The sequence below is a fragment of the Calidris pugnax genome, unplaced genomic scaffold (assembly GCF_001431845.1).
Source record: "Calidris pugnax isolate Ruff unplaced genomic scaffold, ASM143184v1 scaffold162, whole genome shotgun sequence".
Lineage (NCBI taxonomy): Eukaryota > Metazoa > Chordata > Aves > Charadriiformes > Scolopacidae > Calidris > Calidris pugnax.
Window position 1 is genome coordinate 36,790 of NW_015090900.1, and position 122,005 is coordinate 158,794.

At 43.7% G+C, this 122,005-nt stretch overlaps 7 protein-coding genes across 13 annotated transcripts in view; 1 reads left to right on the forward strand and 6 right to left on the reverse strand.

Moving 5' to 3' along the window:
- CNR2 (cannabinoid receptor 2) overlaps positions 1 to 2,101 on the reverse strand; it is an 11,374-nt gene extending 9,273 nt beyond the window's left edge. Inside the window, exons 1-3 of the mRNA XM_014948597.1 lie at positions 1,800 to 2,101; positions 1,347 to 1,485; positions 699 to 912 (exon numbers count right to left, since the gene is read on the reverse strand). The gene's annotated coding sequence lies outside the window, so the exon portion shown is untranslated. The remainder of the gene's footprint in view (positions 1 to 698; positions 913 to 1,346; positions 1,486 to 1,799) is intronic.
- A 5,539-nt stretch (positions 2,102 to 7,640) lies between these two features.
- PNRC2 (proline rich nuclear receptor coactivator 2) lies at positions 7,641 to 12,282 on the forward strand. The gene is made up of 3 exons (XM_014948653.1): positions 7,641 to 7,750; positions 8,946 to 9,150; positions 9,944 to 12,282. The coding sequence occupies exon 3, from the start codon at positions 9,962 to 9,964 to the stop codon at positions 10,382 to 10,384; it is 423 nt and encodes a 140-aa protein (XP_014804139.1). The 5' UTR covers positions 7,641 to 7,750; positions 8,946 to 9,150; positions 9,944 to 9,961; the 3' UTR covers positions 10,385 to 12,282.
- A 449-nt stretch (positions 12,283 to 12,731) lies between these two features.
- On the reverse strand, positions 12,732 to 24,019 carry SRSF10 (serine/arginine-rich splicing factor 10). 7 transcript variants are annotated; one of them, XM_014948647.1, is made up of 7 exons: positions 23,785 to 24,012; positions 21,543 to 21,647; positions 19,680 to 19,783; positions 17,834 to 17,996; positions 17,483 to 17,536; positions 17,208 to 17,309; positions 12,732 to 14,040 (listed from the first exon to the last, which is right to left on the reverse strand). In XM_014948647.1, exons 1-7 carry the CDS (start codon positions 23,847 to 23,849, stop codon positions 14,022 to 14,024), a joined length of 612 nt encoding a protein of 203 aa, XP_014804133.1. In that variant the 5' UTR covers positions 23,850 to 24,012; the 3' UTR covers positions 12,732 to 14,021. The 7 variants fall into 7 exon arrangements, with proteins under 7 accessions (XP_014804133.1, XP_014804135.1, XP_014804134.1 ...); XM_014948649.1 differs by lacking the exon at positions 17,208 to 17,309 and having other exon boundaries at positions 17,483 to 17,533; XM_014948648.1 differs by lacking the exon at positions 17,208 to 17,309 and having other exon boundaries at positions 23,785 to 24,006.
- A 3,191-nt stretch (positions 24,020 to 27,210) lies between these two features.
- On the reverse strand, positions 27,211 to 30,397 carry LOC106891850 (fatty acid-binding protein, liver). The gene is made up of 4 exons (XM_014948654.1): positions 30,275 to 30,397; positions 29,036 to 29,208; positions 28,669 to 28,758; positions 27,211 to 27,641 (listed from the first exon to the last, which is right to left on the reverse strand). Exons 1-4 carry the CDS (start codon positions 30,339 to 30,341, stop codon positions 27,591 to 27,593), a joined length of 381 nt encoding a protein of 126 aa, XP_014804140.1. The 5' UTR covers positions 30,342 to 30,397; the 3' UTR covers positions 27,211 to 27,590.
- Positions 30,398 to 32,591: 2,194 nt separating this feature from the next.
- MYOM3 (myomesin 3) lies at positions 32,592 to 58,277 on the reverse strand. Its single transcript, XM_014948623.1, has 36 exons — positions 58,171 to 58,277; positions 57,944 to 58,018; positions 57,065 to 57,224; positions 56,664 to 56,821; positions 55,405 to 55,500; positions 54,665 to 54,753; positions 52,022 to 52,066; positions 51,671 to 51,811; positions 50,535 to 50,696; positions 50,130 to 50,271; positions 49,845 to 50,044; positions 49,452 to 49,505; positions 48,997 to 49,124; positions 48,194 to 48,377; positions 47,168 to 47,342; positions 46,377 to 46,498; positions 45,527 to 45,714; positions 45,233 to 45,359; positions 44,147 to 44,325; positions 43,956 to 44,070; positions 43,516 to 43,672; positions 43,028 to 43,137; positions 42,501 to 42,545; positions 42,245 to 42,381; positions 40,392 to 40,536; positions 39,215 to 39,274; positions 38,175 to 38,242; positions 37,775 to 37,885; positions 37,303 to 37,390; positions 36,181 to 36,219; positions 35,560 to 35,665; positions 34,788 to 34,951; positions 34,103 to 34,139; positions 33,965 to 33,987; positions 33,819 to 33,874; positions 32,592 to 33,114 (listed from the first exon to the last, which is right to left on the reverse strand). The coding sequence occupies exons 1-36, from the start codon at positions 58,275 to 58,277 to the stop codon at positions 32,815 to 32,817; spliced, it is 4,293 nt and encodes a 1,430-aa protein (XP_014804109.1). The 3' UTR covers positions 32,592 to 32,814.
- A 7,243-nt stretch (positions 58,278 to 65,520) lies between these two features.
- IL22RA1 (interleukin 22 receptor, alpha 1) lies at positions 65,521 to 74,502 on the reverse strand. The gene is made up of 7 exons (XM_014948636.1): positions 74,234 to 74,502; positions 71,286 to 71,418; positions 70,382 to 70,563; positions 67,817 to 68,001; positions 67,210 to 67,345; positions 66,843 to 66,964; positions 65,521 to 66,651 (listed from the first exon to the last, which is right to left on the reverse strand). The coding sequence occupies exons 1-7, from the start codon at positions 74,274 to 74,276 to the stop codon at positions 65,644 to 65,646; spliced, it is 1,809 nt and encodes a 602-aa protein (XP_014804122.1). The 5' UTR covers positions 74,277 to 74,502; the 3' UTR covers positions 65,521 to 65,643.
- Positions 74,503 to 78,641: 4,139 nt separating this feature from the next.
- IFNLR1 (interferon, lambda receptor 1) lies at positions 78,642 to 84,842 on the reverse strand. The gene is made up of 7 exons (XM_014948640.1): positions 84,671 to 84,842; positions 83,860 to 83,983; positions 83,421 to 83,602; positions 81,688 to 81,830; positions 81,011 to 81,167; positions 80,379 to 80,500; positions 78,642 to 80,195 (listed from the first exon to the last, which is right to left on the reverse strand). Exons 1-7 carry the CDS (start codon positions 84,726 to 84,728, stop codon positions 79,275 to 79,277), a joined length of 1,707 nt encoding a protein of 568 aa, XP_014804126.1. The 5' UTR covers positions 84,729 to 84,842; the 3' UTR covers positions 78,642 to 79,274.
- Positions 84,843 to 122,005: the final 37,163 nt, after the last annotated feature.

The following is a 122,005-nucleotide window of genomic DNA, read 5'->3' on the forward strand; positions in this document are numbered from 1 at the left end:
ACACCAGCTGCAGCTAACACAGCTGTGAGCAGCCCTGCTTCGGGAAACCCCCAGTACCCAGAGTCAGCTGCTGGGAGCAGTGATCAGTTTTACATTCTCATGAAGGGTCATGTTCTGCTTTTGGGGCACCCACAGCTTCTCTGGGCAACCTGGGCAAGGGCCTCACTACCCTGACAGCAAAGAATTTCTTTCTGAGATCTCATCCCAATGTCCCCTCTTTCCAGTTTGAAGCCATCACCCCTCGTCTTGCTCAGGAGTAGTGTCTCTGCCCCCAGAGCAGTAGGGAACAACCCCTGGGGCTGCTGTTAGGCCATAGCTCACATGATGGGGCACTTAGTCACTGGCACTTGCAGAAAGCCTGGCTATGCTTTGTGGGAGGACAGTGACTTGCTTGTATTTCGCTGACTTTTGGTGTGTGCTGGGGCTGAATTTGAAAATGGAGTGGCCCAGACAGAGCTGAGGGTGGAGGCACTGCTCATGGTGATAAGGTGTGAATCAGAGTGAGACAAAGTGACTTTATATTGCACTCTTTGAGGAAACATGGAGAAAAAACCACCCTTATTGTCTTCTGCACAGGATAGTTCAGGTGAGTGAAACAAAGTGACTTTATATTGCACTCTTTGAGGAAACACTCGGAAAAAAAACCACCCATATTGTCTTCTGCACAGGATAGTTCAGGTGAGTGAAACAGGACTCACCTGAGGAGTTTGCCCTGGGTCCCCGTGAGGCTGTGCTGTGCCCTGGGTGAGCTGTTCTGGAAAACCACCTCTGCTCCCCCGTGTCCTGAGGTGTGTTGAGGGTGGAAATGCTTTTTCCTGCTGATGGGATGTGAACCAGGCAGATTGATTTAAATGGGCTGAAGGCTTTTGTGGGCTTTGGTGAGTCAGAGCTGGCGCAGGTTTGCACAGGGAGCTGTTGAGACAGAAAACATACAGGGTGTGAGCAGGGAGTCACGCCTGGATGTGCTTTTATTTCCAAAGTTCAGAAATCAGCTGTATCGAAGCTGCTGCAGCACAAGCCCTTTAAATGCCCCTGGGCCATAAAGCTTAGGGCTTGGACAACTATCTGTGTGCCTGTGGTGTTTTCACTCTTGGTGCCGAGTTTGTTGTTCTGGGTGTAAGTGTACATACAAGTGTGCACCCTGAAGTCACACATGGGAGATTCCTTCTCAGAGACACTCCTGAGCATCTAACTGGTTTCAGAGTGCAGAGGAGGAAACTTATTCTGGAGACGATGCAACTTGGCTACTGGTGGACACTGGTTTAATTAATCTCTACATAGAAAGTATCCTGCCTCTGCTTTATTCAACCATAAAACTTATAAGGAGCTTTAAGCAATTAAGGTACCTAGTTTTATTGAATTGCTGAGGTGCTTGCCTTGTACCTCTTCTCTCTTCACTCCGGAGAGATTCAAATATCCACCTTGTTCCTGTAGATCACTGCCATGGATTTCCTGGGCTTTATTTGATTGAGAAACAGGGGTCCTCTGCCAAATAGAATAAAGGATATTCTAAGTGTTACTGTGTACTCAATAATTTCACGCGGATTCTTAAGAAAATACAAACTCAACACATTTCCCACACAAGGAAAATTTAGGTAGACTGTTACTCCGGTTAATGTTTGGCTCTGATGGAAACATCTAACTAGTTTCAAGTGTGTCATGGGACTCTTAGTAACCCCAAGGTGTTTACTTTTTATGGCTCTAAGAATCAAGTACCAGAGGAAGCTCGTCACCCATGGAATAAAACTGGGGCAATGGTTCACTGTTGACTTAACAAATGATTCATCTGTGCTACTTACTTCCTGCAGCATCTACCAGTGGGTGTTTCCACCGAAACGCCTGGGCATGAATCCGTACGTGGTTGGATCCATCTCGATCACAGCTGGAAGCGTTTCAATTTGGGGCTAATGAAGCTCTGAGAAGTTTGTCTTCACTGGAAGTTCTGTGCAAATTGCTGGTTGTTGCGGTGCCAGCACAGATGGAGCTGCTGCCCTGGGCTGGTGTTATCGCTTGCGTTGAGAGGGAATGGAGGTGCTGAACAGAAAATAATAGTGGCAAGGGAAAAGCTTGAGCTGCTGTCACTGTGGCAGCACAAGTGTGGTGGAGGGTGAGAGGAGGATTTGAGTAATGTGGATCCTGGCTCGCTGGGAACATGAGGAAACTCGGTAGTTATTGCAGTCAGCCTTGGATTACCTGCAGGAAGCAGAATAATCCAGACCGAGCAGACGTTTGCACAATAGAAAAAAACACGTACAATAGGTTATAAGGATGTGTTGCAAAGGTGTCGTGGAGCTGAGGTCACTGAGTCTGTGCCACCATATGGCAACCCCAGGTTAGGAGGTTCAAGCAGTGCGTTGGAGGGCACTGTCCCTTGGACCTTGTCTTCAGCAGAGGCAGGGCTGCATGGCATGGGTGGTGGGGACAAGCTGCTCCTTGAGCCACCTCATGTCCCTCTGCTGAGACAGTCTGCCCCTCAGTAACTGAAGTGCATGTCGTGCCATAGGCTTTGGAAGAGGAAGTCTTGTGTTGAAAAAAATAATGAGGGTTTAAAAATCATCATTTGAGGAAGTGGAGTAGCTCTTGAGGGGCTCTCAGGTCCTAGTAATAAGGGATTGAAACTGAACCCTGGGACTGAGTCTGTGCTGTCTTCAGGACATGCAGTCCAGGACATGGCAGGCACTTGAGGTGCTTCTTTATGTGTCAGGGTTACCATAGCTCTGGGAATCATAGAATCACAGGATGGTTTGGGTTGCATGGGTGGTGGGGACAAGCTGCTCCTTGAGCCACCTCATGTCCCTCTGCTGAGACAGTCTGCCCCTCAGTAACTGAAGTGCATGTCGTGCCATAGGCTTTGGAAGAGGAAGTCTTGTGTTGAAAAAAATAATGAGGGTTTAAAAATCATCATTTGAGGAAGTGGAGTAGCTCTTGAGGGGCTCTCAGGTCCTAGTAATAAGGGATTGAAACTGAACCCTGGGACTGAGTCTGTGCTGTCTTCAGGACATGTAGTCCAGGACATGGCAGGCACTTGAGGCGCTTCTTTATGTGTCAGGGTTACCATAGCTCTGGGAATCATAGAATCACAGGATGGTTTGGGTTGAAAAGGACCTTAAAGCCCATCCAGTGCCACCCCCTGCCCTGGGCAGGGACACCTCCCACCAGCCCAGGTTGCTCCAAGCCCCCTCCAACCTGGCCTTGAACCCCTCCAGGGATGGGGCAGCCACAGCTTCTCTGGGCAACCTGGGCCAGGCTCTCACCACCCTCACAGTAAATATCTCCCCTTCTTCTGCTGCAGAGAGGAAACCTGCCCAAGGCTTTAGCAGCTGAAGCACGAAGCATGAGAAACTTTCCCTTTGCTTGCAAGTTGGGCATTGTGGTGTTTTGGATATTCTGAACCGCCTGCCCTTTTGATTTAAAAATCCCCTTGTGTTCCTGCTTGAACTCTGGACGATACAATTTACTGTAGTGGTCATCCGGTTTCCTGGTGTTTTTCAGTGAGTTTCTACAAAAAGACTGGTTTATCACTGACATTTCCTGCTCTCCTGTGGCTCTGGCTAAATGTGTCAGCCTGACCCCAAAACCAGTTCTGAAAGACAAGATGTGTTTTTTTGAAGTATCTAAAAGATAGCGAGGAAAAACTGCCAGACCTTGTGTCATCCTTGATCTGAATTGAAAAGTACATGGATGTTCTGTTCCCCAGACAAGAGAGCACATGTGCAGCCAGTAAAATGCCATTTCTAAATATCAGTGGCGTGTCCCGACTTAAAAACATCTGCACACTGAGCTAAGATGATGTTTTAGCAGATATAAACATGCTAAAGATAGAACCAAAGCAAAAATCTGCTGGCGTGCATTATAGGAGAGTTGTTTGAGGTTATTAGTGGAATTTCAAGGCTCAAGTGTTTGGTTACAGCAGATACTGTTGCTTCTATCTAAATGAAAGCTGCTAAAAGGATCTCAGCCATAACATTAAGCGCCAGGAAATAGGGAGCAAAGGGAGGAAAACAAATTAATCTCAGCTTGGTTTGTGCAACATACAATAAAGAACATGCACAAAGGTCTGGGCTTGATTATGTCAACACATTTTGTATATTAAAAGGTAGCATGTCTTTTTTTCTTCAATAACACTGCATAACGAAATACAAACTTTATTTAAAGACACAACTTCCCTTTGAGGACTTGCCTTTTGTCCCAAGGGTGCCCGAAGACCCTGGAACGGGTCGGAGCCCTGTAGAACCAGGTACTGGTCAGTCAGAAACCAGCTCTGGTTTAAATGGTTTACAGATAAAGGAGGAAAGAGTAATTTTTCCATTTTGTAGCTATAAAAGTGGAGCACCTCAATGAGCTCTTCAAGGTATCTATACCTGAAAATCAAAACTTTGACTCTTTGTGTTGTTTGTAACTACTTTTCCCTGCCCCGGAGTTGATTAAATTGTATTAGTTGCTTTGTGTTTTCTTTTTAAATTCCTCTTTTTTCATCCTTCATGAGGTGTGCACCGTTTGACTGACCTCTCAGGGGTGACAGGAGCCAGAGCTCACTGGAAAGCGTGGAGGTTTCCTGCGTTTATGGAACTTTCACTCAGCCTCTACACATAAAATCTCGTGGGTTTTGGTGTAAATGACCCCTTGAGGCAAAATACGAGGACGTGAAGATGAACACCAAGAGCGGCCATCGCCGGGGGCTCGGCAGCTCCGAGTCCCTTCCCACAACAGTGGCTTAAAACTGGAAGATTTTCCTTTCATGCATTTCCTTACAGTTTGACATTGAAAATAACTCTGAATTCTTTTTAATAATTTAAAATTTTAAAAATATCTTACAAAAACACATGTGGGTGTGGGGTTCGGGCTCGACGAGCCCCTCGCTCCCAGATACCCCTTAAGGCGATGGGGAAGCTGCGGGGGATCTCTACGGGGCTGGATTTCGCTCTTTGTTCGCTTTTCGGTGAATCCCCGCTCTCGGGGACCCTCTTACCGCCGAAGGGGCCGGGTTTTTTGTTAATTATTTTATCTCTTTGAAGCCCTAAGCGGCAGCTGGCGCAGCCGCCCACCATCCCTCCCCTTTTGTTGTGCTAATTCCCTGAGCGGGGGTGGGGAGGAAAGCCGGCTGCGCGGCAGGGGGCTTGGGGAGCGCAGTCCGGGGACCCTTGGGCCGTGCCCGGTGGAGGGTCCAGCCCCGGGACAAAGAGCCCCGGTCCCCGGACAAAGGGCCCCGGGGCAGCCAGGAATCATAGAATCACAGGATGGTTTGGGTTGGAAAGGACCTTAAAGACCACCCAGTGCCACCCCCTGCCCTGGGCAGGGACACCTCCCACCAGACCAGGTTGCTCCAAGCCCCCTCCAGCCTGGCCTTGAACCCCTCCAGGGATGGGGCAGCCACAGCTTCTCTGGGCAACCTGGGCCAGGCTCTCACCACCCTCACAGTAAATATCTCCCCTTCTTCTGCTGCAGAGAGGAAACCTGCCCAAGGCTTTAGCAGCTGAAGCACGAAGCATGAGAAACTTTCCCTTTGCTTGCAAGTTGGGCATTGTGGTGTTTTGGATATTCTGAACCGCCTGCCCTTTTGATTTAAAAATCCCCTTGTGTTCCTGCTTGAACTCTGGACGATACAATTTACTGTAGTGGTCATCCGGTTTCCTGGTGTTTTTCAGTGAGTTTCTACAAAAAGACTGGTTTATCACTGACATTTCCTGCTCTCCTGTGGCTCTGGCTAAATGTGTCAGCCTGACCCCAAAACCAGTTCTGAAAGACAAGATGTGTTTTTTTGAAGTATCTAAAAGATAGCGAGGAAAAACTGCCAGACCTTGTGTCATCCTTGATCTGAATTGAAAAGTACATGGATGTTCTGTTCCCCAGACAAGAGAGCACATGTGCAGCCAGTAAAATGCCATTTCTAAATATCAGTGGCGTGTCCCGACTTAAAAACATCTGCACACTGAGCTAAGATGATGTTTTAGCAGATATAAACATGCTAAAGATAGAACCAAAGCAAAAATCTGCTGGCGTGCATTATAGGAGAGTTGTTTGAGGTTATTAGTGGAATTTCAAGGCTCAAGTGTTTGGTTACAGCAGATACTGTTGCTTCTATCTAAATGAAAGCTGCTAAAAGGATCTCAGCCATAACATTAAGCGCCAGGAAATAGGGAGCAAAGGGAGGAAAACAAATTAATCTCAGCTTGGTTTGTGCAACATACAATAAAGAACATGCACAAAGGTCTGGGCTTGATTATGTCAACACATTTTGTATATTAAAAGGTAGCATGTCTTTTTTTCTTCAATAACACTGCATAACGAAATACAAACTTTATTTAAAGACACAACTTCCCTTTGAGGACTTGCCTTTTGTCCCAAGGGTGCCCGAAGACCCTGGAACGGGTCGGAGCCCTGTAGAACCAGGTACTGGTCAGTCAGAAACCAGCTCTGGTTTAAATGGTTTACAGATAAAGGAGGAAAGAGTAATTTTTCCATTTTGTAGCTATAAAAGTGGAGCACCTCAATGAGCTCTTCAAGGTATCTATACCTGAAAATCAAAACTTTGACTCTTTGTGTTGTTTGTAACTACTTTTCCCTGCCCCGGAGTTGATTAAATTGTATTAGTTGCTTTGTGTTTTCTTTTTAAATTCCTCTTTTTTCATCCTTCATGAGGTGTGCACCGCTTGACTGACCTCTCAGGGGTGACAGGAGCCAGAGCTCACTGGAAAGCGTGGAGGTTTCCTGCGTTTATGGAACTTTCACTCAGCCTCTACACATAAAATCTCGTGGGTTTTGGTGTAAATGACCCCTTGAGGCAAAATACGAGGACGTGAAGATGAACACCAAGAGCGGCCATCGCCGGGGGCTCGGCAGCTCCGAGTCCCTTCCCACAACAGTGGCTTAAAACTGGAAGATTTTCCTTTCATGCATTTCCTTACAGTTTGACATTGAAAATAACTCTGAATTCTTTTTAATAATTTAAAATTTTAAAAATATCTTACAAAAACACATGTGGGTGTGGGGTTCGGGCTCGACGAGCCCCTCGCTCCCAGATACCCCTTAAGGCGATGGGGAAGCTGCGGGAGGATCTCTACGGGGCTGGATTTCGCTCTTTGTTCGCTTTTCGGTGAATCCCCGCTCTCGGGGACCCTCTTACCGCCGAAGGGGCCGGGTTTTTTTGTTAATTATTTTATCTCTTTGAAGCCCTAAGCGGCAGCTGGCGCAGCCGCCCACCATCCCTCCTCTTTTGTTGTGCTAATTCCCTGAGCGGGGGTGGGGAGGAAAGCCGGCTGCGCGGCAGGGGGCTTGGGGAGCGCAGTCCGGGGACCCTTGGGCCGTGCCCGGTGGAGGGTCCAGCCCCGGGACAAAGAGCCCCGGTCCCCGGACAAAGGGCCCCGGGGCAGCCGCCCTCCCGAGCTGCCCTGCGCTGAGGAGATTCAAACGGCGGTCGGTCTGCCCCGTCCCCTCCCGGCAACAGGCGGGGCTTGGCCCTGATTAGCGGAGGGAGCAGGCGACGCTCTCCTATTGGCTGGAGCAGGGGTGGTCAGGGGAGGGGGGAGGAGGGTGAAGGTGTTATACGGGGTAGGGAAGCGGCCGCCATTTTGTGTGGGAGACAGAGGGGCAGCGGCCGGAGTTGGTGGAGCGGTTTGGGCTGTGCTTTACGGGGGGGGGGGGGGGGGGGGGGGTGTCGGAGAGTGACGGCGGAGGAGCAGCGGGGTCGGTTTCCGAAGGCCCCCCGTGTGTGTGTCTGTGCTTTTGGGCTGAACGAGACGGATAGAAGTCGGTAAGGGAGGAGCGGTGCGGGGAAGGGCCGGGCGCTGCCGCCGCCATGTTGTGTTCGCTGGGCTGCTCCATTGTTGGGGAAGTGGGGACGGGGGTTCCCGGCTCGACGAGGGCCTGGGGGGGGTAGGCAGCATAAAAAGAGAAAAAGTTTGAAGATAAGGAGACGGAGGAGCTCTGGCAAGCGACGAGCCTGTGAGGGCCGCTCCGGTAGGAGCAAACAGCGAAGTATTTTGTGCTAATGACGTTACCTCGGCCTTTAGATTAATCATAACAAGGCGAAAGCTGGAAATAAAGATGGGCGGCTCTTCCTGGAGCTCTTGGGGAGAGATGGACTCGAGTGTTGATGACTCAAAAGTGAGACGTCGAGTAGGGGGAAGGTGAACAGATCGGAGTGCTTTAAGATTAAAATCTTAAAAAGCCTTCCAGGAGGGGCTGAGTCGAGGGCTAAATAGGAAATTATTTTAAGTTAATAAGGAGTTATTTTGGTGAAAAATAACCACCTGGTAGATTAGAAATGGAGCTGTGTTGTACTGGCTGGTGGAGGGTTTGGGGGGCGATTGATTTTCTGGAAAGGGTGGGGACACTTGGGGACAGTTCTGGGCGCTGAGTTCCTGTCGCGGTCCCACAGAGTCGGGGGGTTCGTTTTCACGGGGACCTTTCAGGGGGATTTCTTTGTGCTCAGGAATGAAACATTGGAGCGCTAGTTGTCTAAAAGTTAATCTCAAAGTATTTCCCCGTTGTATTTTGACTTTTTCCCCCATGAAAAAAAAAAAGTTAAGGTTCTTGCTTGCCTTTCCTTAGTGAAAATATTTATCGGGAGTGGTATATAGCATGATAAAAACACTCCTCTTTGTGAAATACTAAGTAGAATGGTGAAGTTTGTATAAATAACGATAAATACTACCTTTTTTTTCTTCTTTTTTTTTAAAGATATTGTTATCTTTCCCAAATAAGAGACTTTAAGAAATCTCTGAATTATTTCAGCTTATTTTGAGAGAGAAGCAATTGTTATAGAATGGTGAAGTTTATATAAATAAAGATAAGTACTACCTTTTTTTTTTCTTCTTTTGTTCAAAGATACTGTTATTTTTTCCCAAATAAGAGACTTCAGGAAATCTCTGAATTACTTCAGCTTATTTTGAGAGAGAAGCAATTGTTTCTTAACCCGAGTTCAAACTACTTTCTCATTTATGCAGTGGGACTTCTCCCTTGGAGCTTCTGTGCCGAGAATCCGATGTTGGGCTCGGCTCCCTGGCTGAAAACAGCAGATCAGCCCATGAGAACTTCCATTCCTAGCCAAAGGAAGGAGTCCAGCAAAAGGCAGCACCGACTTTTCCAGGCTTGGACGCAAGAAAGGGGGCAAGAATTGGAGAGTGTGGAATCTGAGAAAACAACTGAAAGGTAAAGGGGGGTAGGAGAGGAATCTTGCAGTGTCGGAGACTCAGCAGGAAGGTGGGACAGTATCTGGCTGACTGCTTGGGAAGTTCAGTTATAAATGGCTGCTTTCCATTTGTGATGGTCTTTAGTTCATTTTGGGTTTATCAGAGTAATTCTTGGATTTACCAAAAGACTAGGGAGTGGCTTTATCACTGCAAACAAGGTGTAACAAGCTTGGTTTAAATGTCTTGAGGATTAAATACTAAAGCTTAAATTTGGAAGCAACACATTATTCATATTCTTCCAGTAACACCTTTTGCTGCAGAGAAAAGAAGGGTTTATTTGGTAGGTGGGCTGTGTGGAGGGGCCAGTGTTTTCATAACTAGATAGTCAAAGCTCTGACTATTGAGGTGCGGTTCCTGAGGGATGGATTGTTCTGTGACTTGCTGGTCAGCCAGCAGCAGTGGAATTGTTAATCCATTGTAGAGTCAGTAATCTCCCATGCAGAAGATAAACTGCATTATAATTCAGTTCTCGTGAGCGTGTCAGCTAAGTTAGTGGTTATTTTTGAAGTGGTAACCAGTAAAAGAGAAAAACCCACTACTTTCAATGAGTTCTGGTTAGATTGGTTTCAGTTCCCTTGCTTAGAATCTAAAAATTCTTTGAAGTATTTTTAAGAAAAAAAAAAAGTAGTAATGCAAGCTCCACTGACTTTTTCCCCTGTTTTTACAGGTGACATTTAAGTTGAAGATGGGATATTTTTAAGAAAAAAATCAAGTAGTAATGCAAGCTCCACCTTTTTCCCCTGTTTTTACAGGTGACATTTAAGTTGAAGATGGGGGGTGGAGAAAGATTCAACATTCCAGCTCCCCAGTCTAGAAATACCACCAAGAACCATCAACAACTTAAAAACAGGCAGAAGAAGACAGACCAGAATTCACAGATGAAGACCTATATGAAGAAAGAAAGAGGACACGGATGCAACTCATCACCTGGAGCATGGCAGGCCATGCAAAAAGGGGGAAAGAACAATGTTCATTTCCCCAATAATCAAAATTGGAGTCCTACTTTATCGAATCGCAACCTGTTTTTCGCACCTCAGACCAACCAGAACTACGCTGGAGCAAAATTCAGTGAGCCACCCTCACCAAGTGTTCTTCCTAAGCCACCAAGCCACTGGGTACCCGTTTCTTTTAAACCTTCTGATAAAGAAATAATGACATTTCAGCTTAAAACATTACTCAAAGTCCAGGCTTGAGTCCAGGCATTTTTAAAGTTATTTAAAATTTACAGGGTTTCAAATTTGAGAAGCGTTGTTCCTAACCCCAGAGGCCAGAGAACCAGATGTTCTTGCTGCATGTAGTTAAGTCACTTGGAAGAGAAGGGGCTGAGAGTTTACATTCCCCTTATGTTTTTACCTCAAAAGTCGTGTGCTGTGTTCACTGTGAAATAGGTATTTTTGTAGAATCATCGAATGGTTTGGGTTGGAAGGGACTTTAAAGATCACCTTGTTCCAACCTCTGCCATTTTCTCTGTAATCAATCTAATCAAATCCTGAACAGTTGCCATTTATTACAAAAGTGGGACTGTCAAATTAGAATTGTGACTGCTTTTTGGTGTGGTGGTAGAAAATCAGCTTTTCCCTAACTTAATGCAGCATTAACTGGAAAAAAAATGCACTGAAAGCTTTAGTCTTGTACTTTGCTGCCTTTCAAACTTGTGTAAAATTAGCTAGTTAAAGAAAAACTGCAGAGCAGACCTCCACCTAGGACTAGGTAAACCACAAATTATTCTCTAGAGAGCTTGATTAGACACCCTTGAATCGGCAGATGAGCGTTTACAGCCTGTGATTAAAATTTGGATGTGGAAACATCTTGGTGTGTCCTGGAACTGCCGCTCTCCAGCTCTCAGGATGCTCCTTGGGCATCATCCCAAGTCAGACGGTGCCAACCCATGACACTGCATTGCCAGATGACTGCCAAAAAAGCTAAAAAATCCCCCATTTGCACACCAATTGCACTGATGAAACCTAAAATACATTTTTATACCAGTTTTTAAAAATTGTAAAAGAGGTGGAGTAGTTAGTTAGGCTGGTCTTAAATTGGGTACCCTGTAATAATTGTTGTGAGTTACAGTAGCTTGTGGCAGGTATTAAAATGTTTTCATAGGGAAGACAGAGCCATGTAAATAAATGTAAAACTTTGTAGCATATGTAAATTGATGCTGGGCTTTCCTGCACAGAAGTATTTTTTAGTACAAAACTGCTGAATGTATGATGACCATGTGGAGTACATGGCCTGATTTAAAAAGAAAAAAAATATTTTGTTAAAAAAAACCTAAATAATTGTGGCTGTGCCCTTGCACTTAACGTACAGTGAATATGCACGTTGTTGTGAGCTCATTTTTAAAGTAAACTCAGTGCAAAAGAGGCTTATTTAGAATTTTTTAATAAAATAAAATTAAAAAAAATTAAAAAAAAAAGCAAAGCTGCTCAAGTTGAAGATCCTCATGTTTGGAATGTACAGGAGAGGTGTGTGTTAAACCATGAAAAAAACATTAAGGTGTTTAAAACCAAATTGGGTGTTTCACAAAAAAATGCCAATGGCTGAGTTTGGGTGCTTGATGAATTGATAGTTTTTTTTTTTCCTAAAATGAATCAATGCTACAACATTATTTTGTCCCACTAGTTACTAAAAGAAAATAGAGAATAAAATCTACAAAACGAGGGCAGTTGCCAGGGGCAGCTTTCACTGTTGTCACAATTCAGTTGACCTATAATGGAAACAACTGAACTGTGATAACAAAATCCAGAGTTTTAAAAAAATACAGTAATTACTAAAAAAAAAAAAAAAAAAAGAGGTGCTTTAACTTAAGAGGGACTTTTGTGGACTGTGAGATGTTCTGAGATGTCTTTCTGTACATTCAAAATGCCTTGGCAGCTGGTTTGAATGTTTACAAATCTCTTGCTCCAAATAAGAAGGAATTGGCGATCTTTAAACTTAAGGACTTTGTGACCTGGACCTTCCCCAGTGAATGAGCTGTTATCCCACTTACAATTGTGTATTAAAAATTCAACTTCAAATTGTCAATTACTTACTTTGTATGTACAAATTGGAAACGATAAAAATTTAAATAAACTATTTTCACCCCCTAAAAGCCTCTATTTATTTTAAGACGGTAATGGAAAAGCGGGAATTTTTTTTTTGGCAGCTTAAAGAGTTGAATATAAATCTCTTCTGACAGTTCAAAACACTGATTCATGTCTTTAAATACCCCTTTTCATATCCTTAACTTATCCATAGCCTTTCCTTTTGCAAGAAACTCTTTACTATTATCTTTATCTGGCAAGAAACAGGAACCTGGGAACCCTGGCACAAGTCCAGCGTCAGAAAAGGTGGAAAATGCTTTACAACAAGGAGTTTCTTCAACTCCAGCCCTTTTTCCTCAGCCTGGGTGGGGATTTGGGAACGCGGGGCTGGAAAATTCACACTCACCAGGACAAAAGCGGGGCTGGAAGGGGCTGGCAGGACCCTCCTGGGGCATCTCCAGGACCAGATCTCCACCAGGCTACGGCTGCAGTAATTAACTCAGAAGGTGCTCTCAAGTTATAGTCAAAACTTGTACATTTTATTCCCAATTCACAGGGTTATTTGCACAGATGGAACACAAAACTCAAGAAGAAAGGATGTGTATGAATAAAACATCAGCATCTTTTGATCAAACACACTACAGGGTACAGAGTCTTCCCTTCCTAGAATAGTCTCATCAGTAAGAGCATCTTTAGACAAATATTATAGCAAATGGACTACAGACTTTTTAAGCAAGTTACAAGATAAATGGAGAAAACCAGCAATTATTAATGGGTGATTATGTCCTAAAAATGTGTAAATTTATCCCTTTGTACTTCCAAGTGTTAATCATCTGCAACATCCCTGTCAAAGATCAAGATGTTGATCCAATTGCCCTTCTCTGAACATACTTTCAAGCTGTTACCCCAGACTAAACAGTAAGAAAAAAAAAAGCTCTTTTCAAGAAGAGAGCTCAAAATAACATTTAAATTGAAAATTTCCACTTTGAATAAAGCCATTATACTGTACATTTAAACATCTTTAAAAGACATAGAAAGGATAACATTTAGCTTCCAGAAAACAGTCTATTAGAGGCCCTAATTTAAACACCCAGCTACTCAACCACTAGATTTTAAAGATTTATAATTATCGGTTGGGTGCACGGACTTTTGGTGAAAAAGAAGTTCCAATAGAGCCTTCTGTTACTGCTGAGATAAATGGATAATTAACGCTGCAGATATTTTGGAGCATGGCCATTACTTTTCAGCAGATTATTATTTTTTTTTTTTCCGCTTTTACACACTACTGCAATTCTACAAATTTTGCAGGAATGACAAAAAAAAATATCTATAGTTTACCACAGGAAAAAAAAAAACAAAACAGAATTCCCACCATTCTTGAGACTCCAAAAGAAAGATGCCTAGACATGATCTTTTGTAGCCTGCGTATGTTCTTGCATTCCAGCTGTGCATAACCTGCAGGGAGCTCACACAAAACAGGCTACTGCTTTTTATTTTTTATTTCTTGGTTGGTTTTTGTGGTTGTTTTTTTTTTTTTTTTTAGGGCAGGATTAGGATTTCCTGCCTCGAGGGAGGGAGATGTTTTTATCTAGATGGGCTGTGGCTTGACTTGCGTGAATGCGGTAAACATTCCCTGCCCTTTTGGCCACATCCTGCTAACTCGTCCCCAACTGAAAGGCCCACAGAACAGCTTCTTCACAATTTTTCCATGGGAGCAAGAACTAGGACAACATCTTTATTCATGCACTCTTGAAACATCGTGGGTTTGTGTTCGGCTTTTCTGGCTTGTTCATATACACAAGTCAAGTCAAAGTTTAGTCCTACCTCTGGGAGAGAAAGAAAGAACCATCAGAACTGTCAGATACTACATTATACTTGCAATGAATTGGATTTTCAAAACAAAAAAAAAAAAAAAGATTTTTAAACTGTGCTATACATAAATGTTGAGGCACACAATATAAGGACATGATGACAAAATAGTTAAGGTATCGTTAACTCTTACTCCGCAGACTCAAATTGTAACCTCAGCCTGGACACAAAGACCTTCTCCTCCCTCCTCCCCACTTAGCCAGCTCCAATTCTGGCTGGACTAACGAGATCTTTAATTACAGCGAGGCCTCAGAGGCTGCTGACAAAACCACAGACCTGCACCTTCCCACACCACAGTCGGCTGGACCGCTTTCAGGTGGGATTTGGGTCTTGAAGACTATATTCTTTTAAGAAAGCTGAAAAAGGGTGGGCTTTTCCGCTCTTACACACCACTTTTATGCTACAAGATAATCAGAGCTCAGCTTACGAAATGCAAGAGGGGGTTTCTCAAAGCAATTAAGTGCTTTTCAGAGTTGTTTTTCTTCAGTGGCATTAAGAAGAACCAGTCCTAAATACCAGAAGTGCCAGGAGGCAGCCCCGGTTCTAAACGTCACCAGTAAAGTCTTTGCCACCTCCTAGAGAGCCACTGCTGGTGCAACTCGTGATACAGCAAATATAATTTCTCTCTAGGAATCTTCAATTCCTGATTTTAAGGAGTTTATAACCTGGCTAATGATACCCAAATTATAACCACAGGGTAGTTCATCCAGCCATAATGAACGTTAACGGAAAAGAAATGTCAATATATTAGACTAAAACATACGCTTATCAATCTTATTTTGCCTAGTACCCCTTTAAAAATGTGAAATGATATTTATTCAGACATTAAATGATAAATTCCTGACCTTACTGAAATACCATAGTAAGGATTTCACTCCATAAGGGATGCATAGCTCTACTCCTAACCATGCTCTGGAGTCAAATTCTAAAGCTACAATAATTCCAGTGGATCAGTATTTCCTTCATTTTTTTATTACAGCATGTTTGCTAAATTTACAGCAAGCAGAAAATAAGCTGGGTCTTTAGTTATTTTGATCAAAACATTGATGTTTTAAAGGTAGTACACAATATTTGTTAAAAAGAACATATAAAAATACCTTTTTAGAAGCCTCTATAAGAAAGGAAATACAAAGTTTAATCCCACAACTTTCCTCTGCTAGAGCTGCACGCTACTGCTACAGTTTTAAATAGACTTTTTGCTGTTTTTTAAACTATACATCCAGGAAAGTCTACAAAATTAAAGGAACGTGCATATAAATGATTGCATAGCAGAACATGAACATTAACTGCAAACAGTAAAGAAAAAAAGTTAGAAATACTATCAAATGTACAAAGATTCTAGAATCAACCCCCTAAGCACGTTCCACCGCCAATATTTAAAAGCCGTCTGCGTTTCTTCAAAGGCCCTGCTGGAAACACTAAAACCAAAAACCCTAAAATATTTCTCTAAAAAGGAATTTTGTGAAATCGATGTCTTTAAACGCTACTCCATAAGACAGCAAGGAACACCGGGTGTTTGATGCTGGCTTTTGAAGGTAAATAGAAAAAAAAAAAACGCCAAAAGCCATTTTCATAACAAAGTATCTTGCCTTCTAGAGAAATACTGGTAAGATTACACACTGGTTTTGTTATTTTTCACATTCAATTTACTAAATATACTGTATTAGTGATAAACTAAATAGCTAGAGATGCAGCTCTTGTTCATATCCAACTTCAAACATTTGTTCTTAAGTAAAACGAAATCTTGTAACCAAACCACTATCCATTCTGAGGAAGAAGTGATTCAGACTTGCTTGACCAAATACTTTTTTTAAATGTGTAAAAGCAAGTCTTTGTTACTCAGGAAGAGAGATGGCTACAGTTTTATACCTATGAAGACACCAACTAACCACAGGAGTCATTGGCATAAAAGTTTAGTTCTTATATACTGTACACACACGACTCAAACAATCTACTGGTATCTAACAGCAGGAAAACTAAGTAATTTTATGGTTAACTGCTCACTAAAATTTAGAATAGATACAAAAACTGCATAAAATGTACACACAACCTAATATTTAGTTGCTCTGCCGTTTGCTGAAATTGGAATTTAATTTTCCATTTCAAGGTGTGTTGTTTTATCTTTTTTTTCCTCACACATTTAGTACTAGCAGCCAGGTCAAAAGCTGTGAAGCCTCTATCCTGACACGTCCCGACACTGCACAGGCTCCCAACGAGCTTTCCAAGACCGACTCTCTCCCCGTGTAGTCCATGCAATGTTAGTACCATCCCTCCAGATGGCAGGGTTCAAGAGAAATCTCAAAAAAAAAAAAAATTAAAAAAAAAAAAAATACCCCATCTCTCCATAGAGCTCTATTCACCAACCTACTGGTGTCAGTGGGCTCGGAGAACACGGAAACCTGCCTTGGAACAACGGAAAATCGCCAGCCTGCGTCTCCCGGCAGCCAGTGTTGCACTACAGCTGTCCAGTTTTTTCCGTTTTATCCCAAAAAGTTTAGCATTAAAGAACAAGTTAAACAGTCGGTTTAACTGTTCAGCACAAACTGGTACCAATTTCTCTACGGGTATGACATTTTTTTTCTTTTAATAGGACAATGTTGCAAGTTACGATCAATCAAGTCATCACCAATATCTAAGCATTTAAAAATGCAAATCTTTACAAAAATATACATAGAGACACCACAACCAAATCGGTAGCTGCCCATGACATTTAACCAAGTGGACATTCTCTCCCTCTCTCTCTCTCTTTCTCTCTCTCTCTCAGTGGCTTCTCAACACTGTTTTAATTTTAACCATTGTCGGCTACAGGGAAAACTGACAAAGAAAATATTTTTTAGCACTGTTGCAACATCATATTCCTGATAATTTAAGTAAACTGAACTGTGTGTAAATGAATCTTACATGCCTAAAAACAACATGGATACACTGTTAGTGGCCACTGGACTTGGGACTAGTCCACGACCTTGATCTGGATTTTGACCTAGATCTAGAATGTGATCTTGACTGTGATTTGGATCTAGCTGGTTCTTTTTTTCTCGACTCCTTTTCATATCTTGAGCTGGACTTATAGTGTGTTTTAGAATCTGTTTTAGAGGTGCCTCTAGATTTGGTGTGAGATGCAGACCTAGACCGTGATTTAGCCTTCATTTCTTTCTTGGGCTGTGACTTGGATCGTGATCTTGAATTGGACTTAGATCTTGAAAAAGATCGATTGCGGTGTTTGAACCTATCAGAATAAAGGGGAGAGAGGAGATTTGAATGTAAAAACACTATTCTTAGACATCTAGTACATTAAAAATTGTTTACCGTTTTTTTCAGGAGAAACTTTTTTTTAAACCTATAGTTAAAGGAATACAGTGATCTAAGTTTTCAATTCAAAGGGAGTAAAAAGTACTTTACCTATCATTGTCCGAATGGCTTCTGCTACGACGAGGTCTTCCAGTAGGTCTACTGCTAAAAAGGTACATCAGAAAAAGTAAACGGTGACAAATACCTATGTATGTAATAAATGCTTAATACATTATTTTTCAAGCTGTGCATTTGCTTTTAGTTACTCTTCAACAAAGCACAGAACCATTTCATTCAATATTTCCAATGTGATGTAGCATGCAAGATACGTAACTCCCACAAATAATTACAAAGTGAGTATAGAAAAAGATGATTCAAAACTTTAACGATTAAATAGTCAATGTGGCATTTCTCCTCCAACAGACTGCTGTGCAGTTAAAGCCAAACACACACTACACTTACTTTCTGGGACTATACGATCTTCTATAGCTGTAATCAAAAGAACGACTTCTAGACCGTCTCCTTTCGTAACTCCGACTTCTAGATCGCCTATATCTGTCATAGTCATCGTAACGAGAAGAACTGTATAGGTTTCTCCCTTCCTTGGCTTTCATCTGATTTGGTGCTGTAAAAAAATAGCAATATTTAACCTTTTAAGTTAAAAAAGACACCCCGCTTTCCATTTAGTGACACTACTAATCTATATACTTGGTATTTAGCAGCAAGCATAATTCATGTTTTTAGCAGAGATGTTTATGAAAAGGATGGGTAAGGGATTGCTGCATGGCATTTGCTTTTTGCTTCTTTAACCAATGGACAAAAATTAATGCAGCCTTGTGGGCATCATAAATTCGGGGGGGGGGGGGGGGGGGGGACGGGGGGAGAGAAATAACGGGGGGGGGGGGGCGACTCAGGGGAAGAAAACCAAATCACAAAATAAACTACCCCCAAAACCAGTAAGAAAGGACTAATGCTCCACAGAACCAGAGCAAAGAATTGGTTAAGGTAATTTCAGGCCACCTGGAAACTGTGTGACAGGCCAAACCCATGACTGAAACATTCTTACATTCCTGAATTTGCTAAAAAAGTGAAAGCTAACAGGGAATTAATTAAACACCTATTTTCTTGCCAACACAGCACCACGCGTTACACCTGATCCACAGTCTTCTTTAATGATTAAAAGGCAGTGCATACAGCAGCAGCCGCCACACAAAGAGAAGTCTGATTCTAGAAGTACTCCCCCTGCCAGTAAGATGATGCACATTCACTCTGTAGCTCAGTTATTAAAACAATTAAGAATGAATGAACTTATTAGCCTTCTGGTTTACTTCCTCTAAGCAGCACCGCTATCTTTCCTTGGCATTAAATCCCATTCTCATTCAGACCCAAAGACCACGCTCACAGTATTTTACACATACCATGCTGTGATGAACACTATCTGTACTAAATGGCCACAATTTTTAAGTGCTGCTGTTTACAACACTACGGTAGATTTAGTTAATTTTTCTTCAGAAATTTGGAAGAAATCCTAATGTTTATATACAGGACAGAAGTCTGTCCTTCAGAGCATACAATTTCCATTGACTTCAATAAGTCAGATGTGAGTATTTGAGAGAAACCTGCAGAGTTAGGTTGTTTCTTTGACAGCTTTAACTGAAAGATCCTTAAAGTGTTTTTATTCCCAAGCTGCACATAAGCATCACAGTCCTGGTTTAGATCAACAGGTACGTGTTAGGCTTACCAACACCATGCTGTATTTTTATATAGTATTTATCTATATGTTAAGAATATGTATATGAATTACAGATGGAAAAGATCTAAGTTCTCTTTACAATTATCTGTTCAGAATCTAACACATCTGTGTCACGTTGAATGGAGATACCTCGAAATTTACTTTTATCTTGAAGCCAAGTGAAAATTAAGACATTACCACAATCCTGGAAATTGGACAGCAGGGGGAAATGTCAACACAGAATCACTAACAGGCTTCAACACAATATAAACATTGCAATGCATTAAAACTGAGCTGCTCATTTGGACAGGGAGAATTTTCAACACTGTGTTTCTGCAAAGAAAGCTCTTAAGAATTTTCTGTCAGCAGCACGGATCAGATTGTGTAAGTGACCGTTACACTTAGTTATCTGTTTTTAATTAAAACGAGTCATTAATAGTTACCGCATAAAAAGCAAAACATCCACATACTGTAAGAACATATCACAACAATTAATAGCACATGTGACATTGCCTGGCACTACACATTAAGGCCAAAATCACAGTCTGATGAAATTAATAAACACAAAGCACTTACTCTTCCGGTCCCCCTGTGCAAACTGGATTTCTATTTGCCGACCACAAATCCACTTTCGATCCAAATTATGGAGAGCATCTTCTGCATCACGGACATCTTCAAATGTGGTGAGTGTTAAGGTACTTGGGAATTTGAGCAGTTTACAGATTTGGCATTTAAAATAAAAAAAAAAAGTTATTTTATAATTTCACAGGGGTTTTTTTTGGTTATGGATTATTTTTTTAAGTTCTTTTGGTCATGCTACAGTATACACTAATAAATTCATTTTTTAAAATTTAACCAGAAGCTATCTGAGAACTCCTACAATAAAATTAAAGTCTCATAATATGACCATGAACTTATCCATCAGCAAGCAGTTGCTATGCAATACTCTTAACTTTTTTCTTCTCCCACTTGTACTTATGCAAGAAAAAGAAGCGGTATCCTTCTCAAAACACATTTGTTAATGGTCATTCAGTTCTCTCCACTACACTGACTTTAGTAAAATTAAACCCTTGTTCTTAAATTACTTTAGGCATACCAACAGTAAATTTAACACGTGTCTATTAATTTTAGGATTGGGATAAAGCTCTCTGTTTTTTCACTAACTGACTTTAAGTTTAAATTCTGTAATGCCATGGACATGTATGCAGACCTTCAACAGCCAGAGATAAAAGCATACACTAAAATCCCTACACTCTCAGTCAGGTCAGATGTTCAGTACAAAAACATTACTAATTTTAATCTGCAAGACTGACCACTACTGTAAGTCCCACACCTTTTTCCAGCTACGTGACCCGAAAGAACAAATTGCCTTTCTCCTTGTAGCAACTCAGTTCACCAGCAGCATCATCTAAGCAGAAAAGAAACTACCGCGTTGTAGGTATAAAGCTCGATAAACCAAGAACGAATGCACTTTCACTCAAGACCACAGTTACAGTAGCACTCACAAGAGAAATATTACAGGTTTTGTCAATGGACTAAACCAGAATCATTCATCAAATTACTGCTTACGTGACAAACAGAAGAAAAGCTGTTATTCTGTAGGATACATCAGGTATGACTCCTTTAATCTTGGCCACCATTCAACTTCATCTTGACCTTTAACTCTTTAAGTGCTTGTCAGAAGGACTTGTCATGAGATGCTTGGCCAAAAATGACAGATGGCTTTATCTTTTACTTTGAAAAACAACCTTTTCCCCCTTTTGTAGATAAAGCGAAGCTTTGTCTCCCATTATGGCTTGTCCTTCTTCCAGCTTTTCTTTATTTTTTCTTTTCCCAAACTCTCCCTTCTCTTCAAGCCTGATCCTTAAGAGGTCTTTGGCTTGTCTACTTGCCTTAATTGTTGAACTCTACTCTAAAGGTTCTTTCATGCTTTCTCTTTGGGGTCGCCATTACTGTACAGCTTTACATTCTGAGGCAACAACAGAGGACAGTAAATTAGGGGACAATATTAAAGAAAGAACTTCACCTCATTTTTTATACAATCTGATTTTGATCAAGTGATTCCAGTTTCCATTTGTTAAATTAACAATGAATACCAGCCACAGTTTGCTAAGCACAAATTTACTTACATACCAGTGATAATAAAAACGTGCTAGACAATTTTGAGTCAGTGATAAATTTTCATTTAAATCATATAGTATTAATTTCAGTGACATAAGCAAGCTTTTATATTACTGGACTTAAGTTTTGCAAAAAGGCAAAGAACAATTGAGAGAAGTTAATCTTCAAAAATAATGAAACACCACAATATAAGTAAGACACTTATTAGATACAACACAAAAGTAAACTGCTTTTTCATTTAGATTTGTTACCTCTTACACAAACTTGAATTTCAAACTTCAACACCCCTCACTAATCAGCCATCTGAAGAAAGGATATTGAACATAAGCAAATCCTCTGGGACGACGAGTGTAGAAGTCAAGTGGAACGTATACATCAACTATAGGCCCATAACGACCAAATTCACGGCGCAAGTCTTCAGACCTAGAATATCACAAATATCTTATATGGTTTTTTTTCCACTATTTAAGGTGTTACAAAAACATCCATCAAATAAAAAGATAACAGTGATTTAAAACATGTAAAAATCTACAATCAATATGACCACCCATCCTTCTGGAAGCAGTTGGTAGAGGATGCATGTAGCAAAACATTTTCAGGGAAAAAAAAACCACCTTTGAGCAGTTCATTGTTAAGGAACACACGAGGCTTTTGGAAAACACTCAAACTCGGGATGCTTGAGATACACCCAGGCATTTGGAAACCAGTGTTCAGCATCGCTCTACAACAGAAGTGTAAACTGAAAAGCGATGCATATTAGTCAATTCAATGCAGGACATACTAGCAAAGGTGGGCAGAAAGTGAAAAGAAAGATCTAAGAATTATTGTTATTCAAGTACCTCATGTAACTCTTGACAATGATTTTGCAACATGCAGACATCAACTGTAAGATCCAAATGAACAGTACAAGAATAAACCAGTCACACAAACTCATTTCCATAGCATAATCAATACTTACAACCACATCAAATAGAACAAAACTTGAGTGAGCAACCATTCATGCCCTTAGGGTAGCTTTTCCGAGGAGGTGGCTTTAAGAGAACTGAGCACAAAAACTGTTGAACAGAACTGTAACTATACTAGGAACAACTACTGTCTCCTCAACAGAGAGGTTTCTTAATCACATCAGCTTCTTTACATGTATTTTTTGTGTCATTTGAGGACAATAACCTGTATGAGAAAGACTGATGTAGTACCATATTTATGTGGTATAGAAGGGTTACTACTATTCATTTCTCTCTCTCATCAGTCAGGAAAGAATCTGCAGTGCATATAGTCAATGACGGCAGAAGGCAACTACGATGACCAACATCAACATCTCACAATGAAACCACCCCTAAGAAGAATGTACTGTCTAATCACAAGCTTATAGCAAAAGCCTCAAAAGGACCCACATTATTTAAGAAAGTTCAGAAGCAACTGTCCTCCCTGATTGTCCTAACGGTAAAATAAACTACCAGAAAGAGGAAAGAAAAATTCATTGGAAAAAAAAATTAATTTGAAGCTATTTACACTTTTGACTATAACAAGGTTTCTAATTCATTGTCACACCAATGGTATTGTTATTTGCTGAACAACTCTGGTGCAAGCTGCCCAGGTAGCAAGTTTAAAAACTCATGCTCACATTTTATACAACTAGACCTTACAGGGACTCCCATACAAATTCTGCAATAATTAACAACAAAAGAGGGCTCTAATTCACATATGCATTCTATACGAATACGCTCTGTTTCACAGCTGGTAAAACACAAAAGGGATACGATAAACTGCAAAACAGAAATGGAGAAGTCTAGTAGTTTATTAAAAATGCCCAAGCATTAAATAAGAACCCGTTCAATAACCACTTTTTAATTATTTCAATTCGCTGTGAAAAGTTACCTCGCTAAGTTGCTGCACATATTTAATCCTTAGGGGATTTTGCTACAATACAGTTATTACGGGAAAAAAGCATTGTTCCCCCCTCCCTTTATAGCGAGTGTCATAAGAGGACACCATACATAACCGTTAATGCAGTAACATTCCACCCGAGCTGGCAGCAATTACCATACTAACGGAACCGACTACGCCAAGAATTTTGGGGACACCCACAGCAAAGGCGCTGTTGTCGCCTTTTCTAGTAACAACCGCTGTATTTCAAAGAGCGTTCCCCTCTCCCGCGGCTGCTGAGCATCGCTGAGGGGCACGGGCAGCTATCCCTCCAGCGGGCTTGCAAATCCCGCCTCGATCTCCCGCTGGATAAATTCAACCGCGGGCAGGAGAGTTTCACTTTGTCCCGGCCCAGCTTTGTTCTTTCTGGACGTTTGTTTTGAAACCGATGCTCGTGGAGAGGAGGGAAGGAGAGCAGCATGGCGAGGAGGGAGAGGAAAATGGAGAAGGGCGCGGGGAGAAGGCGGGGAGAAAGGTAAAGCAGCAGAAGGGAGCAGGCCGGCCTCGCCCCCTCCCCTTTCCCCGCTCCGTGAGGGGCCCCCGCGCCTCTCCGGCGGCTGCCGCCCGCGCGGCCTAGCGAGCCCGCCAAAGCCTGCGCAGCCCCCGCGCCCCGCTGGCACCCGCCCCCACTCACCGGGTGTCGTCGGCCACGTTCCGCACGAAGAGCGAAGTGTTGGGGGGTCGCAGGTAACGGGACATGGCGGCGGCGGCGGCGGCTGGAGGGGCGGGGAGAGAAGCAGCGAGCGGCAGGCCGGGCCCGGGCGCTGCGGGGAGGCGAGCGGCTGAGGCGACCCTCCGGGAGCTGCACGCAGCGCCACCGCCGCCCGCCCGCCGCCTCTCGCGAGACTTCCCGCGAGGCTTCCGGCGAGAGCTCGGCGCGAGGAGGGAAACACAGGGAGCAACTGCCGGCGCCAAAAGCGGCCCTGCCCTCACTGCGCACGCGCCCTCTACCCGCCGGGGGGCGCGCGCGTGCGCAGCTCGAGCCCTCCCCGAGCGGGCGCGTCCCCCACCCAGCCCGTCCGCGCGTGCGCCCCCCCACCGCGGCCGCGCGCCTTTCCCGCCCAAAGAGGGGGATGCGCGCGAGCAGCGCTCCTCGCGCGGGCAAGGTGGAGGGTGGGCGCCCGCCCTGAGGGGAGAGGGTGCTTTCGCCCTCCCGCCGTCACCTCACAGCGCCGTGGCTCGCTCCTGTGGAGTCGGCCAGCGCAGAGACCTGTTGGTCTTTGTGGAGTTTGGTGACGGGGAGAAATACGTGCTTCCAGGATTGCCCATTCCGAGTGGCAATGGAACAGATTTGAACAAAATCCAGATGAGATTATAAATACTTTTAGGAAGGGCCGTTTCCTGTGGCTTGAGGGATCACTGTTCTGTGGCCCTGTCACCAATGGCTGTTGTGCCCCAGGACTTTTCATTGGACAGTTGTAGAGCAGCGGTATTTGCAAAGGACCGGCCCTTCTTTACTAAAGCCGTTTGTGTGATGAGAACAGTAAAGTAGGCGAGTAGAGAGATTATTTCTTAACACCTCAATGTGTGAGTCACCAACAGGTTTATAGGCAGATAAATGGCAGGTCTGTGACTGAACAGTTACAGGTGAGTCGAAGGGTTCAATTAAGCAGCGTCTCTGCATCTTTGCTGCTGTGAGGAATTTTCAATGAACTGCAGATGGGAGAGAAAGATATCTGTCACTAGCATATTTTCACTTTTTTTAAATTTTTAATGCCTGAATATGAATGAAAACTCTTGTGGGTGGACCCTGCTGTTCATATCCCGCCAATCTCACACTCGGAATTGCTTGACATTTCTACAGGTTTTGAATGACAAGTTCGATCCCTGACACAGGAGGTTTATGTCAACTATATATGCTGCTCATCCAAAAAAAAAAGAAAATCACTGTGGCTGTATGCTCAGTGGTCCATGTTCAGGACTCTGCAGAAAAGAGATGGGGGTCTCTGGCAATGTTTTCTGCATTTAATATTTACAGTTAGCATTATTCTGTACTAAGTATGCTACCAGCAGGTTGAGTTTGTTACCTTGTGCAATATATATACACAGATCTGCTTACACAAGTCATCAAAAGAACATGAAAATCAAGCCAAGAAAGCACATTAGAGACTGAAATTACGGTGGGAGTGCAGGTACACCAAAGCAGAAAAAATTCCTTCCGCAGATGTTCTGAAAAACAATGGAATCACCAAAGAGTGATGGTGATGGACAGAAAAACTTTGTGCCAGGATTACCCTTTCAGAGCTTTTCAAACTGGAAATGAACAGTTTTGAACAAGATCCAAACAAGATTATAAATACTCCCATGAAGTCCTTTGTGGAAAAGAAAAAAAGACTTGGTTTTGTGGAAGAGTGAATCCAGTGGTATCATCCAAACCCGTACGAGTTTGTCATCCAGAAAGGATTGGTTACTTTGGGCAGTGCGACAAGGTTCGCAATCTGATCAAAATCCTTCAGGTTTTGACTGCTTCATGTAAGGAGCTGCACTGAATATTTCATTAAATCTGAGATGCCCTGTGGCAGAAGAATATTACCCTTGGATTGAAAAGATTGGCACAGTTGGAAATACTAAGTCACTGTGATTGTGAAGTAAGGTGAAATATTCTTTTAAGAATTTTTAGTGCTTTCAAATTAAAATGGCTTAGCATCAGTTTAAGTTCTGTATAGGATTAGTGTGCTTTTAGTATGTAGTAGCTACAGTCTATAAGTTAAACCACCTTTGCGTACCAGTTGTTGTGTATTAAGGTTGGACTTTGTTAAGGGGTTGAGTAGGGAAGAAGCGAGTTTGCAAAGCAGATTATGTCAACTGAGCCGGGAATATTTAAGTAGTCAGTCATTGAACCAAAATAAGACCTTCATGTTTCTTTTAAAAGCAAACAAATCCATATGCATTTTGTTTTAACATCGGTCCCATTTTATGTCACCATGTATCAAAAGCAATTGTTTTGTATCAGCTTTTAAAAGTGTAGTGTTCAGAGTAATGAATGAACTCTGCATAGGTTTAGAAATAAACCTGAAATGTCTCCTATTTTGTATCCTACAATTTACTGATACAGCATTTGGTCATTGAAGACTCGCAGTGAATTTACTGTTGGAAACCCGTGCTCTGTTTTGTCGTGTTTCACTGTGTCGTTAGCAGCAGTTACCCAGCAACTCCCAAACAGAAGTGTTTGAAGTTCTTATATGGCTTTTTTTTTGCAGTACGGATGCTTTAAAGCAGCTTTTCTCCCGGAGTTTTACCACTGTCTTGATTTCTGTTGTGTTGATCTTATTTATGTGTAACTCACGTGGAATTGAATTTAGTCTGCAAAAGTCTACGTAACATTAGAGCTGCCTGGGAAGCAGAATGAACACGATACTTGGCAGGGTTACGCCAGTATAATTCGCTGTGAGGGCCAGCCTTATCCCGGAATAGGAATACACTTCCCAGATTACTTATATCACGTTGCAAGTGTTATTAACTAAAACACAACCTCCTCCCTCACAAACTGCCCTGCTCCTCAGGTAGAAAGATATAGACTCTTAATTGGAATAAAACATCCCCATGAAGATTTTAAATGGCATAATGAGTCCAGCAACTTTTTTTCATGGAGGTCTTACACCCAAGACCAGTTCTAACAAATCTGCAGTGACTTAAATATGAAACAGGACTTGGAATACAACAGTAGGATCTAATCAGCAGTGAATAGAGAAACAGTTGTAGGCATGGGTCCTGTGCATTTTATGCTTCAGTAGAGACACATAAGCTGAACATAAACAGTTTAGTTGCACTTGAGCTTCACAAACTTGAACTGTGACAAGCAGATACTCAGATTATGTTGCAAATTGGAAGAATATTTAATTCCCTCTGCTGTTGTAGTGCCTCGTTTTTGTTTAATTGTACTCGCGTGTACTTCAGTTTAAGAGCAGCCATTCCTATTATTACTTTGTAATTGTTTATGACTGTTAAACACTTCATAGCTTTTAAAATACTACTGTTTCTATTCCTGTTATAGACACGTGGTGTAGATCAGCTGAATAAATGTCTAATTGTTCTTTGCTGGCTAAGTTACAGAGAAAGGTTTTTAGTAGAAGACCGAACTTTATTAAACAAAGGAACTAAAGCTGAATATGTTCTCTGATTATGTAAGAAATCAGGAAAAAATTTATATCAGCTTCTGTCCACTCCCAAGGATTATTATGATAAATCATAGTGTTCCAGTTAGTGTCCAGGTTTGGTTGTTAGGAGGCAGACTTCTGTCACTTTGAGTAAAGAAGGGATCTGTAAGTGTACTCGGGGAAAACAGTCTTAAAATAATGGGAGGTGATATGTGTTTGAAAGGAGAGCAGAAACTCTAATTATCTTTTCTGTACTGTTTTTTCAGATAACAAAGATGACACCTTGTGGAAACTGCACTTTATTCTAGGTATGTAAAGATGTCACAAAGAAGGTGATCTGTCTTTAAATTTTCTTGCTTCTTCTGACAAGTGTTACTCCACCAAAAGTCATAGTCTGTAGAAAACAAATACACATAATGTATTTTTCATTTAGACTTTAGGAAATCTGTTTATAGCTAAATGGCTAGAAGTTACCGTAAACCATTATAAATCCATCTTATTCCACGAGAAAATACATTTACAGTACCTGCCTATAAATATGTGTATAACATGCATTCCAAGGAGAATTTTTTTACAGAACTAGTTCTGAAGATGGAAAATCTGAATACAAATGCCAATATAACTGCATTTTATCCCTCTGTTTTAAGAGCTATCATAGATATTACAAGAAAGTTATGCTTCCTGTAACAGAAATTCACTGTCCCAAATAATAATAGGTTCTTTTGCCTGGTGTTTTGCTTACTTACTGTTACAAAAGTAGTTTGAGATACTTAAAATGATCCTAGGAAATTGCATATGGTCCAAACCATATAACTTTAATGCAGTTAGCTGTCACTCTTGCAGCAGTATTTACCCAAGTGGACGCTTCCTAGAAGCCAAATGAGCTTAACTCTATAGAGAAAAGCTTTTGGTCAGTACCAAACAGTTTAAAACCAACTAAAGAACTTTGAAGAGTTGCAGGTGGAACTACAATTGTAAATTTTCAGGTTTGACTCAGCCTTTACTATCCAGAGCCATTGCTGTGGATAAAGCTAAGGGTGGAAACACTGCTATAGTAATATAGAGGAATTTATAAGGAATCTTTCTGCAACACGCTCAGCAGCGAAAGCCCTTCACACTTCAGTGCCTAGAAATGGCCCCAGGGTAGTAATTAATAAACAGATTTGTTGAGCAGGATGCCTTAAATATATGAGCAATGTTTAAAGGAGAGTTATCTAAAGCAATTTATTTAAATAAGAATAGTATTTTCCATGAATTTTAGCTTGAAATACTAAAAGTCTGTATCTGCAGATTTAATCACCTGTAAGGATTTTGGAGCCAGGATTTGTTTAAAGTATTGAGCCTACACTAAGAGCTGATCAACATAGAACATTTTTTCCTTCAGCATTTTTCTTAACGTGCCATTATTTTCTCACACTTACCTCCACCATGTCACTTCCTTTAATTTCTTGCTCGTGAGAGAACTTGTCTGATTTGCACACAAGCTTCCCATTTACCATGTTCACAGTACACTGGTGAAAAAGATTTAAAAATTATAAAAAAATTCACATTTTGGAATTCAATTAGAATAAGTAGAGGGCTACATAAATAGGAAATAAATGATACCGGTGTTTCATAGTCACATCTGCTAATTTAAACAGGACACCACAGCATTTTAGTAAGAGTTTTAGAAGAAACTTTTCTGTTTGTTGAAATGATAGAAATGTGTGCTCTTGAAGTTTCATTCATACACAGAAACTGAAGTGTAAGGATGAATAAAGAGATGAACCCATGCCTGAAATATATTACCTTTAGCTTTCTGCCATCCATGGTAGTAATGTCAGCTTCTTTTCCAAGCGTAAATGAGTTCGTTACAGATTGCTTGGGTGTTTTTGATGTCACAACAAAGTCATCTCCTTTTTGTTGTATTTCAACGATAGGCTTAATATCTTTGGCGAGTTTGATAAGGTCATCTGGCAATGCTGTAAAAAATGCAAAAACGGACTTTTATGATACGAAATAGCAAATTATTTTCTCTGATAAAGTTGCAAAAGATATAAGCCAATAATAGAAAGTGATGGTTTGGATTCCTCACTTCTCTATGGGCATAATGTTCCATTCCATCGAGTCTGTACACATTTTGATATTATATTCATTAACCTTCTGTCAGATCTTACTGGCCATCTCCAGTGTGATTTGGGGGTATCATCTTCAGCAGTAGAGGGAATGGGTCAGGCATCATACTGTCGGACTAGGCTTTTCTACTGTAACTGAATTTTATTCTATTGACTACCTCTTACATACTCTTAAAAATCCCCCAAAGGGGAACAGGCTTCTCAGGGAAGTGGTGGGATCACCATCCCTGGAGGTATTTAAAAGATGTGTAGACGTGGCATTTAGGGACATGTTTAGTGATGGCTTGAAGGCGTTAGGTTTATGGTTGGACTCAATGATCTAAAAGGTGTTTTCTAACCTAAATGATTCTATGATTTTTATTAATGCAGGCATAACCACTAAACCTATTCCTTACAGATTACTAAGCAGCTCCCACACGTTAATCACTAGTGCTGCAGAAAGAGCCTGCACGACTAATAGCACATTGGACACCAGAATACATCACTGACAACTTGTTTTTAGTTAAATGTATTTATAAAGTTATGTTAATCAAAGCAAGTTGATTTCTGATATAGTTCTTCTTTCATGAGGGACTCGTGTGATGTTAAGGTAGGGATCTGGGGGTTATCTGTAACCTTTCTACATATATTTGTACAATTTTCAGCTTCTTTTAATTTCCAAATTACAGACTTACCCGACAGGGACAGTTTGTCATAAACAAACAAAAGAAAAAAAAAAACAGAGAAATACAGTAGTAAGAAATGTCGTGCAAAGTGTGTGTTGCGATTTGAGCAAATGATTCCAGAAGTAACAAGAAACTTACCAAGAGCCTTCAGAAACGCTTCATACCAGAGAAATACAGTAGTAAGAAAGGTCGTGCAAAGTGTGTGTTGCGATCTGAGCAAATGATTCCAGAAGTAACAAGAGACTTACCAAGAGCCTTCAGAAACGCTTCATAGTTCTCTTGAGCGTAGACCTGCCAGGTTCCGTTGAATGCCATTGTGGATGTTATAAGGCAGTTTAGGGCAGTGATGCCAGCAGGAAAGCGAGGGCTCTCCCTGGTCATTCAGATGCTATTTATGGAAGAGGAAAGGCCAGCCCAAATTGTGACTGGTTAATTATTAACCATGAAGTAACAATTATTAATCATTTATTTGTTCTTAATGATCATAACCTCTAGTTCATTCTGCTTTGTAGAAAGTCTTACCTTGACCAGCTGGTTTGGGATGTTATGTTTATTGTGGGTTACTGAACTCGGGTCATTATTCATAATTGTTCTAAAGTGTTGCATGGATTAATTTATTTTCTTTTTGTTCACAACCTCTATGTTTAATATATTTTCTGTGTTTTAGATAGGATTCTTCAGATAAAATGGCATCATTCACAGTTGATGTGAGGTAATTCCTGTCTTGCAGCAGGAACTTCCTAATTATCACAATATTCTCTATGACGGGGACTTGCACCTTTTGCTCCTTGTCTGTTGTGTGGGTGACTATTTTTGTCAGTTAGGTTGACGGTTGGACAAGATGATCTTTAAGGTCCCTTCCAACCTAGAAGATTCTGTGATTCTGTGATTCTTAAACGATGGGAATAAAATCCACAGCTATTCCTTCCGAAGTTGTGGGCCTCTGATTGCTTGAGGGAGAATCCTTGGAGTGGGACAGTCAGTTATGACTTCATCCAGTAGATGTCAGTAATGTGCACCTAAATCTGTATTAAATTGGGTTTATTTTTTTTTTTTTTAATAATCCCTGCATGCATAGGGGATCAAAGGTACAATATAACATGGAACGTTGCTTGGAGACTGAAATGGAAGAAGTAAATGGGATGTATTGTTTTTCTTCTCACCATTTGCACTAAGAATTCCTCACTCGTTATAGCTATTGAGTGATATTCCTTGCTGTCTGTGCAAGCACGACTGTTGATTTTGGAAGATATTCATTAGATTATGTATCTTGCAATTACATTGCTTAATTCAAATAAAGCCCTGTATCCCAGGGGTGGATGACCTTTCTAAGCTAACTTTTATTACTCCATACCAGTCAGTAATTCTTCTATTTAAATAGAAAACCGATGCTGAATTTTTTCTTACAAATTCACAACTTTTTTTTTTTTTTCAGTAGGTAATTTTAAAGAAAATTCACACAAAGAGCCAATTTTGTAATTACGTTTACATACGATAATACCTGAGTAGCAAGGATGAGGTAGTGATAATGAATAAGGCTGTATTTTTGTGTGGGGTGTAACACACACGACTCTAAAAGGTGCGTGTTTATACTGGAGTTATTCTAGGACACGATCGATCTTTTCTACCAGAGACTAATGTTAATGATGCTATCAAAGGGCCTGCTTTTCTTCGTTCACTGTAAGGTTGATTCTAGACAATTAGCAGAGCTCTCTCTTTTTAGCATTATTGATTTTAATAATATAAATTATATACATTTAATTTAAGTAGTGTCTGCAATGTAACTGCCTTTGGTCAAAAGACTGGCAATCCTCTGCAGGACTGCTGTGCTTTTTTACGTTGATGCTGGAATTGCAGTGTCCCTCAAATAACTGGGAAAAATACTGCTGCTGTGAGGACAGTTTATATTAGTTTGAGTAGCAAGGTAAGATGCTATTTTGCTGAATAAATATGTTTAGCTGGATGGTTGTATTAGGAACACTATCACTTTTTTGTCTCTCACTGTAAACTGACACACTTTTACTGGTAGAAGCTGAGAGTATAGCTGTGGCTTCTGAGCAGTTGAGAGGCCACACTTCTTCCTGCATTCAGAATATTCCAACGTAACTACCAAACCAAAAAATCTCTTTAATTCTAAAGAATGTAAGTGTGTTCAGTAGGGTGGAAAGATCTGGGTCGACCTCTGTAGACATTCATTCAGCACTAAAGAAGCTGAATGTGTTACTCTGTAAAGAACTAAGCCTTGAAAATGCCACTGCTTTGTTTTCTTCCCACATGGGTCAGGTTTGGAAGGATGCAGACTTCAAGGCCCCGATTCAGCATGGTATTTAGGAAAATTCCTAACTTCCCACACGCTGACCCACTGATTTCAAGACGGATGTACTTGACAACAGCGCTGAGGTGCCACCAAGGGTGTAAGTTTAATAATTCACACACACACAAGCATTTGTCAGCTACAAGATAATCAGTAACACGTGGTGATTTAATATAAAAAAAAGCTCCTCTGAAAGCCTGGTTCTCATAGGGGAATCCTCTGGTATTTCCCACACAGATTTACTAGGAGAGAGTTTCTCTTTGAGGTGAACACGCATGCGTACCCACGCATGCACACGTGTGCGCACACACATACACACACGAGGATTGTTTTCTAACAACTGCCAAAATTAAAATACTAAAATATTACTAAAATAAAAATAGAGACATGAGCCTGAGTTTTAGGGCAGAGACACTGAAAGGAATCCAAAGGAGTTAAATTCCTTTTCAATTCAATAAGACATAACTGACTAATTCATTTAGGCTTTTTCATTATAACACCACCTGAGACTCCCTCTTCTTCCATTCCTATTGGTATCTCTCCGTGCTTATAGACACTGATAGTAACCTGCCCTGTTTCAGAACCATACTTATTCTTGACATAGATGCTGTATTTTCCTGTGTCTTCGTTGCAGACTTTCTCTATGGTAATTGTGACAACTGCCCCCTTCACATCCATTTTGTAACGATCTTTAAAGACAATAACCTTCTCATTTTTGAACCAAGTGATTTCTGGGTAAGGATCTCCAGATACACAGCAAGTTAAACACAGGGTCTGTGGGTAAAACAGCAGAAATAGATAATGAAGATATAAATGAGCAAGGAAATTCAGTTGATGAGAAATTAAGAAAAATAAAAATCAATTCTCTTAGATTTTCAATAGGTCAGATTCCAGGAATGACCACTCCTTTTCCTGATACCCTCCAGTACAATCAGGATTAACCTGACTGAATTTACTGGGCCTGACTCATATTTGTGCTACTGTCTTTTTATAGCTTTCTTACACTGTCTAGTGGTACTTAAATAGGCACAAGGTGAATTTGCAAGTACTTGACAGGATTTTTATTCTGCCTGTGTACCAGTAAAGGGGAATGTAAGTGGCAAGTTTATATGATAGGAAAATCATGTCCAGCACTTAAAGGCCTTAGTCTAAGCCTATAAAATGGGAAGACAACAGAAAGGATCTGGCTGTGAAACAGACCCAGGAAGCAGTAACATCCAAAACCTGCAAGAAAGAGGTTCTGTGCCACAAAGAGCACCTATATGTGCAGAAGCACACGTGTGTTTGGAAGAACCATCAACAATGAAGGGGGCGGATACAAGTATTACCGAGGGTACCACTTTACACCTTTGGCACTGCAGTAGCTCAGAAAAGCTGCTGGGAACATACAGGAGGGGAAAACAAGTAGTTTTCTCCCCATCAGTTATTCTTCTATGTCTGTGCAAGAGCCAATTATACCAACAGTTACTCAATATTACCTTGTCCTCCATGATGGTGGCAACATCTGGCAGACCTTGGACAACTCTGGCGCGACCTGGGAATGAACAAATATGACCTTTTAGTTTTATGTGCCAGTGTCCCACTAGGCTTTGCTTCACAGAAGGAAGGAAATTAATTTACTCACACTTTTCTGCTATTGCTGCTTCCCTGCAAGTGAGAGAGATAGAATTATAGTTGTTTTATTTATTAGGCATTGTATTCTCAATACAGAATATGACGCTCAAAATAGACTTAGCTGTGAAAATATTTAGGCAGAACTTACTTTAACCTTCTGTGCTCAGCCAGGGCATCTTCAAAAGCTGCAAGGAATGAAAAGGTTTTAGGAAACGTTGCTGTTTATTTAATTTGACTTAGTAGATTTAACATAATGCATCCATGTTGGAATTACAGGTATTTGTGCCCATAGATATGTATAGTTATCATCTAGACAGTATCTATATCTGCTTTAAGGAAATATGACTTTATTTTATACTACTGAAATAAGTGGGATCTCGTACTCCTTTTACAAAGAGAAGTCCAGAGGAGGGTACCCCTCCCCCCAGCTTTGAACAGTTGGGTAAAGTCTTTGTAAACCTGAAGCCACATTCTCTTTTCAAAGATGCCACCTGTAAACTCTGTTGGTCTGTGGAGGAATCGGACACATCCTAGAGGCAGCTGCCCTCCCACTCATCCTTTCCCCAGGAGTGCCTTACACTATTTCAGATTTCAGGAGCAGCAAGGCTTCCTAAACACTTCAGTCCTTTCTGCCAAGTACTTCTCTCCTGTGTTTCCCCTGACTTCTATGGGCATTTCATTGTCCTGAACCCAATTTCAGAGTGTGCTCTCATGGAACTGCGGCTCCAGCTCAAATAAGGCAGAGAGTAATCACTGCCCATGATTCGAATGAATCTTGGAAAGCAGCTCGGGTGTGTCTCACTCCTATGATGGTATCGTTTGACTCAGCTTACCTTGTCCAGACAAGTCAGTTGACAGTTTGTGAGACTTGTTCCCGTCAAATAACTCCAGGGTGTATTTTCCCTTATCTGTATCTGTTGGGTTCAGTATGTGAAGCCAGATCTGATTCATTGTGCTCCCAGTTTTCAGTCTGTCACGGCTTTCCAGTTGTTTCTCCCTAAGTAAACAAATGATATAATTTCAACAGTATTTAGCAGAGCTGTAAAAATTAGAGTGCTAACTTTTTTTAGACCTATATTGCTTAGAATAAGAGCGTGGGAGTCAGGACCTCACTGTTAATTTCATGGAGAATTATGTGCTCAGTCACTTTGGAAAATCTCATGGGGCATCTAGCAGTGCTTTTAGGCAGTTTGCCAAGGGTCTAAAAACTCTACAAAAAGAACTCTTAGTTCTTATTTAGGAAATTAAATAGGATTTAGATGTTGAATATTTTTACACGTTTAGCCCTTAAACGTTATTAAAAATTGGCCTTCTTATATACATGTGTAGGTGGTACCTAATAAAACAACATTTCTCTATTTTATGAAGACATTCTGAGGCTAAATTAGCTAGTGTTTGGAAAGAATTTTATAATGTTTGGGAATACTTGTTAGTCAGAGTGGGGTAATAAAGTGGTGTAGGGAAGTAAAAAGTAGTAGAAATGAAGAATTTGAAAAAAACAACAATTTCTTTTCCTGTCTGTAACTGAGCAATACCTCCAATGGTACTGAATCCACCTTGGATTCAGGACTCCGTAAACCTTCCAAATATGTTTTGGAGACTTACTTGTGATACCAGGTTGTTTTCATGTAGTCTGTGTAGTACTTCACATCTGTGTAGATTTTGATGCCTTCTTCAGTAGGCTGAATCTTCAGAGGTGTCGCAGAAAGAGCTAATAGTGTAATTGAAAGACTGACATTGAGGAGGATGTTCAAGAATGCACAGTTTTCCACATTACACAAGCAAAAGCCCAAGCGACCTATTAACATTTCTCCTGGAGAATATGGCTAGGTGAAAGCTGGATGGAATTCTACCTCTTGAAGACCCTGGATCTTTTAGCCAACAGAAAACTGTCAGTATCTCTTCTAGAGACCTAGGTCTGGAATACACATCTCAGATTGAAATAGTGCAACTTGCCCAAATTCACAAAGCAAGTGATGTGACAAGGAGTGGGCTGCTGGCACGTAAAGGCCTCAGATTTCATTTGTAAGTGCAGAGGGGTTTATGTCCCTGGGTTTATTTACTGACCATCTTCCTTGATAGTTCAAAGGTGCTTCTACAGGAGTAGTAAATGGGTGGTATCGTACTTGATCCAAACCCAGCTCCTGAGTGGTTTGCTCTCATCATGAGATCCCACCTTTCTCCCCTTCCCTTATTACTATGTCAGCTGCTGAGAAAATGACATACCACTGATCCTACACAGCTCCTTGAGAAGGTCTTCAAAGGCTGCAAAGATATAAAGATTTAAGTGTCTATAAATACAATATTTAGCAAATCACATCTGATCTATCAACTTAATTTCGTTATATTTAGAGTGTGTTACATCTAGTAGTTATTCATTGCCTTTTTCTGTTGCAAAGCTTACTCAGAATGGAGTTTTTGCCACTGACTCAATTATTTTTAGATGCTGGGCATTTCTTACTAAATTTAGATGCTTCTATCTTCCTTAGCACTCAACATATGCAACAGACTGCCTCACAGAAAGCAGATTTATGTAGCAGGTTTAAATGATAGATTCCAGATGTCAGGGTAGGACTTAATCTTTGAGAAGCAGAAACTTCTGATTGATGCTGAATTGAAGTGACTGAAACATTACTGAGCTTTTAACTGTGGTGCTTGACAGAATTTATAATGCAGTCACAGCTTGATAAGTGACTATATATGTAAATGACATTAGAATGTCAGAACTGCATATTTATTTTTCCATTTCCAGAGCATATTCAGAACACTGAAAAGTGAGGCAGGACTCTGTAGTAACATGTAATTATTTTTCCACTTGATGGTGTCTTTAACAACTATTGTGTCATTGTAATTTAGCCTAGGTATTTTTTTCACTGGAAATGAAAGTTTGTGGAAATTGAAGTTTGTTCTCCTGTTCCTTCAGAGGACTGGCTAAACTTGTAGTGAAAAGTTGTCTGTGGGTTATCAAATGAAGTACAGTAGGGACAGATGCAAAACCAGCTCTGAGATCAGATACAAAGGAGACTTTTATTCTGTTTATTGGGCTCTGTATAACTCTTGCAGAGTAAGATACTGTTTTACCTAGTGCATTTTATGACTCCAATCTCATATGAAATACTTGTGATTTTTAAAATGATCAGCATATATATATTTATGCTATAGTAGATCAGAAAACTCTTTAAATTTGACCAGTAACTTTTTAATGCAGGTTCAAATCCCTACAGAAATAGGTAGGAACTATAGTAATTAACAATGTGGTAGAAAGTTATGAAATTTGTTTTTAAATCCAAAATAAATCCCAGGCAGGGGTGTGAATATGTATTATTGCCTGATACAAGGTTCTCTTACCTCCTTTTGTGAGCTCAAGTTGGGTGTAGTCCTCTCCTCGGTCATCTGAAACAAGGGCTTTGTATTGGCCCTCGTCTGCTTTGGTTATCTAGCAAATATATATGTACATATGTAATATTTATTTTTTAAAAACCCACAAACACACACCCACCCCCCAACAGAAACGTCACGTATCATTGAAATGGGGCAGGATTTGGAAAAGGGGGAAAAGCCAAGATTTTCTTGTTCCCTCCCAATGAGGGAACTTCCAGCCTGCAGCATTGCTGCTGGTCCTCAGGCTTGTGTGAGCAGAGATTCCCCTTCACATACATTTACCTGCTTGTTTTCTAGAGCGTTTTCTCAGCATTTGTTCATTTCCCTTCATTTAGTGGGCACTACCCAAAACACACATTGAACATTAATAGAGATCAACCCATACTTTTTGCATTTTCATGTGATCACCAAAGTCTCCGAGTTACTTTATGTTTTTCACCTTTTTAATAAGAAGGGTTCCCATGCCAGTCTGTGGATCAAACACACCGCCTGCTCGTTCTTTCCTATTGAAGAACCATTGGAAGCTGGTGTCCTTTCTCAGGTTTGTTGCCTGTTTGAAGTCAACATTTAGAAGTCAGGGTTCCAAATACATTTTATATCTGAATGTTTGGATGTCCTTCTGATGTGAAACATCACTTGCATTAGAAGATTGCTGCAGAATCTTAGAAACTTCCTTCTTTATTAAATATCTGTCCAAGATATACTATCTCTTAACTTTCATTGGTCTGCAGATAAGCATTTGGATGAGCACTGTTCATACCCTTCCCTTAAAATTCACACCTCAAATTTAATGATAAAGAAATTGAAAATGTGCGGCTGCATCACACAGCTGTATGTACCTTGCAGGTAAGGAGTACTTCACAGTTCTCAGTAACCTTCCATTTCAAGTTCTCTATAAAATGTGGACCTATAAGGGAAAAGAAATCTCTTTAGCGGTGCATTTCTGGGGCTCTGAAGTGTTACCTACAGAAACGCCTCCATCTAGTGGTGAATCCCCGCAGTGGGGGCTGGAGGGAATGCTTCATGCTCTTACTTCTGCAGGCAATAGGGCACCACAGTTTAGAGCATGTAATTATTGGGGGGGTTGTATCGTCCTTCGGTAACGTATGTTTGTTCTTTGTTGAGGAGTCCTATCTTAAAATGTAGTTCATGAAGCTGCCTAACCACTCCTTTATGACTCTACTTTGCATCAAATCAGTGTAGGAGGTGATAGATATTTCCCAGGTGAATTGCAATAGGATAGAAAAGGCATATACTTTCTGATTTTCTTCCTGATTCTGGGAGGGTAAACTGGGGGACAGATTACTTTATATGCACTTTCACCTGATACTGAGCATCTCTGAAGACAGGAGACTAGACCTGTAGTCTAGTATGCTATCACAGTTATTAAGTGAATATTATTATCCCTGCTCGAAGGGCATCACCTTTCCAATTGTAGTATTTTTTCTCTGAAACTGTCTTAGAAACTTCCTTATTCATTAATAGAAGGTGGGGGATGAAATGAAAGTGGAATGCACTTTCTTTTTAAACTTATTTAGAAAATCCTGTTTTCTACAGGGAAAGTGATTGGATCTTAATGACACGGTATATATTCAGATTGGACAGTTTTCACAATTCAGAAATGTTCAGTGCTACAGCACTGATGCAGAAGATCCATAGTGAGGACTGTGGCTAGCATGGCTAAAACTATTTATAAATTATTTTGACTTTTAAGAGCATGGCAGAGCATCTTAAAATAAGGAATCTTATCCTAGTGTATTAATAAGTTTAAATAATAGACTTTAAGAAGGTGATTAAAGTATTTAGAGCACTCAGTGAAATAGCTTTGCTCAGGTTTTGCCATCCTGTGGGCACAGTTTCCACAAGTCGTTAACCTTACCTTGCTTTTTCTTCCATTCTCTCCTCTTTGCATCAGCCTCCTCTGCAACTTTAGCAAAACCTGGAAGAACAGAAATGGTCAAAGTCAACAACCTCCCACTGTTTCTCAGTGTAACACTTTAGAAATTTCTGATCACAAAATGCATTATCATTAGGGCCTAACATTTATTTTCATTAAAACAAAAGTGTGTCTGAAGACCTGACCATTGTGCATTTAGGAAATGAAATGGGAGTCTTGACATGCAAAAAGGTAGGCTGGAAGCCCTGAAATTAAAATGTTTAAAAAGTAAGAAACACAGAAGGCAGAGAGCATAGATTAGACAACTGCATGTAACTTCAGTTATCTCTACTTCCTTCATTGTCAGCAAAGAAAAATGGGCACTTTTAGAGCACAATTATTCAAACTTATTTTATATCCTGAACTTAGCATGTGCTGAATCACTCAGTAAAACCCTATTTCTCTCCACCGGTTGTAAAGGGAGTCAAGGAGAGTTGGCATTTTATAGACATTTTCTGTTCAAAAGGTTCAGAAGCTTTAGAAGGTCACTTGAAAGCAAACTGTTTGCAAGAACTGAAATCAGAGATAGACATTCTATGGGGAAGTATTTGAATGAGAATCTTGTTACTTTCTATTTTTAATTAATTAAAAAAGGCTCTCTGTTCTAATATACAAGGACCCTTTATGTTTCATGTTCAGTTTGCTCTGTTGCTCGAGTACAGTTGACACTGGTTACTTTATTACATTCAGTTTAAAGCAATTAACCAGCTGTTAAATACACTGAATTTTCAATCTGATCCTGTTCTGAGATAAGTGAGTACATGTAATAATACATGTCATAGAGTTTACTGCCAAGACAGTCAGTTTGCCATAGCAAGAGAATAACTAAAACATTTGAAAAAAACCAAACCCTAGGCATTCCATTGGATATTTTGCTTTACCAGACCATTTTATCATCGGGACCCTATTTATGAGAACAAAAGCTTCAATTTACGTTAAAGAGAAATTCAGATAATTTCTTACATGATTCCTGGGCTGTAAATGTGTGCTAAAATAAATATTTGTTCTCCCTACTCCCCGTGTACCATTATAACTGTCGGAAATACTTTGGGGCCTTAAGTGCCTGGATAACTTTCCACTGAGCACGGCAGTCTATATTTGATCCTGAATTTCCACTTACTTTCATCCACGAGAACTAGGGTGAATTGATTTTTAGCTTTTCCATCTTGCAGCTGGGCTGTGTATATCCCTTTATCGTCCGCACAGAAGTTCTGGATTATCAGTTCTACAAGACCTTTTCCTTTGACAAAATTTATTTTATGTGTCTGTGAAAAACAAAGGAAATATGGTAAACTGAATAGTTTTTCCACAGTGGAACTGTTCCAGATCCTGGCATAGCATCTTCCAAAACATGCAGATATTTCAGTCCTTTTATATATGTATCCTTATATATTTCCCTCATCTTATAGGAGTAATGGAGCCGATGCACTCTGATATTCTATATTCTGGGATTCATCTGTTATTTATTTATGGATATAGCTATAGTAGAATTTAGAGTTTTCTCTGGGAGAAGGTTTCCCTTAAAACCACACAACACAATGCATTCTTTCTTGTTGGGCATTACAGATTTTTCAGCTTACCAGAATCTGCATGAATTTGAGTCTAATAGAAATGTTGCACTTAATTACAGGTCTGTGGTATATAATTGCATATTTGGGCAATGATGAGTAATATTACCACCCTCTTGACATCATGCAAGCAGTACTGAACCTTTTATACATACACCCCGAAACCTGCCAGGCGCTTAAACAGAAATATCATCATTATGCCTTACCACCTTGTTTGCTCTAGGCAAATATTATCATTACAAAGAGCTTGACAAATACGTTGTAATTGTGCATGACCATGTCAGTGCTCCAGTGTAGAAAAGACAGCTCTGAGAACAGACAAAACCTTCAATAAATTTGCTACTCATTGCTTTTAAAAAACCCAACATTGCAATAACAGCTCTGAAATTCTTTGGCCTAGTCCTATCCCATGGATAGATCTGTGCTTTTTGTTGTCTCGGCGTTGCTACACTGCATTTAACTGACAGGCGAGTGATTGATACTGTTCTTCATTCTCAACTGTTCTCCCCTCTGGTCCTGTCATTCCAAATACTTTTAAAATGTTATAATATTAACTTGATATGGGAAGACAAGGAAGAGGCTATGCAATTTTTTAAATGCATCAGAAGGTTGGAGTGCACTGTAACACATGATGCAGTGTTAATTCCAGCGCCTTGGACTGAGAAATAAATCACTTTCATCTGCTCTTAGAATTCATGAGATTTATCTCTATTCCGTTGAAAGAGACAGGGTGGGAAGCTTGCAGCTTTGCTTGGTAAAGCAGGAGAAAAAGAATCCTGTCTCATTGTAAGAGATGGATAGTATTTAGCATCCACTGAAATGAGTCGGGTTTGTTCATCCAAGACAAAGCTCCCTCTCCCGCACAGGTCCGTGTGTAGTATCAGATGAATTACACTGAGGTTTGTGGTCAGAAAATTCCCTTATAAAAGGGAGGTCTCTGCTGCAGGAAGATTGTCAGGGGCAGCCTCCCAAGAGGAGGGGATAAAAGCAAAGCTGGCTAAGGAGGGGACACTCTCTGAGTTACCACTGCAGGTTTTGCTGGGGGGAAGATTGTCAGGGGCAGCCTCTCAAGATGAAGGGATAGAAGCAAAGCTGGCTAAGGAGGGGACGCTCTCTGAGTTACCACTGCAGGTTTTGCTGGCCACAGCACTGAGGAATATTACACTGTCTTTAACTAACAGCTGCAGTGCTGCAGCCTTGCTTGATACCGGACAACTTGAGGATCGGACAGTTTGGCTTTCTGTTTATGCACAGTGAAAAATCAAGCTCTAGACTCTTCCAAAAACACACATCAAAATATCTGATGGGAATTTAGAAAACTGGGAATGTAACCCATTTGCTCTGTCTCCCTGTACAGCAGGGGGAAGTTAAGTCAGAATTAAAACCAAAACAAACCCAAACGTACCGGAGTGCTTGTAAGCTCCTTGTCATTGAAGATTAAATGCAGCTCTGCATTTGGTGACAGCTTTTCAACCTCCAGCCATAGCCGCACTTCTCCTTTCTCCAGAACATCAACGTTCCACCCAGAGATCAGCTTGATCACTGGAAAACAAAGCGAACCACGGAGGGGAACTCACAGGTGACCACAGACTCTGGCTCAGCCAGGGGGATGCCAGGGTTCCCCTTTCAATATGGTCGTGCTTCCTACTGGTTCAACTTACATGGGTTCCTGATATCATGGCTACGTTTCAATAACTTGTCCAGATCTGAAATGCAAAGAGTAAAAAGTCATTTATATTAGTACAACTCAGCCAAAATGAATTCATTGTATTAATTTAATTTAATTTGTTAATGAGCTTTTTTTATGTCAAAAGATGATAAGTACAAAACATTCGATAGTGGGGAGGACTAGAATAGGTTGTGAAGATTATTCTTAGTTATGTCTGAATAAAATGTTGGTCATATCAATTCAAGAAACATGTTAAAGAAGTTTTAAATCACTGTGACAGTGTAGCTGTGTGTGAAATCTGAACTGTAATGGAAAGAGCATGGAATCTTTTCCAAGGGGACTGTAAAAGACACTGCCCTTGAGCCTTCAAGGAATGGGAAACATCTTTCTAATGATGCCACTATCATTAAGTGACGTCAGTCACTTACTGTTCCTCTACAAGAAACTTTCCTCTAAGAATCTAATATTAGAAAATTATGGCTCAGTAGATTTTTGTTCTTGGCAATTATTAGTTTTTACCTTCTTTTGTTAAAGTGCAGCTGGCGGAGATATCGTCATCTACATCTGTGACCTCCACTGAATATATACCCAGATCCTTTTCTGATGGGTCTTTCAGTATAAGCTTAGATCTTAGAAATAAAAATAATAATAATAATAATGATGATAATAATTATATTTTCCTCACAATTATGTCTTCTGTAACAGAATGAAAAACACTTGATACACCCAGAACATCAAATAGAGCACTCATTGCCATTTATATATGACACTGAGGCGCAAGGCAAATATGTTAGCAATATGATGACTGATGCTTCCTTTTTGTGACCTGAAGGTTGCCCTGCATGCCCCATCTTACAGAGACCAGAGCTGAGAATCAGGGACAGAGATTTGCGGTTCAATAGCATATATGTATTTTAGCTAAATATTGGAAAGAGAGGGAAACATTTGTCTTCACATTTTTTCTCAGTGTTTAACATGTTCTTTATTCAACAGTCATATATACTCACTTATTGCCTTTCTCTTCAATCTGAACTCTGTCAGCATCTGGTGGTCCTTCATAGTCCTTTGACCAGATGAATTCGGAGGAGTCATTCTTCTCAGGAGCTTCAAAAGCCATATAAATGAAGCCCTCTTCATCGACCCCAACTTCAATTTCATTTGTGCCTGTATGAGGAAAAAACCCACAAAACACTCCTTACCAAAACAGCTCAGGGCTTAGCTTCTGGACAGCTAACTCAAAAAAACCCCAAAAAGAAAACTAAGCGCTAAACCCCAGAGTGTACAGCTAGAGTCAATTAATTTGGGCAGTTTGATTTGCTAATCTTTACTTCGACTGAAGTTCTTTCTTGCTATGAAACATGTAGGTGATGTTTCATAAAGGAGTTTTTTGCCAGGATCATCACAGTATTTACAGACTCGCACAATCTCATCACTTTTAGTTTCATACCGGGCTTGGTTTTAGCCACCACAGGGTCTGAGGGGAGTGAAGGGGGTCCAATTCCAGCCTTGTTCAGTGCTCTTACTCGGAAAATATAACATTTCCCCCTCTCCAGATCTGAAATCTGCAGGTAACAATAACAGGCATTAACATAAGAGTAAGTGAGAAGGGACACTTGGATACCAAGTGCATGTACAGACCTTCATGTGGGTGGTGGCTATGGACTGCTTGTTTATTTGAGTCCATTCCTCTGACCCTTCTTCACACATGTCTATATAATACCCCGTGACTGGTCCTGCTCCCGTGTACAGTGGTGCTTCCCAGTGTAGCATCAGGGACGAGTCTCGTACCTCAGTGCACCTCACGTCGTAGGGGGGGCCTGAGCAAAAAAGAGCAGGCTGTCAAACAGTAACATTAAGAAATTAAACTGAGTACACTTTGTTTGAGTTTGAGATCAGAAAGCAGAAAGTTTTAAGATCACAGAATCACAGAATCTTTTAGGTTGGAAGGGACCTTAAAGATCATCTTGTCCAACCGTCAACCTAACTGACAAAAATAGACCCCCACACAACAAACAAGGAGCATCATCACTAAACCATACCTCCCAGCACTACATCAACCCGTCTTTTGAACACCTCCAGGGATGGGGCCTCCACCACCTCCCTGGGCAGCCCATTCCAATGGCTGAGAACCCTTTCAGTGAAAAAATTTTTCCTAATATCCAGCCTGAACCTCCCCTGGTGTAACTTGAGGCCATTTCCTCTTGTCCTGTCGCCTGTGACTTGAGAGAAGAGACCGACCCCCACCTCTCTACACCCTCCTTTCAGGGAGTTGTACAGAGCAATAAGGTCTCCCCTCAGCCTCCTCTTCTCCAGGCTGAATAACCCCAGTTATTTGGGGTCCAAAAATGAGTAGTGGGTCCACAGGAGATGCTTTCTATGGTAATGAACTGTAGAGGGAGGTTCTAGAAAAAAGCATCCATCAGCTGGTTTAATGGTATTTGCTTCGGTGGAAGCATACAAAGATGTTAAAATATTAGATCCAGAGTCTTCATTCTGTGGAAAAACTATTAAAAACACCTGGTTGCTGCACCGGTGTAATGCAGAAATAATACCCTATGTCTGAATTGGAATGTCCCTAGAAGCACGTGTGCTTTTCTGTTCTGGGAGCTACCTTTACACTCATCTATAGGTTTCAGAAGTGCCTTGGACTCACAGGAGAGTGAGGAGGTAACTTGGTGATACCTGGGGATATTTTTCTGGCTGTTGTTTTCACATGAGAGATACCTGGTTCTGGCATCGTCCATTCCTCACATCTGAACAAGTCGCTGGGTTCAGACACTTCCCCAACACCAGCCATGTTCACTGCACGGGCTCGGAATTCGTACAGGTGACCTTCCTCGAGGCTGCTGACCTTTGGGTTGAGAAGTGCAAACAGACCATTAGTACAGCCCTGCATGGTTGTAGTCTTGTGAGGGTGAGAAGAGAGTTCTCCACTAGAGGAAAAACAGCTCAACCCTGGTTATAGCTGCGGTTTCCTCTATGCTTAAAGAAGGACAGGATTGTATCTGAAGTGAATACCGTGTAAACTCGTTGAGGAATTGGGTGAATATTGACTTCGTGCCAATCTGGTTCAGAGGTATCGTGCTGATCTAGGAAATAACCCAGAATCTTCGTTCCTCCCTTGCGCTTCGGGGGTTTCCAGCCGATGGTCATGGCAGTCTTCCCACAGTTGAGAAGAACAAACCCGTGTGGTGCTGATGGACGAGCTGCATGGCAAAGGGAGAGAGAAACCCAGGCATAATTCACTGCAGGCTTGGGGTCTAGGGATCAGGAAAAAAGGTGTGGGTATGGGATAAACTGGGCTGAGGTAATTCTATTTGCGTTAAGGCCCCCTAATTCCACTTTTGCAGTGTAGACGTATTTGAAAATGACCAGATGCTTATTTGGAAGTCACAGTAAAAGACACGGATGTGTCTCAGGATGTTTCTTGCTTATTGCTTTATGGTTTGTCTGACAGAAAAGATGGAAACAGTGGGTTGATAAAATGAAGAAGATGGAGGGTTATGGTGGTTGGTAGGATTTTGAAAATGCCCCTGGAGAAATTCACAATGCTGATTTTGAGATACCAGCATAATTGAGTACTTAAAATGGTCCCTTGTACCAGCGCCAAATTAATACTGAAAATGTAACACACTGCTGAGTCCAAATGCTAATTAACTCTGTCCACCCTTGACAAGTATAATTGATGGCAGAAGCTGCAGGGTAGAAGAAAATCAGTTCCCTGTTGCTTTGCTTTGCTTATTAGAATCACAAAATCACAGATCTCTCCACATTATTATCACTACATGGAATAATGGCTATGCACGATATATACATTTTTAAGGGATTTAATTTTTGTGTGTATGTGCATCTCTATGTTACTCCTTACCAATAGCTGGCCTCACAACGATAGGATCTGTTTCTGGTGAGCTTTCGCTTAGTCCTGCCTCGCTGACAGATTTCACACAAAAGACGTATTCTTTTCCAGGCTGCAGCCCAGGAACAGTAAATCTAGGGGAGCAAATTAATATGTTTTGTGTTTGACTGTTCAAAGTACAGGTAAACAGTCTTTTGAACAGACAGCAATACATTTTAATAAGGGATTGTTACTTAAATAATCGTTATTTGCCATTGCAAATTAAAGTGCGCTGTGGCACATAAAATGGCTACCAATAAATCAGACAATGAGTGTAGATCAGATATAGAGGTGTCACGCTGCGGGCTGGCATTGTCACTAGAATAAACAGGACTTTTTAATGGACTTTTTCTGCTTGACATGTGACCCCCACAGCTAGAGAGGTATTCTAAATCCTGTGTGTGAGTGACACCAACTTACTCTACTGGAAAGCAAGCAAAAAGAAGGAATGTGGTTCTGCTGGTGCCACGGGGTCAATCTACCTTCAAATCATAGAATGGTCTGCGTTGGAAGGGACCTTCTGCAGATCCAGAGTCTGTGGAGACACAGACAGGCTTTGCTGTCGGTCTGGCTTTGGGTGGAAAAGCGAGACTTTGAGCAATGCTTAACTCTAAAAGAGGAGGTGGTTGTGTGTGCAAGCCTATGTGTGTGCGGTGAAGGAAGTTTTTTTTTTTTGTCTATCTGAAACATGATTCCAGCCATAAACAGAAGGATCCAGGTTGTCACCCTGTCTCCTTTCAGTGGGGTATAATAGCTGAACTCACTCGTTACACGTCACAGGCTTATTATTCACGGTTTGCCATTCTTCTGTCCCAGTCTCCCGGCAATATATGTAGTAACCAAGAGGCTCCAGACCATCTTTTAACTTATCCCATTGCAAAAACACAGATGTCTTGGTGTCTCTGAAAGCTAAAACCTGAGATGGTGGAGGCAGAGTAGCTAAAAAAAGAATAAACAGAGGAAAATGGGGGGGGTTAAAATTAATGATTAGAAAAAACATTATCAGTGAGTTGGCCTGTTTGATTTATTAAATTTTCCAGAGGATCATTTTCAAGTTAGAGCAAAATACCATGAACATTGTCCCAGTCTACAGCCTATATTTTTATGTTTGGGTTTGCTACACCTCATATTCCTCTCCCTTACAGCCCATTGATTCTGCAGAGTTACACCTACTTAAATCTTCTCTGATGAAACGAGACTCTCATAGAAACTCTTACGTAACTCCAGTATGAAATGGAGTTCACTCTTGAAAAAAAAGCACAGTACGAATGAAGACTTAAATATAGGAGAGTATGAAAAAATAAAAAAGAGTGAGTGCTCATCTCTTTGCATAATGGAAACATGGGCATGAGTCTTTGTGTCTCGTACTGTTGTCAGTTTGGGAAGAAAACAAAACAAAACAGCACCACGAAGACCCCTGTTCTGTCTGAAGCCCCCAGAAACTGGCTGCTTCAGCAGTTGCATCATTCCTTCCAACACTGCCCTGCGTAACCGCTCTCTGACACAGTGCTGGAAGCACACTTGGATTAAACACAAACTCAACTGTTTCTTGTTTTATTAAATTTAATTCTCCCATCGTTGCTCCGTTAGATTTACACTGCGCTGACCAACTGCAAAGTAATTAAACGAGGATTTAAGGCTTTAAGAGATTTCCTGATATCAAAGCAACTGCTGTGTAATCATATACCACGAAGTTTAAAGGAAAGGGGGGGCAGGGGAACCCACGTTACTTTCATAGTACATCTCCTTTTCCATATCGTTAGTGTAGAGCATATTAGTGAAATAATTACCCAGTTTTGCTCCAGCTGTTACAGGCTCACTGGGCAGGGATGGCTCACTGATTCCATACTTGTTAACGGATCGCACGCGGAAACAGTATGATTTTCCTTTAACAAGATCAAAGAGTGCAAATCTTGGGGAATTAACTGGCATATCCAGATTAACCATTTGCCAGGAGTTGCTGCCTACAATCGACTGTAACGAAAAAGGTGATGATTTACAACTCATGGTGTAACTTGAGCTTAAAACCCTCCTGAGCAATAACAAAGCCGATCTGGACCAGAAAGTAGTTTTTTAAAAAAACCTTAAAACCAACAAACGAATAAAAAGCCAAAACAAAAACGTAAATTATGTATTTCTTGTTGGTATACCCACACTTTTCTTCCTTGGCAACAGAGGGCCCCTTTGCAGCAGAAATGGTACAGCAGGTGTGAAAGGAGGTGGGTAGAAGATAATAATTAATCAGCGATATCACTAGTGGGGAACAAGAAAATGCACTACTGTGCAGTTCTTCACAGCTTTTCCACACGTGAGGGCCCATAGGGCAGAAACAGCCATCCTGTTAAAGCTCTGTTACTCTTCTATGGTGTAAAACTTACTTGTTTATTCTTTGTTAATCATTACTACTTGAGTTGGTGTCAAGAGTCAGGATCATAGCTCAAGTCAACTGCGGAGAGAGGCTGAGCAAGCCATTTTTGAGGCTGTAGTTCTCCAGTTATCAACACAGTGAATGGCCTTGGCTCTGCTATAGACCAGCTGAGAAAGAAATTAATCAGTTCTGCAATTTCCCTTCCACATGATATTCTTTTCTTACCTTTTCCACATAATAATTCAGTGGGTCTCTGCCTCTTGGATCTGGTTCATCCCAGGCCAAAGCCACATAATCTTCTCTGACCTCGCTTGCACGAACATTGGTGGGTGGCAAGGGAATTCTAATGTGTCCTATGGGAAGTCAGAATAGGCTACACTTTAGTTATAATGTGGCAGGAAAAAAAAAGTTCTTTTACAACTGATTATGCTTTCCTACTATAAAGTAAGATTCTTTAATATTAAGGAGGATTAAACCCTTTGGGGACATAGAGACAAACCAAGATTATTATAAAAGGCTTTGATATTTAGGATAGTTTCAGATCCTTATGCAGCTTGCAATGATATTTCACATATAGTTTCCTAAGTGTGTTTTCTCCAGAGTCATGTTATTACAGATCTCATTGTTGTATAACAATCGTTTCTCTCTGAGAGAATGGCTCAGTATAAATTTGAACTTACCTTCCAGGTCATCCTTGGAAATTTCTATTGTCCTGCCTTCGTCGTATGGAATAACTGTAATGTCAAACAGGGCAATGTTATCCACTAAGAGAAGATGCTTGGGGCTTGTCAACAAAGACAGAGCACAGGACTGTCCTTTCATTATATGCATATTTATACATTTCATTACACATACAATGAAATGTCCTAAGTGGTATTTTGACCTTTTTCCATTCAGAATATGGAAGGTGGGTGCAGCACTGCCACTGCAGCAAAGGCACAGCTTGCCAGTGTGTTGCACACTGTGTGTTGCATATTTGTGAGAATGGGGAGAATCTGGACGAACTGCTTTCAGTTATACCTGCAGCCTCACATTGTGGTTAAGGAGCGCATTTTCCTGGTTTTAGTACAAACCTGTCACTCTCTTGTCCTTGCTGGGGTCATATGTTGTAACTGGATCACTGGTCTTTGAAGGATGACTGATGCCCTTTTTATTGACAGCCTTTACTCGGAACTGGTACGTCTGGCCTTCAGCGAGGCCCAGGACAGGGTATCTGCAGGTTTTCACAGGCTTCTCATTGCACGGGACCCAGTCCTCTGACCCAGCAACACAACTGAAATGAAACACAGCCCGCAGAGTTCCTTTGTGCTTTTTCCACAATATGTCCATGAGCTTTTTTTGCTGGAAGACATACAGACCTTTCAATATAGTATCCCAGGATCGGACTTCCTCCATCATCACTAGGTGCTACCCAGGAAAGCATCAAGCAGTCTTTATTTACATCATGGCATTTCACGTTGAGTGGGGATCCAGGTGCACCAGCTGTTTCTGCTGCAGCATCTGTAGAAACACCCATTTTAGTCTGTACTAAAATTTCCATTCAATAGCTTAATTTTAAGTGTCTAAGGGCCTACATCTCAGCAATACAAGTCATATTTTCTGATATCTCAATCACTACTGTAAATAAGATTTGGACATTTTGATAATTGTATCCGTGCACAAAACTAGGAGATGTTTTCTTGTGAATGAAGTTGTGAGTTCTTTTATGCCACAGTATTAGCAAAGGAACCTCTGTTCTAAGTAGAATGGAATCCTGCTTATACCTCTAACAAACACATAAGTGGTCTGCTCCTTATATCCATCCAGCGAAGGGATGCGGACGGTGTAGAACCCCTCATCTTCTTTGTAAGCACATGACACCATCAGAGAAGCCTCCCGGTCTTGCTGCTTTAGTTCCCGATGTTCCGAGCTCTGCAGCAACTCACCTGCAAAGCATGAGAAGGGGTAAAGGATCTCCCCCTGAACCAGCTGAGTCAGGAACGGCATATTTCCAAATGCAAAAAAACCCACAGAGCAAGATGGGAGGGATCTGTAAGCCACTCCTGATATTATTATTCTGCCTCCAAGTTATGGTCATGGACTCTGTTCCTACTTTGTTGCTGTGCTTCTCTGTTCCCTTTGTACACAAATGCAGAGCAAAAAGCATGGTCCTTGGCCTGAAGAGCTTGCAGTCCAAGCGAAAAAGAGTATTAAAACGTGGCTTCAGATGAATTAGTGAGTAAAAGGTACTCTTCACACCAGGTAACTGGATGCTCTGAAGTCTGCCAAGTGTTATGCCAGCTCTAACTGAGGATACATCACAGCTCAGCTCTAGGATCTTTTGTCCAAGCAGTGCTCAAAACCAAGGAAATGGAATGGCACATACTGTGCATTTTGTGTATATCTGTCAGATCTGAGATACAAACTCTGCCCGAATTCTCCTCAAATCACTAAAACTCAATAGGTCCTGCTGTTTTCACAGCTGATTCTGGCAGAAGGGCTGGAATGACAAGACCAGTCTTGCATTGCTTCTGCTTTCCAAAACTTCATAGCACAGAAAGATTCCCTGTTTGGTTGAGCTCGACATCCTGATTGCCAGCAGAACACCACAGGATATCCAGGGTTTTTTTCACTAGAGAACCATTGGCTTTTCAGTGAATTAACAAACACTTGGAGCTTTTACACTATTCTTATAAGCAGAAATACATCATCGACTCCAAAACATATTACTGGTCTCATACTTTTACAAATGAGAAAAACGTACAAATTAAATAATAACATTTGTAGCTTGAGAAAAGTTCAGAGCAGCTCAAGAATCCTGAATTCTAACTCTCTTCTGTGAATATTAGATCACAGCTTTGAATTCAAATGGTATATCCATGGAGGTAAATGCATATAAACTTATCTGTTGCATACAAACCATCTCTGAACCAGGTAATGTCTCGTTGGTGTTCAAGTAAATCAGAAGAGAAGTAACAGGAGAGGGTGAAAGGCTCCTTTTCTCTTGAAAATAAGGGTTTCAATGGAAAAGCAAAATCTGCTTCTCTGGCCATGAGGGATCCTATAAAATAAAAGTCAGCGTGATAAAGAGACTTCCTAGAGCCTTCCTCCTTGCAGTATTTTTATTACCAAATCTTTAGATGGTACCCAAGCCTTGCACTTTCACGTGCAGTCAGGCTAATAGGAAAAGCTATAGCTCAGAAAACAGGAATCAAATTGCTTCAGGCTATAAAAATACAATAAATAATAATAACAACAATCATTTACTCACTTTTGTATATTTCTGAATCAAATCCTGACTCCATTCCATAATATTCTATAAGACAAGAAGAAAATATATTTAGCAACCCTCCTGCCAGTGTTTATCTTCCCCTCAAAAACGTACAACAATGCTCAGCAAACTATATTTTTCTTTCAAATCAGCTCTTAATGTGAACCTTCAAAGTGTCATCATGTGGTTTAAACACATGATGGGGTTTAAGTAGCATTCCCAGAGGATCGTGTGGGATTCTTGAAGGCTATGAGTGACTGGGACTTCGAGCTTTAACCAAAAGAAAGGATATCTGTCCTGAGACACTCAGGTAATTCCTGGAGCTGAAGGAAGTGTGTTCCCTCCCAAATCACTTGTTTCAGCAGCTATGGGTTCTTTGGAGGCATCATCCCTGAGCGCTGACCTGCTTCATCTGATCTAGCCTGGGAGAACTGCTGGCACCCCAGCACGAAACAAAATGATTTGGGGCTGAAATCTAAGAACTGATGTGCTTAACACAAGATGATATTGAGATACTTTCTTATCTTTATAAGCCTCAAGAAAGCCACAGAAATTAATGCCTATTTTTTCTGTGATTGAAGCTTGGCAGTAGCAGAGCTCACTCATAAACAACAGATTGAGTGTTAATAGTGGAAGAGGAAAGAAATATAAGGCACAAAAGGCAAAGCACAGCCTCATCCCCGGTCTTGTGAGACCCTTGGTGATATCTTTAAGAAAAGTGAACTTCTGCTGTAGGAACCACGGATCCCGGAGACCCTCCCCTGGCATCAAGGGCATTCCAGACAGCATGGGGCCAGGAGAAGAGATACCATCGGCCTGCCTGGGGGACGAGGAATGTTTCCAGTAGAGGCAGGATTAAGGCCTTGGTGTAGTCTCTATTTTCAGAACGTTAAATGCAAATAGCAAAAGGAAGAATCATGTTACGGGGATGGCATTAGACAGGGTCAAGGGAGAAGGAACAGGGTGGGCCGCTCACCCGCAATCCCAAGGAACAATGTTTGTGAGCTGTTTGAAGTGCTCGTCAGGCCTGATGAAGGACAGTTTAATCAGGCACTTAGAGGTGAAGAGAGCAGTCCCACCCCAGGGTTCCGTGACAGACCACAGCTCTTGTTCTACCATCATGCCTGCTCTGATCCTAAAGATGCTGACGGGAATTGGGAGGAGTATGTGATTATTGCCATGGATTATTTTTTTTTCAGACAGCTGCTTCTGCTTTATGGCAAAGGCCCAGTTCCCGAGTTCTGGAAGTGCTGTAAGAACCTTTCTAGAAGAGAAGCTTTGCACACATGGTAACTTCTTCTGTGTTTCTGTGTTAGGGCAAGGGGAATTTAGGAATCTGGGAAGGCTCGCAAATGAAGGTTTTCTGAGCTGTTATTTGTAACCCTTTAGAATTGATGTGTGCTGCGTATTTCCAGATGTGCTGAATTTTGACATTGTTTAATTAAAGGACCTGAAAGATATCATAAACAATACATTTCTATTACAATTCTGGAGTCACATTCTTCTGTACACGTATGTATCCCCAAACGGTATTCAGATGTGATCAAAACATGGCATGCAAAGGATAAGGGTGATAACATAGCCCATGACAGAGCCAAGACTATATGAAAGCACTAACAGTAAATATACTATTTAAACCAAAGAAGACGCCTCCTGTCTGAAAAAATAGTTGAAGCTGGCTTTGCAATTCAGCCAGTCAAAGGAACCCAGCTCTTCATGACCAATAAGACGTCCAAAGCAAATGTGTTCCCTTCATATTCCTCTGTCACCATTTGAATTACACCCTCGACTCTGTCAGTCCCACTGAAGTATTTAGTTGTCTACAGTTGTTTACAGTTCTGTGGGTCTATTCTGTTCAGGCTCTTTACGACAAAATTGTTATTTATAGATATATGTATCTATATATATGAAATGTGAACAGCTAAGCTATGATCCTATGATCATAGGATGCATCAATATGCACTGCATATTTCTTAAAGCTTGATATAATTTCCCTTTTAAGTACTGGTAGTTTACTTCCTTCACCATATGTCTTGTGCAGAATGTGTATCTATGGAGTCTATGCCAGTTATTTTAAGAACACAGAGATCCAAAGAAGAAAATCCTGTATTTGCTCTTGGTAGTTACTGATTTGAGAGAGAAATTGGGTATTCTATGCAAAGTTGCACTGAGAAATCCCCTTGAAAGCCACAGTACTTGTTAACCAATTTCTTGCTTATCTTTAGAAATGCAGCAGACTCTTTCCAAGCCTGTTATGTATTTAACTGTGTGGCTGTTTCATATCAGTCCAGAAGAAATAAGTACCTAAATTTAGGACAATTTCAGCACAGTGGAAGGACAGCTGTGTCCGTATGGAATCTGAATGATTTTGCCTGAGTCTAGAAGTGACCGAGAGAGACAAGCTGTTATATCAGCCATATACATATTAGTTAATGATATTTAAGGATTATTTTACCCGCTTGTGCTTTTCCCTCACTAATAACTGAGAAAAATTATCCTCTAATCTTAACAGAGCGCTCCCTTCTTTCCTTGTTTTTCCAGAGTGCTTGTATGTTCCTATGATATAATGTATATCATTGAAAATAATTTTGAAGAATCTAAAGAATCTGTACATTTAAAACCCAAAGAACATTTTTTACTTACTCCTGACAAGCACTGTAGCAAAGGAATAAGCCTCGCCGTATTGATTCTTAACTTCAACACTATATTCAGCAGAATCTTCCATGGAGCATCTGGAAAAAACCATTTCCCCTCCATTTAGGTTTCAGTTATTGTTCATAATTCATGGGACATATTCAAAGGGGTTAATCCCAGAAGTTAAAAGTAGGTATTTGCTTTTCATCGAAAAGCTGCTTTTCCTTTTGATTAGAAGGATTTCTTCTACTGAGTGGTCAATTTTTTTCTCTTGATACACAAAAGAATACCATTTCAAGTAATGAACAGGCAAAAGGCCCGTGGAACACTTGGTTCCACTGAAGATATGCCTGTATCTTTATCACATGTATAATTCACAGAGTTGAACTAATGGCAGTCTGATTCCATTGATCCAGCCTGAATCACATTGGTACGTCTGCTTGTGAAGTGCTCTCCATGTGCATGGCCTTACGCTGAAAGAGGAAATTTTGGCCATGCCTAAAAAGGGCAAAACCAAATAAGACTCTAAATTTTTTTTTAAAGATTTTTAAAACCTCATGCGCTGCTGTTGAGGTTGCTTCCTAGTGGCAAAGGTGTTGCTCAGACACAACACACTAAAGTCAATCAGGGTCATCACCCAGAAGAATATTCTCTTTTTTTTATTTGTTTAGCATACATAAACAGGGAGTTTTGGGAAAGCAGGCCCTATTCAACCAAAAACACAACTCAGTCGAGAGCACATACATTACCTGCTGATGTGCAGGGTCAGCATCCCAAACTGGTTTTTGATCTGGTATTTTCCTGCCGGGGCCAGGCGAGGATCAATACGGACTCCGTTTTTATACCTAGTTGAACACAAAGGAAACACACTGCTTAGGAAAGGATGGAGAAATTGGCTGGTAAAATTAAGACTTTATTTTAAAATTAACCATGTGAAACCCAACAGAGGCACATCAGAAGTGAGGAGTGGACACAATTCCCTCTTTTACAGGTCTCCCACATCAATCCAGAACAGCCTGGTCCTAACCTAGATCCCTTCCCCTGGTCCTGTGTCTGCTCCTTCCCTAGGGCTGCCTGCAGACCTCCCACGGGCAGCTTAGTGTCCGCTTGTTCCTTCCTCCTCAGTTTACGCTCCCCGCTTTGCAGGTTGTGTGAGGGAGTTGGAGCAGATGTCTCTTGCTTCTTTGTGTTCACTGGGGATCTGTGGGAGGTTCATATTCTCTCTGCTCTTTAAAGAATTCAAAGAGGTTGTTCTGGAAGGACACAGGACATCAGGAGCTCTGACAGTAGCCGAGCGAGCTGCCTACAAAGTCATTAGTAATCCAAATGTTTGCATACTTCAAACCTTCCATGGGAGGAATGGTCAATCGCTTGAACTAACTGATCAAAGTACACTTTGCAAATTGTTTTTTGAGGTGATCTTCTGTTTATTTCTGTCCCTCTGTTATTAATGGTAAACACTGCAGTCAGGCCTGGTACATGACACTTCCTTTTCTGTGGTTTGATAAATACGCAAAGCTGAGTAAATGAGAAAGTAGGTTTGTATTTTACAAATTGTAGACCCGATAGACTCAAAGCTGAGTAAATGAGAAAGTAGGTTTGTATTTTACAAATTGTAGACACGATAGCAGTTTAATGCTAAAACTTGCATGGTATCCAAGGTAGCCAGGCCCCGATGGTGTGTGTATGAGTGATGATTTAGTGCTGACAATAGATTCTGCTTTCCAAGACTTAAATCCTGAGATTGCCTGCAGGATGGAGGACGGCACCAAGGGGAACAGGGAGGTCTACGTGAATGTCAGTCCTATATTAGAAGGAGCCCCTAGAAATGTCCATTGAATACTTAATGTCTTTACTGGTCCTAACAGCGGAACGGGAGAATTGAAAGTGTTTTCTGTGATTTCTGAAGCTCTCCCTTCCTTCTTTCTAGCAGAACACAGATGTTACTCCTTTAGTGGCTTCCTGAAACCACATGTGCAGCATGAGTCATTGCCATCGACCAACCTACCAGGTCACCTGTGGCGGTGGGGAAGCCAGGACTGTACATGCCAGTGTCACTTCCATCCTCTCCCAGACCGCATGGACTCTCAGGGGGATCCAGAACATAGGTGGTCTCCCTGAACGCAGCTCCATGTATTCCTTCTCCTCACGTGCCTTCTCTAGAGCCTATGACAAGGACAGACTAAATAAAGGCAACAGAAAGGGATTATGTTCTAACTACCCAAATTCCTTTACAAAGTGACATGAGTGATAATGCTTCAGTGCCAGGAGTATAAGGCCTTATTTCTAATGGGTTTGAGGTTGTGCTGACAACTACTTAGGTTTCGTATCCTCTCCAGAATGCTAGTTAGTCTTGACAATTTTAATCCTGTTGGCATTTCTGCTACCAATAGAGATGTCTGATCTGACCTTCCTCCGGAGGGCTTTCCGGTCGGCTCTCACACGCAGCAGCCTGCAGTTCCGAATAATCTCCTTTTCAAACTTTTCCATGTCATTCCCAAACCGAACTCTCTTTTGCCCTCTCTGTTCTAGCTCTAGGATGGCAGCTTCCCTTCTTGTCTTGTAATCCCTGCAAGAGAGGATGATAAAAGCCAGCGAAAGTTAGGATTATACTTTTTTTTGTTTTGTTTTGGCCTTCTTTTTTTGTTTTTATAGCACATATTTTTGGTTAAATCAGAACAAGTGGTAAGGACAGAAACATCAGCTTGCATGTGTTATGGATGTCAGGCCACTATGGCCCATTGGAACCAGCTGTGCTACCATGAGATATAACACTTCAATGGCACAAGAAGGGGATCACTATATGACCACTTTTAAACTCCGGTGGGGAACTGGGAAAAGGATTAAAGGAAGGAGGGATGTTGCTAACTGAGGTTGTTCAGCCATCACAGAAGGATGGACAGCAGGATCATTGCCAAGATTTTCTAGGAAAGAGGGGAAGTTCAATCTGTTACCTTTAATTGATTAATCTGACTGTATTTTTCCATCTATTGCTATTAAACCTGCTTTCTTTTAAGCCCTTGCTTGTGAGCAGGACAATATTGCTCATTATCACAGGTACGAAGGCGATATAATTTCATTTCCTTCATTTTAGCTGAGGTCTGGTGGTTTTTTTTAAAGGAAGAGCCTTAAAGGTTCTTTAAGGAATTTTTTTCTTTTAAAGGAAGAACCTCTTGATTATCCTGCTCTTTTGCTTCTAATAAAATGAGTTGGAACCTGTGACCCCCGTATACAAAGGCGACGTTTCATACAACAATTGTATTTGAGTTATAATGATTTCTGACTTACTGTGGTATTTCGGCGACCAAGGCAAGGGCAGCTGCTATCGATAACTCCGAAAGGCTGAAAGTCTCTTCTTCCTCACTTCCGGAGACAGATACACATAAAAGAATCCAGAAAAAGTTCCATAATTTCATAAACTCAAAATTTAACAACTCTGTGAATGCTCAGTGCTGCATGTAGAAAGTCCTGTCTGGACCTGATTCACTCGGCCTGTCCCTAACTCTGTGCCTTACCTGGTTTTGAACTTTTTCTTTCTCATTGTGGAGGTCATCTGCAAGCTGTGTTGCCTTTCCTCCTTTTGCTCCTCCTCTCTGTGATGGAAGAACGTTCGGGTTCCCATGCTGAGAAGTCAAATATGAACTTTCTTGCTGGAAAAAGAATGTAAAGTGGCTTTCAAATAAGACACCTTAATGGAATCTCTTTAAGCTATCATTGAATCTTTGCTTTGCTTTGATGTTCAAAGGCCATGAATGAAAGTTCATATAATACTGTGTTCTGGCTTTCAGACTATAATAATAAAGGTCATATAATACTGTGTTCTGGCTTTCAGACTATGAATAGGGTTTGTTTTGTGATGCTTCTGTGAAAAATGGAATCAGATGAAGAAGTTACTAAGTCTTTAAAGGCAGCTGAAGCTGTAAGAGAACAGTAGGTAGGCAGCACTTTCTGGGGAGATTTGGTTTCCTAGGACTGATCTTAAGCTCTAAACCTGGTGGATATTCTTCCAGGGAGTTCCATTAGATCAGACCCCCAATATAGCACGAAGGAAAATGAGGAGCACCATGGAAAGGGAGATCAGAGGGATAAGGAAGATCGGAGACAAAATAAGGTATGGAACATTAGGTAGTGAGATACAGAGGAAAAGGTTAGAATGTAAACAGTCTGGAAACTATATTGCAGGGGAAGCCATGATGCCAAACAGCCTCTGACCTGCCACCCAGACTGTGATTGCACCATGTCCTACCCCTGCCTGGATGTGCCCCGGGTTAGGTAAGGCAACGCTGCTGAACCAAACACAGGGGCTGCTCTGCAGGGATCACTTGGAGGCAGTGGCAGTTGGAAAATCCAAGTGGATTTTCTGGAACTAACCAGTTCCAGTTGAAGTTGCCAAAACAGAGCATTTCTTCAGCCTCTATTCCCATCTGCGTATCAAAGCTGCTGACAAGAACAGTTAAAGTTCAATACTTTAAGAGGATAATGCCTCAACCAGTCCTTTGAGTGCATCACGAAGAGAACAGTTTATTCTTAGGTCTTAGAAAAAGGTTGATAAAAACATAACATTCTTCAAAACATTAGCCTTAAAGACTCAGTTAACAGCAGGATATTCCCCTGAGTGACCAGAGAAGCCTTTCCAGAGAGATCCCTCTCCTACAGGTGAAACAAGGGGAGCAAACATCAGTGCTCTTGGCTCCTGTCCCTCTCCTGCATCAGCTGCTGGAGAACCAGGCTGTTGCTACAGCTCTGGGAACAAGCAGCGAGCTGCTTTTAGGCACTGACTAATGAGTGGCCATTAAACAAAAGTCAATTTTAAAAGTATATCCCGTTCTGTCCTGCAATTGGTTCAAAAACGTACAGCACAATCCTTAAACCATTCAGATTTTCAAGTTGTAAGAGCTTAGGTTATTTTGTAAAAACAGCTTTGGAAATGTAATTATTGCTGAATAATGACTTGTTAAAACACGCCTGTAAATCTTTCCCTAGCTCGTATTCCAGCATTGAAATTTTCCCTTGGCAAATTTTGCATCTGGATTTTAGTTTTACTGCTTTCTAATCCTAAAACAATAAAAAATATGAACCCCTCAGCTTTTATTAGTAGTACAATTTTCTGTTAACGTAAACAAATTTCTTAGGAACAGTACATGGAAAAACACAGTTCTATGGAAAAAGCAGAGTTGTTGTGGTGTATGCAAAATATCCCAAAATGTAAATAAAAATACAGAATTATCATGCTAATATTTCCTGAGTAGACATTAATGTTCGAAGAAACAAAGAAATGTTGGCTAGTATTAGAAAAAGAAAATAAAACAGGCTTTTATGGAAAAAAATATCTTTGTAATTACATAGAATACTGTTCTCTTCAGGACTGTTTCAGCTGCAGAATGACTACTGGGCATCAGATCTTTGTTTCCATTTTCATGAACAATTACTGATCCAGGTTAATTTTTGCTATATAATATTTTATTTTTCCCTGGAAAATGTTCAGGGCTTTATAATCTGATGTTAATTGTAAACATATAGATTATTGGTCTGCTAAAACCTACACTTTTCAATCCAAGTATAATTTTTTTTCTAAACAGACCAGTAAACCAGAATAGACTCTCGTGAGAAAACATGAAGCAAAACAGTATTTTCATAAGAACAACACTGGAAAGACAGTAATGACACTTTAAGGCAGATACAATCACGAAGCACAGTCTATTTCTGAAGTGCAAGTCAAATAAAGAGATCATACAAAATAGCTGGTGCTGCTATGAAGACCTTATAAAATCTTGCTATAAACAGTAGTTTATTTACAGATAAACCAAACTCACCCCGTGAAGACTACAGTGAGGGTGCCTGTCCTCGTGAAAGAGAAAGGACAAAGGAGCGTTTCCTTCTCCCTCTTGATGACACTAAGAATGACTCTCCCCAAAAGAATGTTCCCCATGTTTGAGTGCCCATCCTGGAGTCTTAAATATAGCATCCTACCATGCCATCGCGGTGACAATGGGGAGACCCATGCAGGGGTTACGCAGTCGGAGCTGTTTACTGCGATGGCAACTAATCACAAACTCTTTTTCAGATCGGGCAAATCATTGCCTTTGCCAAATGATATAAGGAAAGACAGGTGCCTCCAAAATTCAGGCTTCGGAGTGTTGGGTTATTCTCTGCTCATTTCAAATAGAAGCTCACAAGGCATCTAAAATGAATTATGAATATTTTAATCTCCTCCAGGAATTTCCCTTGGGTTAACATTGCCATTGCTGCATAATAGAGTGAAATCATTTACTAAATTGCTGCATAATAGAGTGAAATCATTTACTTTGACATCTCTTTAGTGAATGCCAACTCCAGCCAAATTATGTCAGTGTATAATTAGACCAGGAGCTAACAGCAGCTCTTATGTTTTGGTTGGCTGCGATGATTGCACTTTCTTTATTACAGACAAATGAAGGCTTGCTGCCACAAGGGCAGGGGAACTTATATATCCAGACACCTGGTGGTGTCTGAGAGTCTGGGGTAGGGTAAAAGAACAGAGACTACCGTTTTTCCATTTATTTGAGATAGATTTGCAGTTTCAGCATTCAAGATAAACCTTCCCCAGCAATGTGAGAAGCAGGTGATATTTTTTGTGGTGTCAGAAGGAGAAATGAAGGTTTTGAGGTAGTGAAACACTGAGGCTGCAAGACCAGTTTGTGAGCCAGATGTTTGCCAGCTACATTTCATTGGTTGAGGAGTCAGTGCGTCAGTTGTGGGCTTCTCAGAGCTGCTGCAAGTCTGTAAAGAGGCCATAAAATTGCAATAGTGGATGAAGCTGAAGGTCCGTTCAGCCCAGTACCGCCTCTGAGCGTGGCTCGTAGCTTTTCCTGAGCTGGACTCTGCTTTATTGTCTCTAATAGTCCTATCCCTAATTCCTTTTTGAACACTTTCTGATTCTGGCTTTCACAAGGCTTTGTGGAAATGAATTCCAGCATTAAATTTGGCACAGTTTGAGTCAACCTGCCGATATCAGTAGGCTCCATTTCTAGGAACCTTTGTTTGCTTCACCATCCAAATAAAACAAAGCCGAAACCCAGCGGGATCAGCACTAGAACTGCAAGGACTTCTGTGTTTCACACGTTCCTGAGAAAGGAATAAACGGGTACTACTGGGCAGGCATGGCTGAATATATTTCAGTATAAGCTGAGCAACACTTTTATTTCATTGGTTTTGAATAATTGCATAACCATTTGAGTGCTTTCCTGAATTTTGTATTACGAGAAGTAATGAGTAATTATTGTCTATTCTGTTTAATATAAATAATTTCATTCATCTTTGTCACGTCAACTGTCTGGTTATCCTATCATTGTGTCTCCCAGCTCTCATTATCTCAGTCTGAGAAGAAAGAAGATGTCCCTTGACATTTTAAATCCTCGGAAGCAGCAGGTGTAAGGCCACTGCTTAGCGCTGTGGTCCAGCTGCTGGATCTGCAGCATCAACCCTCCCCATCACTGACAGCCATCCCGTTCGGCCAGTGTGATGCCAGAGCAAAGATATAAAGTCTATTTTATCAAGGTCCCTAATACTTTCCGAGCTGCCTCTCAGCTCTGCTTCATTCTGTCTCCAGAACGTGGACCTTTTAATTCATTCCTTGAGTAAGATTTTCCTCAAAGGACTTGTTAAAAAAGCGATGATTTTGTATAGTCTTCAAACAGGGCACTTTCCAATGCCAAAACAGATAACGAGGGAGAACGTGAGGCTCGGTCTGCAGCGATGTGTCCCTCCCAGTGCAGGGACCCCTGGTGAGCTGGGAGTGGGGCTGCTGGCACGGGGAGCGGCCAAGTGACAGCTCCCCGATTTAGCCGAGAAGACAAAGAGTAATACTTGGCTCTAGGGTTACAGCTGCCACCTGCTACCCTGATATCCCTGTGACAACTGGAACTGCAATGCTCACCTGTCATCGGCGTGACATCTGCTTGGGAATAAGCACGGTCTTTGTGGCAAAGCTTCTATTTTTTATTATCTAGAGCTATCAAAACTGTTACCTGGGAAAGTCAAGATAAATGAGGAACGGTTTGTTGGTTGGTACAGATGGTTTGCATGGGAAGACCTTTGAAACAGTGTTGAAATCCTGCTGTTTATCTGAAAATGTCCTTACGCAGAATGAGATAATTAGCTCCCACTGTAGCTGTTTGCTGTAATGCATTTTGAAACAAACAAACCTATCAATTTGATTAGGGAAAGCAGTGAAGCAGAAAGCAATAAAGTCAGCACATGTTGATGGGAGATGGACGAGCACGTTCCTTGCACAGCTACAATAAAGCTGGGTACCATCAACATCTGTTTCCAAGCTTTTCCCAAGAGAAAGAGTTTTAGAAGGGATAACCTTCCTGTTAAATTTAAGAGGTGACTCATGAGACAGGAATTGATCTCCTCCTGCTTAGTATATCGAGGCTAAAAAGATAAATATTGACTTAGCCATGATGAGAGCAGGAAGCTGAGAACATTGCTGCCAGTCACCTCCTTGAGACACAGCGTACAGAGTCTCTCTCTTGACTGTGTTCCCTCTTCATTGCAGTTGCTGCTGTTCAGGGTAGAACGGATGAGGACAGGATGGGGCAGTAGCTGGGCTGTAAGCCTTTGAGATCATTCCTGCCAATGCAGCCTTTCAGCACAGTCAGAAGCAACATAGCTTTAATGTGCCTGAAGAAGAGATTGACATCCCAGCTAGGGGAAGCTTTGCATCTTTAGGTACCTACATATTTTCTAAATATCTGGTCCTGAGGCTTTCTGTGCCTCAGTTCCCATCTCTCCTCCTGGGGCACCAAGATGATACCTTTATTAAGGGCAGGACATGATCAGACCCTGTGGCAGTGGGTCTGCTGAGGGATTTGATAAAGGCTTTTAAATAGGGAATGTTGTATCTTTTAGCAGCATCTAAAGCTCTCCTAAGGCCCCCTTCCCTTCCGCGCTATGGTGCCCATACTCACCCTCTGCTGAGGGTTGTATTTCACAACATGAGCCAAAATGTGGCATTTGATCATTCCCTGAGTAGCATCACTGGGAATGTTGTTGACACAAGATATGCAGCCCACAGGCAACTCTGAATAAGGTAATTGGCATCACTGGCTTGAAATGCAGCCTCTCTGGGGGGGGTCAGTGGGGCAGAATGTTACTCCTGGGGTCTTGAGCTCCTTGGAAACCCCAGAGCTGGGCTGCTGCAACTCCTGTAACTGCAGTGCCTCTGTGTGTGCTGGGTTTGATGTTGTAGTTTGGACACAGAGTACGTGAAACAGCTCAAACGACATTCCACGAAACTGTTGATACTGAGTGGTATGAGGTGAAGCTCACACAATGGAAATGTCCTTCCAGGCTGCTGCCCGGACCTTGCACACATTCATACCTGTCATACCCTGTGCCGTGACACCTCCTCACCGTGACACCTCCTCACTGCGTCTGGCTTCTTGACCTTTTGGCCCCATGTGACAGGGCCATAGTGCTTCGTTCCTTACTGATGCTGGAGCTAAGAGCTGAACCTTTGCCTGTAAAGTTTCTAAGATTATCCCTTTAATCGTGGGTTGAAACATCAAACCCCTTTACTTCCATAAGGCTATGGTTTGTTTGCAAAATCACACCAAAGCAAGCGGAGTTTAGCCTCAATCAGCTTCGTTGGATAGAGAAAACATCTAAGTGTGCTCATGGTGAGAACAGCTGAGTTTTGCTTCTGGTCGGCCTTTCTCTGGCAGTGCTCAAGTGAGAACTTCCCCATACCATTCCAAGCCTTGCTTATTCCTATAAATGGTTTCATTTCTCTAAACATAGATGTCATTAGACACTCACACTTTTTCACCGCACCAGTGGAAACAAACAGGCTGAACTATGATTTCCTCTTAACGAAAAATTCTTTCCTCTTGTCCCCTGAATAAATACCATTTAACTTGCTTTTTGTAAAGGTGCAGCGCTAAAGGAATTTGGCTCTTGGTTCACATTGGGTTTGGTTCATTCCAGCCTGGAGGTGGACGTGCTGGTAACAGGAGCAGGGGAGGGAGGGCTCTGCAGTTGTAGACTTCTCTCTACCACATAAATGGAACATGGTCCTCACCCACAGTGTCAGTGAAGGGCGAGAGGAGGCACCTCAAGAGCTCCCTTGTCTCCTTAGTAGATTATTGAGTGCGTGAATTGAGATCAGTGTAAATTGAGATTGAGGACAGAACCAAGATGAGTGTAAATCCTCACATTCCTGCCTCCTGGCTGCTTCCTCCCTGGGCATTTCAAAAGAAGAGAATGTGTGACTATTTCAGAGAAAGAAATGAGCAGCAGCTGAGAAATCTGTCAGAACTGGGTGAAGACTGCATTAATCTGTTGCAGAAATGAAAAAGGCTTTATCTTTCTACAGGCATTAAAGAGCACAGCAGGACAGGGGACAGGTAATTTCTCAAAATTGCTGCATCAGGAGCTATTACAGCAGTTTCAATGACTACTTTAAAGGCAAAGTCCATTTCATGGAAGCAGCCTATTGTTTTGCACAAATCATATATCCAAGGGTAGAACACCAATATATATTTAATTATTTTACTGTGCCATAATATATTTAATCCTTTTATCTTTCCATACATCTGCACTTGAATTTCTTCAAGGGGTGGCTGTATCTTGGACCTATCTTGTTTATAAAGAGCAAACACAGTTTCTGTTGTGAATTTTGCTAAATTTTCAGTAATCTGGAATTTGAACTTGAGTCTTAACTCAGCTTTTAATGTAGTCTATTTCATAAAAAAAATTGAAGAATGTGCAAGAAATAAAGGCCTATTATTTACAGTATTGCAGCGTACCATTAAGTAATTATATGAGTAAAGGTACCTATCCCAAGGACAGACAATAGTGGAAAGAGTCAGACAAGTCTGGGCCATGTTAATATATCCACGATTAGGTATGTTTATTTGCACTGTTTGCAGGATAAGCTACTACTTCATGCAAGCAAACGTAATCTGGATTTTAATATCATTGTCATCCTAATAGAATTCTGTGTTTTAATCCTGATCCCACAGCACTTGTAAGTCCAAGTCTTTGAAGAGCATTGTGAGAGCAGTGCCATTTCCCTGGTCTGAGATAGTGTCTTGGAACACAACGTTATTCAGTTTTGTGCAGCTTAGCTCCTTTGTTGCTGCTAACGTTTCTGTTTCGTGAGTCTCTGGGAACTGCAGTTTATTTGCAGGATGTGAGAATGAACCTGGCGACATCCACCGCTCTGTGTTCTCTCCAGGGAAGCTGTTACTGGTACCGCCTGAGAAGAGGAGGGTTGCTGACAGAGGTGACAGTGATTCATCCTCTGGAGCATAGTCTGTGTCAACTTTCACTGAAGACAACAACAGTGGCAGTTCTGCTGTCTGTTGTCTATAGCATCCTTCTTGTTCCAGCAGAGACAGTGACAGCTGGGACACATACACTTTACTTTCTATCCCGTCAGTCCGCACCAGCAGTTGCTGTGTTTGCCCGGGACTCCCTGGTAAGAGAACTGTTTCCCTTTTGTCACTGCTGTTCCACAACGCCAAGTTTGGCCTCTGTTCTTTGTAATTCCAGTGGCTGCAGCTCTTGTCCAGCATCTGGGTTATGAGCTTTCCACCAACAGAACTATCTGGAGAAACTTCCTTTAGCTTTTCGTTTGGCTGCGAACTCTTCTTGTCGACGTAGTCTGTGCCTTCGACGCACACCCCATAGGTTAGGGGCAGAATTTTGGTGGGACTGCCCTTGGGAAGGCTTTCCTTGGCTGTTTGAGGAGCGTAACCAGCAGGAGCTGGGCTTGGCAGGCAGTGGGGCTCAGCGGGCAGCTGGAAGGTGGGTACATCCCTCTGTTGCTGATAGGCAGTTTCTGGTGGAGGGAAAGACCACGGCGGCTCCAGTGCTCTGTCCAAATGTTGGGTGATCTGTGGTAACTGCACTTCAGGGATGAGAAGTGAAGGTTTGGAAAAATTAATGGGCTTTATTATATGTTCCACTGTCAGTGTAAGAGGCTGGAATGATGAAATTCCTCTGAAGTCCTGTTGAAGTAGACACACAAACATGAGTAATTAACAAAAGCTGTGGCTTTGAAGGTTTGCTTTAGATTCTTTAACATTTCTTCGGAGAAATATCAGTAAAAGCCAGTAACTGATGACAAACTGTCTCTCTTTTGCATACACATAGTCCTGAGCATTTTAAAGATTTGCCACGATCACTTAAGAACACTTACCAAAGACATAGGCTGTGCACTGTGTTGCTTGATGTATTTATAGATGACGTAGCTAATTGTAGCAAACACCAGTCCAGCACAGAATCCGAGTGCCACGAAGCAGTAGAGAAGCCACGTGTTGTCTGGTTAGTGGGGAAGAAAACAAGTGGAAAATGTAGCTTCAGAGAGTTGGATTAGAAAAACAGCAGGAGATTACCTAAATGATGTTATAAGTCTAGTCTCATAGGACTAGATTTTTAAGTGAGGAAAGTCAGTGTTACTTCAAGATCTTTACCAAGACGTTATTTCATACCAGCTGATAATCATACTCTTTTGTGTATCAAATATCCCAGTTGGATTTTTAAATTAGCAGAGTTAACAACCTCACCTGCTAGTGTTTTAACCCAAAATACTTGAACTTTGCTGCTTCTCTGGAAGAGGCACATATATACTGTTCCATTATATTCAGTGTCAGGGTCCAAGTCGGAAACTTCAAATTCTTTGCTGTGCTCATTCTTTGTCCACTATTTAAAATAAAGGTAAATTCTATATTTTAGAAAGATTAAATGCATACATTTTTCTCAAATCAGATTGCAAAATTCAGTATAACATTTAATTTACTAATGAGGTGTTACAGGACTATAGCAATTCCGTATATATCGAATTATATAATTTGCTTTCTACTGTTACTGTATTTAATTTTTGCATTTCAGTTCCTTAAGACTTGAACTAATTTAGTTGTTCTCTTTTTTAGTCACCAGTGGTTTTACTTTTTGCTACTTATACAGTACCTTGGGAAAATCCAGTTTCGTTTCCAGAATTCTAGAGGAATGCTTAAAGTTCCTCTTGTCTACTGAGAGTCAAAGACTCTGAGACTTTCCCTTGTACATCAAAAATCTCATCCATTATGTATAAACTCTAAGGTCCTTTCCTGTCTTAACGCAAAATGTGATTTACAAAGGTCGGTGGGCTGGTGGTCTGAGGTTGTTCTTTACCTTTTGCTGTGTCCTTTGGTTGAATATTGTTAAGTGATAATCCACAGCACCAAATTTGCTAGAAATGTCCTCTACAGTTAGCTGTTGGCCATCCTCACCTCTCAGTGGAGTATAGGGGGACCGGATAAGAAACTTTACAGACCGTGCGTAAGGAATATACTCCACTTCCGGTGCTCCAATAACAGCTAGAAAAGATAGAACAGGCAGCTGTTAAGATTAAAGCTGATACATTATCAGGTCATCTTACATACATCTTATACACATCCCAGGCTCATTGTTAATTATTACTTCTGTTTATATACAGGTATTTGAGCTGTATTTCATTGAGAATAGGAAAAATCAGGCAACTGGAGATACTGCCACCCTTCGCCGGTGTTTGTCCTTAGAAATTCTCGCCTCCAGTTTTTCCTCAGGATCATGTTGTCACTGCTTCCATGTCGCTTCCCTGTGTCGTCGTGCACAGGGACATCCTCCTTCACATGTGTGTAATGAGTGTGAAATCCCACCACCAGGCCCTCGGGTAACTGCTGCCTAAATTCCTATTCCCATCCTACACCAGATGTTGGCTTTAGGTTTTTACTTCACGCCTTCTGTACAGGTATTTGAGCTGTATTTCATTGAGAATAGGAAAAATCAGGCAACTGGAGATACTGCCACCCTTCGCCGGTGTTTGTCCTTAGAAATTCTCGCCTCCAGTTTTTCCTCAGGATCATGTTGTCACTGCTTCCATGTCGCTTCCCTGTGTCGTCGTGCACAGGGACATCCTCCTTCACATGTGTGTAATGAGTGTGAAATCCCACCACCAGGCCCTCGGGTAACTGCTGCCTAAATTCCTATTCCCATCCTACACCAGATGTTGGCTTTAGGTTTTTACTTCACGCCTTCTGTACCTACACTTATCTTCAGTGAAAGGCATAGGCTACACCCAACATTTAAGCAGAGGTTTAACCCGATCTGTAGCAGCGTATTGAAAAGCAGCATTCAGTGTTCCTCTAAGGGTATGTAGCTTGAAAACATCAAACTGAAAAGAAAGGCTCTGGGGGGTAGGATAACCTCACCACACGTGCTAATGCCTGTGCTGCAATGAGAAGTGAATGTTTCATGATCAAACCAAACTATGGCTCTTTCAAAGCTTATTTTGTGCAAAGAGCTGAAAGCTTTTCATAACCATGGTCTGCTAATGCCACCTGAAATCGTTCTTGGCAAATATGCAGTAGGAAAATTTTGGTCACAGAGCCCATGAGGCTCCTAAAGGCTACGATGTATGTCTGTGGCAGAGCTCACATAGGGCTTGGGAACATTAAGTATCCATTGGTCTGGCTCCTGATTTTCAGGAGTTCACATTTCATAGCTCCGGTGACTGTATTACTGGCTGTCCTCAGGTTGCCTATCGTTTCCTTCTGCCTCTCATCAGCCTTAACAGCAGGTCTTCCTTCAAGGAAACCTGGCTTTTCCTTTTCTCCTCTAATCCCACTTTTGTATCTGACCCCAGGGAAGGCCCTGCCCGTTTGCTCATTTGCCTCCTTGCTCAATAATAATAAGCATTCTTCAGGCCTTCCCTCCCTTCCTATGATGCACGGAGTCTTGCGATACCCATGTTGTCACTGCTTCTGTGTCACTTCCCTGTCCTGCACAGGGACATCCTCCTTCACACGTGTGTGATGAGTGTGAAATCCCACCACCAGGCCCTCGGGTAACTGCTGCCTAAATTCCTATTCCCATCCTACACCAGATGTTGGCTTTAGATTTTTACTTCACGCCTTCTGTACCTACACTTATCTTCAGTGAAAGGCATAGGCTACACCCAACATTTAAGCAGAGGTTTAACCCGATCTGTAGCAGCGTGTTGAAAAGCAGCATTCACTGTTCCTCTAAGGGTATGTAGCTTGAAAACATCAAAGTGAAAAGAATGGCTCTGGGGGGTAGGATAACCTCACCACACGTGCTAATGCCTGTGCTGCAATGAGAAGTGAAAGTTTCATGATCAAACCAAACTATGGCTCTTTCATAGCTTATTTTGTGCAAAGAGCTGAAGGCTTTTCATAACCATGGTCTGCTAACGCCACCTGAAATTGTTCTTGGAAAATATGCAGTAGGAAAATTTTAGTCACAGAGCCCATGAGGCTCCTAAAGGCTATGATGTATGTCTGTGGCCGAGCTTGCATAGGGCTTGGGAACGTTAAGTATCCATTGGTCTGGCTCCTGATTTTCAGGAGTTCACATTTCATAGCTCCGGTGACTGTATTACTGGCTGTCCTCAGGTTGCCTATCGTTTCCTTCTGCCTCTCATCAGCCTTAACAGCAGGTCTTCCTTCAAGGAAACCTGGCTTTTCCTTTTCTCCTCTAATCCCACTTTTGTATCTGACCCCAGGGAAGGCCCTGCCCGTTTGCTCATTTGCCTCCTTGCTCAATAATAATAAGCATTCTTCAGGCCTTCCCTCCCTTCCTATGATGCACGGAGTCTTGCGATACTGAAATCAGAGGAAATGCCATCCTAAACACCAGCAAGACTTGGAATGAATCCCTAGGATCCAGGACAGAATAGATTTCAGCAGCGGTACGTACTCTCTTGTTTGGGTTCGAATCTTTCTGAGCGCACCCAGTCTGAGGAGCAGTAGTTCTGGCCGGTGGCCCTCACCCTGGCGTAGTAATGCTCTGTGAAGTTCTCTGTTTCACGACTGAGATTGCAGAAAGGTTGTGTGATGCTCTGGCACTCAGGCTTGTTAAGCCAGGATTTTTCTCCATACCTTAGGACAAAAAAAGGCTTTTAGTCTGTGTGGTAGAACAGATGCACTACAACCCTTCTCCGCAGTGATCCAAACAGGCTGTTTGACCAACTCTTAGCAGTTTTTTTAATTCATTATTGTAATTAGCAAGTGGTAAGGAATATTCCATTCCAGGGCAGGGCAGGGAAACTTTCCCTGGACTACAGCCCTTAATCCATTCCCGTTGATGGCTCCTGAGTGGGTATTGCCATGAGGAAGTGCAGCTTATTTCAAGGCAGGCACAGGAGTGTCCTGTGAGTCTGTGACTCCTTGCACAGCTCTGACGCTGAGTGTGTGCGTGCAGGTTTGCAGCAGTTTGCAGACTTCCCCGAAGGTAATAAAACTGGTCTGATTCTCTGAGCTCTAGACACTGACCCAACAGAAGACAATTGCTATTACCTGTATTTACAGGTGAGGAAACTACAGAATAGAGAGAAGGAAGTTGCTGAAAGCAAAGAGGAGCTCAGTAATGGAGTAAAGCTGGCAACTCAAGATGTAAAAAGTATTTGCTTAACTGAGCACCATCTACCAGTTTAAATAATCCTGTCCTATATTGAGTTGTTGTCTGAGCAGAACCATTTCCGCAACAGTAAGACAAGCAGCAGAAACAGCAAAATCTGCTTTTCTTTCTTGGCCCTTCTTTGTCTGAGAACAGTAACCCTAATAACAACAGAACTCAAAAAAAAGAAGCAAATTTCACATACTGTTTATATTGGACATCAAATACAGTGCCAGGGGGAATATCTGCTTCAGTTTCCCACGTCAGGATGTTCTCAAAGTTTGTAGAAGAAAATACTGCACGTCTCACACATGATGACCTCTCTGTAGTCACAATGCCTAAGGGAGCAAAGAAACTAGGAGTAAAATGCATATTCTAGCATTTTAGCCCTCACATGAATATGGATCCAATGCTGCTCAGCCCCTTAGTGACCAGAAATATCAGACCAATTCCAGTTTGTGAGAGACGGGCTGAAGCTTGAGAGACAAAGCAGAAGCTTGAACAGAGCAGGAGTTCAAACCCTGCACACACCACTGTATAAGTGATCGTTGACTCATCCCAAAGAAAAGTAAGTCAGGAATTTTTACAGAAAGACTTAAAAAACTCAGAGTCAGAAACAAAATCTTTGAGTTCCTTATCAGGTTTCTTTTACAGCAGTTAAATGGCTGGGAAACTAAGAACAACCACCTGTTTTCAAGGCTAGATTCATGTCTATGAATGTCTCTGCTTTCTGCCCAGACTCAGGGAAGTAATATGGTGAGATGTGTTGCACATCATCGAAGATGTGACCGTCAGTGATGTCTCGCACTCCATGTTTTATCGGACGGAGACTGCCCGTACAGAGCGACACACGACCAACTGATACCTGGACTCTGATCTGGGTGTGCCAGGGCAAAGGCAAACAACTCACCCAGCTCCCTGCTTTCTGAGCCCTTCCCCAGGGAGGATGATGAGGCTTTGATAAGCAGAAATGACAAACATGCCCCTGGTCTGAGCTGCCTCTGTAGAGCTGGACACCACCGTGATTCACCTGCAGCAGACTGGCAGCAAGCAGGCGGTGTGGAAGAGTGTCCTGGAGACCTGGTGCTCTCCCATCATGAGAATACACAGTGTAAAATGTTCTCAAGGCTGATTCACAGCACCATCTAAGGTGGAGAGTAACCGTCAGAAATGATAAGCTCTGTACACTTGAATTACAGACACATCCTCAAAGAGAGATTATACATTATATATACTCTTGGTTTGCAAGAGTATATTTGCAATATATAAATTATCACCTTGAACTTGCATGGCCTTCAGTCTGCACTTGCTGAAAATGAACAGTCCCTTTATGGTGCTTGTAAGTGACACTCAACATGGAATCATGGAATTGTCTGGGTTGGAAGGGACCTTTAAGATCATCTAGTCCAACCATCAACCTAACTCTGATAAAAAACCATCACTAAACCATGTCGTGAAGCACTATGTCAACCCGTCTTTTAAATACCTCCAGGGACGGTGCCTCAGCCACTTCCCTGGGCAGCCCATTCCAAGGCTTAATAACCCTTTCCATGTAAAAAATTTTTCTAATATTCAATCTGAACCTCCTGGCGCAACTTGAGGCCATTTCCTCTCATCCTATATCCTGTGCCTTGGGAGAAGAGACCGACCACTGCCTCTCTAAAACCTCCTTTCAGGGAGTTGTAGAGAGCAAGGTCTCCCCTCAGCCTCTTCTTCTCCAGGCTGAACACCCCCAGCTCCCTCAGCCTCTCCTCACAAGACTTATTCTCCAGACCCCTCACCAGCTCCGTTGCCCTTCTCTGGACCCGCTCCAACCCCTCAATGTCTTTTTTGTGGTGAGGGGCCCAAAACTGGACACAGCCCTTGAGGTGGGACCTCACCAGTGCCCAGTACAGGTGGACGATCACCTCCCGAGTCCTACTCACCACGCTGTTCCTGACACATTAAACATGAGTGAGCCTCTCCCCCCACCCCATCATCCCTCCTGAAAAAAATGGTGTGAAAAGCAAGTAAAAGTTTTACAAATGGGAAAACTGAGGACCAGAATGGGGATGACTTGGACAAGGTCACAGTGAGCAGTTGTGGTAGAGCAGGGACTAAACCACACCAGTTCCTGGATCCTCACTCCAAGCTTTTCTTCCCGCTGCCTCCGCGGAGGAGACCTGAGTGTCAGCAGTTACAAGTCTCTGGCTGTATAGGAGGAAAATTAGGTGTAAAGACATAGACCCAGTTCTCAGTCCTGCTGTGCATGGCGTGTTGGTGGGGAAGCAGTGCAGAAATGCAGAATGGGATTGCAGTCTCATTCCGATTTCCTCCTGACCTCACCTGCAGTTCAACACTCGCCTCGGCTCACACAAGGCTCAGCGCAATCTTCCCGGCAAGGCAGAAATGCAGCAGCCAGGGTAAGGGGGGTGGGTTTCCCTGTCTGGGCACCGTGAAAACTGAGTCACCAATGCTCTGATCATATCAGAAGTAGGAAATCTGCCTTTCCACATTTATCCAGACTAAAACACAGTTATGCAAAGCAACGTATACAAGCACCGTCAAGCGTGGGCAGAGAAGAACAGGGATGTTTCACAGTGTGAAAGTCCCTCTGTTTCAGAAGTTTCTGCAGGTGCCTTCCCTACAGCATAAGATCACGGACACAGGGATAGATGAATGATAAGGTTTCTTCCTGAAAAGCCAGCATTTGAAAACAGCAAGTTAATCCTTGGTTCACGCCACATCAGGAGTAGGATGAAATGGCTTTATAGCAATACATTATTTGCTTGTACCTCTTTTATAATCAGGGCTGTTCTTGCATTCATTTGCGTCTCTGCCCGAGACGCAGGGGGACTGATCCAAAGCCCCCTGAAGTCCCTGAATATCCTTTACTCCTGTAGGATTTGGGTTGTAACACATCAGTGGCAAACTCCTTGAAGTGAAGGAATCTTTTCTTCTCCCTCCTAATCCTTAAAGCACTGAGCACACCGACAGTACTTTGAAAATAGTAAAGGGAGAGAGCCAAACAGAAGAGAGCTTTTCAACAACCTCAGACAAAAGCTTATTCTGTAGGTCTTTTTTTCAGTAAACATAATTGAACGACCTCCCATGCTACAGGATCAAACACAAACAACTACAATCAGTGATAGAAAAGGAGAAGTCAGGACTTACCGACCACTGAAAACGCAGCCAAGACGGTCAGAAGTTGCTTCATGAATAACTATGCAAGCTGGGCTGGGAGCACAGGCAGTTGTTGATCCTGTGTGTGGGTGAATCACCTTTTACAAGAGCTAAAATCTTGTTTGTGAGGCCAGGTTGGATTTGTTGCTCAGTAACAGGCTGCAGAGCTGCTATCCCATCCCGCCTGCATTCGGATCTGAGCTCACCAGCTCATGATGTGTGCGCATGTGTCGGAGGGAACGTAAGAGTGACAACAGGATCACCTCTCCCCTTCTGAGCCCTGCACACCTAACTGTACAAAGGTGCACAAGCCAGAGGCTTAGAAAATCCCCAGCTTTTGAAAAGGTGCCAAATACCATTTTGCTGATAAAGAGCTTCCTGCCTGAAAGCCCTCACTGAGGTTTTTCAGTTTTGGGGCTTGCTTTTCTGGTCAGGTAACTTTGACTTGTTCAAATTCTAGGATAGAAAACTTAGCGCTGTGCTTCTAGTTAGTTTTATAACTCCTGCAAGCAAGACACCTATTTCCTTAAGCAATACCTTCAAATACTTTATTAAAATGAAAGTCAGCCAGATCTTTAGTTTTTAAGCTCTTTTATTTCTCGCACTGGCCCTGGATGGGGGCCAAATGACCAGCATGGAGCTCTGCTGTGTACTGGGCAGAGCACGGGCTCCTCGAGTCTTCCGTGTCCCTGCTCTACAAGGGGGCACAAAGGTTTCTTGTTGACACAGAGAGGAGGTAGGAGCCTTTCTGTAGCAGGAGCATGTGCCGTCCCATGGCTTTTGTCAGGTGTCACCGTAGACCTACAGCTTATTTTTGTGGCTGCCTATAATATAAGGCTCTGTTCCGAGTGTCCTGAATGCCGCGTGGTAAGAACTGGGAGTTTATATGAAATCTAAACAAGCAAGAGACATAGTTCCTTTTCCATAACGTTCTTAGTTTTTTTTAGGGTACTGTTAAGTTACATTTTCAGGCTTTTCTCAGAAGAGGGAAAGACATTTCCCTCTTGGGTTAAAAGTGAAAACTAACTGCCTGTCTCCAGGAGCTGTGGATTTAGAGCCACCAGATGTGTATGACATCTGAAGAACTGGGGGAGCTACGGTGCTGCTTATTTTACCCAAGATGTCCTCAGCAGAGAAAGCTTCACACACACATGCTACATTTGAGGCTTAGGAAACTGATCCAAAGCCCCCTGAAGTCACTTGAATATCCTTAGCCACTGCTTTTGAATTTTTATAGTATAGCTATTCCCTTGACACAGCCTGGATAACCTCCCTGGTTTGTTTCCCTGGCTCGTAACTGTTCACAAAATAGGGAAGTCCTGTCCTGTCCTGTCCTCAGTCCTCAGTTTTGCCTAGGACTAACTGGACCATTGCATAAAGCTGAGGTTCCACCAAAGCAAAACCAACTGGTTTTGTCCTTATGAGCACTGACAACTGTTCAAATTGTGATGGCTCCAGCCCTAGTAAAACTTTACCAGAAATATCTGCCCTAAACCACGTAAGACAACCGTGCATTAGACAAATTCCTTAGGAGCAGTGCTTTTATATTGTCTAAAGCCTATTTAAAGCTCCTGAATGCCAGATTTTTTTGTTATTATTACAAGTGAGTCACACCTACAGCCAGTTTAATCAAACTACAAACCATGCGTGCTTCTGAATCTGATCTCTAAGGTCCTTCCCAACCCAAACCGGACTAACTGGACCATTGCATAAAGCTGAGGTTCCACCAAAGCAAAACCAACTGGTTTTGTCCTTATGAGCACTGAGAACTGTTCAAATTGTGATGGCTCCAGCCCTAGTAAAACTTTACCAGGTATATCTGCCCTAAACCACGTAAGACAACCGTGCATTAGACAAATTCCTTAGGAGCAGTGCTTTTATATTGTCTAAAGCCTATTTAAAGCTCCTGAATGCCAGATTTTTTTGTTATTATTACAAGTGAGTCACACCTACAGCCAGTTTAATCAAACTACAAACCATGCGTGCTTCTGAATCTGATCTCTAAGGTCCTTCCCAACCCAAACCTTTCTATGATTCTGTGATTCTGCTTTTGCTGTTCAATCCTTGCGGCCAAACATGTGATAGAAATTCCTACCCCTTCTGCTTACCTCTTCACCTCATGGATTTTCTGTTCCTGAAGCTGTTTCTCTTCCCTGCCCTGCTTCAGTATTAATGGGGCTTTATGCTTCAAACCATGCCATGATGCATAGCTGTCCTTTTGTCTCTTTCATCTCACTTGGACAAATGCAGAAGCCTCATGGTTTATTAAACAAGACACACCTATCCACCGGGGTGGCCTACATCTAATTAAGTACAAGTCTTTGTTAGGGTGTTTCCTGAATAGCTTGTTAAAGTATTTAGCCAGTTTAATCAAACTACAAACCATTTGTGCTTCTGAAGCTGATCTCTAAGGTCCTTCCCAACCCAAACCTTTCTATGATTCTGTGATTCTGCTTTTGCTGTTCAATCCTTGCGGCCAAACATGTGATAGAAATTCCTACCCCTTCTGCTTACCTCTTCACCTCATGGATTTTCTGTTCCTGAAGCTGTTTCTCTTCCCTGCCCTGCTTCAGTATTAATGGGGCTTTATGCTTCAAACCATGCCATGATGCATAGCTGTCCTTTTGTCTCTTTCATCTCACTTGGACAAATGCAGAAGCCTCATGGTTTATTAAACAAGACACACCTATCCACCGGGGTGGCCTACATCTAATTAAGTACAACTCTTTGTTAGGGTGTTTCCTGAATAGCTTGTTAAAGTATTTCTATTTGATTCCATTATACGTCACTGCCTCGTGCTTCTGCGGTGTGATGACCCATGATAAGGCAGAGGTGCAGGAAAACGTAGCGCACCTGAGACTTTAGTTTTGAGACTATAACTTAAAACTTTGTTTCTGCCCTTATTTCCAGAGAGGTGTTACCTTTTGAATAGCCCAGGAAACACCTCCCTGAATCTTTAGGTACCTGAAGATCTCCAAAAGGCTGGTTCCAAGTTTAAAATTAACACTTGGCTTTCCAACTTCCAAACTGTGGAGCATGAGCCTACGTCAGAAGGTAGTCCCAAAGGACAAAAACAGAGAGGTTCATACCACAGATTTTCTGTGGAACTCTGATCAGAAAGTAGTCCCAAAGGACCAAAACAGACTGAGAAGTTCATACCACAGATTTTCTGTGGAACTCTGCTTTTAACTTTGCACAGCTGGGGAAAGAGGAGAAAAATCTTGCGTGCCAGAGATTTGTGAAGATGATAGATTTAAGGCCAAAAAGATCAAGGTGGTTTTCTCCTCTGAGCTGCTCCAGGGCTCAGGCAGAGCCCCACTCTGTAAGGGTTGCATGGAGCCTGGTAATTGCTGGTCCGGGGGTGTAGGAGATTTGATTCCAGCTCGGGTGAAAGAAAACATGGAGAAGCAGGATGCTGCCTCCACCAGTACAGCTCACCTGGCCTGCTGCCTTTTCCCTTTTCCTGGGAAAACCTGGACAAGACAAAGCACTGATCCCTGTTTGCAGAGCTGTGGCATGCCAAATTAATTTTATAGAGGTTACACAACTTCAGAGCTTCCTGTAACTCAAAGCCAGGGGGGTTTCCTTGATTGCACAAGAACATGGGTGGTGATTATGTTTGGATGAGCTATATCTTTCTAAATGAACTGGAGGGATTACAATGTAGGATGTACCTAAGGACACCTTGTGGAGAACAGGTAAGAAATAAGAAAAGGAAAATTCTAGCTGATGAATCTTTTCTCCCACCTCCCCTTTGTACTTTAATTAGTACATTTTGCTTTTCTCTTTCAATGCACTTCCCTCCCCTTACCCCCTACCTCTTTCCAGTATTGTTCTCCTGATTCTCTGAAGATGTCAGCTTTAATACCCTCCATCAACACCCTTCCCTCATCTGAGACAGCTCTCTCTGAATGCAGAGAATGGCTGTTGTGTGTCTCCCTCTTTCTTTTAATGCTCTGCTTTTCTGCGTGCCCTTTTACAAGAATAAAACGGGAGAGAATGTTTCTGTGTGATGGGAAGAGCACAAATTAAAAATACACTGAAAAGGACAGGATTGCCCAGTCAAGGGAGGTCTTATCTCTCCTGTGCCTTTTGCTGGTGGACTCCTGATGTGATGCTTTGCTCAGAGAGATGGTCACAGTTGTGGTCTTTCAGTGACCCAGTGTTACCCATCTGGGAAGTCTCATAGGATTCCACTCAAACCAAAGCATTAGGAAGCCCATGATGGGGTCCTGTTTTAAGATGTTTTCCAGGTTGAGCTACAGTCACCCTTTGTCATTCTGGGAAACATAAGAACACACACACATGGAGTTATATATCAAAATATTATTGCCTCTGCATAAAGCAGCTCTCAGATATTCTGCACAGCAGGAGGAATTTCAGCTTCAATAAGGGTATTTGTATATATAAAAATAATAATTAAACACGCTTCACATTTATCATTTTGACTTCAGTTCACTGCATTGAAATACAGAAGGTGATCTCTGTCGGTTGAGGTAGAGTTCTTTTCATCCCACATCCTTAAATCTCTGTAAGGTACTTCCAGCCAAGCAGGGGTGCAATTTTGCAGTTACAGAGAAGCAAACGTAATGTTAGCAGTTCATCCTGGCTCAAAATCACCATGCAGGCCCAACACTCTGTGTTTTCAGAACCCAGCTGATGGTTTCACCCAGGTCGGGGTTGTGTTTTTGCAGCCTCAGAGGTGGTTTTCAGTGGTACCTCCAGGAGGTATCACCACCTGCCTCACCCCTGGCTGGCTCCTGCCAGAGCTGTAACACCTTATTGCAGCTGTACTTATACAGAGGGATGGTGAACACACGTTAGTTACTTAGCAGTAAAAATACACCTTTTATGTCCCTGAAGCCCTGTATCTTCATAGGCCAGACATCAGTAGAAAAAATTCTGTCCAGGTGAATAAATACAAAAAGCACCACTGTTGGCTATTTGTCCTTGTTCCTGTTTAGGCATCCTTGCCCGGATATTTGGAGCTCTCTAGTATTTTCCAGACACACCACAGAACTGGTGGGGTGCTCTAGGTCCTTCCCATGTAATGTGTGTGCTGGTAGCCTTTGAATTGAAACTTTTGATCATATTTTTCCTCCATATTTGAAGTCTCAAACGCATCACTTAGCACCGTGGATGCAGGAGGTGTCCCTTCGGTAGAATTCTCGCTGTCACAGTCACTTGCAATACCTTCGTCTTCTGCCACCTGTAATGTCTGAAAGGAAATGAGCAGCCTGGTGCTGGGATCCTCACTGAGCTGTGATGTGTCACCGACCTGGACACGCAGATCAGCTATCCGTTTCTGGTGACACTTGGTGAAATGATGAGCCTTCCTATGCAGGTAGTGCTCATCGGCTGGAAGTTTGTCATAAATCCCCTCCATCGGTGTTTGAAGAGGGGTCATTTCCAGGCATTCATCCCTGCCTGTATCATCTTCCCTGGGACCTGGGAATCTCACATCAGTGAGGGATATTCTTCCCAAAGAAGAACTGTGAGAAAGGGATGCCTTCTCATTTCCTTGGGATCCTGAGGTGTCCACCTCGTTCTTTCTCATTGGAAAGAAGGAGAAACCCAAGGTACTTAGATCAAGCATAGATTCACTACCCTCAGAGAGACCTCCAGTTCCAGAGTCCAAGCTGGTTTCCACCTGAGCTGTTCTGGATGGTTGACAGTTGAGATCTCTCTTTGGAAAACGAAGCTTTTCAGTATATGGGATGAAAGTACTACTGTCTTCTTCCTCCTCCTCCTCTTCTGATGATGATGATGATAATGATGATGATGATGATGAGAGGAAAGAAGCCATCCATGGTAGGTTGTTTCTTGCTAGAGTTTGGTTTGTCTTCCTTTGTGACACTGGCTTCTCTGTGCAGAGAAGATAGTCCCTGAAGAATTCTTTTTCACTGGGCTCACAGTGAACGGCTGTTCCAGCAGCTTTTACATGAGATAAATCCTACCAGGGAGAAGAAACGAGACACACAGATCAGTGAGTTAGGGATGCTTTTCAAATAAAAGCTTGGAAATAGGACATGCCAGAATAAAAGCTTACTTAAATGGGACTGATGAAGCACAGAACTCCCCCGCTCCCCCCCATTTACCCTCCAAAAATCAGGAGGACTTTGAGTTTGGGCCGTACCAAAGCATGAGGCATCTTCTTTCGCTTCGTATCTTGTTTCAGCAAATAGATGATGAAGGCAGTTGTCATAAAGAAGACGAACACAGGGATCGTGGCATAAAGCAGAAACTTCCATTCCATTGCTGAAAAAGAAAAAGACAAAAATAGTCTCCTGCTGTTGGTATATCTTATAGCAGTAACAGGCTTTTATATTCAGTTTTTCTTTCAGAAACCTCAGAAAATGTTAGGCTCAAGATCCTTATTTTTTACAAATGCAGAGAAAGGATAACAGACTTACCTCTACGTCAGAGTCACAGCCAAAAATGAATGTTGATACCAGAGAGTGCCTTACTTGGAGCAGGTCAAAAATGAGATTTTAATCACATATTTTTCATTTTTTAATATTCCCAAAAATTCATTGTGAGCATAACTCAGGTACAATATTTTACAATTTTCAGAAAATATTCCAGGGTTGGATTTTTTAAATGAAAATATTTCTGCAGAAAGCAGGAACCTTTCAGTATAAAATCCAACCAGCCTATTTAACAAGAAACCCATTTATTTTCATTGAAAAGCTAATTTTGGTGGAAATCTTTGACTTGCCCCAATCCCGTTTGCTGTCTTACCACATTAATTTCTCAGCAGGGCCATACCTTTGTGGTTCAATAGCACACACAGTGGTTGAGAGAATTCGCTGTACTTGAAGTCAATGCTTTGGAAGGAAGATCTGGCACTTAAACAGTAGTTGCCCTTAAGTGCAGTGGTGTCAATAGTCACTGTATGCTTCCTAAAGTTACGTTCGTATCGCTTCTGTTTAGAAAGAAAAAGAACAAAGGGTTGGAAAGATGATTCTTTCATTGTTTGAGTGGTATTTCTCTACCTTTTTAGCCCATGATTCTCTTCATTATGTTGTGTGGCTGGAAGGTGTGTGGAGAGGCCCTTCATGTCTTTCTGTTTGTAGCTTCTCTCCCGGGGTTTATGGATTCTGGGGTGGGTTTTCCAGCTGGTGCTGTGCTCTGTTCTGCCATGGCATGCTCTTAGTGGTACCCGAACTAGTTGCTTTAAGCCTCAGATATCACCCTATTATGCTGACTGTAGTGTAACCTCCCCATCACATTGTCCTGATAAAAACAGGGAACTACCAATAAAATAAGGACGAACACACGCTCTTCTAATATTTTTTCTCTGGCTTTGGTTTAACTCTGGTTTGGGCATTTCATTTTCTCCAGGCCCTGGATCCAGTCCCTCCCTGCCCAGAAATTTGAAGCTATTTCAAGTCAAGCTGGGCATCGTTCCTCCCTTTCATCTAAGAAGCGCCACTTTTACTGACCTTGTCTTCAGATCCAGCTTCCCAAAGGTTCAAGTCGTACATCCAAGATAATCTCTCCACACAGGTGGCCATAGGGAAGGAGGCATTCACATGGATTAAGTTCTTCTTGACATTCACATTTAGCACTGGGGGAGCCAGTTCCACTGTAATTGAATGACCAGCCATAAGAATAGTGCTCGCCTGTGTCTAAGCTTCACAGAAGTAACGTTTTTCTGTGACTGCTCTACACCTGTAACTGTTATCTTGTGATAGACGTGAAGGAAGGAGGAAGGGAAAGAAATACCTCTTTTTTATCTAAAATACCTCTGCTGGCATGTGGGGAGCTTGAAGCCGGTTTGTTCACTGAGAACATTGATGAACAAATTCTGACACGTGCTACAAAATGTGAAGGAAGGAGAAAGGGAAAGCTTGAAGCTGGTTTGTTCACTGAGAGCATTGATTTCATTGAATTTCATTGAATTTCTAGAGTTGGAAGGGACCATAGAGATCATCTAGTCCAACTCCCCTGCTGAAGCAGGGTAATGTATTTTCAAATAATCATGGCTCCTTGTTGTTCGTGCTCACTCAAGTCTCTGTAATTCATAAAGCTGCCTGTTACTCTTTCTGTGGTGTGTGGTCTACTTGTTTGCTCGTGCCAACACTGTTGTTGGGATGTCCTTTCATCCTGGCTGTAACCTAATAGATACTCACCATCCAAATGGTATTCCTTGAATTGTGATTCTACCCATGGCGACTGGAATCTTCCAGAAACAGCTTTTACTCGAGCCTGGACTTTAACAAAGAAGTTTGGAAGCACACAAGTCAGATTGCAAGAGGTTCCGTGAATATTTTTGCAATGAGGAACTTTCATCCATTTGTCCATGCGTTCCTGGCTAAAAGAAGAAACAAGCAAACCATAATATTAGACATGCTGGTTTGTTATCATTTGTAGAGTAAGAGAAGGAAGTGTTTTGGAGGATGAGTACCAAATCTTGCTCAGAGTTTGGAGCACTTTCCAGATGGATAAGGATTGGTTTTAGTGAAAGGATGCAGCCAGGTCACTGGTCATAATGCCATTGATTAGTAGAGATGCACAGACGTTTGCCCTGTGCCATACTCTCCTTTGTAAGCATCCTTTGTAAGCACTTACCTTTTATACCTCACAGTGTATGTCACATCTGGTGGAGAGCCTTCTCCTGGAGTCCATGTCAAAATCATGTCAAAATCCTTTGAGAGTAGTGTAACGTTTTGAGGAGAGGGAAGTTGAACATGACCTGATTGAAAGGGAAAATTACAGAAGAGGTTCCGTGAATATTTTTGCAATGAGGAACTTTTATCCATTTGTCCATGCGTTCCTGGCTAAAAGAAGAAACAAGCAAACCATAATATTAGACATGCTGGTTTGTTATCATTTGTAGAGTAAGAGAAGGAAGTTTTGGAGGATGAGTACCAAATGAGTATCAAATCTTGCTCAGAGTTTGGAGCACTTTCCAGATGGATAAGGATTGGTTTTGGTGAAAGGATGCAGCCAGGTCACTGGTCATAATGCCATTGATTAGTAGAGATGCACAGACGTTTGCCCTGTGCCATACTCTCAATCAGGCATCCTTTGTAAGCACTTACCTTTTATACCTCACAGTGTATGTCACATCTGGTGGAGAGCCTTTCTGTGGTGTGTGGTCTACTCGTTTGCTCGTGCCAACACTGTTGTTGGGATGTCCTTTCATCCTGGCTGTAACCTAATAGATACTCACCATCCAAATGGTATTCCTTGAATTGTGATTCTACCCATGGCGACTGGAATCTTCCAGAAACAGCTTTTACTCGAGCCTGAACTTTAACAAAGAAGTTTGGAAGCACACAAGTCAGATTGCAAGAGGTTCCGTGAATATTTTTGCAATGAGGAACTTTCATCCATTTGTCCATGCGTTCCTGGCTAAAAGAAGAAACAAGCAAACCATAATATTAGACATGCTGGTTTGTTATCATTTGTAGAGTAAGAGAAGGAAGTGTTTTGGAGGATGAGTACCAAATCTTGCTCAGAGTTTGGAGCACTTTCCAGATGGATAAGGATTGGTTTTAGTGAAAGGATGCAGCCAGGTCACTGGTCATAATGCCATTGATTAGTAGAGATGCACAGACGTTTGCCCTGTGCCATACTCTCCTTTGTAAGCATCCTTTGTAAGCACTTACCTTTTATACCTCACAGTGTATGTCACATCTGGTGGAGAGCCTTCTCCTGGAGTCCATGTCAAAATCATGTCAAAATCCTTTGAGAGTAGTGTAACGTTTTGAGGAGAGGGAAGTTGAACATGACCTGATTGAAAGGGAAAATTACAGGAGTGATTTAAAATATCTTTGGGCATAGAAATATCACCCAGTTTTGACCAGGGTGGTTTCAAAATTTGGGGCAGAGCAGCTCAGTTCATTTAAGACTGGAGATTGGCTCCAGAAGCAGGTATGGCTGTGATGTAGTCACGTTTTCCTCATCTCCTATAAAGCATCTTCATCTCAACAGCTTTTAGAATTAGAATCTACATTTGTGTGAACCATCCTATGGTATAATTTCGAGTGGCTTCCCCCATGGTCTCCCTGGATTTCCCTATGACCTGGTTTACAACCCTTGAAACTCCAACCCTTCTGCCTTGGGCTTCCACCCCCCGGTGCCTGGTTGAGGCAGACACCGCTGGCTCCCACCGCTCATTCAATCCCAGTTCTTCTAGGGCAGATCCTACGATGAAGGCAGCGAGATGCAGCACACAGCCTTGGTTTTGTACATTCCTGCTACTTACTGTTTCTGGCAGGCAAATATGTACATCACTAGCCTTCAGCAAGACACATTCTACAGACAGATTTTAAATCGCCACTTCTGTACAGCGGAATATTTCGCTTTCTGTGAATAATTCCCATTTAAACCGCTTAAAATTGACCTATGTATATCTTTTCCTCCTACAAGCAAAGCCACATAGCATAGCAAAAAGAAAAACAGGCAGCCGTACTGTACCTCTAGTCTGCTGCAGGAAGCACAGCGCCATCAGGACTCTGACTCTCCAGGTAGACATGCCGAAGCAGAACTTTTCTGCTTGTAATATATTTCTGTTCTTGCTACCTTTTCATCGCGCTCTTTTCTTGTGTGAAGCCGGGTGAATGCCGGAGGAGCCTCGGGTGGATGAGCTGCACACATGCGCACAGCCTGCCTTCCTGGCTGGGCCCAGCTGCACGTTGAAACTGGGACAGGAGCAGACCTGAGAGTGCTTTTTTGATGAAAATAAAACCTTGTGAAGATTGAAGGACTGCGCCCTCCAGTGTAACCTCACCCAACTCTGCACGGGCTGCGTGCTCAAGGAACGCAGGAAAACAGCGCGAGCCTTAACCTTGGGACGCACCTCATTAAAAAAAATTGACCTTTGGAATTTACCTGTGTGGCTGTGAAATATTAATAGAAATCAAATAAGGGTTTACTGCATGGGATATCTGATAATAACCTAGCAATAACTAAAACAGTAATCAATCTATGGTATTATGATAGTCTTGTGTTTGCAAGAGATCAAGGATTTTCTCTTTGTTTACGTTACCAGGTTGACAATGTTTTTCAAAAATGAGGGAATTACCCCACTTTACAGATGGGGGAAGTAAAGTGCAGAAATGGGACAGGGATCTGCCCCATGGACAGTGTGGGCAAGTGAAAGGACATGGATCCTGATAAATCCTGTGGTTTCGCTGAATGCCAGTGCTGCAATTTCCTTATCCCTTAGCTACCACGTATCAGTTATTTGTCATGAACCCAAAAATACCAGTTAAGACCAGGACCGGGTGTCAGGGTCGTGCCAATGCACGGATTGTTCTTGACCCTGCACTGCCTGATCGATGGTCTCATCGACTGTTGGCCTTGCCATTTGCAGCTACAAAACTCTTGAGGTGTTTGTGTTTTCAGCACGCGGTACCTTTAAACTCCAGAGCTCTTGGGGGCAAAGCTCAGTTCCGAAGTTGGTGCTGTACGTTACAGCCTCACACGTCCTAAATCACAGTCATGGAGACAGCGTTTTGTTCTGGGTGTATCAGAAACAGCAGGAAACATCCTGGTTGAGCCGTGAGTGGTGCCACCAAGTACAATGTGCCCAGGTGTATGTGCTTGGAATAGCTTGGAATAGCTGTGCCATTGCATCCTGCCACGGGGAGAGAAGGGGGAAAAATTGCCCCATCAGTCGTGCTGTTGGGTTGGCACATCTGCTCTCCCACTCTTCCCATCACAGTCCCAGCCAGACTGTGCCATGAGGAAAGGAAAAGGGTCAGTGACACAATCACACAGAAGATGATAACACCGGCATAGAGAAAAGTGGCTTTTCTGGGTCTTCCCCAGCAGGAAAACTGTTACTGTACCTGGGAATGTCGGGTTCTGGGTACTAACTGGGAGAAGACCCAATGGATCTCTGGTTTGTACTGGCAAAAGCTTGTGTGTTTACCATGAAGGTACCAAATGTCTCCTTTCCCTGAACACCCTACGGTTCAAGCCATAGGAGGAGACACAGTTACAAGTTTCTTCAGTCACATCTTTCTCCAAAAATCTCCATTTCTTCTTACCATGGGCTTCTTTGGCCAGCGCTTTTCTTGTCCCTTGGCTATTTTGCTGCCTCTGTATAATTGCTATGAAGTTTCTCTTTCTCATGAAAAAAGAACTATAATTGGAAAACTATAGAACTAAAAGAACTATATGGAAAAAACACAAAGTTAAGAGTCTGGAAGGTCCTAAGTCTATTCCACTTTAGCATCCAAACTGCAGAGCCAGTACCAACACATGGCTTTTACGCTTCCTGTAACAGCCTCAACAAAATAGAAGTAATTTTAGGGCCAGTCTCATTAAGGTCTTGCTAAGAGCCCTCAGGCCAGCTTCTCTTATAGATGACGTGTGATTTTTAGTAAGCGTTTGCAAGAGGTGAATCTTACCATCATCATCATCGTTTCCTGTGAGACATCCGCCCTGAAATCTGGGCTCCTCTGAACTCAGGGGCAAAACTCCCCCAGGGGCAAAACTCCCCCTGATTTGAGCATGACTAGAGAACCTGTCCCAGGCAAAACAAGAGCAGTGTTGGCAGCAAACAGGGGGGGGAAAAGCCCTGAGCCACGAGGTGTCGCTGCCTGTCAAACCAAACACATTTGTTCCAGGCGCTCTCCTCTAGACCTATTTAGAAACTTAAAAACTTGGCAAGCTTTGCTAAAACGCCTTCCGCCCTCGGCATTGCCCGGCACCCTCCTCCACAGCGGCTACAGGAGTGTTTTCAACAGCATCTTCTAATTGCGGGCAGGGAGTTTGTATTGCACACAGTTTTGCTCCTCTGCCCGACTGCCGTCGTGGCCCTGGCTTTGGGTGCCCAGGCAGGTGATGGATACAGTCCTGGCAGGAGCAAAACTCGTTATCCGTGTAACCGTTGCACCCACCGATGTGCTGGGAGCCTGCTGGGGGGTCTTCTGCCCTCTGATGACTCCATTGCAGGCAGGGCTGCCCGCTGCTGCAGAGGACGGGGCTTGATAACACTCTCCATCATTGGGCAAATCATGCCACTGTGCCTACATTGTCCCAGGGTTTTACTCATATTGGGATAGGGTTGTCATTCCTTAGTGCGATGGCTCGTCTGGAGGTGGGTCTTTTCATGCTGCTGTAATTCCCATGGTACCTGGGGGACTGTCTCCATTTGCCACCTCTTGCCTCTCTGCGTGCAAGAGGTGATTCAGAGCGTGAGGACAAACCCTGCAACCTTTCTTGAGTCAGCCTGACTGATACCTTCCTTTCTTGAGGAGGGGCACTGCAGGAAATACAGTCTTAATCTTGTGAGGAAGGCACAGTTTGGGCCGTGGTTTGATTTCATTAAACCTTTGGAGGCAACAGGCAGGAAAAAGTACTGTCAGCCCAGCTCCTTCCTTTTGCTCTTATCCCATCCACGTCGTTGTTCTGACAGAACTGTGAGTCCTGTGTTCTGTGAGCTTGGGAGGACCACCATTCCCCTTGAGAAAACCCCCACATATTAAAAAATGTAACAGGGCATTTCTGGTATGAATGGCACCGTGCGAAACCAAACCAGTGATCCCTAAGTGCAGCATTCTCAACACTTCCAGTGTGCTCTTACATTTCTGTCACCACCATATTCCATGAAGGGCTGGCTGAATGCTGTCAGTATTTCTTAAAATAGGAAATAGCCTTCTGAAAAAGCCCCCACATGGAGTCTTCAGCAGTTGATTTTTATTTTCTTTCTGAAATGTTAAGAGCTTTTTTTCCCCCTGAATTAAGCAAGAAGACGTGTTTGGAGAAGGTTTCTATTGAAACACTGGAAAGTTTCAACTCAACATTTTTGGGGAAGAAAATTTTCAATTTCTGCAGGACAAAAATAATTCTTCTCTAGCAGGTCTCATAGTCGTGTGTCAGGTGAGATCACTCAGCCTAAGAGAAGGTTGCAGGCAGGGAGAGGAGGTGGCAGGTATCACAAATATTCTGGGCACTAAAAGTCTGAGGGAATGAGGGTGACATTTCCCAGCAGTTCTCACTGAATGATTTGAGAAATTTCTTGAAGGAACGTGATCCAGATAAAAATTATTTTAAAAGGAGTTTTTGCCTAAGATCTTCACAAATGAGTGACTAAGACTTTTAGTCATACAGACTCATCTCTTTAAATGGTCTTTTCCTTTCCTGCTATTTAATTAACTTTTCTGCTTCGCTAAGAGTGTGATGCTGCAGCCGGGCCTGGCAGCACCTGCCATCTGTCCTGCTCCTGCAGATGAGTGGCAGCCCACACCTCCTTTTTTCCACAGCGTAGCCCTACCACCCTCTCAATGGGGATGTGGACACAGATATTGTGGAGATGGGGACTGAGGCACAGAAAAAATCAGTGACCTCCCCATAGCAGTTTAGAGGCATGAGCCCAAGGCTTGATCAGTGGAGCGATAGGACGAGGGGTAAAGGTTTTAAACTGAAAGAGGGGAGATTGAGATGAGATCTGGGGAAGAAATTCTTCGCTGTGAGGGTGGTGAGAGCCTGGCCCAGGTTGCCCAGAGAAGCTGTGGCTGCCCCATCCCTGGAGGGGTTCAAGGGCAGGTTGGAGGGGGCTTGGAGCAACCGGGTCTGGTGGGAGGTGTCCCTGCCCAGGGCAGGGGGTGGCACTGGGTGGTCTTTAAGGTCCCTTCCAACCCAAACCATTCTGTGATTCTATGACAGTAATGCCTTTTCTTAGGCAGCAACCTGCAGAACTTCCTAGCAGAGGTGCAGCCTTCACCAGTGTGAGATTGCTTTTCTTGGCTTCGTATCGTCCTTTCTGGAGGTGGTGGAGCTGATGTAACTGTGATGGCAAAAGTGTGCAGTATGGGCCTGTCTTTGGAGCTGGGCAAAGTAAAACCCGAGGGCAGGAGAGGAATTTTTCCTTCAACATTTTTCACCACCTGTTTGGAAAAGGGAATGAGCACAGCAGTGTCTGAAGAGAAAATACTCATGAGCCGCAAACTAAACAAAAAACATAATCTGAAACCGAAAGCGAGACTGGGTTTCAAAGTTTTTCCTGGAAACCACTTGTAATTTTTGTGGAGAACATATTGTTCTTCAAGGAAACCTACGCTTAGGGGAGGGGCAGCAAATTTTCAAACAAATCAAAAGTCACCAATTTTGGAAACTTCATCCCCTGTCCCGAGTTTCTCTCATCGAGAGGACGAGTTTGGACCTGAGGTGAAGGGATCGCTCTGCCTCAGATGATGTCCTCCTCTTGGGCAGTTCTTCTGCCCAACTCTCCCTTCTTTCTCCCTGGCCTATGTAGGTCTGTAGGACGAGTCGTGTGGCAAAGGAGCTCGTACCATCCAGGAACGTGGAGCCACCGCCCCTGTGAGAGAGGCTGCAGCTGTGGCTTTGGCAGCCGGGTGTGAGGAACATGCTCCCAGAGGAGGAGATATATCAAAGTGACAGCCTGAGACCGTAAACACCAAGGATCTCTACATCCTGGCTTTAAGTGAGCTAATTGTGTGGACTTGAACCTTCTTGCCTATCCCTGGAAAATCTTTTCGTTGAAGGTTTAGCTCTGGCTGGAACTGGGGCACTTGATTTTCCACAGCTCAGGAGGGGAAATATTTTCCTCTTTGTGCTGAGGAATGAGGCTGCTGAGCGTTTGGATTTGATGGGAATTATTTCAGAAGGTTTAAGAAAGCAAATATGGGCAAATTTGCAAAGGGAAAAATGCTATTGAGAATGAAGAGGTTAAAAAAATCTGCAGAGCTGCTTGTTTTCAGATGGTAAAATAAAATGCAGCAGTGTCCCCTTGACCCAGACAGGCATCTGGGCAACCTGTCACCAGGAGGAAGAGAAGAGAATGGGCTTGATTTGTTTTTTAAACTCAGTCTGAAAAGACTTAAAATGAAAAGCAAAACAAAAAGATGAAATGTTCTCCATGCAAGTGCCATGAATCATTTCATGTCCTTTATTTTTACTTCTGGGGCAAGGTTTTCAAGGGAACTCGGGGCTTTGCCTGTAAACAGCAACTGTAGCTGACACAGTTCCTGATACAAGGGCTCGTGATTCAGAGGAGAATGCAGTAACCCTGTAAAGGTTACTGTAAAGGTTGGACCTAAAGCCAACAGTTGTGTTAAGGACTGCTCCTGTGTCATGGTTTCATCAGACCATTGTACTCTGACAGGCATTAAGAGTGGTTTGACAAGGCCTTAGGAGCTGCCGAAGGAGAGCGTAGAGTTTTGCAGCCATTTCAGACCTGCACAAGCAGCGTGTAGTCACCGGGCAAAGGACTCTGCTCCCTTGTAACCCTCGTTGCTGTTAGTATTGCAGTCAGGCAGACTGGATGCCACTGGGGTGCTGATGGAGAAGGGCTGCTTGGCTGCCCTGGCAGAGCCTACACTGGGTGGACCAGGGCCAATGTGGGGAGAAAGGGGACAGAGGGACTTCACAAGCATCTCCGTCCCTTCCTGATTGAGGTCCTCCTCTGGTTCAGGGAGAGCTGGTGAGATGCACGTCCATACCCAGCGAGGACAACCTTCCCCTCCTCTCCTCCCCTGTATCCGTGGTTCAGCCTGTCCTCCCTGTGCTGTCCCTTGCTGCTTTATCATTTAGCAAGTGCAAATCCACAGAGATATTTTTTTTTCCTCAGCAAAGGAAGTCCCTGCTGAACAAGGCACGAGCCCTGTGCTCACAGGGTGAAATCATTCCTGACAACAGTTTTCATTTCCCTCACAGCAAGTGGACGAGGAGAAGAACCTCTTATGTCCATGTTTATGGGATGCTGAGAGGGCCCTACCCCTCTAAACAAGGTATGAGTCCTGTGCTCACAGGGTGAAATCATTCCCGACAACAGTTTTCATTTCCCTCCCCAACAGCAAGTGGACAAGGAGAAGAACCTCTTATGTCCATGCTTATGGGATGCTGAGAGGGCCCTACCCCTCTTTGTAGTGGTGGTTACTCCTGCTGCAGCTCCGAGCTGACTTCATTTCTACCTTCCCTGTGACTTGCTCTTTGTGTAGCCCCATGGTGTGCAAACACGGCGCCGTTTTACCCAAAACCTCCTGCAGCCCCCTCCCTGGGCAGTGGCTGCACAACACTGAAGGCATCTTGTGCAGCCCCGTGGTGTGCAAATACAGCACCGTTTTACCCAAAACCTCCTGCAGCCCCCTCCCTGGGCAGCAGCTGCACAACACTGAAGGCATCACTTCTGTCCTCTGCCCTTTGTAGTGGTGGTTACTCCTGCTGCAGCTCCGAGCTGACTTCATTTCTACCTTCCCTGTGACTTGCTCTTCTTGTGCAGCCCCGTGGTGTGCAAATACAGCACCGTTTTACCCAAAACCTCCTGCAGGCCCCTCCCTGGGCAGCAGCTGCACAACACTGAAGGCATCACTTCTGTCCTCTGCCAGTTCAGCTGATCCCCCACATCCCACACGGACCGGTACGGGAAGGGGGCAAAGTATTGCCTCTGATTTTACTTGCTTGAGTTGGGCCTGCCAGCAAGCAGGATCCTTTTCTACCACAAATAAATTAAATACAGCAGTTAAATAGATCTCAGTTAAAGTCTGAGATCAGACAGACCTCTCCCTTCCCTCCCTGCCTCCCCGGGCAGTGGGGCAGACGTGTGGGATGCTACTGATTAGCCACTGGACTCAAACTGATGGCCCGTTTTACGCTGCTTCTCTCGCTTTTCCTGAAACCTGTCCCTTCCCCTTTACAGTGCCTTTTTTATTCATGCTGAAAGCAGTTAGGGAGCTTGCCCAGACATGCAGTAACGGCGAAACTCCGGTGCACACAGAGTAAAACATGTGCTAGCCCACAAGGTGCAGATATAACAACACGGGAACGTCCCGGGGGCACCGTGCCTCCCGAAACCCCCAGCTCTCACCGATCAGCGTGGGAAAAGCGGTGGGGACCCTGCGTGTTCCAACAGAGAGAGGGAGAGAGACTTAATTCTAACAACCTGTCTGTTGTACGCTCGGAGCCAAGCTGTGCTCTTGGGGGTCATCCCACAGGCTTCAGAGCGTGCCCCTCTCCGAGAGCATTTCCTTACTGTGTGACACGACATAACCCTGCCTGATGTGAGGGGTTTCTGTCTGGGCTCGGGACTGTGGGATGCCGGTTCACTGGCCCTGACTCTGAAACTCCCCCCTGCATGGCAGGGGGATGTAGGGGTCTCTACATACCCCTTTCAAGCAGGAATTAAATTTTATCTTGCATGTATTTAATCCAATATAGAGTGAGTGCACATGGTGGGAAGGAAGAGCACGACGTGGGGAAGCCGTGTATGTTCTGTATCTTTAATTTGAACATCACCATCATCAGAGGATGAGTTATTTGCAGAAGTGGATGTGCAGGGAGCCCATGGCTCAGCAAGAGGTGGATTTCCATGCACCTTGGCCAAGGCTGCAAGATGCTATTCCCCCTCAGCCGCCGGTGGCAGCGGCTTCCTGGTGGGGTGGGTAGTCTTTGTTTGAATGTTTGCAATGTTTTGCATTGCAGTATTTGGATGCCAAAGCTATACAGTGCCGTAAAAGTTAATTAGCCAGATAACTAATTAAAGACTTCTCCCTTTTATTGTTGCCAAGTTGCAATTCAGAAAGGGGCTTGTGTCAAAGTAAATCCAGCCAGACACCCCAGTGAAAGAAGCGATAAAGCATTCAAGATCCAATTAACCATTCAGGGGACTGCTGAGGGAAAATCCCGTCGCTGTCTTGGGGGGGAAGAAATGTCCCAGTCACAGGCAGCACCAGCACAACCGACCCAGCTTTGAATGTCTCTCCAGGGGGGGGAATCTTGCTCCAAATGGGAGAGTTACAGCCTGGCACTGAGCGTGGAGGACAGGATTCACAGGTGCCAACAGACATCATGTTGGAAGGTGTTGGAAGAGTCCCCGTGAGGGTGACATGTCCTTGGGGACCTGGTTTAATCTCCCTGGCAAAGGTCCAAGATGTGGGTTTATGGGGCTCTGAGCTAAGAGAGGATGCACAGGAGGCTGCAAGGTCCTGAAACTTGCTGGTGGGGTGGTCGGTGGTGGCTACGCTTCTGCTCTCAGAGAGGGTCCCCATTGCTGAGGGTTCTCACTGGAACAGAGGAAGATCTCACTCAAGTAGACATTGATAGTCTCCAAGTCTGTCACTCTTCTGTGGGTCACTGCACAGGAGATTCATAACATTTTTTGAAGAAATCATCAACAGCAACACGTTATCATTCACATGGGACAACTGTGCCAGTGGTATCAGAGTGCGCATCCCATCGCTTCAGCGGTGTCCTGACCCAACAATTGCTGGGGTCATTTTGGCCCTAGGGAATATGTAATTAGAGGGTGGAGGGTAGGAGAGCTAAGATGAGGTTCTGACTCCTCTGATCTGGCCACCAGCCAGGAGACGTGCTGTAACAAAGTGGCACCGAGCCCAGAATTTCCAGGAGGGCTGAGCTCCCATCTGAGATGAGGAGAGGGGCCCAGATTTCCACCAGCACTTTGCACGTGCTGGGTGCGCACAGGGTCCGGGCTCTTGTGAAATCCCAACCTAGCTGAGGGTGGCTGAGTGTTTGAAATTCCACCGAGCTGCCCGGCCCTCCCTCCCCACTGAAAAAAAAAAAAAAAAAAAAAAAAAAAAAAAAAAAAAAAAAGAGGGGAATTGAGCAATTTCGCCAAGTGTTCCTTGTCTGCGGAGCTCACGTACTCTGCGGGGCAGACACACAGAGGATGATGCTGGTTTCACCCAGCAACCTGCTGCCTCGCAGAGAGGGGAGTGTTTTAAGGCTTGGAGTTTTGATGACATGACTGCTGAGATCAGTCCACTGGCACACATTTACACCAGATGAGGATCTGGCCAGAGTCCCGATACTGGGAGAATATGCTTCCCACCCCCGCTACTATCAGGCCCAGCCCTCAGATGACAAGAATTTAATTTAAAGGCTCAATCTCTTGTCTGAACAGCTCCCTCCCTCCCCCACTCTGATGAGAGGAAAATCTTCGGAGAGGCATCCAGGCGAGTGGGAAAGCTTTGGAGAGAGCTGTCTCTTGCCCTTTAGCCATCCAGAGAGGAAGAGCTCATCTGAATGAAATGAGGATCAATCAGAGAGAGGCATGGGAAAAGTTGGGAAAAGGAGCCTCCAGTGATGTATATTCATGGGGGGGAAAACCTCCCCCAGACATGCAGAAGCTTTGATGAAAACCCTCCCAGCTGTGCTGTGCCTTTGAAGTGACACAGCAGAAGCGTATTCACGATTACCCAAGAGATAGAAGCAGATGAGTTCTCAATCAGCTGAATCCTTATATTTAGGATAGACTTTAAAGCTTACTTTTTATAACTCCTTCCAAAATTAATGAGAATCATCTGCACAGCACCCCATCGTTCTCTTCTTCTCCCCTGCTTCCTCCCCCACCCCACCCCAGGTAACCTACAAAGTCAGAATCACATTCCCAGAGGGCAGGGGATGAGGTGACCTTGGTGTTTCATGCTGCAGAGGATAACTGGGAAGAGTCCTGAACCATTAGCAGGAAATAAAAGGCTGATGGAAATGGGTTGCTTTTTTGGTTTTTTTACTAAAAAGGAGGTTTCTGAGATCGTCCCCCATAGTTCGTGTGAAAGTGTCATATCATTTCATCAGCAGTGTGTCTCCTACTCCAGCATTTGTCTCTATCTGCTCCCCTAATCTGAGTCTTTAAAAGCAGAGTCTAAAATCTATGCTCTGGTTCTTGAGCTGGGCAGTGTTAGAGCTGTTTTCAGCTGGGAGGGCCTTTGTGCACAGAGAGACTTATGCAGAGGGTGGGAGGGATGAATCCCCAAAGCAGCAGCATCCAGTGTGACATTTTGGGTCACCAATATGGACTGGTAGCACCTGCTCTCCAAGGAGTCAAACCTCATCCGTGGAGTTCATAAGAGCACCCAAAGCACAGGAGAGCTGTTGAAGTTTTTTTTTAGTGCTGGAAGGTTTCTCCATTCATAACCACCGTGGAAAGGTCAGAAAGATTATTCAGAAATGCACTTTCACCTGGCCTTGGCTCACCCGAGCCGGGTGACACGCTGAACACAAAGTGCTGAAAGTTCCTCCTATGAAAAACCTCCAGTATTATCCAGTAACCCAAACCCCAGGTCCTTTCTCCCTCCAACTGCCCCTTCCCAGCGGGTGGCTCCCTGGCAGACACACTTAATGGGAACAGGCAGATGCACTCAGCCGAGTCGTATACGTTTAACACGCTTCAAGGTGTGTTGGCAGTTCCAGATGATCAAAGCCTCTCTTGTGATGCAGTGGCATTGCCAGGGTGTTTTCTTTTAACTCTATCAGATAAGTTGAAAGAAAGTCAGTAGTCAGTTTTGATGTTGTAAGAAACCAAATCGGGAATGGACAGAGACAAAAAAAAAGTTGCTCAAGAGTTCCTTTAACTGTGAGCATGGGCATTGCCAAGGCTGAGAGGGGATGGGAATGGACAGAGACAAAAAAAAATTCTCAAGAGTTCCTTTAACTGAGAGCATGGGCATTGCCAAGGCTGAGAGGGGACTTGTGCATATTTCTGGTTCTTTTGGTACTAACGTGACCTGGTTTCACTTTCTTCAGTGATATTACAAGTTCACAGCTGAACTGGAAATGTCAGGTGTCGGTGATTTGAAATGGGAGGTCTTAATCCCTGAGAATCGTCCTAAAATCTCCTCTGATGACCTGGCACTATGATAAGCCTCCACCCAAGAGAATGGGTCTTCCCAGGCTCTTGTTATTTCTCTTTAGTGCTAATGGCAGTTGGGCACATGCACCCAGCAATGAGGAAATGTCTTCCCCAGGTGCCTTTATGCTCTTAGGAATGTGTTTGCATTAAATATATATGTTTCTTAGACAGATTTTTCTGTGCAGGCTGTGTCTAGTGTTTAACTACCAGGTGAGGCAGGCGTGGTAACACGTAATCTTTATAACCAGGCTTGAGGAAAACCAGTACAGGCATTAACTTTGGTCCAGTGAAGTCCTAGTACGGTTGTGATGGAGCAGAGGAAGTGCACTGAGAGCCAAGAAATGAGGCTGTTTGTCCCATGAATCCAAGAAAGAGGCAGTCTGGGCTAGTGGAAAGGGCAGTCTGGGCTAGTGGAAAGGACATCAGTTTTGGGTTTGAGCTGAGTTCTGCCCATGGATCTCTTGTGTGACTGTAATTTAATTGAACATGATTTCAGATTAAATGGCTTGGTTAAGGCTCTCCGATTCTGAACTGGAGCATCTGCATGAGATTCATTGTCATTTTACTGACCTATTTTAAGTTATTACCATTCATGAACTCAAATTGATTTCCCCGAATTTCTGCCACGTAGCCAAGCTCTCTAAAAGTTTCAGCATCAATCTGAAATGACTCCACGAGGCATCCAGCGTTTTTTCATAGCCTTCAGCTACTCTGGAGAGGAGCGAGGAAGCAATGAGGGGAGGAGGCTGTTGGCATGACCATTAGGAAATACCTCAAAAGAGTGAATCTTCCTTCACCGTGAAAGGAAAGGGACAGTTCCTCCGGCCTCTGTGTCCAATGAAGAGCGTGGAGCAAGAGTTCAGCAGGAGTCTTGCCCAGCCTGTTTGAAGGCAGGCGGGAGCTGTTGTTGCGTCCTTCATGAATGGAAGTCATTCTTCCTGGTTCCTTAGTGCAGGCAGGGATTTCCTGGACCTGTCCTTTAGGAACAGCTCGTGTCCCAGCTGACTCAGGCACTGTCTGAAGTGACATACCAGCCTCCACTGCCACCAGATGTGTCACTGCCTGGTCCCCCAGCCATAGCAGTTTGTATTAAGCTACGTGTATTGCCTGGCACCACCCAGCTGTGGGGTGAAGGTCGGAAAAATGAGGAAAAGGAAGGAGCCTGACCCACTAACCAGCCTTTTCCTGGACATTCCCACCTGAAATCCTGAGCAACTGCCCCCCCCAGACTGCAGGGGCTGTTCCTGTGGGACAGGACACAGCTACTCACACCCTGCTCTTGTTTTCAACATAGATCCCGTGGGATCTTGTAGCAAATGAGCCAAAACCTCTGCCCTTACCACAATGATTGCTCTCTTTTCATGATGGGCACTGCTTAGGGAGCCTTGTCCCCCCCCTCTTAGAGCACATCTCTCTTCAAAATATCTCTCTTGGGAAGGGCAAAGGCTTTGTCTGCTCTGTGGTGTGCTCATGCGTGCAAAGATCTTTAGAAAGGCATGAGATACCTTCCCCTTACACGAGCCAACAAAAATGTCACGTCTTGAGAAAATGAAATGAAATCGAATGTGTCATCTGTCCTGCTGGGCAGGCAAATATAACCCAGGGGGAGTTTTTAAAGGGGCCTCAAATTTTCAGTGTATGGGTGAAGTTCTATCCTTTCTTGAAAGGAACTAGGGGGGAAAATCAGGACTGAGTACTTTAATTACTTTTTGCGGTGGGTTTGTACACGCAAAGACAACATTGGATCTCTGCCCTGAGCTCTGCTCAGCCCAGAGAGAGAAATGGGGCAGTTTAAACCTGCTAATGTTTGTTCATACTCTCCAGGCTGTGTTACATGACAGGAGGGTGAGTGCTAACATCCAGGTGGGTTGGCCAGGGAGATAAGAGTTATTTCAACCCCAGAAGAGTTACTTTGTCCTTTGCCAAGTGGTTCTGTGGGGAAAAGCTTTGGAAGACCCTTTTCTGTGTCAGTTTATGACCCAGCCCAAAGCAGAATTGTAGGGAAAGCATGGGAACAGCAACGACTTGCTGATGCCATAGGTGTTGAGGCATTACCACCGCAAGGATGCTGACCATTCCTTAGGGTTAGTACCATCACACACCGTATTTTTACGGGTACAGAAAGCTGGACATGGCAAAGGGCAAAGAAAAGTCAAGCTCTGAGGTGTACTGTACCCTGCATGGATCAAGGGGTCAAGTAAAAACCACTGGGTTTTCCTCCCCGTTCTGCTTTTGAGCAAGTCACCACACTCTCTCTCAGCAGAATGTCCCCATTTTATAAGCAGTGTGTCAGTAAGTAAATTTTAAGTGAAAAGAATTAAGTGCCAAAGACAAATTCCCTTTAAATTGTCCCCTGATTTTTGAACAAAAATAGAAAGGTCTTTTTTGTTGTTGTTGTTTCCCCATCCTATTTGCTATAAATTAGCTCTCTTCCAGAGATGAACGGGACTGTCTGAGCACTGATTATATGTTTGCTATTGCTCAGTACTACACAGCATCAGCCTTCCTTTCCAAAGGGCCCGCGCAGGTGCCTTGAACTTGGTGAAGCTGAGTGTCTCTTTTACCCGTTTCCCGTAGTCACTGCAAAACAACGCCAGGGATTACAAAATGCCTGGCTGAATCAACAAACAGCAATAAGCAGCCCTTGACAATGCCGGCCCGTAGAAGCCCATTACCTCCTCTAATTAATCCTCACTTCATTAGGCAGAAAGAAGGCCACTCATAGGTGCGTGGGCGTGATGAGGATCCGGCCACGGTACCTCCTCTCCCCGCTGCTGTTTGTTGGTTTCTGTGGCCCTGAAGAGACAAACAGACCCGCCCCGGGCGTCTGCGTGGGCTCGGCGATGAGCACATGCTGAGCAGAGGACTTTTACCACTGTGTTTTCTCAGCAGGGATTAAAATCCGTTTCACCCGTGGTTCTCCTGGGCTCCACGGAGAGGAACCCTCTCTCCCCGTGGGGCGGGGGGATGGAGGTGAACCTCCGCCTGGGTGGACACGGCCCTTCAGCTGCGGTTTGGGCTGGGCCATTACACAAAGATGCTTCTTGCATCACAAGATCCCAGTCCCTATCTTCAGTCCACGCCCTCTTCATCCTTATTTAATTCTGCCCTTACCCAGCAACAGCCATTTAGACAGAAGACACCCTTCGTCGCATCTCCACTCCCCAGTCCAACGCTGGTTTGAAGAGTCCCCTTCTCTGGAGATCTTCAAGACCCACCTGGATGCCGTCCTGAGTGATGTGCTCTGGACAATCCTGCTTTAGCAGGGGAGTTGGGCTAGATGATCTCTAGAGGTCCCCTCAAACTCTGACAATTCCATGATTCCATGAAGCGAGATGATCTTTTGCCTGCCTAAAAAGTCAGGGCTTTGCACTGTCCCTTTCCTTGGATGGTTTGACCACCTGCACGTTCCTGTCCTTAAATCAAAACAAAGCCCTTGGTGAACACCTTTGAGAAGGGAATCATAGCACTGATCTGCTGCAGCTTTCCTCTGTCCTGAGCCCAAAGGAAGAGCTCAGCTGGAGCAGCAGGATACAGGCAAGCAGCTCTCAGCTCGCAATGGACTCTCTGTTGTGAAAGAGGATTTTTTGCAGACAAACCTTGGCTGGAGCAGCAGGATACGGGCAAGCAGCTCTCGGCTCGCAATGGACTCTCTGTTGTGAAAGAGGATTTTTTGCAGACAAACCTGTAGTTATGAAATGAAGTCTGCCTCAAATATAACAGAGGAGGATCATAGAGGCAGTTACTATAATTACTACTAATGATACTTACACTTACCCATACGTTAGTTCCATATAAACCTTTTTTATTCCCTGTGCAAACAATGAATAATTAGCAGCCTCTATCATTCCTTTTTAAGACTTACGTCATGTTCCCTGGGACAAAGACCATCTCTTTGAACAGCACCTCGTGCTGAGATTTCTAGGGCGTTGAGTGTCACTGTAATAAAAGCATGTCAAAATTGCAAGTGAATTCATTAAGATCAGGAGGGACGAGTTATCTGTAGGGCAAAACTGTTCCCAGGAGACCTTTTCATTAGCTTTTTATTGGCAGTGCAATTTTCTAGGGCGTTATTTCACATTATGGAGGAAATCTGTTTTAGGCTTGTTTCTTTTGCCACAGAAATTGTCAGGCAGGTTTTGAGGTTTAGGGGCTCTGAGGGAAGGCAGTTTTGGGGGGTTTGAAGGGGTTTGCTGTTCATCTGGAGCTGTTTCCCTACCACCTACCTTTCTCCTACCTCTGTTCTGGCAGTTGCTCAGCCTCATGTGAGTGAAATGTCTCTCTCTCAGCCTTGATTAGGCATCAGGCATGCGCTTGCGAAAACAGCACACGATTTTTCCCTCCAACATCATTTTTCCTCCAGACAAAATTGGATTTATTGCATAAGAAATACGCTTGCTGCAGCTAAGGTGAGTTGGTGGTTAAAAACAACTGCAGTTTACATCCCTTTTCAGACCACCGAAGCCCAGCCCTCTGGTTTGCGCTGATGCATTACCGCTGACAGCAGTAATTTTTAGTGACAGATACAGAAATGTCCTTAGGGAAAATACAATAGTGATGGAAGTTTCCTGTGGGAAAAAAGCTTTTTTTCTTCTTTTTCTTTTTTTTTTTTTTTTTTAAGTGCTTTCACCTTTTCTGTTGTTTGTCTTCAGGGACTGTTTCTTCACAGGCATTCAAAAGCTCTTGATCCCATTACTTTCACCGTGATTTTCAGTCAGTCTGCGTTTTAGGAGGAATAATCCCTTTCTTTTAGGATGAAACCTGAAAAATCGGCTGGTCTTTCCAATTGTATTGGATCTTAACGACAAACCAGCTGTGGTCTGTGTTTGCTGCAATCATTGGAAAGACCACACCTCTGTATGAAACACCGTCTTTTGCATAGCGACTGATACTGTGAGTTAAGCTGGATTGCACAATTTAGACTCTAATCTTGACTGGGAAGATAGCATCAATTCTGAGTCAGAACCATATTTTCCCGTATCTCAGAGAGAGGATATTTTTTTTGCACAGCAAATGGCAAAAATTTACATGTATGTAAATGTATTTAATCTTGATCCCACCGCTCTTAGTGAGTCCTGGGTCAGGCAAGTCTCCCACTGGATGCAAATGGCTGTTTATGTATCGGAGTCGGAACAAAGGCTGGAAAGGGCCCCGCACGAAGGATCTCACCATCCCAGCAAAGGAAGAATTGCAGTAAACAAAGGGGAGGAGACTCCCAGGGGAGGATGAAGGTTTCAACACCCCGAGATCCTGAGATTCACCTGTTGTTCTAAACCATTCAGTTGGGTCATAGGTCCAGAACCAAAAAAATTTCATTAATAAAAAAACATTGCTGGGTGATAACGTTCTACCTACTTACATGATTTGTAAATCACGATCTTGTCAGAGCACGGAAATGACTAAGTAACTGCCCACAGCCCAGGCCATATTTACATGGACAGGCAACAAGCAATCATGAACCTCATCTGTCCATACCCTGAGCCAACAAAATATGAAGTTGTTTCAGCCTGGAAGTCCATTAGCCTCATTAACATCACACGAACTGGTGCTAACAAGTCAAACTTGGCACAAATATCAACCACTTTTTCTCTCCGTTGGTCCAATCGATCAGCATAACTTTGTTAAACTCCAAGACAATTTTCTTGGCCTGAACATAGCTTGAAATTTGTTGCTTTTGAGTCAGATCGAGATGTGTGTTCGAGTGCCCAAAAAGTGTCTCTGCTTTTTCAGTTGTAGCAGCTGGTTAGATAAAGATAACGCCTCTTACTGTAAATCTTTGCCTTGCTTATGGGCACTGTGACATCCCAAACCTGCTGCCATCAGCAGGAGCAGTGAAGAATGATGCCCCTTGCTGCAAATCCTGCCTTGGCTAAACACACCAGGAAATCTCCTTACAGGCAGGAGTCCTCCACCCGGCTTCACAGAGTCAGGATTTCTGCTCTGTAGAGAAATGTACTTTAATGTCACATCACGTCCTTAACTCTGACCTAAAAAATATCGATCTTTTTAACTGTTTTGCCTCTTGATGCCATTGTCAGAACATATTCTTTTAAGGAATATGGTGAAATGGAACAAAACTATTAATTGATACATTAACTGACATGTCTTTGAGTATTTTGCTCCAGTAATGGTAACTATTACCTCTTGATAATAAGGTACATGTGTCTTAATGGGAAACTTAATTGTGATTGTAGTAGTGTCTGCAATCCCAGAACCCCTGTGCTAAATGCTGTGCCTTCAGAACAGAGGAGACTACAGCTACGATGGACATGTCTTTGAGTATTTTGCTCCAGTAATGGTAACTATTACCTCTTGATAATAAGGTACATGTGTCTTAATGGGAAACTTAATTGTGATTGTAGTAGTGTCTGCAATCCCAGAACCCCTGTGCTAAATGCTGTGCCTTCAGAACAGAGGAGACTACAGCTACGATGGGATGTGTCACCAATATGTTAATCTCGTTTTCTTGCTTCTCATTTGAAAGAATGTTTAAGGATATAATTCTTGGATTGTGTTTTGAAGAGGACAGTGACTAAGGTATTTGTGCTGCAATTAATACTTGTTTCTTTGTATTTGATTACAGTGTGCTTGTGATGTGAGAAGCAGAAGGTTAATGGCACATGTAGCAATCCGTTGTTTTGTTTTTAATTGATGAAGTTGTGCGCAGGAAATGACAAATGCTCCTGTTGCTGTCGCTCCCAGAGTCTGGATTAAGCTCTCAACCAGTGTAATTGGCTCCTGACATGACGCGTAAGTTGTACCGACTTAAAATACCTCAACACCTACAACCTGACTTGGGTCTTTTTTTTTGGACAAGTTTTTAGCAGGATCCCAAAGGATGGTGTTTTTTTTTTCAGCAGACAGTTTGTTATGGATCCTGTTATCTACGTATCTGTGTCATCCTTGCCTTTTTAACAAGCTCACTTCCAAATAAACGAGCGCAGCAGAGGACTGGTGTTATCTCTGGATGAGATGGAGGTAAAGAGGGTTTTCCTCAGAGTCCTATAGCAAACCTGTGGCCGAGACCCTGAGTCCTGGGGTAACACTGCAGTCACCTCCTGGCCATGGGGTGCCTGAACTCTGATCCCAGTGAGAAGAGATGGAAGGGACGGAGCCCGCTGATCAGGGAATGCTACAGTTACTTTAATTGTGACAACTAAGTGCCAGGATTTTGATGAGGCCCCATGTATTCATTAGAAATTGATGGTTATTACAATTAATAATACACTGAAATTAATTACTGGGAAGAAAAATTACATCCGTGTTGATCCATCCACGTGAATGACAGTGGAGATGCCTCCGTGGCACTTTCTTCTCTTGCCATTTGTACTGTTTTCCTGGAGGGACCGGGGTTTCCAGTTAATTCTCAGAGTGACAGTTTAATGTATTTATCTGAGGTAATTCATTCCCCTCTGCAGCCCCATCTCCAAGCAACAAAGCAGGAGAAAATAACCGCTCAACCACCCCTTAATCCACTCCGAGTAAAGGCAGAGAGGCTCTGAACTAGCCTGACAGGAATGATGACCCACAGAGCCAACGGCTGGGGGCCCTGGAGGGAAACCTGCTGAGCTTTGGTCCTAAAAACCACCTAATCCCTTTGGATCCGAGTGCCTTTGGAGCTGCTGAAAGTGTTATGGGGCAGAAGATGCTGTTGTGCCCCTTTGAGAGACTCTATGAGTCCTGGTGTCTGGGGTTTTAAGCTACTTATTATGGGGGAGCTGGGAGGGATATTGCGAAGTGGCTCAGAGCCAGCTTAGGTCTGAGAATAAGATTTCCTGGAAACTCAGGTTTGTACCACTTCAGGACTGCACAGACCATCATTCTCCTGCTGAGAAGCAGATTCCTGCAGGTGTCCTCAGCAAGCACACGTGTATGCACACACACATGTGCGTGTGTGTGTGTGTGTAGCGATGCCTGAGACCTCGTAAAAATGAGATTCTATCTGGACATGATAATTCACTTGAAGCAGACATGAAAACCGAGGCACAAGGACTTTACCCCATAGGTAGGTGTTGAAAGGTGAAGGCAGGAAGGAGGTTACTACAGGAGTTCTTCCAGAATGATTTTGGGGGGCTCAATCTTAACCATTTTTTTCAGAATAAACAAAAAAGCCTGTACTGATGTAATCTGCTGACTCTCATCCAGACATTATCATCAAAGGCAGGGGAGGGTCAGGGTGTTCTACAGAAAGAGCGCTGTGACCTTCAGGACCAGAGCAGTAGAAAAAAAAGATGACATTCAAAGTACAAAATGCAAATTCATGCATTCAGGGATTAATAACTAATCAGTTATAAACAGGGAATGTTTGATTTGAAGATAACAAAAGAAGGGAAGGACCTGGGTGTGCTAAGTGATCACAGCCAGATCTGTGAGCTATGGGAATGAGGCATAATAAGTCAAAGAGAGCCAAATGTGATATTTAGGATGCACGGAGGGAGGAGAGTATCACCAGGGGAGCCAGAAAAGTACAAGGACCCTTGCACAAAGCCAGGGAAAGCTCCATCAGAGGGAATGTCTACAGGTGTGGCCATTGGCAGTCAGTGGAAGGTGGATAGTGAGACAGGTTCAGAGGGGGGGTCCCAGGACACGAATGGCAAGAGCAGGCTCTGTGACCCAGCAAAGACCACGGCGAGTAAATATATCAAGAGTGAACATTAAGAAAATGAGAACTGAGAAAGGAAAATACTGACATAATAATCAGTGAATTTAAAGTGGCCCTGGGTTGATTTAGGCTGACAATGAGGAGACAATTCTTCCCACTAGAGATAAAACATTTTGGAGACATCCAGCAATCCTCCTGCCCTCCCTGTGTCCCTAGATCGGCAGCATTCAGGAGGAAGAGGAGCCCAGACGGAACAGCAGATCCAGCTGCCCAGTCATGAGCCACCAAAGGTGGGAATTTAAAATCAGTTCCACAGACATATTATTTTCCTGGCCAGCATTGGATAGTCTGCTCCAGCTTGGAGTCAAAACACAATGGTTTGGCTGCATTTTTCTTTTTCTTTGTGTCCGATGTGTTTATCTCTGGTCCTTGGAGAGCATCCCTGTTGATTTATTAGGAATCCAGTGCTGGACTCTCATCCAACGCCCCTTTTATTTCACAGCAGTATTACTCCCTGACTTATCTGCTAGATGTCCTTACCAAATCAAGCCAGTGGCTTCTCCAGTGCAGTGTCTTTTCTTTACTATCAACGGCCGATGCCCCGTATTTCTACAGATGGTGAAACTCCCACAGAATGCACCCAGCCACTTAAGCAATGCTGTGAACAGGAGGAAAAATTCCTCCCTGGTCCCTAGAGGCCACCAGCTCATGGCCTGAAGCAGGAGGTTTCATTACCCCTATTTTTTTCCCCTGGGTTAGATGACTGCCAGTGTTATTTGCAGTCATAAAATTTTCCAACTCAAGTTTGAAACCCAGTCAACATTGTTTGTCTCCGTCGCCTTCCTGCGGCTGCAAATTCCTCTGCTCTGCTATGTGCTGGACACAGCTATTTCCCTTTAGGACCCTGCCATATGCTGCCCTTTAATTTCACTTTTTTCCCACAGGGTCTGGCCGAGGGTGCTCAGCACCTCCCAGGATGGAGCTGGCTGCTCAGGGATGGCCCTCAACGTTAGCAGGACTTCAACGAGAGACGCACAGGTAGGGATGGGAGTCACAGCTACGGGGCAAAGAGCCTCCCCTCAGCCAGGCCAGGCTGCAGGAGCTGTTTGCTTTGCTCATCACCACGGTTCTGGTAGCAAAGGGTGCAGTTTTTGCAATGCCCTCCGTAAGCAGGGCAGCCCCGGTGAGAGCTCTCTGAATCATCTTTCCACAGCACAGGCCAAGGAAATTCAGCTGTATCCCCACCCATTTTTGTGGCTCTTTAAATGATCCCTATGCATTCAAGCGTCAGGAAGTGCACTGCAGAAATTCTGGGGCTCAATTAGTTTTATTTGTTCTTTGGTTCTAGATTTTTTTCCCCAATAAGGAAGGATAAGAACTTCCTTTTTTATTTTTTTTTTCTTTTCTTCTCAACTGACTCAGATTCTTCCAAAATGAGAAGTTTGCCAGCTTTGGGGCTGTAAGAAAGAATGTGAAATCTTTTTATTTCAAAGAAAGAATACTGTTGAAAGCAAAATCATCTACAAAGATGCCCAAGAGCAGCTACTTTGGTAAAAATGGAAAGCACAAGTTGCTTCTGCACAACATGGTATGTCTAAGCCAGCAGTGACAGCCTTTGTAACATGTATGGCAGGGAAGGACACAAGCTATCCTCTAGTAGATATTTTCCTGGAGTAACCTACATGAAAGGGAAGGCAACAGGATGTTCTATAGAAAGAAGAGGTCCAGAGATATAAGAATCCAAAAATTTGCTTCCCATCTGTCTCCTGAGATTTTAGATTTACTAGAGGCAGGGACTGAAACTGCTGCGTCGCTCTTGTCGCGGCTCTGAGACAAAGCCCTGGACCTCAGTGACAACCACCTTCATTCTCGCAGGGAGGGAGCGCTGAGTCTGCAAGGTAGCACCGGGGTGGGAAGAGGCTCCACACTTAATTAAAGGAAGGTGCTGGGTGCACTGGGGTGGAGGCCAAAGCTCTCTGGGCATCCCTGCTACAGGTGGTTGCGGGGCTGCGTGAGCTCCAGCTGATAACGGTAGGAAGGCAATTACACACCTGCCAGTACATCTGTTACAAATAGCTCCAGAGGCTGATTCAGGGGTTGGTTTGTTTGATGCTTTTTTTTTTTTTTCTCCTTTTCCTTTTTTTCACCCCTACTCCCCTTCTGGCAACAGCAGGGAGGGACTGGCTGAGTTTGCTTGCCGTACTGACGGGAAGGAGGGCTGCTCGGGTAGAGTATGAGCATCTGCTCTTCAAAACCAGCATCTGTCAGTGATGCAGGCGTGATGTCAGCTGCATGGAAGGCACGAAAGCCTGTGAAGAAGGGTGAATTCAGCAGTCCTGGGCTGCCAGCATCCTCCAGCAAGAGAAGGTACTAAACATTTCAGGCAGCTCACAGATACTGTGTCTGAGGCTGTGGCTGCTTTTCCGCTGCTTGGATCTCCCTGGGAGCAGCAGTGCAGGCATGGAGGGGGGGTTGTCATGCCAAGTTAGGCCTGATGTCTGTGGAGACAATCTTTTTCTGCTCCTCCAGCACCCGAGGCTTTGCTTCTTATTGTTTCCCTCTCTGCTGTTGGCAGAGAGCAGAGGGGCTGCTCTCCTCCCTCCTGGCTCCAAGGAGCATTACAGTTACCCAGGCTGAGCCTTGCTGCCAAGCACCCACACTGGGACTGCAGGTGGAGAAGTCATTTTCCCTCGTGGCCGGGATATGGGGAGGGCCATAGAAGCCTGTGAAGAAGGGTGCCATAATTTGGAGCACTGGAGTAAGGCTAATCTGGCCCAACCTTCCCTCTCCCACCATCCCAGCCTTTTGCTGTGGCAGGGAGATCCCTCCCAAAGATGTTATTGCTGCCCTGTGGCTTTGCTCTGGGTGTCAGGATCAATAGCCATGCTGTCCTGGCATCTGGGGAAGACCCAAGGCTGAGCTGAAGCAGAGCTGGCAAATCAGACTGAATCTGGCCCTGATTCTTCCCCTGAAAAAACACATTCATTGTCAAAGAATTCGTAGGAGCAGACTATGATGAATGCTAGTGCTAAGGGGGTGTAAAACAGGCAGAGAATCTGCCCTTTTTGTCTTCGGTGCCACGAGCACAAACAGAAATACCTGGGCACAGTGTTTTTACTTTCATCAGGACTCTACAGATGTGAAGGGGCCCCTGTGAGATCGTTGGCAGAGATAACTCGGAACATGTAAATAAATCCATCCCTGTCTCTCCAGAGATCCCAACTCAGATGTTGCATGCTGTAAACTCCAGCATTTGTAGCTCTCATTTACATGATCAGATGGGGAAGGGAGGCAGGTTAGTAACAAAGGGTGCAGCTGCCTGCCCCACATACTGTCTCAGAGATCAACAGATTCCTTCACCCCCCCGAGGTGCTGGAGTCTTTAATCTAAAGCTCCATGGAGATGCTCCATGCAATTAGCACCTATGCTTATTACTCCCTCTTGCTCCATTCTTACCCCAAAGCTCTCAAGATAAAAGGGAAGACTTTTAAAGCTCAGGGTTTTCTCTGGCAGTTTCCTACTTTGTGCAGTTTTACCCCGCCTCTCCTCTCCTTGCTCCCCGGCTCTGAGAATCTCCCAGGTTTATTTGTGGTTTTTCTTTTTCACAGGAAGTTCAAACTCTCCTTTCCCTTATTAGGATTGTCTGTAATTTCATATCCTACACATTCATCTTCCCATCCTTGAAACTTTTTTTTTTTTTAACACACCTTTCTGCATCCCAGAGCCCAGCCAGTTATTATCTTTTTCCCCCACTGGGTGGCTGCTTATCTATTTATTTGCAAAACTGGATGGAGGTCTTGTAAGAGGAGATATTTTAATTTGATTTCCAGCTGTCCTTGTTCCATAGAGAAGCAGAAATTTAGCAGAAGGAAAATTTTAGGAGGGTTTGTTTTTTTTTCCCTATTCCCAACCAGAATCTGAAAACAGTGTGTCAGGAATCAGTAGTGCTTGTTGTTATCTTGGCTCTGCTGCTCTCTCACGCTGCATTCTCGGGCAAGACACTTCATCTTTGAGTCTGTTTTCACCAGTTATCAATAGACAGAATCAGATGGGTTGGTATATCTCCCAGAGATGCCGTAATCTTTAATTAGATGGTCCCTGTAGAGTACTTCCAATATGCAGCTCTCTGTGGTAGAGCTAACTGTTATTGTCCAGAGAAAAAATATGCTGGAGTAAGTCCTGGCTCTCCCCAAGAGGCTGAGCAGAGGGTATGATACGTGCTGGAGAAGCAGTAAAGGGATGGTGATCAATTCTTTTTAACCACAGACTCCTAGGGGGCTTGGACAACTTCTAGTGGGTCTGCAGAGTAGAGAAAAGGAAGCTTATTGTCAGTTGATTTAAACTGATTCTATATAGAAGAATGGAAAAGTTACAGAGGTTCTCATGCAAAAAAATGCTGGAAACTACTGATGGCTAGAAATGGGTCAACACTGGGGTGGAAGAAGTCAACAAAGACTTGCTCCAACTTTCATGTGAGTTCCTTTGTGACTGTACACCTGTGGGGTATTCTAGGGATGGGTCAGCTCCCAAGAATAATCCTGGAACTAGTGAATTTTAAGGAGCTCTGATTTTAATTCATATAGTTTAGTTTCTGTGGTTTACATCAAAAGACACCAAAATGCTGGGAAAACCTCTGGAGCAGCCACGCCTCAGTTTTGAGAAGGGCAGTTCATTCACACCTACTTCAGTGCTCTTCCTTTTAAGCTGTATTAATTGTTTTAATAAACAAAGCAGTTTTCTTTCTAGAGCATTCGAGTCTTTTAGCCACTAGTCACTTAAGCAGTGTCCCCATGTGCTATGAAGTTGTCCTTGTTTTTTCTTTGTCTGACTCCATTATAGATTTTCATGGAGTTTGAAATGGGAAAAAAAAAGAGTAGATTTCTTGGACTCCAGATAATTCTGTCCCCTGCTCAGGGGCGTTCACTGCTCTCAGCTCTCCAAACCCTACAGCCGTACACCCAAATTGGGCAGGGAGCCATGAAAATAGGGAATTGGGTGGCTGGCTACCTGATTTGCATGCACAAATTGACATTTTAATGTGCAAATGTAGCTTCTTGGAGATGTAACTAGTTAGGTGTATTTATTTCATTTCTGTTTAGAATATTCCATCAGTTTCTTCTGCCACTTTCACTTGCTGCAAATTAGGGTCAATCCAATTAAGTTGGTGCTGTTGCTTCAATGAAAACTAGTAAGAGCAAGAAGAGAACTGAGTTTATTGTCTGTGTGATGCTTGTTCACTAGAGGAATAAAATTGGTGTGTGCTGTGCTGGGATAGTTAGTTGACTTTGCTGCATATTTGAGATATTTCCCATTCTAAGGATAGGAAATACTTGAACAAAGTCAACAAGAGCCTCGTCAGGCTGCAGTTCTCTTCAGGTGCCACCATCATCGCCGTGCGTTGTGCTGACGGAGTGAATTCCAGATGGAGCTGGGAGAAGTGATGATTAATTTCCAGCAGTTCCAAAGAGGAAATTATACTCGTTAAATCAATCTAGGTGAATTTCAGCTCTTGCATAAAAGACACCCTAATTGCATTGGTGAATTCGGAATGAACTGAAGTACGGTGCTCAGGAAGTTCACACACCCCTTGTACTATCATTAATGATTGCAAAAGAGCCTGAAATGTTTACTCACTTGGCCAATAACATGTTTGTGTTCCCTCTCTTTATATTTTTTTTTTTGACCTTATTTAATTGCAACGGGAAGGGGGCAAGTCTATGGCTAAATAACAGCCTTCATGCTTCAGATTGGCCTCTGATGAAGTGGAGGGATGCCCTGAATAAATCCCTGGGCTGGTGTTGCTGGGTCTCGTTGCACCACAGCAGCGTGAGCCCCACTGGTGTAAAAATCTGCCCTTCACCTCCAGTCGAGACACTGGTTTGCTGTAGCTGGAGATCTCTGTGCTTGGCGACACAAGTTGAGGTTTGTTGTTATTTCCAGCCTGCCCTACTTTGTGCTGTCATTAATCACGGGGAGGCGGATGGGATGGGGACGAGCAATTCCTCTTGTGGTGACAGTCACGCAGCCGTGGGTGCATGGTCAGCCTGCCCCCAGCTTGCCTTCCACCCAACCTTCCCTTTCCCAGCAGCAGGGGCAACGAGACATTTCATTTATTAGCCGCGCAGGGTGATTTACTGGCATCAAATTAATACGAATTCAATTCACAAGGAGCCCGTGGAGGAGAAAAGCAGCTAAGGAATGAGGCAGCCAAGTCCTTTGTGGGTCTGTGACTCAGCAGGTCGCAATTAAGCCACGTAGGAGAACGGAAGGGGTGGCCACTGGCTCTTCCCATTGCAGAGTCTCCTTGAGGATGGACATGGAGCTGCTTCAGGTTGGCTGTTGGGTGCTTAATTCAGCCCGTAGTTCTTTGGACACAGGCTGGGTGAAGATTTTCCATCAGCCTCTCCTGGTTTTCCTCCCTCACTCTCTCAGAAAATGGCAATTCTTATGAAAGAGCTGGGGTGGAGGGTTTTTTTTGTGTCCAGGCTGAGAGCAGTTAGTTGTGTGTGGTCCCTGTCACTTTATGGGACTTGGGTAAACAGCAATTGCTTTGTTATGTGCTGAATAGGAAAGTTAGCCCCAAATTAGCACTAATGTGAGGTCATTTAACCCTTATGGGAGGTCTTTTGAAAAATCATAATAGAGCCGTGCAGGAGTCAGGGCAAACCAGTCCAGAGCCCAGTGAGGTTTTGTGCAAGAGTGACAAAGTGCACTATTATCACTCTGAGACAGGGGCAAAAATGTAAATACTGGGAGACCAGCTGAGAGAAACTTTCCTCCTGCTGGGCTGATTATTCCTAAAACAGGTGCTGCTCCCAAATCCCTATGCAATGGCTACAAGCTCCCCATTTTATTCCTGCAGGGTTTCAGGCCAGGAGAATTAAAAGTGAATTGGAGTCAAGATGAGCGTCAGCATCTCTCAGTCCAGCACATTCATTGACATAATGGTTGCTGGGTCAGGGCAGCTCTTCCTGCAATTTCGTTGTCCAGCCCTTGAAACGAGAGCTAGTCTTTAATTGCCACTGAAAATAACTGTGTCTGGGACATGTAGCAGCCTGTGAGTGAGTGGAAGCTCTTATAGGTGTGATACAGACACTGGTGCCCTCCTTTCCCGGGCAGCTATGGGCTAGGGATGGGCAAACATTCCCAGCCTGTCCTGCTCCTCGTCAGCAATATTTTCTGCTGGTCAAGATGTCTGAAGTGGGGTCTATATGTGTGTGGGAGGTTGTTTTCAAGCAAGGTCCACCCTGGGGGAAAGCTGTGATGAGCTATGGGACTAAGCAAACTCTCAGGGGGCTACAGACCTCCTGGAATTGGGAATCCTCATTTGCAAGATTTATTAGAGCTATTGGTCAAGCCTCAAAGGTGGGGTTATGGGAGAAGAGCCTGGGGTCAGTAGAGGCCATGGGTGCTCCTGGTGTGAGGCAATGGGTGAGTGCAGATCCCAGCCAAGGGAGGAGCGTGGACCAGGCTGTTGTGGGGTGGCACAACTGGAAGGTGGGCACAGACAGCCCTGATGTAGGGCACAAAGAGGTCACAGAGTGATGGAAGGAAGCGTGGGAGGGTGTAACACACTGAGCTGGAGGGAGGGAAGTGACTCAAGGAGCCTTGCAGCATGGCTGTAAGCAAAAGAAAAAGGTGGGTGTCCCACTTATCCCCCACTGCCATCCCATTGATCGTGTGGGGCCCTGGCTCTGCAGGGATTCTTTGTGAGACCCAGAGCTGGGCATGTTGTGTGTGCTGGTCCTGCAAGAGTCCCTGTGGCTGGGAGAACGGGCTTATGTTGGAAACAGGAGAGCCTGCTTCATGTGACCCACTGTGTGGCTTCAGGCTGGCAAACCCAGAGGGCTGGACTCTGCAGGTGCGAACAAAAACGGGTTGATGTAGTGCTGGGAGATATGGTTTAGTGATGGTGTTGACTTTTGTTTGTTGTGTGGGTGTTTATTTTTGTCAAAATTAGGTTGACGGTTGGACAGGATGATCTTTAAGGTTCCTTCCAACCTAGAAGATTCTGTGATTCTGTCAATTTGTGTCTCCATTTTCATGGGTGCCTCTGCACAGTGCTGTGTTGCAAGGTAAAGGCTTATCTCACAGTGTAAGGAGAGGAGAGGTTTTCCCAGCTTCAGGAGAGCGCTGGGAAGATAAACCATTAGAGTGTGGAGCACTTGATGGGATGAGAGGCCACAGACAGACAAGGAGCGATCCCGACCCCTGGGGCTGCCAGAACCTTTTCATCTGTGCATGGAGAGAAGAACCAAAGGCTTTAACCAGGGAGCTTTTTAGAATATTAAGCACATTTAAAGTTCCCATACGGTTTATGTGAACTTTAAGTCCAAAAGGCAGGAGAGAAACCTTGGTTACTCTTTCCTGGTGAAAACCTGGCCATACTTCCCTGAGTGGCAGCGAGTGCTGGCTCTCTAATTCCAGCCTTCCCGGGCTGATTCCCCAGGTTGTTGTTGAGAAATACTTTTCTGCCAAGTAGTCGGCAGGACCGGAAGCTCCGGATACCTTCCCATCTGGAAAGGCAATCAGACAAAATGCCAAGCCCAGGGGGCAAAATTTCAGTCTTGGTGCCAGTCTTGCTTATTACATATCTGGGTTCTGCAGCCCGGTAGACTTTCATCATGTAATTTATTCTCTTCTCAACATCCCTGCAGTTATTAAAAGCATCGTGCTCAGAACTGCCACCCAGGGTTTCTCTAATTAGTACATCTGCCTTTCGGGGCAATTTTGGATTGTTCATTTTACAGCTTGACCCCAGGCAGCGAATGGCCAGAATTCGATCTGGGTTCCTGTTAGCCAGGGGAGCTGCCTGGGGTCTTTAGGACACGGGAGATCACAGGGAGAGAGGATCTGATACTGCAGGGATGGGCTCTGTTGAAATGTCAGCCAAATGTCATGCTCGGGTCAAGGGGGAAGAGTCTCCAAATACCCTCGCCTGCTCGCTGCCATGCAATGCCAGCCTGCACCCCAAGGCTCTGCTAAGGGCAGTTTTTCCTTGCGTGGAAGAAAAGAACAAGCCACAATCCAGAATCTGCCCTGGGAAGGCTCCCAATGGCCCAGCACTGCCCCGTTTGGCACTTGTCTACACCCAAGGTTCAACGCTGGCTCCAGCCAGCTGGCTGGGCTCCCCAAACATCCTCTCATGTATGGGATGAAGTACCTGGGTGCGAGGAGAACTTCTTGGGTTGTGTTATCTTCCTTCTCTGTGGTCCTCCCGCTCCTTCCAAAGCGTGGCTGAGGTGAAGAAGTAGTTTGATGTGATTAATCCCATCAGCTGGAAAGGGAAAGGCACTGCAGACCTGAGACAAAGAGTAAGCCTGTCCCTGCCTCTCTGCTGAGTGCCTTCAAGTGTGAGAACCCAAATACAGAGGCAGGTAGACCAGCTGGGAGCCTTCTGTCTTGTTTGTCTGACCTTTTATTCAAGAATGGATAAAACACATTTAAATTCTTTTAACAAGGCTTTCTCTTATCATCTGGCATCCTCAGCTGAACCCAGTCTCTGGCTTTGCCCCCTCCACTGAGCTCTGAATCTGGCTACTCCTGGAACTGCCCCAGGTTGGGTCTTTCTAGTTCATCCTAAAATGATTTCATTCTCTGCTGAAAATCAGAGCAGCAGACACTGATTTCACCGGCAGTGATTAATCCTAAAGCTACTGTAGGAGCTTGCAGGGAAAAAAAAAATAATAATCTCACTGTCAAACCTATAAATCCTTCAGGTTCAGATTAAATTGTAGCTTCCTTTTTGTGTCTTTTTAGGACTCATCTGTACTTGGGTTTTGGCCACAAGTACCAGTTCCGGCTCCAGTAGAGACACGGTTTACGCTGGTGCAGTATAATTTGTTTGATCTTGTTTCAAACTGGGGTAAAAATGCATTGCTATAAGTCACATCTCCACCAGTGGTTTGCGTGGGTGACTAGACACTCAGGGTAGGCAAATTTTTTTGAAGACTGGCATAAAATTACTCGCAGTACGGTCGTGGCTGCGAATCCCATGAGAGCCCCGGGGGTGGCATGTGTCCAAGTGCTCCGAGTGGGACTGTCCCGACAGGCCTCCAGCTGGAAGAGGTGCAAAGGCTGGGAGAGGAGAAGTTCAGGCACACTCATGTGCAGCCAGCAGCCCTTTGGTCTCCTGCTTTTCCACTGCAGTGCTGTAGAGACAAGCTCCGGCCACAGATCCTCCCCCAACATCGATGGTGAGCACCGTTGTTGCTCAGACCCAGCGGCAGAGGTTTGCAGGAGAATTCAGTTTGTCCTTCTCAAGCCGTCTCTGCCCAAGACTTGGGTGCTGTGTAATAGTTATGGGCAAAATACGAAAGCGTCAGCTTGGGAGGGAGGCTGATTCTCAGATCTCGAAGCAAAAGAAGATTGATTTATTTATTTAACACGGCTGAAGCCACAGTTTGTTTTGTAACAGGTATGTGCTTCTTGCAGGAGGCATTTTCTACGAGGAAGGAAAATCCCCAAGGCCCTAGGGGTCAGCAGCCCTTATGCACTAACTGCTGCCCGAGATGTTCTTGGTGCATCTCTTCAAATGTTGCAAAACTACCGGACATTTTTCCACTCCATGGGACAACTGGTACCTTGCAGTGAACTTTCTGTTAATCCCCCACCAACAACCTGCCCCGAGAAGGGAATTCTACCCCTACAGAGGCTGGCAAAAACCAAATTTCTCCACTGTATTCTCTGTGCAGGCAGACTCATGGATTTATACATTTGACCCAGATGCTGGGCAATCTAGAAAGGATCTAATGAGTCCTTACAAGGTTTGGTTGGATTCGTTATCTGAGATGGCAACACATTGATATGATTTGAATTTAGGTTTCATTTAAGATGGCGAGATTTTTCAGTGTAGATGTTGGATTACAGCCTGGCCAGGAAAAGTGAGCGATGTGAGCAGATAGAGTGAGTCAGAATTAAGTGGGCCTTTATTTGGTATCAAATATGATAGACAGGTGCCAGCTAGGAAGCAAAGGGAGCTTTGCCCACTATCAGAGGGTGGGGTAGATGGGTATCTGTTTTTCTTTCTCTCTCTTCTAGACTTCAGAGCCACGGGGAGGATGTTTGGGAGAGAAGATGCCGGTGGAGTTTCAGGGCACCTTTAGAGCTGCCATGTGCCTGCTCGTGTGCTGTGGGGAGAGATCAGAGCCCAGCCTGGGCTCCTGGCAGCTTTTTGGTCTCTGTCAGCAGGAGATGGGCTGTGGTGTGTGGGCTCTGGCAGGCGAAGACCTGGTACCTGGCAGTGGTTACCTGCATCCTCACCAGATCACAGCTTCACCCAGCAGTTGGGTGCAGCTGAGGGGGTGCTGGAGTGACTCAGAAGGTCCCGTGTCCCCCTGAGAAAGCTCTTCCTGCTGGCGGAGTGCTGGGCACAGCAGTGATGTGCAGCACCAAAGGGGAGACAGAGAGCCACCAGCTCCCTCATGTTATCAGATGAAGATGTCATCCTGCAGCAATGCTTGATGTGTGCTTCCACCAGAAGATTAAGTCCAAAAGTTTGAGTGTTCTCTGTCACCGGCCCTGAACCGGAACTTTTATGGGAAGCTTCAGCAGTGCCAGCTTTTCTTGAGTTTTGATCTGACATCTGACACGCTGTGGGCTCCACATATTTTGTGCAGGGTGCTCTCCTTCTTCTTTTGGTGGCTGGAGGTTAGCATGGCAGAGCCCTTGGGGGACGGGGGAGCAGGGCCAACACCAGGTCTGTTGGCTGGAGGTTTTCAAAGGGAAATCCCTCCCTGCCTGTGAAGAGAGGAGAACAGGACCTCCAGGTATGGGGTGCTTCTCCCACATGAGGCTGTTCAGGAGTTCCTGCACAGCATCACCCAACGAGACGATAGCTCCATGACTCATGCAGGGCCCTTGGCAGGGGTTTTCAGTTTTCTCATTGGAAATGAGATTCAGTTCCCACAGTTGATGTCCCGAGCCCCTGCCCAGCCCCACTTCTTCTCCCTTCCCTCTGTGTTTGCCTTTTCATTTGAATGCTCCAGGAGCAGAAGGTGTCTCCAAACCAGGCCTGGGATCTAAGCACAGAATCCCAACTCCAGGGACAATTTTAGAGTCAAATCAAGATCGTGGAGCCAAGTTCTTCCTCTTCTCTATAAATAATCAGGTCCAACAGCTGTCTCCTCAAGGTATTGTGGGAAAGTCAGCTCCTGCCAAAGTGCTGAGACAGAGAAAGGCAGGACGACTGCTGCCGTGCGCCAGTCCTAGCCATCCCAAAACATCCCCTGCACCCGTATCCCATGACTGGTTCAGATGAGTAATGACAGGTGTAGAACAGAAGTGAGAAATAATTAAAATTTGCAGCGTGCTTTGATGATTCCAATACTCACCAGCCTCAGCACTAATGTGTCCTGAGCCACGGTCCTGCCAAACGCAGGGCTGGCTTAGAAACCACAAGCCAGGTCCCTGGGAGATGCAGGACTGGCTTTCAAATTGCTTAACTTTGTGGGGTGTGTGAGGGAGGTATTTTCCTTTCTGTCTCTTCATTCCTGAGCCTATAGGGATAGGGTTTTGAGGCGTTTTGCAACAATCATGAAGAACAGAGCTTGTTTTTTTCTTTTATGTCAAGAAAACTTTCACATGATCGTGTGATTACAGGAAGTCAGGCTTTAAAAAGGCAACTAAATAAACTAATAACAACAGCAAGTATCAGCAGATTTGTGATGAAACTATGAAAGCTGGCAAACCAGAGACATTATGAATTCCAGATGTTGCACACAGATAAGTATCTCTGGCCTGAGTTTTTCTAATTAGCTACAGAAACTAAGTTGTCACGTAAAGGTGTCTTTCGAGGCTCCCTGGGCAGATTCATTATAGTTCACCAGGATGGACTCCTATTCATTCATAATATTTCCCTTTTTATTTGCTACTTAAGCTTTACTGAATGAAATCCCACGTCTGTGCAGTGTTTAGATTCAAATCTCTGCAACTGCTTGAACTGAGGAGACACCGAGATCCAAACACCCTTCGTGCTTCAGCCAGAGCCTGACTCTGAGCCCAATCTCTGCTGCTGGGATCCAGCCTGATAAGGGTAATTTATTCTGAGCAGCCTGGGACACCTCTGCCAGTGACATTTCCATATCTCTGCTCATGAAGGGCTGATTAATGGCGAATGGAGTCAACTGAGGTACCGGAGACCAAACTCCTCTCCGCTACAGCGTCGCTGCCTGACATCAGATAACTTCCCGAAGGGAGGCAGCTTTGATCAGGCTGCAGCAGTGGGGGAGATGGTTGGGAGCAATACCCGATGTTTTGCATCTGGTCCATTTTAAAAACTGTTTTCATGTTTAAAAATAAGTTTCTCTCAGCGAGGCATCTCAGCTCTGCGGTAACTGTGGGCTCAGCCCTTCCTTGCTCTGTTGGCGTCACTGACAGCACCTTCTGCTCCTGCTGTGGTGATCACTTGGGGGGAATTCAGCTCCTTGTGTTTTTTGCAAGAGGAAACGTGCTCTTGTGTTTGGAGTTTTATGTGTGAGACAGTTGATGGAAGTCCATGGCTATGGCTGAAGGGCTGTAGCATGTGCTCACTCTAGAGTGCTGGGGTTGGAAGACAAAGTTTAATTGGAACCAGTCTGCAATCCCTTTTAAAGAGGACCCAGTTTTCCTCTGTGAAACCTTCCCCTGACTCCTTCCCTGTACATTTTTGTTGGAGAACATCACAGGAAGCCTGAGCCTTGGCAGCAAATTTGGCTGAAGAACACCCTTGCTGTGTCTCCAACCAGCTCCCTCCCTCTGTAGACTAAACTGGTCCTGCTGTGGGTTTCTTCTATCTGGGTTTGGATTGAGAGGTATTAGCTCCAATCAGCTCCAGAGCTAATTAGCTCCAGCTAATACCAGAACACCAGAACACCAGAACTAACTCAGGTTGGAGGACTTCAGCCCTCACAGCTGCCCAGTAAGGCCTTTTCCAAGCACTTAGACCCTTTAGTAGGTAAGAAAAAGTGAAGCTTTTTCCACAAAGAGAAGCTGGCTGAGGTGGTGGGTCATGTTTGTTTATTTAAACTGAAGGTGGCTGCCCTGCAGACTGTTAGTTGGGTCAGTTGTTTGCAACCCAAACTTGTTACTGTGTAAAAAACTGGTAGAACTAGATAAAGACAACAGGAATTTTCCTATAGCCCCGTGGGCTACAACAGATAATAACAAACTGGCCTGACTCTATTAAAAAGACACTTCAGCATCGGATTGTGTTGTTTAGTGGTACCAGGATCCAGCAGAGCCAGCCGGCTTCCCAGATAACCTGCAGATAGAGGCGTTAGATCATCTAACTGGAAAACAACTGCTAGGAAAGGGTCAGTGAGGGGTTTGTCTCTCTCACTGGCTTCAGAAGGCCGATTTCTTTTTTCCTTTTCCTCATTATTACTATGACAATAGCGCTATAGAGTGACTTCTGTAGCCTCTGTTGTGCTATGTGTTGTACAAACAGAGCAAAAGGGCAGTCCTGCCAGACTAAGCCTTGCAGCCCAAGGAAGTTCCAGTTCAACTTTTTGCTCTGCCTTCCCAAGGAAAAGGCTCTGGGAGGCAGAGGGAGTCTCACTGGGAAGGCGTCTGGTCTGGATATCAAAGGTTTCTACAAACTTCTATGGCACAAGCTGTATTTTTTTGCTGGAAAAGCACCTGAAGCAGCCACATCTTCCTTTGGAGAACAGCTCGCTTTAACCTGCTTCAGGCTGCTTCCTCTTACTGCCTATTAATTGTTGAAGTGTTTTAATAACCTTTGGTCAAAGACAGCTGAAACTCCTGGCACGTCACAGGACAACTGGAAAGGATGTTTGACAGCTGTCAGTGGGAAAAGCTCTGTATCCTGAAGGGATAAAAGCCCTTGCTTTGAAGTTTCTTACAAGTTACAGAGAAAAGAAAGCCAGACTGGGAACAGGGAGTGTGAAATGACTTGTTCATCCGAGGTCACACCGCAAATCGGTGGCGGAGGGAGAAATAGGACCATCAGGGTGGCGTGGTCACCTCACACCTCCTCTGGATGCAGACCCAGCCAGCTCCAGACACGGCAGCAGCATCATCTCAGGGCTGGAGACCCGACGAGTGACGTTGTCCTCAATCACGGACCTGCTGATCTCTGGCTGCTAACGAAACGCAGCTAATCACAGTCTGCCCCTGGGTGTTTAAAGAGGGTTTAACAATCCAAACACAAGTTGCAATCCTGTTGCCTTAGAGAGGGTGTAGCTGTGAGCAGAATTTGGCCCTCTCTTTTAAACTTTGCAGTTTGTCTTGACTGCTGTGTACTTTATTTTTAGAGCATCATAAAGAGCTTTTGTTCCAAGGTATATTTAACAGGGGAGTGGAAGGGAAGTGGGAGGGTTTTGTGCATAGAGAATGTATCTCTTGGTCTCTTTCTTCTAACCCACCCCCTCACCAGATACTCTTGGAGGGTGGAGTATAAATGCAAAAAAAAAAAAAAAAAAGAGAAAATAATAATTAAAAATACTGAAATCACAGTCAAAGGAATTGTCTAGGCGTCCAGGCCTGGAGGCCTCTCAGGCGCCATAAAACATACATTATCACAAAAAAGACAAGGTGCCCAAGAGAATGGAAGAGGTGAGGCAAGGGTGGTCCTGTCTGGCAGGTGCTGGGGAGGCAACGAAGTGCCCAGGCTGTCCCTGCTTCCCAGCAGGACACATCCCACCTAGACTGGGGTGGTCCTGGTCCTCCTTCCCTGGCAATGGTGCAAACCCCTAACTGGGGGGAGGCTGTGAGGGTCCTGTCTGTGGGGAAAAGTGGTGATGGGGAGTCGGTACCATTTTTATCTGGCCTTGGAAAGGTGTCAGAGAGAGCAAACTCAAGCTGGGTTTTCCATAAAGATGACAGACGTGTGTCCGGGCCTCACAGCACCGAGGCAAAAGGGTTGGTTTCTGCTGTGAGTGATTTTTACCGAGGCGCCGTAATTCCTGGAGGCTGGGAGAGTGCCTCGGTGCTGCGGGTAGGTGTGCTGCTAATTGCATAAGAAATAAGGCTGTATGCGAGAACGAGCACGTGTCTTCCTACCTGGCAGAGTCTCTCAGGCTCCGCCATTGCAGGGAGATCCTCGCAGGGAAAAGATCCTCAGGTCCTGGATCAGCGGCAGCAAAGCTAAGAGGAAACTTAATGCTTAAAACCAGAATTAGTCTAACTAAGAGAGCGCCTTTTGGAGTCCCAGTGGATTTGTTCAAAGGAAAATCTGTGTTTCTAGTCCTTTTTGCCAGTCCTTCCCAGCTTCTGAAAGGGACTTTGTGGCTTCTCGGGTGGACTCCAGAGACACTGAAGCAGGACCCAGACCCTGGTGAGCCCAGACTGGCCCTGACTGCCCCCAGTTCCACCCGAGCTGTGGTGTGAGAGCTGCAGGTGCAGCAGGGGTGGGCTTAAACCCCCAAAGGTAGGAACAAGGCTTTGTCAGCAGCGTGCTGGTTCCAGAGCTCAGCTCTGGGCAGGCAGAAGGGTCCAGTGGCTTAATTTTTCTCCTGTCCCCTATCACAGAGCAGCAGACAGCTGCATCCCTGCTCTTCTCCAAAAGGCCAAGCCTGAAAACCTGAATGTTTCCACCCAAAGGTGGATTTGGCCTGGCCGTGGTGGCCACGGGGCACCTTTCACCTTTGCCAGACACATTTCTCCCTCTCTTTTCTTTGACACAGGCTTTTTCCTGCAGAGGTCAGAACCCCGTGCCCCGCCGTTCCCCTGCGTGGTCTGGCTCAACTGATGTTTTCTCCATCTTCACTTTTGTTGCTGGAATCTGGTAAGTCTCACTAACAGGTTAGAAGAAACTTGGAAATCCCCTCAGGGGTTGTTGCTGCTCTTTGCACTACCCAGAGTCAGTGAAACGCTCCCTGCCTGCATCTGGGTAAAGGACAAGTGCCCAGGACTGCAACTGTGGTCACCATGAAATGGGAAAGGCTTCCTTAAATTAGAGATACAATCAGAATATCGATCAACTAATGCCACCACTGCATCAGATTTGTGCTTTCCTTGGCTGGATAGGACATACATCTTCCTTCCTCTTCTTTTTGTGTGCTCTCACCACTGCATGGTCTCTGCCGTGGCGTTGAATCTCATCATCAGCCCTCCTTCAGCTGACTTTGGGTATTGCTGTCCTCTGCTCTACAAGGTCTTGGCAGCTGGTGCTCTCCAGTGATCCTTGCTTGCATTGCTCCAGACCTTTGGTTTCCATTCCCAGAAAACAGACTTTGCCTGGTCCCTAGACCCTGGCAGGCAGGAGTTGGAGAGTGGGATGGAGGGTGATGGTTGCTGGTTGGGTCAGGTGAAGCTCAGCCCAGCACCAGTGTAGATACACCACGGACATTCCCCATCCCGCTCCCCGAGCTGGCCGTGCTCTGAGCCAGAAGCCACAGAGATGTGCTCGAAGGGTGTTGTACCCAAATTAACACGCTCTGTCTTCACGTCTGCCTGTGTAGACATGCCTCGTGCCTGCCCCAGTGGGCTGGTAAGGGCCATTTTGTCACCAAGCTGGGAAGAGCTGAATTTACTGTTATGTGGAGGGAGACTTACGGGCTCTCTGGTGTTCACCTGCTGGTGCAGGGCACCTGGTGGGACAGATCCCGTGAGCGAGACAGTGATGGGGGGTGAGAACGAGCGGTGGAAGCCT

Bases quoted from the DNA above. Each gene is read 5' to 3' on its own strand.
- PNRC2 (XM_014948653.1), top strand. From the start codon at position 9,962: ATGGGGGGTGGAGAAAGATTCAACATTCCAGCTCCCCAGTCTAGAAAT.
- SRSF10 (XM_014948643.1), bottom strand. From the start codon at position 23,849: ATGTCCCGTTACCTGCGACCCCCCAACACTTCGCTCTTCGTGCGGAAC. The intron at 21,648-23,784 runs GTGAGTGGGGGC...GTGATATTCTAG, and splicing joins AACGTGGCCGACGACACCCG to GTCTGAAGACTTGCGCCGTG. The intron at 17,537-17,833 runs GTAAGTGTAGTG...GTACCTTTTTAG, and splicing joins AGATCGTATAGTCCCAGAAA to CAGTAGACCTACTGGAAGAC.
- LOC106891850 (XM_014948654.1), bottom strand. From the start codon at position 30,341: ATGGCATTCAACGGAACCTGGCAGGTCTACGCTCAAGAGAACTATGAA. The intron at 28,759-29,035 runs GTAATATATTTC...CTTTTTCACCAG, and splicing joins TGGATGGCAGAAAGCTAAAG to TGTACTGTGAACATGGTAAA. The intron at 27,642-28,668 runs GTAAGTGTGAGA...TGTTTTCTACAG, and splicing joins AAGGAAGTGACATGGTGGAG to ACTATGACTTTTGGTGGAGT.
- MYOM3 (XM_014948623.1), bottom strand. From the start codon at position 58,277: ATGGGAACCCGAACGTTCTTCCATCACAGAGAGGAGGAGCAAAAGGAG. The intron at 51,812-52,021 runs GTGAGTAAATGA...TTTATTTTATAG, and splicing joins TGATTCAGAAATATACAAAA to GATCCCTCATGGCCAGAGAA. The intron at 43,673-43,955 runs GTATGAAACTAA...TTCCTCATACAG, and splicing joins GGTGGCTAAAACCAAGCCCG to GCACAAATGAAATTGAAGTT.
- IL22RA1 (XM_014948636.1), bottom strand. From the start codon at position 74,276: ATGAAGCAACTTCTGACCGTCTTGGCTGCGTTTTCAGTGGTCG. The intron at 67,346-67,816 runs GTAAAGAACAAC...TATTTTAAATAG, and splicing joins ACCAAAGGACACAGCAAAAG to TGGACAAAGAATGAGCACAG. The intron at 66,965-67,209 runs GTGAGGTTGTTA...CCCACTAACCAG, and splicing joins TTGGGTTAAAACACTAGCAG to ACAACACGTGGCTTCTCTAC.
- IFNLR1 (XM_014948640.1), bottom strand. From the start codon at position 84,728: ATGTCTACCTGGAGAGTCAGAGTCCTGATGGCGCTGTGCTTCCTGCAG. The intron at 83,603-83,859 runs GTAAGTGCTTAC...TTCTTCTTTTAG, and splicing joins TACACTGTGAGGTATAAAAG to CCAGGAACGCATGGACAAAT. The intron at 80,501-81,010 runs GTATGGCCCTGC...TTTCTTTTTCAG, and splicing joins TGTGCTATTGAACCACAAAG to CAATGGAATGGAAGTTTCTG.